This window comes from Stenella coeruleoalba (assembly GCF_951394435.1).
Source record: "Stenella coeruleoalba genome assembly, chromosome: 3".
Lineage (NCBI taxonomy): Eukaryota > Metazoa > Chordata > Mammalia > Artiodactyla > Delphinidae > Stenella > Stenella coeruleoalba.
This window is the reverse complement of record NC_137148.1, coordinates 163,849,959-163,971,854: the sequence shown is the minus strand read 5'-3', so window position 1 is coordinate 163,971,854 and position 121,896 is coordinate 163,849,959. Positions and strand designations below refer to the sequence as shown.

General features: G+C 43.1%; 1 protein-coding gene, 1 long non-coding RNA gene and 1 pseudogene across 3 annotated transcripts; all 3 read left to right on the top strand.

The window, feature by feature from the left end:
• The first annotated feature begins 8,878 nt into the window (after positions 1 to 8,878).
• On the top strand, positions 8,879 to 42,820 carry LOC307183240. The gene is made up of 3 exons (XR_013827435.1): positions 8,879 to 8,994; positions 41,946 to 42,324; positions 42,754 to 42,820. It is a non-coding gene; the product is annotated as an uncharacterized lncRNA (long non-coding RNA).
• Positions 42,821 to 57,282: 14,462 nt separating this feature from the next.
• Positions 57,283 to 58,620, top strand: LOC307183235 (protein LRATD2-like; annotated as a pseudogene). Its single transcript has one exon. The product of its transcript is annotated as a protein LRATD2-like (transcript).
• Positions 58,621 to 60,268: 1,648 nt separating this feature from the next.
• Positions 60,269 to 60,896, top strand: MBD3L1 (methyl-CpG binding domain protein 3 like 1; the record flags this gene model as incomplete). Its single annotated transcript, XM_079915460.1, is given in 4 exon segments — positions 60,269 to 60,322; positions 60,324 to 60,355; positions 60,357 to 60,728; positions 60,730 to 60,896. Coding segments are annotated over 4 exon segments (543 nt in total). The 3' UTR covers positions 60,815 to 60,896.
• Between the last annotated feature and the right edge of the window lie 61,000 nt (positions 60,897 to 121,896).

The following is a 121,896-nucleotide window of genomic DNA, read 5'->3' as shown; positions in this document are numbered from 1 at the left end:
CTTTTAATGAAGAAGTGATTATTCCTTCTGCTTCTCCTTTTAACAGCCTCATTTAACCTGTTCTTTTTTTTTTTTTTTAGCTTGTGGGATCTTAGTTCCCTGACCAGGGATCAAACCTGGGCCCTGGCAGGGGAAAGTGCTGAGTTCTAACCACTGGACTTCCAGGGAATTCCCTTAACCTGTTCTTAAATCTGGAAAGAATGAATGACACTTCACACTGGATTACTGTAACTGTGAGGCTGTGGTTACACAAAAAAAACCCCTACTCCCTGTCCCCAGGATTATGGAAATTACTGGCTCTACCCATTCAGCAATGTAAGTATCCTGCTCTCCCAGATTTGGCTAGGTCTGTTCTGTTCTCTATTTGAACAGCCTCTCAGCTGCAGTTGCCTTCACTTCTGAAAGGATATGATACACCTTCACCTGGTGCAGTTGCCTTCACCTCTGAAAGGATATGATACACCTTTACCTGGTTACCCTCAGGGAACCTCAACACCACTGTGAACACATGCAGTCTCTGCAGGCAGGATCTGAACTGTAGCCACCTTGCTCCAGAAGCACAGGTGTGACATTACACCAATGACATCCTTTTCTGAGGACATCAGAACATAAAAATACTGACAAAGGGCTTCCCTGGTGGCGCAGTGGTTGGGAGTCCGCCTGCCGATGCAGGGGACACGGGTTCGTGCCCCGGTACGGGAGAATCCCGCGTGCCGCGGAGCGGCTGCGCCCGTGGGCCATGGCCGCTGGGCCTGCACGTCTGGAGCCTGGGCTCCGCGGCGGGGGAGGCCGCAGCAGTGAGAGGCCCGCGTACCGCAAAAAAAAAAAAAAAAAATTATTTGGTAACCTGGGGCCCGCTCTCCCTGACACAGTGAAGAAATAACTGTTGTCCCTCTCAGCACCCACAACCTTGTCTAGATTCTTCTGGTGTTCTGGAGGCATGTTATTCCTTGTTTATGAATTTTACTTGAGCCCATTTATACTATTACTTGTACATCGGCCCACCTTGAATATTCCCTCTACAAAAAAAAAACAAAAAGGCTCTGAACTCAGGTCAAACTGCCAGATGACAGGCACTTACTTCCCTTAGTGCCATCAGACACTGATTCACAGTAGAGGCTTCAGTGACCTCGTCTCCTGCCCCTGGAGTTGCCATCAGTAACTGCCCTAGGCTCCACGCTATATGCCATTCGAGCTGCAGTTATCCCTTCTGACAGAGCTGTGCTAAACACAGATAGCCCTGAGCATGTGACCCTTCACCCAGATTCCCATTGTGATTTGGGACCTGTGAACAGCACCCCAAGAGCTCAGCTCAGCTATGGAGACCCCCTTCAGGCAAGATACAGCTAAACCTGGGCCCCCTGTCGTAACCTACCTGCAGAAGCAGTGGCCTCGCCTCTCCTTGGTCCCTTGCCAGGTGCTGAAGAAGGTCACCCCCTTCCCAGACCCCTAGGCTCCCCGTGAGCTCCTTAGGATTCCCTGAGTGAAAAGCGATGGGAGTTTCAGACATTAGAGACAACATCTCCACATTCATACATGATCCGGCTCAGGCAGAGTTGCTGCTTTTCATCCCTTATTTGGGACATCTGGGACTCAAGGGTCCACAACTGACCAAAAATCGGGCTGTCGTCTGAGCCCTGATCAGCAACTGGCTTGGACAGCGTGCGTTTACAGACCCCTGGATGATTGTCTAAGAGTTTGTGGTAAAAGAATTCTGGGAATCTCTTGCCTAACAGGCACAATATAAATCAAGGTAACACTTGTCTGTATATATACTAAGGCCTCGCCAGGACACTCTTATCCACGTCAGAGTCCCAGGCACTACTGATAGTAACCAAGGCACTCATTTCACTTCTCAGAATATCCAGGCCTGGGCTGTGGAACACAGCATTCAATGTAGTTTTAACCTCTCTTCCAAGTCTCAGGGTCCAGGCCTCATAAGAGCATCATAATGGCTCATTGAAATAAATTCAAATCAGTTGAATGAAAGATGGCCCTTTTCAGTTATCAGTCATCTGAGATGAATGTTAATGTATCTGTCTTTATCTTTTTTTTTCCTAACAGACTTTTATTTACAGCAGTTTTTGGTTAACAGAAAACTTGATCAGAAAGTAAAGAGTTCCCACATAACCCCTGTGCCTTCACGTAGTTTGTCCTATTTTTAATATTTTGTATTACTGTGGTGTATTTGTTACATTCGATGAACCAATATTGATGCATTAAAGTCTACATGTAAGATTGCTTTGATTCTGTGTTATACAATCTCTGGGCTTTGACATTGTGAAATGACATGTGTCTATCGTTTCTGTATCATGTACTTTCACTGCTCTAAAAATCTCTTGTGCTCCACCTCTTTATTCCTCCCTCCCACTCCAAAATCACTGGCAACCAAAGATCTTTCACTTTCTCATAGTTTTGGCCTTTCCAGAACTATACAATCACTTAGCAGTCTTATTTTATGGTTTCTCCATATCTTTTTAGCCTGATACCTCATATCCTTTTTTAAAAATAATCTTTATTTTATTTTTAATACTAAGTTTATATCTTATCACTTTCATGAGGTTGTTTTTTTTGTTGTTGTTGCTGCACCGCGTGGCATGTGGGATCCCGGACCAGGGATCAAACCCGCACCCCTTTCAGTGGAAGCACAGAGTCTTAACCACTGGAGCACCAGCGAAGTTCCACCTCATATCCTTTAATAATATTAAATATTAATATCTTAATATTAAAAATATTTAATAATATTTCATCAAATGGATGTTCCCATGGTTATTTTTTCTGTTATTTATTGGAGGATATCTTGGTTACCTGTACGTCTTGGCAATCATGAATAAGCCTCTTATAAAAATTTGTATGTAGGTTTTTTTATGAACGAAAGTTTCAACTCATTTGGGGAAATGGGAAGGGACCTGCTTGCTAGGAGGAACCTGGTAAGAATAGGTTTAGTTTTAAGAAACTGCCAAAGTAGGCATATCATTTCACATTACCACCAGCAGTGAGTGAGGGTTCATGTTGCTGCACATCTTCTCCATCATTTGGTGTTTGTTCTTGATGTTTTGATTTGAGCCATAATAGTGTCTAGTAGTATCTCATTCTTCTTTTATTTGCAACTCCTGTTGACATATGATGTTGAGCATCTTTTCTTATGCTTATTTACCATTCATATATCTTCTTTGGTGAGGTATGTGTTCCGATATTTTGTCCATTTTTAATTGTTTGATATATTGATTTATAAGAGTTCTTATAAATGGACATGTTGAATACCAGTCCTTTACAAGAGAAGTGTTTTACAAAGATTTTCTCCCAGACTTCAGCTTGTGTTTTTAATCTCTTAACACTGCATTTCACAGAACAAGTTTTCATTTTAGTGAAGTCAAACTTACTATTTTTTTCTTTCATTGATCTTGCTTTTGGTGTTGTTTCTAAAAATGTATCACCAAAGCCAAGATCACCTAGATTTTCTCCTGTGTTATCTTCTAGGAGTTTTGTAGTTTTGCATTTTACGTAAGATCTATAATCCATTTTCAGTTAATTCCTATGGAAGGTTTATGATTTGTGTCTAGGTACATTGATTGATTACATGGTAGGGATTTTTTGATGTTGTTTTTGTTTTTGGCAGGTGGCTATCTAGTTTCCCTGGCACTATGTGTTGAAAAGACTGTTTTTTCCCATTATATTGCTTTTGACTCTTCGTCAAAGATCAATTGACTATATTTGTTTGGAACGATAGGAAAGCACTGACTTTTGTATATTAACCATTTATGATCTATAGGAAGGCGTAGACTTTTGTATAACCATTTATCCTTCAACCTTAATCTACTCTCTTATTTTAGTTCAAGAGGTTTTCTTTGTTATTGTTGATTCTTTGAGTTTTTCTCCATAATCATGTCATATGTGACAAAAGACAGTTTTATTTCCTACTTCCCATTCTGTATACCTTTTATTTCCTTTCGTTGTATTTTCTTTCATTGGATTAGCTTAGACTTCTGGTACAGTGTTGACTAGGACTGGTGAGAGAGGGGCCGTCCATTGCCTTCTTGATCTTACCAGGAAAGCATCTGGTTTCTCACCATAAGTATCATGTTAACCACAGATTTCTTGTAGATGGTGTTTCTCAGGAAGAGGAACTTCCCTTCTATTTGTTGTTCGCTGTCATGTATTTTGTCAAACGCTTTTACAGTTTTATTTTCTCCCTTTTTGTTCCTGATACTAATAATTTCTTTTTTCCCTCTTTTTTTCCTCAGCTTGTGTACACGTATCTTAATTTTATTAATATTCTCAAAGAGCCAGCTTTTGGTTTTGTTGGGTTTTCTCCATTGGCTTCCCATAATTTCATTGATTTCTTCTCCAACTTTTATTATTTATCTTCTCGTGCTTAATTTTCGTTTAATTTGCTCATCTTTTTCTAGTTGTGTAAGGTTGAGGTTTAGATCACTTATTACACAGATCTCTTTTTTCAAGTGTATGCCTTCAATGCTATAAATTTCCTTTAAGCACTTTTTTGCTAGATCCCACAATTTTAATCAATTGTACTTTCATTTTTGTTTAATTCAAAATAATTTTTAATTGCTCTTGAGTCTCCTTTGATCCATGAGTTATTTAGAAGTGTGTTGTTTAATCTCCAAGTATTTGAGGAGTTCCCAATATCTTTCTGTTATTGATTTCTAGATTAATGCCTTTGTGGTCTGAAAGCATATTTTATATGATTTCTCTTCTTTCAGATTTGTTAAGGTGTGTTTTATGTTATACAATGTGTTTTATCTTCATGAATTTTCCATATGCACTTGAGAAGAATATATATTCTGCTGTTGCTTGATGGAGTTATTTCACAGTTTTCAGTTAAATCCAGTTGCTGCTGGTTCTCATAATTATTAATGGAGTGTTGAAGTCTCCAGTAATAATAGTGGAGTCATCTATTTCTCCTTGCAGTTCTATCCATTTTCCCTGGTGTATTTTGCCACTTTATTGTGTGCATAAGCACAAGGATTGCTGTGTCTCCTTAGAGACTTGACCCCTTTATCATTATGTAATGCCCCATTTTATCCCTGTGCTTTATCTGAAATTAGATATTTCAACTATTAAAAAAAAATTTTTTTTAATGTTTTGTCCATACCGCGCAGCATGTGGGATCTTAATTCCCCAACCGGGGATTGAACCTGCTCCCCCTACATTGGAATCATGGAGTCTTAACCACTGGATCAGAGTCTTAACCACTGGACTGCCAAGGAAGTCCCCTCAACTATTTCTTTTGTTAACATGATACATCTTTACATATCTTAGTCTTACTCCATCTGTCTTTAATGTTAATGTCAGTTTGTTACAGACAATACATAATTGGGTGTTGTTTTTTTATCCATTCTGACAGTATCTGTCTTTTGATTGTTGTATTTAGACCATTGAATTTTAAAGTGATTATTGATACAGTTGCATTAATATCTACAATAATTTTTGTGGTTTCCAGTTGTTGCCCTTGTTCTTTTTTTTTCCCTTTTGTCTTCTGCCTTTTTTCTGTCTTCTCTGGCTTTGAGCATTTTATTTGATTCTATTTTTTCTTCTCCTAGCATATCAATTATACTTTACTTACTTTATTACTGGTGGCTCTTGAATTGTAGTATACATTTACAGTTAACCCAAGTCGACCTTCAGGTATCACTAAACCACTTCACTGGTTGTATAAATTCCTCATATTCCCAGTTCCTCTCTTCCTGTCCCTTTCAACATTGCTGTCATTCATTTTGCTTATCCATAAACTATAATTACCAAATAAATTGTTTCTGGTATTATTTTCAATAATTGTTATCTATCAGATTAATTAAGAACTTTTTAAAGTGATATTTTCCCTTCATTTATTTTTTTCTCAAAAGCTCTCCCTTTATCACTTTCCTTCCTTTTGAAGAATTTCCTTTAACATTTCTTGCAAAGCAGGCGTACTGGTGACAAATTCCCTAATATGTTGTCTCAAAGTCTTTATAAATTCTTTTTTAAAATAAATTTATTTATTTTAGGCTGCGTTGGGTCTTCGTTGCTGTGCGCAGGCTTTCTCTAGTTGCGGTGAGCGGGCGCCACTCCTCGTTGCGGCGCACGGACTTTTCATTGTGGTGGCTTCTCCTGTTGCAGAGCACGGGCTCCAGGCGCACGGGCCTCAGTAGTTGTGGCTCGCGGCCTCCATAGCACAGGCTCAGCAGTTGTGGCTCACGGGCTCAGTTGCTCCACGGCATGTGGGATCCTCCCGGACCAGGTCTCGAACCTTCATCCCTTGTTTTGGTAGGTGGACCCCTGCTTTGGCAGGCGGATTACCAACCACTGCGCCACTAGGGAAGCCCTGTCTCAAAGTCTTTATTTCCCCCTTACCTTTGAAGGATAATTTTGCTCAACAACGAATTCTAGTTAGATCCTTTTTTTCTATCAACACTTGAAATATTTTATTCACAAATGGTGCAGCCATTTGATCAACAGTCAGGCAGTTTCTCAAAAATTAAATCTATAATTATCATATGACCCCCCAGTTCCTTTCCCAGCTATATGCCTATGAAAAATGAAAACGTGGTCAAACAAAATTTGTACATGAAATTTATAGCAATGTTACTCATAGTAGCCAAAAAGTGGAAATAATCTGAATGTCTATTAACAGATGAAAGGGTAAACAAAACATTTTATCCATCTAGTGGAATATTATTTGGCCATAAAAATTAATGAAATATTGATCAATGCCGGTGTACCTTGAAAAAGCTATGCCGAATGAATGAAGTCAATCACAGAAACCATATATTACATAATTCCATTCATTTGAGAGCCCTGAATAAGGAAATCTATAGAGACAAATAGTAGATTAAGGTTTCCTAAGGCTGGATATTGGAGGAGGAAGATGGGATATTGGGAGTGAAAAAGTGAAGAGGAATTTCTTTTTGAGATGATGAATATCTTCAAAGATCAACTGTGGGAATGATTGTATATATCTGGGAATATACTGAAAGCCTTTGAATTGTACTCTTTAATGTGATGCATTGTATGGTATCTACATTGTCTCAATAAAGGTGTTCATATAAATTAAATACATTAAGAGTTATGCAATTCAATCTTGTAGGCATATAAGAGTTTCCAGATTGATGAACACATCCATCACCCCACATGGTTACTTTTTGTGTGGGTGGTGAGATTACTTAATCCACTACCTTGGCTGATTTCAAGTATACAATGTAGGATACCGTATATTTTTTTTTGTTTTGTTTGTTTGTTTGTTTGTTTTGCGGTACGCAGGCCTCTCACTGTAGTGGCCTCTCCCGCCGCGGAGCACAGGCTCCGGACGCGCAGGCCCAGCGGCCATGGCTCACGGGCCCAGCCGCTCCGCGGCATGTGGGATCCTCCCGGACCGGGGCACGAACCCGTGTCCCCCGCATCGGCAGGCGGACTCCCAACCACTGCGCCACCAGGGAAGCCCCGGGATACCGTATATTAAATCATCACATTGTAATCTTTAAATACAGGCAGTTTTATTAGTCATACCTCAGTAAAGCTGGTGGGGGCGGGGCGCAGATTTCCAGATACTTTCCTGTTTAGATAAAGACTATTTTTCTTCTATCAGTGAAAATCGGAATCAGTTGCCTTAGGAACATTATAGTCAGTTACATTTTGAAGTTCTCGAGAAACACTGGCAAAATCTGATCTAAAATAAATTTCCTTCCAATGTAAAATGTGAATTTAATGAAACCTGTGTTGACAAAAAAATTAGTCGATCTAAGAAAGAAATGGAAAATTTTATTCGAGCCAAATTGAGGATTATAACCTGGAAATATACCCTCAGAAAGCTCCAAGAACTATTCTGCCCACTAGATGTCGAAGCACAGTTATATAAGATTTTGAGGCAGAGGGCTGCACATTAAATGATGTATTACTGACAGTTTACACAATCCAGGGCTGCATGTACAAAGGAAGTATGAATAGTGGGTCATGGGTATTCGTGGCCCCTTACAAGATTAAGCAGGAAGGCTATCTCCTAAGGAGTTATCTTCTTGATACTGGGAGAATGTTGCTCTTTATGCTTGAGCAGGTATTTCTGCCCGTGGGGAGGTTTGGTTGATGCATAATGCTGATACACAATGCACAGTAGAGGGGGAGGAGGAGGCCAAAGGGCAGAGAAAATTTTTTATGTTTAAATTTTCCTTGACTTGCCTTAGAATATGAAATTTTATTTCATGACCTAATAGTTTAATGAGTACATCTCACACCCTGTGGTTAGACTGAGTCCTTGTGCCCAGGCTGGGGTTGTTGGGTTCAAACTTCCCACAGACCCAAGTGTCCTGGGTTTCTTTCACTTAAGTGCCAAATAAGTGGGGGTGGGAAAGGGATGGGTGGAAGGCTCAATCCTTGCAAGGATCAAAGATCAAATGCAGCCGGGTTCTTTATTATCAGTGGTGAGGTCACATTTAGTGTCTTGTGTTTCTGAACAAGGGTTGCAGTTCCCTGAGTGGCCTGACAGCCCTATGCCAAGCCCTTGATCCCTAGAGACAGAAGACCCTCTTGTTCCAGTGTGGCCTGGCCCACCCTCATGCTGTGTGCTTGTTTCACGAAAACTCAAGAATTCCCTGTAAATTGTGACCACATGTTCACGAAGAGCTGGGAGAAAAAAACTGTAGCGGCAGCCCCAGACCAGGAGAAAGTTTTTTCTCCATGCAAACGATCGTGGCTGGGTCAGTTTCCCACTCACTGGCAGAAGGTGGTTCGGGTGAGCAGCGCATCCTCCCTCCTGTTGTAGCTCAAGCTGAGGGGCGTGGCCCTCCGAGTTATCCAATCAGGGGCGCCGCTGGAGCAGGTGGGTGGGGGCGACGTACCGCACCGGAGTGGACGTCCCTACTGGCGCCGGCCTTGCCGGAGATCGGGTATAGCCTGTGGTTCACGGTTCCTGGTGAGCGGGCCGTGGTCTGTGTTGCGCTGTGACCTGCACTGGTCGTGGGAGCCGTAGGAAGGACTCAGGGAGACCCAGGAAACCTAGAAATGGTGAGTGTGCTGCCCCTGAGTGTGGAGTCGGGGCGGAGCGTCTTGTGGGAACCGGCTGTGGCGGGGCTCGGTCCTCAGTCCCCTCCCGCCCGCAGCGTGGACGCTGGGACGGCAGCCGGACGCCGGGCGTCCTGTCCCGTTATTTAGCTCGGCGCCCGACCCCAGAGCTTCGCTGGGCAGCGCTGTGCCTACGTCCCCGCGTCTCCCCAGACTGTGCGGTAACCACGGGGAGGGTCATTAGTGAAAATCAGGCCTCGGTCTCTGGGGTTCGTGCGTGGGAGGAGCTGTAGTCTGCGGTGTTCCCGGTCCCTTTCTCCCAGGGGTCACCTGTTTTCTCCTGAGTTTTCCACATACTTGGGAAGCGGAGTCTCAAATCCATGCTCCCGTCCCCCCGCCGTAGCTCTTCCTAGGACTGATAATAAATCCCTAAATGTTCAGATCCCTCATCTCCTTCCCAGAGCCAACTTCCCCTCTCTAATTCACATTATAATCAGCTAACTGTTTGTCTTCCGGCTGCAAGTCACACAGATCCAATATTTTATCTTTTTTCTCCAGAGCCATGGAATGCTGTTTTTAAAAGATTTATATTTGCCTGTGGCTGTTTTTGTGAGAGGAAAGCCGAGAATAACCACTTAGAACTAGGTTGCATCAAATCCTCTTGCCTCTCCCCCTAATCTGTCCTGCACACACACATCCTATGGGAAGTGCTTTGGGTGGAGGTTCTTCTTTGGAAATTTTCCTGGGTGTTTTGTCAGAACAGCCCCTCTCTGGGTTTGTCACCTCAGAAAGATTTTTTTCACTTATTTAAGTCTCAGTTTTTCAATAGAGGTAAAATGTATTTAATCAATAGACCTTCAAAGAGAGTATAAAATAGTTCTAAACAGGCAAGAAAGAGGTGAATTTTAGAAGAAAATAATATGTTCCAGTATTACACGTTCCATTTGTATAGGATTCTTTCACTCTTTATTCCCCTGAGCATGTATAGGAAGTTCCTGAGGTCTATTCTTTACTTTTGGGTGTCTTCAAGTAAATTTCCAGGGCTTAGAATTGCAGAGTAGAAGTGTTCCAGTATGATCAGTTGTTTACAAACCAGTTTCTTTCCCTGGAAATAATAATTACCTGACCCCTGAATAGATATTTGGGGTTTTCTATTTGAACTCGTCAAAGTGCCTTACAGTTTTCTTCCCTCCTTTCTATGTAAATGCTGGGTTTGAGTGACTTTTGGGATTGTTCACACACTGGCTTTGTGTCATTTAAAGTATCAACGGGGGCTTCCCTGGTGGCGCAGTGGTTGAGAGTCCGCCTGCCGATGCAGGGGACACGGGTTCGTGCCCCAGTCCAGGAAGATCCCACATGCCGCGGAGCGGCTGCTGAGCTTGCGCGTCCGGAGCCTGGGCTCTGCAACGGGGGGGGGGGGGGGGGGCACAGCAGTGAGAGGCCCGCGTACCACAAAAAAAAAAAAAAACTAAAGTATCAACGGTTGTTCCACAGCAACTGCAGAGTGGAGCAGCGGCCTGGCCCAAGCTATGGCTCCCATTTTGTCTGCAAAGGGAAATAACTTAAAGACCTGTTGGATTCTTCCTGGAGAGCCACCTTCTGCTGGTGTTCTTCCTGGTCACACCCACCACAGAAGGAGTCCTTTATACTGAGAAAAGCCCCTGGAACACTGGGGATGCATGTGCACACGGGGGTGGGAGGTGTGTCGTGATGGTATTTCTGAGTTTGTAGTTGTGGTTCCTTAGGTCTAGACATTTTTAGGCCTTATGCTGACGTTTTGCATTCAGAATGTAATTGGTGCACATCGAGAAAGTCTGAAGGTCAGGTGTTCTGTCTCATGGACAAAGGGTTGATGAATTTGGGAGTTCATTTGGGTCAGACCCTTAAACAGAATCAGGCTGAGAGTTTCCTCACTTGTGAGAGTAGAAGCCTGGAGGAAGGAGAGCGTCCATGCTTACAGGGCGGAGGACATATGGAGCTCCCAGTGTTCTTTCTTGTGGCTGCTCAGGTGTCCCTACCCTCCTTCACCAGAGGCTGACACACTGTAGGGGGTTACATCTCAACCAGGAGTGTTTAGAACCCAAGTTGCGATTACGTTCAACTTTGTGAACATGGTGGTGTTTTTGTTTTCTGAATTGTAGCGAAGCATGCTGCATATCTGTGTTGATTCTGGTTCTCATTGGCATTCGGGGTTATACTATGTAAGTTGGTTGACACATACAGTGTAAGATAAGAAAATTGTGGAACCAGGTAGAATTTTGGTTCCATTTAGGCAGGAGACCCTCAAGATGTGAGATATGGGTGTTTTTAAGTTCTCAGGTGCTTCTTTCATTTTTTTTTTTTTTTTTTTTTGCGGTACACGGGCCTCTCACTGTTGTGGCCTCTCCCATTGCGGGGCACAGGCTCCGGACGCACAGGCTCAGTGGCCATGGCTCACGGGCCTAGCCGCTCCGCGGCATGTGGGATCTTCCCAGACCGGGGCACGAACCCATGTCCCCTGCATTGGCAGGCGGACTCTCAACCACTGTGCCACCAGGGAAGCCCTGCTTCTTTCATTTTTTAGGTCAGTGTTTGTCCATGTCTCTAGAGAACTTTGACTTTTAAGAGGCTATACTATTCCTAAGGCAAATGAATTCCTATTTTAACGCATGCAAGGAAAAAGCAGTTGAATTTCTTTTTTCATTGATATGAGGAAAACACCTCAAAGCCTATGGAAATCTTTGAAATTTCTAGTACATTTCAGGGCTTAATTGAAACCCCTAATGTATTATAATATGCTACTCATACTATAAAATATTTTATGTTAAATATAGTGGAGGGAGGAACTATTACAGATCTTACTCAATTTATGATGGGCTTACATCCCAATAATCCCATCGTAAATTTAAAATATTGATAGTTGAAAATGCATTTAATACACCTTGCTTACTGAACGTCATAGCTTAGCCTAGTCTGCCTTAAGCATGCTCAGAACACTTACATTAGCCTCCATTTGGGTAGAATCATCTAACACGAGGCCTATTTTATAATAAAGTGTTGACTGTCTGATGTACTTTATTGAGTACTGTACTGAATGTGAAAAATAGAATGGTTGTATGGGCACAGGATGGTTGTAAGTGTATCTGTTGAAAGTCGAAAAATTGTAAGTTGAAGCATTGTACGTTAGGGCTGTTGATAGAAATCCCGTTTTTTTAGTTGGAAAGGGATTTGTAAATTTTTCATGGTCTGCAGTTTTATATCTGCTAGTGTTTAAAGGATTAAATTTTGAAGTAGTTTCTTATGTAGAAAAGTTTAAATTTTAAAAATCAAAAGCTAATTTAAAATAATGATTAATCATAGGAAAAGGTAGTGTATGTAAATTTCTCTTCTTATTTTCAGTAACTAATGCATGGAAAGGTTGATTTTTTAAAAAAATTCCTGAGATAGGAAACTAACTTACATATCCTGTTCTACTTCTCTGCTCTTATTCCAGCCACCCTGAAATAACCAGTTTTGATTACTTCTTGATCATTTTCTTAGTGTTTCTTTGTATAAGAACAAACCAGTGCTAATGCTTTCTGGATTTGTTCTTATAATGAGCTGTTGGGGGTCCACATATATGATGTTTGACTACTGAAAGTTAAGCTCACCCCTCCCTCTTCCCCTAGTTCTTACCTGGACAGGCTGATAAGAAAGCCTGGAGGCTCCTGCCCTGTGAGCTGCTCTTTGCTGAGGAGCTCCTTCTCTGCGCTGAGCTGCCCTGTGTGGCATTGCTGACCCCACCAACCCTGGGTTCTATATACAGAGGACACCGAGTTGGAAGTTTTGGTAATTCGTTGTCCTCTCTGAGCAGGAGTATGAGAAAGGCTCCTTTGTTAAAGTGGTCCTCAGTCGATGTGTTGGCTGAAACCTATCAGTGTCATTAAGTAAAATTGTAACTGAGGCTGGGATTGCCTTGTCTTTGGGGAGTAAAAGGCTGATTGTATACCCTGTGAATGAGGTGAGCCCATGAGATGGCCACTCCTTAAAGATCAGATATTTCAGAGAGAGAAGGAGACTGGGAAAGGCAGCCAGTAGGTGGTGAGCTGAGTCCACTCTCCTAATATGAGGGCTCACCTCTGCTGCTGCTGCCCCTGCCTCTACTGCAACGAAGATCCTGACCCTCTGAGTTACAGGGGACAACACCCATAGCCTCACTGTGGTACGGCAAAGGGATTAATTCAAACTTAAACTAAAAACTCTATAAAATACCCGGTAGTCGTGGAGGAGACCTCTGATCCGGATGGCACTAGTGTGCACCCCTGGGGGGAAAATTTTATGAGTGCCAGGGTAGACAGGACACCCTTGTTTCCGAAGTATATCCTGGGACTTAAAATATAATATAGGGAAGGACGGGAAAGAAGGAACAAAAGGAAAAATGTATAGAAAAAAGGCTCACAACTTTCCAGTTGGAAATCCAAAATATACTAAAAAAATTTACATAACCAAAAAGATAAAAAGGGCAGTCCTTGCTTTCTTTTTGAATTATGAGAAAGTGTAGTTTATTTTATTTTACATCTTTATTTGAGTATAATTGCTTTACAATGGTGTGTTAGTTTCTGCTTTATAACAAAGTGAATCAGTTATACATATACATATATTCCCATATCTCTTCCCTCTTGCATCTCCCTCCCTCCCACCCTCTCTATCCCACCCCTCCAGGCGGTCACAAAGCAGTGAGCTGCTCTCCCTGTGCTATGCGTCTGCTTCCCACTAGCTATCTATTTTACGTTTGGTAGTGTATATATGTCCATGCCACTCTCTCGCTTTGTCCCAGCTTACCTTTCCCCCTCCCCATATCCTCAAGTCCATTCTCTAGTAGGTCTGTGTCTTTATTCCTGTTTTACCCCTAGGTTCTTCATGACATTTTTTTTTCTTAAATTCCATATATATGTGTTAGCATACGGTATTTGTCTTTCTCTTTCTGACTTACTTCACTCTGTATGACAGACTCTAGGTCCATCCACCTCATTACAAATAGCTCAATTTCATTTATTTTTATGGCGAGTAATATTCCATTGTATATTTGTGCCACATCTTCTTTATCCATTCATCCGATGATGGACACTTAGGTTGTTTCCATCTCGGGCTATTGTAAATAGAGCTGCAATGAACATGACTCTTTTTGAATTATGGTTTTCTCAGGGTATATGCCCAGTAGTGGGATTGCTGGGTCATATGGTAGTTCTATTTGTAGTTTTTTAAGGAACATCCATACTGTTCTCCATAGTGGCTGAACCAATTCACATTCCCACCAGCGGTGCAAGAGTGTTCCCTTTTCTCCACACCCTCTCCAGCATTTATTATTTCTAGATTTTTTGATGATTGCCATTCTGACTGGTGTGAGATGATATCTCATTGTAGTTTTGAGTTGCATTTCTCTAATGATTAATGATGTTGAGCATTCTTTCATGTGTTTGTTGGCAGTCTGTATATCTTCTTTGGAGAAATGTCTATTTAGGTCTTCAGCCCATTTTTGGATTGGGTTGTTTGTTTTTTTGTTATTGAGCTGCATGAGCTGCTTATAAATTTTGGAGATTAATCCTTTGTCAGTTACTTCATTTGCAAACATTTTCTCCCATTCTGAGGGTTGTCTTTTGGTCTTGTTTATGGTTTCTGTTGCTGTGCAAAACCTTTTAAGTTTCATTAGGTCCCATTTGTTTATTTTTGTTTTTTTTTTTTTATTTTTGTTTTTATTTCCATTTCTCTAGGAGGTGGGTCAAAAAGGATCTTGCTGTGATTTATGTCATAGAGTGTTCTGCCTATGTTTTCCTCTAAGAGTTTGATAGTTTCTGGCCTTACGTTTAGGTCTTTAATCCATTTTGAGATTATTTTTGTGTATGGTGTTAGGGAGTGATCTAATCTCATACTTTTACATGTACCTGTCCAGTTTTCCCAGCACCAGTTATTGAAGAGGCTGTCCTTTCTCCACTGTACATTGCTGCCTCCTTTATCAAAGATAAGGTGACCATATGTGCATGGGTTTATCTCTGGGCTTTCTATCCTGTTCCATTGATCTGTCTTTCTGTTTTTGTGCCAGTACCATACTGTCTTGATTACTGTAGCTATAGGAGCACCTCAATACATAAGGCAAATACTAACAGCCATAAAAGGGGAAATCGACAGTAACACATTCATAGTAGGGGACTTTAACACCCCACTTTCACCAATGGACAGATCATCCAAAATGAAAATAAAAAGGAAACACAAGCTTTAAATGGTACATTAAACAAGATGGACTTAATTGATATTTATAGCACATTCCATCCAAAAACAACAGGATACACATTTTTCTCAAGTGCTCATGGAACATTCTCCAGGATAGATCATATCTTGGGTCACAAATCAAGCCTTGGTAAATTTAAGAAAATTGAATTTGTATCAAGTATCTTTTTCGACCACAATGCTATGAGACTAGATATCAATTACAGGAAAAGATCTGTAAAAAATACAAACACATGGAGGCTAAACAATACACTACATAATAACAAAGTGATCACTGAAGAAATCAAAGAGGAAATAAAAAAATACCTAGAAACAAATGACAATGGAGACACGACGACCCAAAACCTATGGGATGCAGCAAAAGCAGTTCTAAGAGGGAAGTTTATAGCAATACAATCCTACCTTAAGAAACAGGAAACATCTTGAATAAACAACCTAACCTTGCACCTAAAGCAATTAGAGAAAGAAGAACAAAAAAACCCCAAAGTTAGCAGACAGAAAGAAATCATAAAAATCAGATCAGAAATAAATGGAAAAGAAATGAAGGAAATGATAGCAAAGATCAATAAAACTAAAAGCTGGTTCTTTGAGAAGATAAACAAAATTGATAAACCATTAGCCAGACTCATCAAGAAAAAAAGGGAGAAGACTCAAATCAATAGAATTAGAAATGAAAAAGGAGAAGTAACAACTGACACTGCAGAAATACAAAAGATCATGAGAGATTACTACAAGCAACTCTATGCCAATAAAATGGACAACCTGGAAGAAATGGACAAATTATTAGAAATGCACAACGTGCCAGGACTGAATCAGGAAGAAATAGAAAGTATGAACAGACCAATCACAAGCACTGAAATTGAAACTGTGATTAAAAATCTTCCAACAAACAGAAGTCCAGGACCAGATGGCTTCACAGGCGAATTCTATCAAACATTTAGAGAAGAGCTAACACCTATCCTTCTCAAACTCTTCCAAAATATAGCAGAGGGAAGAACACTCCCAAACTCATTCTACGAGGCCACCATCACCTTGATACCAAAACCAGACAAGGATGTCACAAAGAAAGAAAACTACAGGCCAATATCACTGATGAACATAGATGCAAAAATCCTCAACAAAATACTAGCAAACAGAATCCAACAGCACATTAAAAGGATCATACACCATGGTCAATTGGGGTTTATTCCAGAAATGCAAGGATTCTTCAATATATGCAAATCAATCAACGTGATACACCATATTAACAAATTGAAGGAGAAAAACCATATGATCATCTCATCATCTCAATAGATGCAGAGAAAGCTTTCGACAAAAAGTCCTTGCTTTTTGAACCGCTTCAGAACATAGGTTTTGAATTAATGTTACAGTCTCCTATAATGCCGTAATTCACAAACCTTCCTACAATTATTGAGTGAGAGATCTCAAGTTAGTTATCCCCAGAATCTCAGTAGATTTAAGCAAGGTGTACTGCATGATCTTAGAGGAAGTACGGAATATAATATAGAGGGCAGATTGGTATACTTCACTATAACCATCAGAACTCTTTGCCTCTCCTTACGATCATAGCACCCATTGTCACAAAATGTCCCATAGTGAGCAGGAAAGCCCTGAACCAATAAATCATAAATTAAAATTAAGTTAAATTAAGTTCTTGCCACTTCCAAATTGGCTTCACAAAATGAGACTCCATGGTCCTTACCCCTTAGTTAAATTAGTTATATGATCCAATATAAGTTAAACAGGGCCTATGAGGATTGAAAACTTTAAGAAACCTGTTATTTTGGGAAGAAGTGATTATCCCCAGGGCTTCTGCCTTGAACAGCCTAATTTGACCTGTTATTAAACCTGGAAAGAGTGAAAAACACCTCACAGTGGATGCTACAACCTTGAGGCTGTTGTCCCATCACAGAAACCCCTTATTCCTAGTCCCCAACATTATGGAAATTACTGACTCCATCTACTCAGCAACTGCTAAACATTCTGCTCAACATTCTACTCTCACAGATTTGGCTACGTCTGTTCTGTTCAGTTCCTGTTTCAACAGCCTCTCAGCTGCACTTGGCCTTCACCTCTGAAAGGACATGATACACCTTTAACTGGTTACCGTCAGGGAACCTCAACACCACTGTGAAAACACACAGTCTCTGCAGGCAGGATCTGAACTGCATCCACCTTGTGCCACGAGCAGAGATACGACATTAATGACATCTCTTCTGAGGAAGTTCATTTGATATTCAGGACATACAGTATTGAAAAAGGTGGGCTCGTAAAAAGTGGATGGGCATTGCTCCAAACATATGAGGCCTGGATACCTTTAATGAATACATTAAAAAAAATTAATAAACAGAAGCCCACCCCTTCCTGGCACCATGAAGAAATACCAATAGTCCGTCTCAGCACTCACAACATTGTCTAGATTCTTGTGATGTTTGGGAGGCAACATATCCCTTGTTTATAAATTTACCGGAGCCCATTTATGCGGTTACTTGGAAATTGGGCCACCTTGAATAGACAGCCCTACCATAGAAGGCTCAAGACTGTTGCCATACAACAGGCACACCTGGTAGTGTCCTCAGAGACTCCTTCACTATAGTGAAGAGGCTTCAGCACCCACCTCCCATACCTTCTGGTCACCCCTGATGGTCTTGTGTTGTAATTTCTCTCTTTTTCTTAGTTATGATCACAAGATGTTTATCAGTTTCATTGATCTTGTCAAAGAACCAGCTTTTTTTCTTTTAATATACTCCACTGATTTTTCCCCCAACTTTTATTATTTCTTTTATTCTGCTTACTTTGGGTTTAAATTGTTCTTTTCCTTCTGAAGGTACATTGTTGATTATAGATTTTTCTTTTTTTTCTAGTGTATTTGTTCAGTGGCATAAATTTCCCTCTAAGCATTGTTTTGCTGCATCCCACAACCCTTGATTAGTTGTATTTTCATTTACTTCAAAATAATCTTTTCTCTTGGGACTTCTTTTTTGATCCCACGTATTATTTAGAAGCGTATTGTTGAATCTTCACGTATTTTGGGGAGTTTCTGACTATCTTCATGTTACTGATTTCTAGGCTAGTGCCTGTGTGGTGTGAGAGCATATTTTGAATGACTGTTGTCCTTTCAAATTTGTTAAAGTATGTTTTATGTCCCAGAATGTGTTCTGTCTTGGTGAATGTTCCTTATGAACTTGAGAAGAATGATTTCCATGGATTACAATTAAATCCAGTTGTTCCATGGTGCTATTGATTTCAGTTCTGTCCTTCCTAATTTTCTGCCTGCTGCAATTGATAATTCATGGTAAGGAGGTGTTGAAGTCTACAACTAGTAGTGGATTCACTTACTTTCTTGCATTCTATCAGTTTTGGCCTCATATATTTTGCCCATCTGTTGTGATGCATGTACACATGAATGATTGTCATGCCTTCGTGGAGAATTGACACCTTTGTCATTATGATAAAGTCCCTCTTTATCTTTTTAAATTTATTTTATTGAAGTATAGTTGATTTACAATGTTGTGTTAGTTTCTGCTATACAGCAGAGTGATTCAGTTATGCATATATATACATATTCTTTTTCATATTCTTTTCCATTATGGTTTATTACAGGATATTACACACTCTGCATCATGGAGTGTGTAAATGGTGGATAATAAGAAACGGGAGGAAAGAGTTTTTCTCACCAATGGATGGTCTTAAATTGATAATATTTATTTCATTTTTATAGCATTTCTGACATTTCCCAACATGCTTTGGACCCTGCCATTAGACAGCAATAGGATTTGTAATGTGATCGCAGTAAAACTATGTAAATAATGTTCATGTGTTCCTGATGCTGTTAAATTTATGAGGAAGTAAGTATGGACAGAGAATTAGTTTCTGATGATCAAGTCAGAGAATAAATGTTGGGAGATAGCAGAATCATATGTAACCTTCCTTATAAATGGAGTATAGATGTCCAGTGCTGTCAGTCTTACTCATCCTACCATACATATATATGGGATGTTGTAGGATGCAGTGGTCTTTGAGGATGTTGCTGTGAACTTCACCCTGGAAGAGTGGGCTTTACTGGATTTTTCACAGAAGAAACTCTACAGAGATGTGATGGGGGAAACCTTCAGGAACCTGGCCTCAGTAGGTAAGGATGACAACTTACCTTCACCTTGTCAGTCAAAGGTCAAGTTTTTCTGCCCTACAATATTATTCTAAGAGGTGGAATGTGTACAGGGAGGACATTGGTAAATAAACTAGGTATGGTCACAGCTCACTGTAGCACTAGAATCTAATAATTTTTCTATAACTTCTAATACTTTGGAATCATTTTTCTGTGTCTGCATTTTAGGAGAAACATGGAAAGATCATGACATTGAAGATAAATGCAAAAACCAGGGGACAAAACTAAGGTGAGTGGTACTCCCAGCAGAAAGCAGTGTTTCACATGAGAATTATATTATTGTACCAGATCTTAAAAAGAAACAAGACAATCCATGCTTCAAATTTATTGCTTCTCAGAAAATTTTCACCAAATTACTTTCTTACATATGACATAATGTTCAGTGTTTGCAAAATAGTTCACTTGGAAACAGCATTAATAAGCCCTATGTATAAATATCACCGTTTTGGTGAGCAAGGGTGAGTCCTCTCGCGGAGCATTCAGTATATTCAGTTTTGAACAATTCACCTGAAATAGAAAAATACCTATAGTTTTGCTACAAATAATAAAATTGTAGCTGAAATATTGTAATAAGTATGAAATCATTAATAAAGAGATCATTAATAATTCCTCCTTGTTTTTTGCAGGAGTCGTAAGGTAGGGAAAATATGTGAAGGGAAAGAGGATAGTCCATGTAGAGAAAACCTCAGCCTTATTCCAAATCTCAATCTGAACAAGAAAACTCTTATCAGAGTAAAACCATGGGAACACAAAGTATGTGGAAAAGTCCTCACGCATCATTCATCCCATAATAGGTACACCAGAAGTCACGTTGGACACAAGCCATATGAGTATCAGAAAAATGGAGAGAAGCCATATAAATGTAATGTATGTGGGAAAGCCTTTAGTTATCTGCAGTGTTTTGAAAAACATAAAAGAAATCACACTGGAGGGAAAACCTATAAATGTAAGGAGTGTGGGAAAGCCTTCATGCAGCTCAAAACTTTTCAGAGACACATGGTAACACATACTGGAGGTGCCTCTTATAAGTGTAAGGATTGTGGGAAAACTTTTAGTTCTTTAGCTTCACTTCAGATACATGAAAAAGCCCACACTGGAGAGAAACCTTATAAATGTAAACATTGTGGAAAAACCTATAGATATCATCAAACTTTACAAATACATGAGAGGACTCACACAGGAGAGAAATCCTATGAATGTAAAAAATGTAGTAAAGCATTCAGTTGTCCCAGTTCCCTCCGAATACATGAAAGAACTCACAATGGAAAGAAACCTTATGAATGTAAACAATGTGGTAAAACCTTCAGATATTACCCTTCCTTCCAAACACACGAAAGAGTTCATACTGGAGAGAAACCCTATGAATGTAAGCCATGTGGTAAAACTTTCAGTTCTAATATAGGTTTCCAAATACATGAAAGAAATCACACTGGAGAAAAACCCTATGAATGCCAAAAATGTAGTAAAGCCTTCAGTTGTCCCAGTTCTTTTCGAAAACATGAAAGAACTCATACTGGGGAAAAACCTTATGAATGTAAGGAATGTGGGAAAGCCCTTAGAGCTCTTGCAAGCCTTCGAGTGCACATGATTACTCACACTGGAGTGGGACCTTATAAATGTAAGCAGTGTGAGAAAGCATTTATTTCTCCCAGTTCATTTCGAATACATCAAAGGAGTCACACTGGAGAGAAACCCTATGAATGTAAACAGTGTGGTAAAACCTTCAGGTATTACCCTTCCTTTCAAAAACATGAAAGAACTCACACTGGAGAGAAAGCCTATGAATGTAAGGAGTGTGGAAGAGCCTTTAGTTGTTCAACTTTGCTGCGACAACATGAAAGAACACACACTGGAGAGAAACTCTATGAATGTGAGCAGTGTGGAAAAGCCTGCAGAGATTACACTTCCTTAGAAACACACATAAGAATTCATACTGGAGAGAAACCCTATGAATGTAAACAATGTGGAAAGGCCTTCAGGTGTTATCAAAGTTTTCGAAGACATGAAAGAAATCACACTGGAGAAAAACCCTATGAATGTAAAAAATGTAGTAAAGCATTCAGGTGTCCCAGTTATCTTAGAACACATGAAAGAACTCACACTAGAGAAAAACCCTATGAATGTAAACAATGTGGTAAAGCCTACAGAGGTTACAGTTCCTTGCAAACACATGAAAGGACTCACACAGGAGAGAAACCCTATGCATGTAAGGAATGTGGAAAAGCTTTCAGGTGGTATCAGAGTTTTCGAAGACATGAAAGAACTCACACTGGAGAGAAACCCTATGAATGTAAAGAATGTGGGAAGGCCTTCAGTCATCCCACTTCCTTCCGAAGGCATGAAAAGACTCACAGGGTAGAACCTTTTGAATGTAAACAGCGTGGGAAAGACTTCAGTTGGCCTTCATCGTTACATGTTAAAACTCCCACCAGAAATAAATTATAAATGTAAGTAACATGAGAAAGCTTGATGAAAATTAATCCATGTATAACGTTCCAAAAAACTTTCAACACAAAAGAATTGTTTTTTACAAGTTGTAAATATATTGTTTATCAAGCCTCTTTCTTAAAGTATATCATTGGAGTGTGGGTTTCTACTAGTTTCAAAAATGAATATTGGGGTGATATAATTCTACAAGTCATCTTTCTACAGTAGTACATATCATTAAAAGGCAGTGCTTTTTCCTTGAATCAGTTAATATTTTCTCTCCCCATTTTGAAGTCTTTTGGATCCGTGGGTGAATTGAACTGTATTTCTGATATGTGCATAGTCAGGTTTAATTTTTTATAGGTTTATTCTGTGTTAAGGGACAATTGGAAAATGTGGTATTTGTTGGGATTTTCCTACTGGATATCTGGATACTGGACAGTTCCTGGATATCTTTATAGTCTATTTTATGTATTCTACCTTTCTTAATGACAAAGCTCCTTTTTTGGAGTTTCATGTGAATAATTGTTTTTATATTTGGGCCTTTGCTTGTTGTTCTTCCAATGACTGTTATTTGGTGAATAGATTTTCAGAAGAGAGACCTGTGATGGGACAAATATCTGAGCCTGTGGGTAATGTTAGAAACTAATTTTATTTTTTATTGGAGTATAATTGCTTTACAATGTTGTGTTAGTTTCTTCTGTACAGTGAAGTGAATCTGCTATATGTATACATATATCCCCACCTTCTTGGACCTCCCTCCCCACCCATCCCACCCATCTAGGTTAATACAGAGCACCAAGCTGAGCTCCCTGTGCTCTACAGCATGTTCCCACTAGCTATCTGTTTTATACACGGTACTGTATTTATGTCAAACCTAATCTCCCAATTCATCCCACACTCCCCTTCCCGCTCTGTGTCCACACGTCTGTTCTGTACTTCTGCGTTTCCATTCCTGGCCTGCATATATGTTCATCTGTACCACTTTTCTAGATTCCACATATATGTGTTAATATACAATATTTGTTTTTCTCCTTCTGACTTATTTCACACTGTGTGACAGACTCTACGTCCATCCACATCTCTACAAATGACCCAATTTCATTTCTTTTTTTTTTAAGGCTTATTTTCTTTATTCTTTTAATTAATTTATTTATTTTTGGCTGCATTGGGTCTTCGTTGCTGCGCGTGGGCTTTCTCTAGTTGTGGCGAGCAGGGGCTACTCTTCATTGTGTGCAAGCTTCTATTGCAGTGGCTTCTCTTGTTGTGGAGCATGGGCTCTAGGTGTGCAGGCTTCAGTAGTTGTGGCACGCAGGCTCAGTAGTTGTGGTTCGCAGTCTCAGTAGTTGTGGCACGCAGGCTTCAGTAGTTGTGGTTTGTGGGCTCTAGAGCGCAGGCTCAGTAGTTGTGGCGCACAGGCTTAGTTGCTCCACAGCATGTGGAATCTTCCCAGACCAGGGCTCTAACTCGTGTCCCCAGCATTCGCAGGCAGATTCTTAACCACTGGGCCACCAGGGAAGCCCCAATTTCATTTATTTTTATGGCTGAGTAATATTCCATTTTATATATATATATATATATATATATATATATATATATATATATAGTGTGTGTGTGTGTGCATATATACACATGCGTGCGTGCACACACACACCACATCTTCTTTATCCATTCATCTATCAATGGATATTTAGGTTGTTTCCATGTCCTGGCTATTGAAATAGTGCTGCAATGAACATTGGGGTACATGTGTCATTTTGAATTATGTTTTTCTCAGGGTATATGCCCAGTAGTGGGATTGCTGGGTCATATGATAGTTCTGTTTTTAGTTTTTTAAGGAACCTCCATACTGTTCTCCACAGTGGCTGTATCAATTTACATTCCCACCAACAGTGCAAGAGGGATCCCTTTTCTTCACACGCTCTCCAGCATTTATTGTAGATTTTTTGATGATGATTGTTTTGACTGGTGTGAGGTGATACCTCATTGTAGTTTTTTTTTTTTCTCATTGTAGTTTTGAGTTGCATTTCTCTAATAATTAGTGATGTTGAGCATCTTTTCATGTGCCTCTTGGCCATCTGTGTGTCTTCTTTGGTGAAATGTCTGTTTAGGTCTTCCACCCATTTTTTGATTGGGTTGTTTGTTTTTTTGACATTGAGCTGCATGAGCTGTTTATATGTTTTGGAGATTAATCCCTTCTTTGCTGCTTCATTTGCAAATATGTTCTCCCATTCTACGAGTTGTCTTTTCATCTTGTTATGGTTTCCTTTGCTGTGAAAAAGCTTTTAAGTTTAGGTCCCACTTGCTTATTTTTGTCTTTATTTCCATTTCTCTAGGAGGTGGGTCATAAAAGATCTTGCTGTGATTTATGTCAGAGTGTTTTTCCTATGTTTTCTCTTTAAGAGTTTTATAGTGTCCAGTCTTACATTTAGGTCTTTAATCCATTATGAGGTTATTTTTGTGTCTGGTTTTAGGTAGTGTTCTAATTTCATTCTTTTGCATGTAGTTGTCCAGTTTTCCCAGCACCATTTATTGAAGAGGCTGTCTTTTCTCCATTGTATACTCTTGCCTCCTTTTTCATAGATTAGGTAACCATAGGTAAGTGGGTTTATCTCTGGGCTTTCTATCCTGTACCATTGATCTATATTTCTGTTTTTGTGCCAGTACCATACTGTCTTGATTACTGTACCTATGTAGTATGGTCTGAAGTTGGGGAGGCTGATTCCTCCAGCTCCGTTTTTCTTTCTCAAGGTTGCTTTGGCTATTAGGGGTCTTTTGTGTTTCCATACAAATTGTAAAATTTTTTGTTGTAGCTCTGTGAAAAATGCCATTGGTACTTTGATAGGGATTGCACTGAACCTGCAGATCGCTTTGGGAAGTATAGTCATTTTCACAATATTGATTCTTTGAATCCAGGAGCATGGTGTATCTCTCCATCTGTGTAATCTTTTATTTCTTTCATCAGTGTTTTATAGTTTTCTGAATACAGGTCTTTTTCCTCCTTAGGTAGGTTTATTCCAAGGTATTTTATTCTTTTTGTTGCGATGGTAAATGGGATTGTTTCCTTAATTTCTCTTTCTGATCTTTTGTTGTTAGTGTATAAGAATGCAAGAGATTTCTGTGTATTAATTTTGTATCCTGCAACCTTACCAAATTCATTGATGAGTTCTAGTGGTTTTCTGGTGGCATCTTTAGGATTTTCTATGTATAGTATCATGTCATCTGCAAACAGTGACAGTTTTACTTCTTTTCCAATTTGTATTCCTTTTATTTCTTTTTCTTCTCTGATTGCCGTGGCTAGGACTTCCAATGCTGTGTTGAATAATAGTGGCAAGAATGGACATCCTTGTCTTGTTCCTGATCTTAGAGGAAATGCTTTCAGTTTTTCACCTTTGAGAATGATGTTTGCTGTGGGTTTGTCGTATATGACCTTTATTATGTACGGTATGTTCATACATAGGTATGTTCCCTCTCTGCCCACTTTCTGGAGAGTTTTTATCATAAATGGGTGTTGAATCTTTTTCTGTCTATTGAGATGATCATATGGTTTTTATTCTTTAATTTGTTAATACAGTGTAACACATTGATTGATTTGCGTATATTGAAGAATCCTTGCATCCTTGGGGTAACTCCCACTTGATCATGGTGTATGATCTTTTGAATGTGTTGTTGGACTCTGTTTGCTAGTATTTTGTTGAGGATTTTTGCATCTATGTTCATCAGTGATATTGGTCTGTAATTTTCTTTTTTTGTGATATCTTTGCCTGGTTTTGTTATCAGGGTGATGGTGGCCTTGTAGAACGAGTTTTGGAGTGTTCCTCCCTCTGCAATTTTTTGGAAGAGTTTGAGAAGGATAGGTGTTAACTCTTCTCTAAATGTTTGATAAAGTTTGCATGTGAAGCCATCTGGTCCTGGACTTTTGTTTGTTGGAAGATATTTAATTACAGTTTCAATTTCATTATGTGTGATTGATCTGTTTATATTTTCTAACTGTTCCTGGTTCAGTCTTGGAAAGTTGTACCTTTCCAAGAATTTGTCCAGTTCTTCCAGGTTGTCCTATTTATTGGCATATAGTTGCTTTCAGTAGTCTCTTATGATCCTCTGTATTTCTGCGGTGTCAGTTGTAATTTCTCCTTTTCATTTCTAATTTTATTAATTTGAGTCCTCTCTCTTTTTTTCTTGATTATTCTGGCTAAAGGTTTATCAATTTTGTTTATCTTCTCAAAGAACCAACTTTTAGTTTTATTGATCTTTGCTATTGTTTTCTTCATTTCTATTTCATTTATTTCTGCTCTGATCTTTATGGTTTCTTTCCTTCTACTAACTTTGGATTTTCTTTGTTCTTCTTTTTCTAGTTGCTTTAGGTGAAAGGTTACATTGTTTATTTGAGATTTTTCTTGTTTCTTGAGGTGAGCTTGAATTGCTATAAACTCCCCTCTTAGAAATGCTTTTGCTGCGTCCCGTAGGATTTGGATTGTCATGTTTTCGTTATTTGTTTCTCGGTATTTTTTTCATTTCTTCTTTGATTTCTTCAGTGATCTCTTGGTTATTTAGCAGCACACTGTTTAGCCTCCATGTGTTTGTGTTTTTTACAGTTTTTTTCCTGTAATTGATTTCTAATCTCATAGCTTTGTTGTGAGAAAAGATACTTGATACGATTTCAATTTCTTTAAATTTTTCAAGGTTTGATTTGTGACCCAAGATGTGACCTATCCTGGAGAACGTTCTGTGTGCGCTTGAGAAGAAAGTGTATTCTTATGCTGTCAGATGGAATATCTTATAAATATTAATTAAGTCTATCTGGTCTATTGTGTCTTTTAAAACTTGTGTTTCCTTATTTATTTTCTGTCTGGATGATCTGTCTATTGGTGTAAGTAAGGTGTTCAAGACTCCCACTATTATTGTGTTACTGTTGATTTACCCTTTTATGGCTGTTAGCATTTGCCTTATGTATTGAGGAGCTCCTATGTTGGGTGCATAAATATTTATAATTGTTATGTTTTCTTCTTGGATTGATCCCTTGATTGTTATGTAATGTCCTTCCCTATCTCTTGTAACAGTCTTTATTTTAAACTCTATTTTATCGGATATGAGTATTGCTACTCCAGCTTTCTTGTGATTTCCATTTTCATGGAATATCTTTTTCCATCCCCTCACTTTCAGTTTGTATGTGTCCCTAGGTCTGAACTGGGTCTCTTGTAGACAGCGTATTTTCGGGTCTTGGTTCTGTATCCATTCAGTCCATCTGTGTCTTTGGTTGGAGCATTTAATTCATTTACATTCAACGTGATGATTGATATGTTATGTTCCTATTACCATTTTCTTGTGGATTTGGGTTTGTTTCTGTGGGTCTTTTCCTTCTCTTGTGTTTCCTGCCTAGAGAAGTTCCTTTAGCATTTGTTGTAAAGCTGGTTTGGTGGTGCTGTATTCTCTTAGTTTTACTTGTCTGTAAAGCCCTTGATTTCTCCGTCAAATCTGAATGAGATCCTTTCTGGGTAGAGTAATCTTGGTTGTAGGTTTTTCCCTTTCATCACTTTAAATATATCCTGCCACTCCATTCTGGCCTGCAGAGTTTCTGCTGAAAAATCAGCAGGTAAATTTATGGGGATTCCCTTGTATGTTATTTGTTGCTTTTCCCTTGCTGCTTTTAATATTTTTTCTTTGAATTTAATTTTTGTTACTTTGGTTAATATGTGTCTTGGTATGTTTCTCTTAGGGTTTATCCTGTATGGGTCTCTGTGCTTTCTGGACTTGGGTGGCTATTTCCTTTCCCATATTAGGGAAGTTTTCGACTATAATATCTTCAAATATTTTCTCAGACCTTTTCTCTTTCTCTTCTTCCTCTGGGACCCCTATAATTCAAGTGTTGGTGCATTTAATGTTGTCCCAGAGGTCTCTGAGGCTGTCCTCAATTCTTTTCATTCTTTTTTCTTTATTCTCTCCTTGGAAGTTGTTTCCACCATTCTATGTTCCAGCTCAGTTATTCACTCTTCTGCCTCAGTTGTTCTCCTGAGTTGTTCTGCCTCAGTTGTTCTCCTTCTAGTGTATTTTTCATTTTAGTTATTGTGTTGTTCATCACTGTTTTGTTTGTTCTTTAGTTCTTCTAGGTCTTTGTTAAACATTTCTCGTATTTTCTTGACCCATGCCTCCATTCTCTTTCCGAGATTTTGGATCATCTTTACTATCATTACTCTGAATTCTTTTTTTAGGTAGGTTGCTTATTTCCTTTTCATTTATTTGGTCTTGTAGGTTTTTACCTTGCTCCTTTGTCTGTAACATATTTTTTTGTCATCTCATTTTTTTGTGATGGGAGGGGCTGTATTCCTTTCTTCCTGGTTGTTTGGCCTGAGGTGTCCAGCACTGGAGTTTGCAGGCAGTTGGGTAGAGCGGGTCTTGGTGCCGAGATGAGGACCTCTGAGAGACCTCACTCTGATTAATATTCCTTGAGGTCTGAGGTTCTCTGTTAGTCCAGTGGTTTGGAGTTGGAACTCCCACCAAAGGAGCTCAGGCCCAACACCCGGCCTGGGAACCAAGATCCTGGAAGCTGCATGTCGTGGCAAAGAAAAGAGAGAAAAAAAGGAGCAGTACAATAGCAAAGAATAAAAAATAAAATTAAATTTAAAAAATAAATAGTATATTAGGAAGAATAAAAATATAAGTGGAACAACTACAGCAAGGTAAAACAGAACCACAACAGAAGGAAAAAAAAAAAGGAACAAGCCAAAAGGAGCAGAACAATAACAGAGTATAAAGAATAAAATAAAGTTAGAAAAATAAAAAATTTATTAGAAAATATATATATAATTGAATCAACAACAACAAGGTAAAACAGAATCACAATCTTAAAAAAAAAAAAGCTGGAAAAGACCTTGGCTGTGGGGGGCGGAGCTTAGGCGGGTGGGGCCTAGGCAGGCATGACATTTAAGCGTGGGCTGTGGCTTAGGCTCAGGACCTTTGCAGCTGGAAAAGGCCTTGGGGGTGGGGCCTAGGCTTAGGGCCTGTGCAGTGGGGAAAGGAAGGAGGCCTCAAGGGGCTTCCGAATGCCTTGAAGCTGGAGTTTGGAGGTAAGGCCCTGGGTGAGGGGGTGGGGGTGGGGCTTAGGCTCAGTGGCAGGAGGGAGCCTCTGAGTGTGGAGGGTTAGGCCCAGGATCTCAGCAGGCTCCCCAGGGCCCAAGTGGTCAGGGGAAACGGTGGCCGCATTCCCTTCCTTTCCTCTGCTTCCTGAGGGTCTCCCCTGTCCTTGTTGATCCCCTAACCGTGGGTGGGCCCAACTGGGTGTGGGAACCCCTTCCCTCTCCTAGCCACCCCTGGGGGGCGCTGATCCCATCACTCTGGGCTTTACTTTTCCTCCCCCCCTCCCTCCCACTCTCTCAGGACCCAGGTGGTTGGAGGGGGGCTCAGTAGACAGAGGATCAGGTCTAGCACCTCAACAGGCTCCCCAGGGCCCAAGTGGGCAGGGGAAACACTGGCCATGTTCCCTTCTGATCCTCTGCACTCCCAGCATTCTCCCTGTTCCCCGTCTGGGTGTAGGAACCCCTCCCCTCCCCCAACTGCCCCTCAGGGGTGCTGGTACCATCCCGCCTCCACTGCTTCTCCTCCCTCACATCCTACCCAGTTGCTTGGGGGTTCCTTCCGTCCCCTTAGGTGTCCATGGACCCCCTCCAGTGCTGGTAGGTGCCCTAGTTGTGTGGAAACGCCAACTCTGCGTCCTTCTAGTCTGCCATCTTGACTCTGTTAGAAACTAAATTTTATAGAATCCATACGTTTTATGGTTCCACATTAAAATTCACCAATAGCCTCACTTGCCTAGGATTTGGAAAGGAGAAGTAAACAAGGCATTAGTCAGAGTTTGGAGGCACCATACAGGAAGTGAGACCAATACATAGGAACTTCAAGGATATCATCTTCCAGCCCAGTTTTTGGATTCTTTGACCTTCCAATCAAGAGTACCTCAAAACCACCACCAATGTTTGATTTCCATTTTCCTGGAGTTGTAGGTTTCCACTTTTGTCTTCCCAAGATGCACCTCAAAGATCCATCAGAGTTTGGATTTTTCTTTAAGGCCTCTTGTATGCACCAGGAAGCTACTTTGGACTTCACTATTTGAGAGTATTGTCTGAGACCCCTCTTCTCTAGATTATATCCATTTAAAGTCTAAAATGTGTAACAAACACCTTATGCTGCTAATGGTGCTAGTGAGTATGTTCCTGATTCACCATGACGCCTGCAATGGTGCAGTGAAAATACAACAGGGGAGTTTGTTTCTCTACTGCATTGTACATGGGCTGCCTTCACCTGATCCTTCCATGTGAAAATAAACTCTTTCCTTGTGTTGGTGTGTCTTGTTCTTACAGTTGAATGTAATCTCTCAATATGTTTTAAATTATGTTCATATGTAAGTAGAAGTATGTCTATATTTTTGTCACAGGAATGCTTCTGTAGTTGTTTCATAGAAACATTTTATTAACTGTTCTCTAAGCCATCAAGTGCTAACAAATGTTGGGGTTTTTATTTCCTGAGAGGATATATGAAAATATGCCATTATAATTATCAATTTTAAGGTAAACTTTATAATTTTCTTCATTTATTCATTATACATTATGAGTGAAGATTATGTGCATATGAGTTCAGGTATTTTTTCCTCCAGGAAATTTTCTTTTTTCTTTCTTTTTTCTTTTTATTTTTTTGTATTTTTGTTTTAGTTGCAATTTTTGTCATGTAGCTAATTTCTTAATCATTCTTAATACCCAAAAGTTAGATCATGTTTTTTGAGTATCCTCTTTCCAGTGCCTCACAGGATTGCACCAGTAGTCAAAGAGAAGGTTGTAATGAATTCAAATAAGAATGACCACAAACTGTAAAGGACTGTGGAGTATAATTGTAATACGATGTTCAAAAGGAGTTCTTATAGCATTTTAGCTTGTGTTGGAAGATTTGACTACCACTCAAGGAAACAAGATTTTTTTCTGTATTGAATGTTGTGAGGAGGGAAACTATCCGTGGTAATCATAATCATTTTCTAGAAGGCAAAAAACAAAGGTGATAAAGCTAAACTTAAGAAGCCTCAGTAAGAAGACAGGAATACTGATCTTTTTAATGCTTTTGAACTTTATCTTTTACCATTTTTAGAGCTATGGTTACATAGCTTATAATCCCCTTATAAATGTCTTGATCCATCATGGTCACCAATTATCTTATTTGCTGAAGTTGTGTGGCATTTTTCTCTTCAACAGGAAAAGACTTACCCTTGCAATGAATGCAGGCCAGGTCCTGGTCCTCTGGAAGAGCTTTTGCCTTTCCTACTTGTTTTCTAAACACTGATGCATTTCTCTCAGTGTATTAGACACTGTTTTTGTAAAGTTAAAATATGTAAAGTTAAATATGTAAAGTTACTTCTTATTATACTATGTAATATTTTTAATATCCGTTTTATGACTCAACTGGGGCCTGTAAGTTTAGATGAATTGTGAGAGAATGCAAACCTACCAAGGGAGAAAGACAGGACCATTATTTCTTTTTATTTGGCTGTGCTGTGCAGCTTGTGAGATCTTGGTTGCCTGATCAGGGATTGAACCCAGGCCCATGGCAGTGAGAGCACTAAGTCCTAACCACTGGACTGCCAGGGAATTCCCATGGACCACTATTTTAGTCAAGCATTTCTTTCTCAGATACTATAGTCTTGTTGCTGATTTTTCAGTATTCCTCATTGCCATGCACTTTACCAAACTCAGCACACATAATTAAGGCGTTGTAGGATTTGGATAAAGTAACATTAGGAAAACAGGTTCAAGCAGTGCAGGTGCTTACATTTTTGTGAGAAAAGAAAGACAATTAACAAATGGTAAAACTTTTGGTGTATAAGATAGATGAATATTAAAAAATACCATGAGGGAATTCCCTGGAGGTCCAGTGGTTAGGGCTCTGCTTCTACTGCAGGGCATGGGTTCGTTCCCTGGTTGGGGAAATCCCACATGCTGCGAGTCGAGGTCCCCCACCCCCCAAAAAAAACATTAGATCATAGAGATGCTGCGGTGTTAATAAATCTTTTCTGTGAGGGTAAGAGCCTCAGTGAATGATGATGTCAGTGATCACTTGAATTTGTGCCAGGTGGTACATCTTGAACACTGGTTGAGGAAAAACTTGGATGTGGAAGTAAATAGAGTGCAACAATAAATTCCTGCATTCTGGATTCACAGTCAAGATTACCCAAAAGTATAGACATGGTTCATCTTCATTTTTGCAATTGTTATACATTTTGTATGTAGAATATATAGTCATGATCTTGGATATTGTTTTCTAGGGCTTGGGACTGCCTATTGATTTGGGCCATAGATGTTTGTGGTACCTATTTGTGTTTAATGTCATTTGAGAGGATTTTCATTTCCCTTTAAAATTTTTAAATGTTACAGTATTTGGCTTTTTCATTTTGCTGCATTAAACATGGAGTTTCTCCCATTTAGGGAAATGGTTACATTCATCTACACAGTTCCAGCTCATTCTGAGTTTATTCTGTGAATAGAGTGTTACCTATGCAAACCTACTGTGATTTCTCAGTGGAAACACCAAAAAGAGTTGATGCTTAGAGGCTATCATCTGAGGAATAATTGAAGTGAGCTGTAGAGAGAGGCTATTACAGCTGACCGTTGAACGACATGAGTTTGAATTGTGCGGGTCTACTTATACGAGGATTTTTTCATTAAATATGTACTTCAATACTATACAATTGGTTGAATCCAAAGATGCAGAACCGCAGATGTGCTTTTGTATGATAAGAGAGTGTTAAGCTCCTGAACCTTGAATTTTATGTGTTCAGCTCTGTTTCACCACTGTGGGATCCTTAGGAAGAATTGCAGGACTGGGGAAGAAGAACATGGGCCACAACGGGCCTTTCTTGGAGCCCAACCTGCACTGAGAAAACACCCTCTAGGGCTGCACCTGTCTACATCTCATCACATAAACTAAGAATGGAGTGAGAATGCTTTTAGAATCTGAATTTAAACCAGGATCTTTGGACAGATCTTTGGAAATTCTGCAGTTCTGAAACATAAAGGTGTATCCCAAGTGGAATCTGCCTAGGGGTATCCTCATTCACGAGCATCAGCGTAATTTCTTTCCATTGCCATCTTTAGAGTATTTTTGGCAATTTGTTTTTAACTGAAGCCTACTTGTCTCTGCTTATCTTGAACATCTTTAAAAATCTATGTATGCCCCATTCTGGAAAGTTTCTCTGAGACAACACCATGGGACTATGAGCCGAGAGGGAAACAGAAGCAGTCATAACATATTCATGGGCACAAAGCCATGTGCTCTAACAGGGCCCTGTTTTTACTATGTTCCCCACACTGTACATTTCATACTCATTTATTTTGACACTGAAAGTTTGTACCTCCTAATCTCCCACACCTATTTCGTTCCTCCCTTCCCTCTCCTCCCCTCTGGCAACCACCTGTTTGTTTTCTGTATCTATAACTCTTTCTATTTTGTTATGTTTCTTCATTTGTGTTTTTAGATTCCACCTATAAGTGAAATCATACAGTATTTCTCTTTGACTGATTTCACTTAGCATAATACTCTCTAGGTTGATCCATGTTGTTGCAAATGGTAAGTTTTTTTATGGCTTAATAATATCCCGTTACACACACACACACACACACACACACACACATCACAATTTCTTTATCCATCATCCATCAAGGGACACTTAGGTTGTTTCCATATCTTGGCTATTGTAAATAATGATGCAATGAGCATGGGCGTGCATATATCTTTTGAAGTTAGTTTTTTCATTTTCTTTGGATAAATTCTCAGAAGTCAAATGGCTGGGTCATGTGGTATTTCTACTTCTTAATTTTTGAGAAACCTCCATACAGATCTCCATAGTGCCTGCACCAATTTACAGTCCCGCCAACAGTGCACAGGGTTTCCCATTTTTCCTACATCCTTGCCAACATTTTTACTTTTGGTCTTTTTGATAATAGCCATTCTAACAGGTATGAAAAAGGTAATATCTCATCGTGGTATTGATTTGCTGTTCTCTGGTGATGAATGATGTAGAGCATCTTTTCATGTACCATTGGCCATATATATGTCTTCTTTGGGAAAATGTATCTTCTTCCCACTTTTTAATCGCTTTTTTTTTGCTATTGAGTTGTGTGAGTTTTTATATATTTTGGATATTAGCCCCTTATCAGATATGTGATTTTCAAATATTTTCTCTCACTCAGTACATTGCTTTTCATGTTGTTTGATGGTTTTGTTTGCTGAGCAGGTTTTAATTTGATGTATCCCCACTTGTTTATTTTTCCTTTTGCTTTTGGTGTCAGATTAAAAAATTCAATGCCAAGACCTGTGTCAAGAAGTTTGCCATCTGTGTTTTCTTCTGGGAGTGTTCATGTCTTATGTTCAAGTCTTTGAACCATTTTGTTGATTTTTGTGTATGGTGTTAGTGTGGTCCAGTTTCATTCTTTTGCATATGGCTGTCCAAGTTTCCCAACACCATTAATTAGAGAGACTGTCCTTTCTCCATTGTATGTTTTTGTATCCTTTGTCATAAATTAATTGACCAGGTTTATGTGTGGGTTTATTTCTGGGCTCTCTGTTCTGTTCCATTGATCTATGTGTCTGTTTTTACCTGGATACCATATTGTAATTTTAATTAGTATAGCTTTAAAATTGGAATGAGATGCCACCTGCCGAGTTCTTCTTTCTCAGGATGGCTTTGGCTATTCTGGGTCTTTTATGGTTCCATGCAAGTTTCAGGATTGTTTGTTCTATTTTTGTGAAAAATGCCATTGGAACCTTGATAGGGATTGCACTGAATTTGTAGATTGCTTGGGTAGTGTAGACGTTTTAACAATGTTGATTCTTCCAGTCCATGAACACAGAATATCTTTCCATTTATTTGTGTCTTCAGTTTCTTTAATTAATTTCTTGTATTTTTGTCTTGTCTTTCATTTCTTGGTTAAATCTATTCCGAAGTATTTTATTATCTTTGATGCAATTGTAAATGGGATTGTTTTCTTAATTTCTCTGATAGTTCATTATTAGCATATAGAAACACAACAGATTTTGTGTTATTGATTTTGTATCCTGTAACTTTACTGAATTCATTTATTAGTTCTAACAATTTTTTTTTGACCCCCACACTTCTCCTGTTCCTGTTTTTTTTTTTAACATCTTTATTGGAGTATAATTGCTTTACAATGGTATGTTAGTTTCAGCTTCACAACAAAATGATTCAGTTATATATATACATATATTCCCATATCTCTTCCCGCTTGCGTCTCCCTCCCTCCCACCCTCCCTATCCCACCCCTCCAGGCGGTCACAAAGCACCGAGCTGATCTCCCTGTGCTATGCGGCTGCTTCCCACTAGCTAACTACCTTACTTTTGGTAGTGTATATACGTCCATGCCTCTTTATCACTTTGTCACCGTTTACCCTTCCCCCTCCCCATAGCCTCAAGTCCATTCTCTAGTACGTCTGTGTCTTTATTCCTGTTTCACCCCTAGGTTTTTCATGACATTTTTTTTAAAATTCCATATATATGTGTTAGCATACGGTATTTGTCTCTCTCTTTCTGACTTACTTCACTCTGTATGACAGACTCTAGGTCTATCCACCTCATTACAAATAGCTCAATTTCGTCTCTTTTTATGGCTGAGTAATATTCCATTGTATATATGTGCCACATCTTCTTTATCCATTCATCCGATGATGGACACTTAAGTTGCTTCCATGTCCTGGCTATTGTAAATAGAGCTGCAATGAACATTTTGGTACATGACTCTTTTTGAATTATGGTTTTCTCAGGGTATATGCCCAGTAGTGGGATTGCTGGGCCATATGGTAGTTCTATTTGTAGCTTTTTAAGGAACCTCCATACTGTTCTCCACAGTGGCTGTATCAATTTACATTCCCACCAACAGTGTAAGAGGGTTCCCTTTTCTCCACACCCTCTCCAGCATTTATTGTTTCTAGATTTTTTGATGATGGCCATTCTGACTGGTGTGAGATGATATCTCATTGTAGTTTTGATTTGCATTTCTCTAATGATTAGTGATGTTGAGCATTCTTTCATGTGTTTGTTGGCAGTCTGTATATCTTCCTTGGAGAAATGTCTATTTAGGTCTTCTGCCCATTTTTGGATTGGGTTGTTTGTTTTTTTGTTATTAAGCTGCATGAGCTGCTTATAAATTTTGGAGATTAATCCTTTGTCCGTTGTTTCATTTGCAAATATTTTCTCCCATTCTGAGGGTTGTCTTTTGGTCTTCTTTATGGTTTCCTTTGCTGCGCAAAAGCTTTTAAGTTTCATTAGGTCCCATTTGTTTACTTTTGTTTTTATTTCCATTTCTCTAGGAGGTGGGTCAAAAAGGACCTTGCTGTGATTTATGTCATAGAGTGTTCTACCTATGTTTTCCTCTAAGAGTTTGATAGTTTCTGGCCTTACATTTAGATCTTTAATCCATTTTGAGCTTATTTTTGTGTATGGTGTTAGGGAGTGATCTAATCTCATACTTTTACATGTAGCTGTCCAGTTTTCCCAGCACCACTTATTGAATAGGCTGTCCTTTCTCCACTGTACATTTCTGCCTCCTTTGTCAAAGATAAGGTGACCATATGTGCGTGGGTTTATCTCTGGGCTTTCTATCCTGTTCCATTGATCTATCTTTCTGTTTTTGTGCCAGTACCATACCGTCTTGATAACTGTAGCTTTGTAGTATAGTCTGAAGTCTGGGAGCCTGATTCCTCCAGTTCCTTCTTTCGTTCTCAAGATTGCTTTGACTATTCGGGGTCTTTTGTGTTTCCATACAAATTGCAAAATTTTTTGTTCTAGTTCTGTGAAAAATGCCAGTGGTAGTTTGATAGGGATTGCATTGAATCTATAGATTGCTTTGGGTAGTAGAGTCATTTTCACAATGTTGATTCTTCCAATCCAAGAACATGGTATATCTCTCCATCTATTTGTATCATCTTTAATTTCTTTCATCAGTGTCTTATAATTTTCTGCATACAGATCTTTTGTCTCCTTAGGTAGGTTTATTCCTAGATATTTTATTCTTTTTGTTGCAATGGTAAATGGGAGTGTTTTCTTGATTTCACTTGCAGATTTTTCATCATTAGTATATAGGAATGCCTCTAACAATTTTTTGATGGAGTTTTTAGGGTTTTCTATATATAATATGTCATCTGCAAATGGTGACACTTTTATTTCTTCCTTTCCAATTTGAATGCCTTCTATTTCTATTTGTTGCCTAATTGCTCTAGCTAGGACTTCCAATACTGTGTGGAATAAAAATGGCAAGAGTGGAGATCCTTGTCTTGTTGCTGATCTTAAAGGAAAAGCTTTTGGCTTTTCACCATTGAGGGTGGTGTTAGCTGTGGGCTTATTATAGATGGCCTTTATTATGTTGAGGTATGTTTCCTCTATTCTTTGTTGAGAGTTTTAATCATAAGTGGATGTTGAATTTTGTCAAATGCTTTTCCTATATCTGTTGAGGTGACGTGATTTCTACCCTTCATTTTGTTTATGTGGTGTATCATTTACTAATTTGCAGATGTTGAACCATCCTTACATCCCTGGAATTGGGATCCTTTTAATGTATTGTTGACTTTGGTTTGCTAATATTTTATTGAAAATTTCTGCATCTATGTTCATCAGTACATTGTCCCGTAAATTTTTTTCTTTTTTTTTTTACCACGCCACACGGCATACAGGATCTTAGTTCTCTGACCAGGGATTGAACCCACACACCCTCTCCCCCTGCAGTGGAAGCGTGGAGTCTTTTTTTTTTTTTTTCTTTTTTTGAGATTTTACATGATTTTCTTTAATATTTACATTTTTATATGTAATTTTTTTGCTAAAAAACTCCGTACTGCTAGCCCTACTGCCATTCCCCTGGTCTTGGAAACCACCCTCACCCTGCCTGTGCTGCTTGCTATAGCGTCCCTACTGGCTTCCCACTGCTGCTCTTGCCCCCATGATCTGCTTGCTCTGCACACTACAGCTGGATGTGCTTTTTTTAAAAAAAACATCTTTATTGGAGTATAATTGCTTTACAGTGGTGTGTTAGTTCCTGCTTTATAGCAGAGTGAATCAGTTATACATATACATATGTTCCCATATCTCTTCCCTCTTGCGTCTCCCTCCCTCCCACCCTCCCTATCGCACCCCTCCAGGCGGTCACAAAGCACCGAGCTGATCTCCCTGTGCTATGCGGCTGCTTCGCACTAGCTAGCTATTTTATGTTTGGTAATGTATATATGTCCATGCCACTCTCTCACTTTGTCCCAGCTTACCCTTCCCCCTCCCCATATCCTCAAGTCATTTCTCTAGTAGGTCTGTGTCTTTATTCCCATCTTACCCCTAGGTTCTTCATGACCATTTTTTATTTTTTTTTTAGATTCCATATATAGGTGTTAGCATACGGTATTTGTTTTTCTGACTTACTTCACTCCGTATGACAGTCGCTAGGTCCATCCACCTCACTACAAATAACTCAATTTTGTTTCTTTTTATGGCTGAGTAATATTCCATTTTATATATGTGCCACATCTTCTTTATTCATTCATCTGTTGGTGGACACTTAAGTTGCTTCCATGTCCTGGCTATTGTAAATAGAGCTGCAATGAACATTTTGGTGCATGACTCTTTGAATTATGGTTTTCTTAGGGTATATGCCCAGTAGTGGGATTGCTGGGTCATATGGTAGTTCTATTTTTAGTTTTCTAAGGAACCCATACTGTTCTCCACAGTGGCTGTATCAATTTACATTCCCATCAACAGTGCAAGAGGGTTCCCTTTTCTCCACACTCTCTCCAGCATTTATTGTTTGTAGATTTTTTGATGATGGCCATTCTGACTGGTGTGAGATGATATCTCATTGTAGTTTTGAGTTGCATTTCTCTAATGATTAATGTTGTTGAGCATTCTTTCATGTGTTTGTTGGCAACCTGTATATCTGCTTTGGAGAAATGTCTATTTAGGTCTTCTGCCCATTTTTGGATTGGGTTGTTCGTTTTTTTGATATTGAGCTGCATGAGCTGCTTGTAAATTTTGGAGAGTAATCCTTTGTCAGTTGCTTCATTTGCAAATATTTTCTCCCATTCTGAGGGCTGTCTTTTGGTCTTGTTTATGGTTTCCTTTGCTGTGCAAAAGCTTTGAAGTTTCATTAGGTCCCATTTGTTTATTTTTGTTTTTATTTCCATTTCTCTAGGAGGTGGGTCAAAAAGGATCTTGCTGTGATTTATGTCATACAGTGTTCTGCCTATGTTTTCCTCTAAGAGTTTTATAGTGTCTGACCTCACATTTAGGTCTTTAATCCGTTTTGAGTTTATTTTTGTGTATGGTGTTAGGGAGTGTTCTAATTTCATTCTTTTACGTGTAGCTGGGAGATCAGCTCTTTTGTGACCACCTAGAGGTGTGGGATAGGGAGGGTGGGAGGGAGATGCAAGAGGGAGGGGATATGGGCATATATGTATACATATAGCTGATTCACTTTGTTATACAGCAGAAACTAACACACCATTGTAAAGCAATTATACTCCAAAAAAGTTGTTAAAAAAAAAAAAAAAACAACCTCCTGTTTGCTCTCCAAATGGAAGTAACAAGAGAAACAGGGTAAATAGGCAGGCTTTGTCTCCTGTGGACGCCTTAAGATAACAGTCATGGCAGGAACAGAGAGGGGCTAAACCTTGTTTGAGGAAAAGGTCAAGAGGTCATACATTTCCCATCCTTGGGGCAAGGGAAACATTGCACATGTGCAGAAAGGCTCCTTGGGGATCAAAAAGGAGGAGGCACCACCCATAATACGTGATGCTAAGGCTGTCCCATAGGCCTCTGGGCTGAAATCCATCGTGGAAAAAAGGTGCGCACACATGTTAGGGAGGGTCCTAGGGCTGGTCAGGTGTGGAAAAAGAAACCAGATAATCGGCCAAAGGTAAAGACCCGGAAGAACTGCCCTATATGAATGACTTAACCACCTCTTTACTGCACCCCTCCTCCTCCTTAGAGAGAACCCCACACCCTTTCTCTCTGGGTGTGCATCTGCCTTGCTTCTATCTTAACTAAACAAACTGTTTCTCTGTGTGCTCTCCCACTTGTTGTGCTGTGTCTCTAATAATAAACTTTGCACCTGTTTTTACAGTTTTTGCCTCTGTGAGAAATGCATTTTTCACTGGGTGCAAGAGCCAGGGGGTATGGTGGCTAGGATTCCTGGTTTTCATCCAGGCTACCCAGGTTCCATTCCTGGACAGGGAATTAAGATCTTGCTTCACGCCACCACTCACTGCTGCCTCTCTGAGATCAGACCGAGAAGATGGCAGACTAGTGTCTCAAAATAACCATCCTATTGGGGTCTGGATGTCAGTTTCTTTTATAGAATCAGAGAGGGAAGTAAAGTGAAAAGGCAGAATAGGGAGGGAGAGGCAGAGAGGAAGTAAAATAAAAAGGGCAAATATCTGGGATGGCCAGACTTGGGGAGGGGGATGTGTTAATTTCTTCTTTGTTGAAGCCATTCACAGGTGGGTAGGGTTCCCTGAGGCAGGCCATCATGTGTGATTATAATAACAAAAGCAACGAAAAGCAAAGACTAAAGTCAAAGAAACAGATCCAACACATAGTCAAAATTGGCTGTTACGGTTTCAGTATCAGGGTAACACTGGCCTTGTAAAATGAGTTTTACAAGGTTCCCTCCTCTTCTATTTTTTGGAAGAGTTGGAGAAGAATTGGCATTCATTCTTCTTTAAATGTTTGGTAGAATTCACCAGTGAAGCCGTCTGGTCCTGGACTTTTGTTCGTTGGGAGGTTTTGGTTACAGATTCAATCTTTTTACTAGTAATCAGTCTATTCAGATTTTCTGTTTCTTCATGATTCAGTCATATTAGGTTGTCTGTTTCTAGGAATTTATCCATTTCTTCTGGATTGTCCAATTAGTTTGTGTATAACTTTATAGTATGCTCTTTTTTTTTTTTTTTTTTTTTTTTTTTTGCGGTACGCGGGCCTCTCACTGTTGTGGCCTCTCCCGCTGCGGAGCACAGGCTCCTGATGCGCAGGCTCAGCGGCCATGGCTCACGGGCCCAGCCGCTCCGCGGCATGTGGGATCCTCCCGGACCGGGCCACGAGCCCGTGTCCCCTGCATCGGCAGGCGGACTCTCAACCACTGCGCCACCAGGGAAGCCCAGGATGTGTTTTTTGACTTGGAAGGATATTCACTCCCCGTCACGGGCAGGGTCTGAGGGAGTGGATGAGTCCAGCTCAGACTCAACCTCCCGTAGCGTTGCAGTCAGGCAGCTCTGAGCTTCATCTGCCCAGGGAACTGGGAGGGCGGCTTATTCGGAGGCTCCTTTCACTCATAACTAGGACGGGCCTAAGTCCCTGCTCCCAAGGGCGGCTGTTAGGCTCCCATGAGAGGAGGTTTGCCACGTGCTGAGAGCTAAGGGCTCAGGGTAGGGCTGTCTCCTTCCCAGCCTCGGGATCCTGCCCAGCCCCCCACTCCAGGCTCACTTTCTCATGACCGTCCATTATGTAGTCCAGCAGCAGCAGGTGACTGAGGAAGGTGTTGAGGAAAGGGACGACACTCTGCCATCGGGATAGGAATGGTGATGAGCCCCCCCTCTCAGGGGCCATCTGAAGGTCCCCTGAAACCCCTCACTCTCAGCTTCCTATCCCACCCCCAGACCCCACACGGAGTAACCCAGGACTCTTAGCAGCCTCCTCCGAACCCCCTCCCTTCCCCTTCAGGAGCACCAAACTTCCTCCAGTCACCTCCTGGGGCTGGCATTTGGCAAATCCCAGGTTCTGTGGTCCCTGGCCCATCCCTCCCCAAATCCCTCCTCCTGGTCACTTCCACTGCAGTCAATTCAGGTCCTGTGGTACCGGGGGCAGGTCTGCAGATGGAAAGCGCCCCTCTCCTGGTGGATGCCTCCAGCTGGGAGGGAGGAGCACCCTCTGCTCTGACCCCTGGGCCCCTCCCCCGCAGGCAGTCTCACCTGCTGCTGCTGTGTCTCCTGAGCTCCCTGGAGGTCCACCTCCACAGTGGCCAACAAGGAGGTTGCCTCCTGCAGGGTCGAGGACAGTGTCATTGTGGCCATACTACCCTCCCACATTTCCCCCCAGGGCTCCTGATCTCAACCCCTGGACATGTGGCCTGAGTGACCTGGTACCTCTGCTGCCCCAACCTCCAGTGAGCTCTGATTCTAGAACAATCCCAGCTCCAACACTCACTTGTGTGTGACCTTGGCTGTGTGACCTGGCCACCCTGAGCCTCTGTCCTCATCTGGACCGTGTGAGAACTCTGCCGGCGTCCCTGGGTCTCCTGAGCGCTCAGTGTCCTGTGACTGTCATCACTGCCCTCACCCGTCCAGGTGGAGCCATCACAAAGCTCCACACATTCTCTTCCTCCCTTGATGCTACTCACTGAACCTCCTTGTGCAGCCTAAGTACAGAATCATCTCTCTCCAGATCTCCCCGGTTTAGGGGACTGAGGCCCTCAGAGGTGAGTGACTTACAGAGGGGTCCACAGAGGAGAGGCCACTACCCCTCCCAGCCATAGACCCTGTCCTGGATGCCTTCACCCCACCCCCGGCTCCACCACTGAGCACAGTCCTAACCTCTGGACTAATGAGTGTCCAGGCTCCCAGCAAGGAGCTGAGCCATGGAGGAAAATTAACAGGGTATATTGGGGGGCCTGGTTGAGAGGCTCCTGACTGTCCTAGCCTCCTGTCCTCTGACCCTAGGCTGACCCGAGGCCATGCTAAAGCCTCACTTCCCTAAGAACCCCTCATGACATTCCCTTGCACAGAAATCCTTTTTCAGGTACTCAGAAAGGGGACCCTTGAGGTGCTCTGACTGACAGGGCAGTGGGCGATCAGAGCATTAACTTCCACCTTTTTTTTTTTTTTTTTTTAAACACTACACTTTCAAGATTAAGGATTCCATTTACTTACAAATAGGAACCCTGAAACACCTACAACTCCAGACCTCCCGGCCAGAAGCAGGTAAATGCTTTTTTATTTATTTATTTTTGGCTGCGTTGGGTCTTCATTGCTGCCCGCGGGCTTTCTCTAGTTGCAGCGAGCGGGGGCTGCTCTTCCTTGCGGTGCGCGGGCTTTTCATTGCGGTGGCCTCTCTTGTTGTGGAGCACGGGCTCTAGGTGCGCGGGCTTCAATAGTTGTGGCGCGTGGGCTCAGTAGTTTTGGCTTGTGGGCTCTAGAGCGCAGTCTCAGTAGTTGTGGCACACGGGCTTAGTTGCTCCGCGGCATGTGGGATCTTCCCAGACCAGGGCTCGAACCCGTGTCCCCTGTATTGGCAGGCGGATTCTTAACCACTGCACCACCAGGGAAGCCCATAACTTCCACCTTTTTTGTGGCAACTTCTGAAGTCCAGTCAGGAAGGATCCATTAGGAATCTATCAGTTCCTCAGATACTTCTCATCACCATCTGGGGCAACTATCATTGCTAAAAAGGCATCAGGCAAGAATCCCTCTGGGATCGATTAGCAGTGACTCTGTAGGACAGAGTGGGGAGTTTCAGAAAGCACACATAATCTGTCTTAGGCTGGGCAGCGCCCCCCGCCCCCGTCCCCCTGGTCCCTGGGATTCTCGCTGTGTCCATCCCTGTTGCAGCCAGGGTCCCCTTCTTCTGCGAGGTACAGTGAAGACAGAAGGAGCAGCAGCGGCCTGGCTTAGTGAGGACAGTCTGGGCTAGTTTAGGAAGAAAGGACCCCCACCTGCACCGTCCACCCAACAGCCTGTAGGAAGATGAGTGGCAGCTGATGGACCAGCAAGGAATCCAGAGAACTACTAATTCTACCAGCTTCTCACCCTCCTGAAACAGTCCAGCCAACACTGCTACATCCCATGACCAAGGCCTCCTGCCCCAGACTGCCCCCACCTGCCTGTAGAGCTCACACATCCCTCTTCCTGTCAACCTGGACAAGACAGACTGAATTTCTCGGAGAACTTTTTGTGATAAGCTACCCACACCACATCCTGCCTGGTCCCCCCTCCTTCCAGATCTACAGCCTCCACGTCACCTCAATGATCGTCCTGTTCAGCAGTTTGTTTTTCCGGCATAACTTTTCAAATTGTTGGGAGCTCTTCCTGAGGGGATGGGAAAGAAGGAAGAAAACAGGGGAATAATGTGCAGGGATTTGAGAGCAAATCCTTTATGAGTACCTGGAAAATTAACAGGCCTCATGAGGGTATCCCTTGCGTCGTCTGGGCCCAGAGGTCTCTGTGGGACTGGGGAGGAGGCTGTCTCCTGGGGCCTTTGTTCCGTTCACTCCTGAGCAGATCTGTTTTGACCGGTGTTGGTTTCAGTTGGATAGAGAGTTCTGTCGCTGTCACTTGAAAATCTCCCATTGGTTCAAATCTCCCATTTGGTTCAATGCAGGATCTGACATTTAAAGATCCTAATTTTTTAAGCAGAACCACAGGCCTCAGGTCCTAGAGAGACTCAAGAGTCCCAGCAACCAGGTGGCTTCCTGTCCCCAGGGTCCACTGTCTCCCAGGAGCTCCCAGCTGACGGAGGGGACACAGCCAGCAACATGGTGGGTAGTGTCTTGTCTACTCTGGTGCTCAGATGGAAAGCAGCCTACTCACCTGGAAACCTGTCCCCATGTCTTTCTGAGGTGCTTTAATGGAGGCCTCTGCAGAGCCAAAATGATGGCTTGTAGAGAGGAGTAATTCCTCAGGCCTCTGCACACTTGGGGAAGGAAGGGAATGGTCAGTGAGGAGAGAGCTGGAACCCCGCTCCTCTGGCTTCTGTCCCCGAGAAAGATGCCCAGTGGCCCTGGGGAGGGTGCACCTGGGACCCGAGGGTTTTAGCTCAACCCAAGGAGGAAGTGAGCAGCCCATCACTGGGATCTGAATGTCAAGGTCAGTGTGCCCCTGGCAGGAGGGGCCTAGGGACTGTGTAGGAACTCAGACCCCAGACTTCAATCCTGAGAGCTGAGAAAGGAGAAGGGGCAGTGCCCATGGCTCCAGAGAGTGCTCCCTGGGCCCTCCTACAGCATACCTTGGCCACCTGGATCCAGAATTCCACCACCTCGGCCCTGTTCTGGGCTGTCATAATTGGGTTCCCGAGGTAGGTGGTGGTGATAAAGTTGACCACCTTTTGGAAGTGGGTGACGGTGTTGTGGACAGTGGGCACCAGGTGCTCATGGCCCCTTTTGGTCCCCTGGGACCAGATGGAGCCCAGGCAGTGATGGGGCACCACCTTCTTGAACAGCTCCTGGGGAGGATGAAGAGTGTCACTCAGCCTCCACACCACAGCTAGCATCTGCAGTTCCTCACGGTTCTACACCGGGGTCTCTGGTCAGAGCTGGAGCTCAGGAAGCTGAGGATGTGACCTGAAGCTTCTTGGAGTCCCTGGGTTTGTTTATGTCCAATGAAGATGCCCAGCACAGGATGACACAGAACACAGTACTGGGGAGGGGGGAGTGGCATTTGCATCCAGCCCAGCTTCACTTCTTCCAAGCACCAGAAACATGACTCACACCTGCCCATCTCAAGGGGCATCTTCCACTCATTCTGATCACCCCTTGGGTCTGACTCCCCATTCAGATGCACATTCTCCCATGGCTGCTACAACCAGGATCTTTGTCTCCCATAAGACAAGTACACACCAGGTGCCTAATGAATGCTGAGGCTGTTGAGGCCTCCTGGGCAAATGGATGATTGATCCCAGGACCTGGAAGCACTTCAGTGAGCTCACCTCCCACCCTTAAAGGACCAGCCCCACCCAACGTACTATCCGTTCTTCCTCATTAATCTGCAAAGCCACCCTGTGCAGCAGGCTCTCTCAGTGTCCACCTCTACTGTCCACATTGGACAACGAAGATTTGGGGATTAAGAAAGTTGCTCAGGGGCTTCCCTGGTGGCGCAGTGGTTGAGAGTCCGCCTGCCAATGCAGGGGACATGGGTTCGTGCCCCGGTCCGGGAGGATCCCACGTGCCATGGAGCGGCTGGGCCCGTGAGCCATGGCCGCTGGGCCTGCGTGTGCGGAGCCTGTGCTCCGCAACAGGAGAGGCCACAGCAGTGAGAGGCCCGCGTATCACAAAAAAAAAATAAATAAATAAAGTTGCTCAGGTCACGCAGTGGGAAGTGGGGGGAATAGGGCTTTGGACCAAGATCATCAGGTTCTTGATCAGGAAACGGCAGGTGTGGGGCAGCTGATGAGAAAGCTGGGTCCACCCAGCCTTCCTTGAGAGCCAGCTGCTCACCGCACCCATCAAAGTCAACTGTTCAGCCACCAGCCGGGGAGGGAATATTCTAGAATATTAGGCCTCTAACATTGGGTACCTTGTGCTGTCTTATTAAGCCCTGAAAAGGGGATGTGAAAAGGAAGGAAATCAGAAAACATAAAAATTCTCATCTCCCACTTTGAAGGAAACAGTGAAGTGGGTGGAAAGAGACAAAATAATTATGGACAGTTGTGGGGAAGTCGGGGTGCAGGGGAAAGGACAGGACAGGTGATGCAGAGAGCCTTGGTTCATCCATCCACAGATCCCCTTGGCATCATTCATCATAATAATCAAGCAGAAAATGAATAAATAGAAAGGCACTTCCTGCTGGAAAATAACATCCCACTCTATGGGAGAAATATAAAAAAGGGGAAGAAAACACCAATAACCAGTCTCCTTCTTTGTATACACTGGGTTTATTCTCAGAAAGCTGCTGGGATCAGCCAAAGTGCAGACAAAGGAAAATGCAGGAACAGGAAGATGAAAATCAAAGGGAATATCTTAGAAGTATCTGCAAAGCCCTAAGTCTGTGAGGTGTGGATGGAGCAGAGGTGGAACCTGCAGCCTCAGCCTCAAGCAGGCATATATATATACATATATCTGTACATATACATACATACACATTCATGTGCATGTAATTGTATGTGTATATATAAACATGCACACACATTTATATGTGTGTGTATATGTGTGTGTGTGTGTGTGTGTGTGTGTGTGTGTGTGTGTGTTATTCTATGGATGGGACAAGCAACTGTAATGTCTCCAGACTCCTTTCAGCAAAGTCTCTTCCTCTCCCCCCGAATATCCGTACCTCTTTCTGCCCCCGCTACATAACCTTAGCACAAGCATCCAAATCAGAACATAGATATGTAAAACTTTGAGTTCACACCAATTTCTCCAGTCCAACCTCACAGAGTTCTTTTTAAGCTTCTCACTTTCCATATTTGTAACTCCGTCCTATGACAGAGAGAAACCTGCTCTCACCATCCTCCGTGTATTTCCTTATTTTCCCAATACCCCTGTGGATAACAGATCTCCCTGCCATGCTGGTTGTCCCCTCTTCCCCACCCCTGTGGCTGCCTGCTGCTTGGTCCAGCTGTGCCCATCCCAGTCCCCGTTAGCCTCCACGGTGCTGGCTGCTGCCTCTTCAGGCCTTGGCCCTGACCATGCCAGTTGCTGGGAAGGGAAAGTTAATTAATTTATTTTTGAACGGTGTGATGTAGAGATATAGCTTTTTTTTTTTTTTTTTAATGGATAACCAATTGTCCCAACACCTATTCTCAATTACTTGAAATTCTATCCACAATTTTGTGTCAGTAGCTGATGGATCTTTTCTCTTCTGTTAATCTTTTTTTTCTGTTTTCTTTATCATCCTTTAATGACTGTGATTGTATATTTTGATACCTGGCAGTTAGAGGCCCCTCAGTATGCTTAAAAAATGTCTAGCTCTTCTTCTTTTTTTTTTTTTTTAGCTCTTCTTAAGTATGTATTCTTCCAGATGAGTTTTAGCATTAGCATATCAATTTTGTTAAAAATCCTATTGTAATTTTGATTGGAATTACATTGAATTTGTAAACTATTTGGGTAAAATGGCACCTTTACCAGATCAAGTCTTCCCATTAGGGAATGTGGTATGCCTTTTTGTTTACGCAGTTTTTAAAATTTCCTTCAGTGAATATTTATAGTTTTTTGTGTGTGTGTATTGCACATAGAGTTTGTTCTGAGGTTTAAAAAATTTTTTCTGTGGCTGTTATTAATGAGATCAAAAGATCTTCTTTCTACGTATTTTACACATTATTAAGATTATGCTGCGTATACAATTCTGTATCCTGTTTTTTTAACTTCGTGTGTCATACACATTTCTTCACTAATAGTTTTTATGATTTCATAATTGCCCATCAAATTTTCATGTCATAATTTATTTAACCATTAACATACACTTGACTTCTTTGTATTTCTCAGTGTCATATAAAATCATCTTCAAAATTTCAAAAATTTATTGTGTGCCTTATAGACCTATTTACATAAAGTTGAGTGCTGCATAATTCAGAGAATGTCTGTATAGTGAATATAATTTAATTTTCTTGATTGCTCAAGGTTAATATAGAATCAGATTTTAATATTTCTTCCACAAGGCCTATAGAGGTGTAAGACTCTTTCCCCCTAGTCTAAAGACACTAAATTGCAGTGCTTTTTGATCATTAAGTCAATTTTTATGCCTTTTTTTATCTCTGTCCTGCTTATAGACTTCCAGTCTTCTTACTGCTATCTGCATGCCCACATGGGATAGTTTCTCCTCCCACTTCTAGTTTACCGATTTTAATTTTTTATGAGTTTGGAAACCGGACTGCCAGGTCCTTTAAAATTGAATCCAAGTAAACATTAATAACCTATGAGAAAGGGCTTTGATGAATCTCTAGGAGTAATGGGCTTGATCTTTAGGGCATGGACTTTGGTGATCTCTGTTTTATTTCTGAAGAGGGCTTTTTCCATCTCTTTTATTTCCTTGGTTCTTTGCTGTACTTTAGATAGATGAGATTCTCAGATAGCCAAATTACACCTGAATGAAGTTTTATTACAATTATTAGGTTGGCAACGTAACATGAAAATGCCCCGCTCCCTTTCTTCTGCTGAATTCTGACTCTCGACTTCCTTTTTTGTTCCTTTCACACTGCGCATCAGGCTTGGTTCACTCAACCTAGAGAAACTGTGACATGGGCTTCAGATGTGTGGGATAAAGTCCAACTGAAACCTTTATTTCCCCTCACTTTTCTTCCTCTCACCTCTTTTTTTTTTTATAATTGAAAACTCTTTATATTTCACATCAACAAAGCTATAATTCAATTATATTAAAAAAATTCATCTCTTGTCTGAAGCCATTTTGGATTCAAAGAAATTAGGGGTATTCCATTATATGAAAGAAAATAAAGACAGTTTACACAACTCTACTGTATTCTTCCCTTTACTCATTGCTACTTGATAAGGGCTATGGTACCAAACCATATGACTGTGTGGTCATTCTCTGTAAAGGCCAATCATGCTCCCTTTGCTGCCAATGGCTCCTCCTAATATTTAACTCCCTTGTAAGTACTTAGGTGCTTTGAGTAAGGGGATCTGCAGGTTCAATAAAACCCATACAACACTGGAGAATCGACTCAAACTTCTTATTAGTGGTGGGTCAGTGGTGTCATGTTTGTATTTGGGTACAGTAAATACCCTTGATGATGACAGAATTGTAATTTCTTTAGTATACTGTCTTTGAAAAAAATGCGTCAACAATGAGTGCAAAATAGGTGCTCATCAATGTTTGTGGTTTCAACTTTAGATCAACTTAGAGTTTCTCTTACAGTGCCATTGCTTAGTCATCTTTTAACACATGGAATTGTGACATACTTGCATTTGCTGGTGAATGAACGTTTTAAGCTCTTACACAGTGGCACAGCCTACCAGTCAAGAGTTTATTTTTGGCAGCATCTTCATTTACGGGTATTTGTTTATATGATTGTTTGAACATTTCAGTACATTTTTATTACCATTTATAAATATGAATAGAAAATGGAAATGCTGATACTAGTAATAAGAAACATAGTTTTCTTAAACTTAATACAACTGAGCAAAGATGGAGTCATTAACTATATACAAAGCAATGACTCTAATTAGGACAAAATCAGAAAATATAATACAAGCTGGAAGTACTTTTTCAAAGATCAGATCTTAAAGGTGAGTTGCAATTAGGAATTGAATAGTGATTTTCAGCTCTCTCGGGGAAAAATGCTCTTGTAATATACTGTGCATTTAAATTTTTTCATAATCAACTTTTGTATATGTGTTCAGGAGTATATGAATAAACTAGAAGGGAATGGGTTGGAAATAAACTAGGGTTCCACCTGTAGAAAGTTCCAAATGGAACTTAATTTTTCCCCCTTTCTCAGTCGAAATGTCTTTTACAGAATTTACATTGTCAATACCAAGTACCTTCAAACTCTGTAGAGAACTGAGGAAGAGGTCTGTGCCTAAAAGTGTCTGTGCCAGACAAACAGATGTGCTTTTTGCCTGTTGCTTTTGCCCACTAAAGAGGTCTGCTGCTAAAACTGAACAATTACAGTGGTTTCTTAATTTTCAGGAAGAATGGATTTAAAGGTTTGCATTTTGTGAATTGTTCCTAAATGTTTGATACTTTCTATCTTGTGAAGCGTTGCCAACAAATTTTAAAGGAAAAAAGCAAAATCAACTATACTTCAATAAAATTTTAAAAAAAGGGAAAAGGCAGACATATTATTTCTTAAAATACATTTTTTAATATGTGGGAGATCTGCATAAACAAAATATAGCCAAATTTAGTGTTAGTAAATTTGTGTGAAGTCCATGTGGAAGAAATAAATCCATCAACATTTCATAGGGTTCCACAATGACTACCCTAATTTCTAAGTCCTGCCACCTGAGCTAGTTTGAAAACCAACACTTGACACTTCTGACTGCCTTTTGTTATTTTGGGGGAAAGGAATGTTATTAGTTCAGTGGTACAAAGTAATATTTAAAATAAATTAAAAAGACAAGAGGAGTAGAGTAAATGTGAGTGTAAGAAAGATAATGTAACAATGGCTACTGTTTCCCAAGCACTTATTATTTAGCAGGGTTAGTACTAAGTATTTTGCAAACATAATTTGATTTGATCCTTACAACCATCCTGTGAGGTAACATCACCCATATTAGCTAGATGAAAAAAAGAAGGCTCAGAGACTTGCTCAAGTTCACATAGCTGGTAATTGGCGAGTGACACTGAGATTCAAACCCAAGTTTCCAGATTCCAGTCATGGTCATGTTGTAATGCCTCTTTGTGTGTATAAAATTTTAAAAAAACATTTTAGAATTGATATGCAGTAAAGCACACAAATCTTTTTGCACATATGTTAACCTTTGTAATCATTAACCAAATCAAGATACTGACCATTTCCAGTAACCCAGAAGGCTCCCTCCTGTCCCCTCTCAAGTCAGTTCCCCCAAAGTAATCACTACTCTGCCTCCATCACCATAGACAGATCCGTTTTAGAGTAATCTAAGTTTTTGGAGTTATCACCAGAAAGTTCCACCTACCAATCCTTCACCCTGCCATTTTAGCCATAGTATTCAAAGCTGCTCTAGTTCTAACTTTTCAAGCACTCACTGTAGAGACTAGCTTTTGGAAATGGTTTCATATTCAATCTCCTGTATTATTCTGAAATTCATACTAACTTTGGGGGGGGGTAAATAAAAGAAAGTCCTGAAGTAGACTCAAAGGACTTACCAAACCAACCTCTCCTAGAAACACCAGGGAACAGGTTGCTTGACTGAAGTAATTTGGGTTATCTATTTCCAGTCACTTCTCATTAGGCTTCTCATTAGGGACCGGATGAACACAAAAGGTCGTCTCAGTTGATGGAAGGAAAGACTAACCAGGAAGAGTATGTGACACTGATTGCTTTGCGTCATCTTACAGCCCATGAGGAAAACGTATGTCCAGATATCTTTCACAGTTGGCTTCCTCTTGTGTGATGCGAGGGAAAGCAGAGTCAAAGGGAAGAGGATCTATGTGGAGGCAAATGGGGGAAATAGGACCTTCAAGGAGGCTTTAATATGGGGGCTTTCTGTACCTTGCTGACTAGCTCTCAAAACCGCATTCCTGGGCTTCCCTGGTGGCGCAGTGGTTGAGAGTCCGCCTGCCGATGCAGGGGACACAGGTTCGTGCCCCGGTCCGGGAAGATCCCACATGCCGCGGAGCGGCTGGGCCCGTGAGCCATGGCCGCTGGGCCTGCGCGTCCGGAGCGAGAGGCCCGCGTACCGGAAAACAAAACAAAACAAAAAAACCCCGCATTACTTCTTGTCCGACCTGGCAGTGACAGAAGGAGTGTCACAGCTTCACCACAGGCTCTCGGGCTGGCGTTGGTGAATTTCAGCGGTGATTCTAGACAACACAGTCGGCCTTCTCTCTCTTCCCTCCCCACCCCACCCCCCCAGGGCTGCTTTTTGCACCTCATCCCCGATTCCCACCTCAGCCAATTGTGGCGTTTCAAACAGTCTACAGATTACAGCTCAGCATCAAGGAAAGAATAACTGACATTTATAAGGACCAATGACTCACCTGTGCGTGTGAGGGGACTGAGGTGGGGGAGGGGGGCATCTAAAGGAACGTTCCGGCCCTCAAAGCAGGAGGACTGGCTCAGAAATGGGCGCACGTGACAACAGCATCACCCAGCGCGACCTCACCCCTGGGGGCAGAGCTGAACTATCTAGGGCCTGGAGATCTATTGAATTCCCCTTCCTCTTCCTCACAAAATACCAAGGACCCCACCAGTCAGAGGCCCCTGAGGAAAAGAGGAATGCCCAAACTTCACAGGGCGGCAGAGCCAGGGTTCACCTCCGCGCAGAGAACGGTTTGGTCTCCGTTCTCTCTCGAAGCTGCTCATCACCCATAAACTGTGGAGAGGGCAGGGTTCTTTGGAGGGTGCAACAGCCCCGTCGCGAAGGCGGCGCCACCGGGAGGCCGGGAACTGCGGGTTCCCGGGTGCCGCTCAATTGGGCTCTGGCAACGCGGGCCAGTGATACCCAACCCCCCCGCAGGGGAAGCTGGGAGCTCTCTGAGCGCAGGGCAGGGGTCGCCCTTACGGCCTCCGGCATCGCCCTCCGCGCATGCTCCGCGAGGCCCCGCCCCCGGCCGCGTTCGCATCCCAGCTGAGCGCTCACTTCAGAGCGGAGAGCTGACGCCGAGCTGAGGCGGAGAGCCGGCGTCTGTGAGGCGGCCGCTGACAGGAGAGGGTCGCTGACAGGAGAGGGCCGCTGACAGGAGAGGGCCGCAGCGCTTTGCCGGGCGCAGTTTCACCTCAGGCAGCGAAGCGCGGCGAGGTGCTCGGGGAATCGCGGGCGGCGCCAGCCTCACGGGAGACCCCGGGACCTGGGGCTTGACCCCCACGTGCCAAGAGCAACTCGGAGCGGCAGGTAAGAGACTGGCGAGCCGGGCGGGAAAGGTGGTTTCGGGAAGGGTGGGCGTTCGTCTCCAGCGCCTGAGCTCCAGGGAGAGGGACGGGGCGAGCGGGAGACGGCGAAGTGGGCAGCCAACGGAGCCCATGGCGATTCGGCTACTGATTTGTGTCCTGAAATTTTCTTTTATGAAGGATTTGATAAGAGCTGAGAGAAAGAGTACTTGAATAACCGTAAACTTAGTGAAAAACTTTTAGGACAAAAATTCTGTTGGGCAGACTCCTAGTACGCATTTCTTTCTGTACTATTCTCCTTTAACCACCACAGAGCTGACAAAAATTAAATTTTTATCTCCTCGGTGAAATAGCAAACCACAGCTTTTCTAGAGAGAATGAGACCTTTGACAATTTTTAAAAATTCGATTATGTAAATATTTTCAAATTTTACACACATTTCTTACTTTTGTGAGTAACTGCAACTTTCTGAGTGTGAGAACTTTATCGCTCCCCCCCCACCCGGCCCCATGCTCCATGTTGATAGCTTTTTGTAAGTTTTCATTTTAAATTGTTTCATATGTGGCGATCGGTCAAGGTGGTTGGTTTTCCTTTGTGATTTAGTAAAAAGGACTTGTCTATTTACGGTGTAAAATATAACACACTAGGAAAAAATTTGCCCCTCTTTCTTTAGTGAAGATGACAAGCTGACTATTCAGAATGTCATTTTTTTCCCCAAGCTTCAATGATTTCTGTAATATTTTGCCTTTTTCAGCTAATCTGTGTATGTATGATGGGTACAATTATTCCTTAAATATTTTCCTTTAAATGGACTTGACTCATTTTCTCTTTGTTTTATCCTTGGTTGTCCTCATATCCATGAACCAATAATTTTGTGCTAGTTGTAAATGAAAAACTAGTTCTTCCTGAAGATGTCTTGCTTAATGCACTTGGGAAAGACCACGTCTATGTAACTTTGGTTCCAGATTGATTGCTTTGTATTTTCAGGTAAATGAACTTCATAATGATTCTTCTTCTTGCTTTTGATAATTTTATTCTATTTTCGTTTTTGGATGTATTAATTGTAGCTATTTATTGGTTCTCAACAGATGTTAATTGACATCACTTTTAATAGATAACTGGTGTTTCCTCCCCCCACCACCATCCTACCTTTGTTAAAAGAAAAAATTACAAAAGGAATACTCTGCTTGCAATCACTAAACAAACCAGGAGTGAATAAAGAAAAAGTTAATATATTCCTCCCCTCTCAGGTCTCTCCCTTCTCCACTGTACTCCTTGGGGTAGCCAACATTAACCAACACTTTGAGTATTTTTCGACATCTTTCTCTTTGCTCAAAAATATATAAGCATATATACAAACATATATAGACTTTTTGTAACTTGGTGTATTCATTTAAGAGTATATCATGGCTATCTCTTTGGGTTAGTCAATGGACCTCTCAAAATTAAGAAAAAGCTGAGTAACATTCCATAGTATACTACACCATAATTTATTCTGTTGTTCTCCATCTGATGGATGTTGTTTGTTTTCTTTTTTTTTGCTATTGTAAACATTAGCCCACTCTAACACATGATTAGAGAAGTAAACATTCAGAATAAAATATTAGCAAAATAAATCCAGCTGTGTATTTAAAAGACATACATCATGATCCAGTAGAGTTTATTCCATAACGGCAAGGACAGTTAAATATTAACATGATTTATTGTATTAACATATTTCAGGGTAAAAACTATATGATTATCTCTCTTTTATGGTAAGTGGGGGGTGGGGGGTGGAATTTATATTGTATTTCTATAAATTGCATAGGGAGATACCTGCCCAGGTGGGCAGTAGTCCAAGTTTTGTACCATTTTTGATCCTCAAAGTTGATAGACAAAAGCTTTTTTCCTGGAGTCTTTGGGGGAACTTTTTGGGACCTTGGCCTTTGCTTTGACCTTGGCCTCACTCATGGTCTGTGATTGCCAAAGTGTAGTACTCTTGACTATATGGGAAAAGAAAAACAACATACTTCTAGAGACTGGGGTGGATGATATGGGTGAGACTGTCTAATTTAGGGCTGGCACTTTTTAACGTCTTGTATTTGACTACTTTGGGCTTAATGGGCACCTTGTTGGCCTCTGTACAGATTAATTTTCATTGTCTTGGAAACATTGGCCTGAATCTTTTGAGGCCTTTCTTGTTGTGCTTGTTGACCAAATATGCATTCCCACCTCAGTCCTCCATGCATCTGGGAGTCAGGACTGAGGATTGAGGCAGACCCGTGAGCACATTTCTCCCACGTCTCCTGTCCTGGGCCTGATGGTGGGTGTCAGGAGTGGTGGATGTGGAGGGGGCCAGGTAGATCAAGATGGGACTGTGGTGGGGATGGTTATTTCAGGAGATGCTCAACCCATCCTCCCCTTTGATTCTCAAGGGACCTGGGACCCCATATACAGTTCTCTTTCCTCCTGTTCTGAAGCAGAAGCTTCCAGACCTCAGCCCTCCCAGGGAAATCAAAAGATTGTGTGAGATCCAAGGTTCTGCCAGTCACTCCCTACACACAGCCCCTATACTCTCCCCATCTGTTTTGTGGGGACAGGAGGCCCTTCTTCTGGGCCCAGACACCACTCAGGTTTTTAGTTGGTCCTGTGGTTCATCATCCCAGTTAGAATATGGGAGGGTGCTTACAGATCTAGATGAGGGCATCACATGTGATGTACAGTGGGCAGGACCTGCAAATGATGTCTAGTATGACTGTGACTCTTCTGCTATATTGAGGCCTAGGTATTGTGTTTGCTTCATTCACTGAGTTTGTTAAGTGTCTCAGAAAGTGCCTGCATGTAGTAGATGCTTAATATATACTGTGGAATGAATGAACTTCAACCAGAACCATGCCAGGTATCTGAGTGGGCCTGGGGCCTCTCATCCTGCCCACAGAGATCCCTACTCTGGCCTCACCAAGGACAAGGACCAGGATCAGCAAGATGGAATCTCAAACCTTTGCCTTGGAATAGCAGGTTGCTTTCCATGTGCTTTTCTAAACTCAGGAAGGCCACAGACCAGTGGGGTGTGGCAGATGGCCTTTCATGGGGGAGGGGAGGATAATAACGAGGAACAACCCCGGCACATCAAGCAGCCCTTTCTGCACCAGACAGGCACCTGCCATAGGTGATCCAGTAGTCCCTACAAGGAGGACTCTATGAGGTTTATCCTCTACCACCCCACTTTGAGGAGCAAACTGAGGCTCAGAGAGATTTGGCCACATTCTCAAACACACAGCTAGCAATGGGCAAGTCACCACTGTGCTGAGGAGGGGGCCACACTCACCTAGTGAACCACTGGTCCAGTACCTGTTGGGCAGTGTTGGAAGTGGGGTAGGTGGACAGCAATGTGGCCACGTAGGAGACATTTCTCCCTGGTAGGTACCATGGATTTCACAGGCTTCTACACTGTATCTTCCTGGAGGGTACCCATCCTGCAGGCCTCATTTAGTTTAAGAGTTGATTCATCTTTGCCTGCAACAACAGGGGACAGTCAGTGGCATCACCATGAACTACCAGGAGGATGGAGGTCTGTAGCTCACCCAAGAACTCCCAGCCCTCTCAGGCACATGTGCAAGAGGCGGGACAGGAGCGCCGGCAGTGAAAAACGCTTTGGCCTTTGAAAGTACATTTTGAGTCTGGTTGAGGGGGAAAGTTATACAATTGTTACCTTCTAGGCAGTTTGTTAGCTGAGGAACAACAGACCTCCCTGTATTAATAGTCTGTATTCCTTCCCCTGGGGAAGCCGGGAGCAGGATCTACGTACAACCCCAGCTCTCCTGATCTGGTGCTTGTTGCTCACAGGGCTGAGCAGGAGCTGCCAATGGTAGGCAGCAAGGCTGCTTCCTTCTCCTTCTGGAGCCCCACCTCCCCGAGAGCAGGTTGGGGGGAGCAGCAGCCCCAGCAGGAGGGAGGGGACGGTGTGAACAGGCAGTGCCCTCCTACCTTCAAGTCTTGAGGCGCGATGTAGCTGTAAGGGCAAGACGTGTGTCCCTTGCCTCTGCCCAGCCTCGCTGCCACCGCGCCAGGAGAGGAACTGCGGAGCCCACACTTGCAAACTCCCCTAGAAGTCTCAGGGTGCAGCGCCCCCCTCCCCAAAATTCCCCACGGCCTCCACCTCTCGCGGGTGGTCTCAGTCCCTGTCCGGAGACCTGTGCCAATGACCCTAGTGGCGGTTCCGCTTTCTCCCTCGGCGGTGTGATCTTGCGTCTGCAGTGTGATGGGAAAGCATGCGGAGAAAATGACCCGCCTAAGTTATTAGGAAGTTCCCACAGCCGACCCGACGGGCCCCACATCGGAATCTCCTACATCTTCTCCAATGATGATGAGGCCGTGGAGCCGCAGCCGCTGCCCGCGCCGTGGACCTCTGACCCGCAGCTGCGCGAGGTGGGGCGCTCTAAGTTCTACCGCCACGACTGCATCTACCAGAAAAGCTTTGCGCGGGCTCCGTGGCGCTGAGCACCTACACGCCCAAGAACCTGCTCAAAAATGCCGACCTGGCAACCTGGGGGAGTTCGTGTGGCAGGCGCAGTACCCGCAACTGGACTGTATGCGTGGGCTATTTCCAGGTGCATTTGCATCGGCTGGAGGTGAGCAACAGCCTCCCACCCGACGCGAGCCGTGTGGTGAACCGTCTACAGCTACGAGCCGCGGAGCCCCAGCGCCACGGTGCGCAGCGCGAGCTGAGCAGATGCCACTCCGAGAGCTTCACCCGATTGATGCCGCCTAGGCCAGCGCGGGTTCAAGATCGGCGACGAGCCGCGCTTCGGCCAACAGCCCTATGGGGTGCAGATCCAGCTCTTTGCCCAGCGCAGCCACGAGCTCGAGTTCCAGAGCCTGGAGGACCTGATTATGGAGAAGCGGCACAACGACCACTTCGGACGTGCAGCGGCACTGCGGGAGATCGCCAAGCACCTGCACCCCGCGGAGCTGGAGGAGGGCGAACGCAACGCCACGCAGACTGCGCCAGGCCGGGAGGAGGAGGACCGAAAGGCGGTGGTGCGCTGATGCGCGAGCTGAGTGCGGAGCTGTGAGGCGAAGCTGTTTGCAGCACCTGCTGCCCCCTCCCTTCCTTCACTCCCTCCTCCACCACCTTGTGGTCCCTGTCTGGGCTCCTGGGCCACTTAGAAAACGGAGAGTTGGCGAAATGCGCAGGCTTTGGCTTGAGCTTGTTATCTTGGACGGAGGAGGAAGAGGGAGCAGGTAGGAGCCCTTTGGCAGGGGGAGATTCCTGTCCGCCCGCTCAATCTTTCGTCCTTTCTGAAGTGGGGTAAACTGTTGACTTGCCTGACAATTAATCCCTGCTAGACCTGGATCCAAAAATCGACGCTTCTAATGAGCGCGGGGGTGGAGAAAAGTCGGAGTACCGTCGCCTGCCATTGCCTCCTACCCGCTTCGCCTCCCACCCTGGGCTTGGAGGATGCCCTGTACTAAGGACAGAGCCGGCTTGTGGTGGCGTTAACCCCGCGGAGCTGTCTGTGGGATCCGGGAGTAGGGGGTGATTTATTTTATGGGATTCCTAGCGTGCAAATCTGGTGAAATCAGGACCAGGTCTGGGAGCAGCAGGCTAAAACCTAGCAGCCTTCTATGATGTGTAACAAATAGTTGAGTAAATTTGGGCTACAAAACAGAGATTTTGCTACCTCCCTCCTCCCCATCCCCAAGCAATTCATCTTCTGGAGCTGGCTTCTAGCTGAGTCTCCTGCTCCAGCTGTCACTTCCCAGGTTACAGGTAAATAACAGGCCAGCTAGGAGAAGGACCAATTATGGTTCTGTTTTGCTGCCTTTGTTTCTCGACTGCTATTGTAGGCGCTTACAGCTGCTTCATTTGTTATCGAAGGAGGGAATAGCCCTTTGTGTCTCTGATCTAATTAAACCTGTTTGGCTGCTCATCCACCAGGTCACACGTTGGCTGGTGTCACCCCATAAAGTATCCACTACAGAAGCAGCCAAACAGGGTCAAATATATATATTTCACTGTCATCATTGACTGTTAATGATGTACCACACTCAGCCCTGGTCTGGGACTTTGAAGAAATATCAGTCTCCTTTTGGAAATGTAGATCTAGTTCCTGTGTTTAATAATCTTGAAAGTTTAGTAATAAGCTCTGTGTTTATATTCTCCTGGTTGTGGAGAAATGGAGCAAGATAAATGTGGGTAAAGACATGTAACAGAGAGCCTGCAATACCTAACAGATTTGGATTTTCTTTTATGCTTAACACAGTAGTGAAAGTTGAAAGAAATGACCAATGTGCAGGCAGCAGTAGGGAAGAACAGAGCAGCACTGTCTAGCAGCTCTGGGGGCTGGGGAAGCCAGCTCTCTTTTTCACTCCCTCATCTCTGTCTCCCTCCCTTGCCCTCAAATGGAAAGTGAACGTCAGATCACACTGAGGCATAGCAGTGACCAGCTGTTGTTACAAACGTCTTTGTGAGAAATCTGAATTTGAGGGAAGAACGCCTGTAAAATCCATACCAAGAGTAGCATTCTCCATCTAGAGAAGAGATTTTTGATAATAGGGCTTGAAAACGAACTAGAAGAGGAAATAGATCTGCTCCAGATGCTGCTTTCCAGTGCAATGCAAACGTTTTTACAGGGTACCAGAAGTGTGAAATATGTTATGCTTCAGAATGGTGATTCCGTTGGAAGTTTTCTTAGGGTTATCATGCTTAAAGTAAAGCAACAACCCACCAGTGAAGCTTCCAAAAAAGGGAATCACATCAACTGTTGGATCTTTCCTGAAAATGGCAGTGTTGTGGATAAGAGTTTTTAATGCCCGGGCAATGGCTACATTGGCACTTAAAAATATATATATAAGGACACGGGGAGGGAGAAGGGTAAGCTGGGACGAAGTGAGAGACTAGCATTGACTTATACATACTACCAAATGTAAAATAGATAGCCAGTGGGAAGCAGCCGAATAGCACAGGGAGATCAGCTCAGTGCTTTGTGACCAACTAGAGGGGTGGGAGGGAGACCCAAGAGGGAGGAGATGTGGGGATATATGTATATGTATAGCTGATTCACTTTGTTATAAAGTAGAAACTAACACACCATTGTAAAGCAATTACACTCCAATAAAGATGTTAAAAATATATATATATATATTTAATAATATTTGTTTCTCCTTAGGAATAAGACGTTAGAACTATTTTGTCCTGTACAATTTCATGATTAATTTTATAGGATAAGAAGAAAAGAAGCATGATGGTGAAGACTTCACAGAGGAAGCAACGTGATTGTAGAAACCAATCCAAAGCGTGGCTTAAGCACCTCCATCCCTCTGAGAATGTCTGTACATATTCAAGAGACTGGTTGCTAGAATCACATCCTATCCTGGCAATGAGATCAGATGCCATCAATGGCAGGAAACTTTGGATAAGCCCCAGCAAGTGCTCTGGCCGAAGAGACTACATGGATTCCAGGTCTTCAGTGGAACCAGAGAACCCTTAAGTACTTTGGATCTTGCCAAAGCCTTGCAAAAACTTGCAACTAGTTGCACAGGTGAATCTCTGCCAGGAGTTCTCACAGGTGGTCTGAACTCCAGCCCCAGGCCCACCCCTGCCCAGTCTTCAGATTTGGCAGAGATGATTCCAGGAGCTGGTCTGGGTATCTCACAGCTCCTCTGCAAACAATTTCCGGTGACTGAGGAAGATATCAGGAAACAGCAAAGTGAAGATGGCAAGAGAGAGCCTGAGGATAGCATTGATTGCAGACAGGCTAGCTATCAAGGCAGAAAAAGTGAGGGGCTAAGAAGGATGTCCTGACAAACACTGTTGAAAAAAAGAGAAAATGGTGCAGATGAAATGGTACACCACAGCACTTTATTAATGACTCTCTGGAGTGTCTGTAAGTTTTTCTTGCTTTGAGCTTTTGAAACTTTAAAATAAACCAATACTTTTCTCTCATTAAATTCTTTTGCGTGGCATAGAAAATATAGACAGTGATCTATTTATATTTGTTTGTTTGTTTTTTGCTGGCCCCTCAGCTTGTGGGATCTTAGTTCCCTAACGAGGGATCAAACCCGGGCCCACGGCAGTGAAAGCGCCGAGTCCTAACCACTGGACTGCCAAGGAATTCCCTAGACAGTGATCTTTTTGAGGGGAGTGATTTGGTTTCTGGTGAGAAGAGGAGATCTTTCCTCTTCATGTTGTTATCTCATTTTCCTCTCTATGTATGTTATTTATTTGTATTTTAAAGTCAATAGAGAGTTATCAAAGTTATGGGATTATTTAGTTTTTTTGCCCTTACAATCACAGAATAAAACCTACCTTTTCACAATAGATTATCCTGTTTTGTATAATACCCAGTAGATTCCAAAATAATATTTCATTAAAGAGCTGTTATAATTATGTTCTCAAATAAGATATCTACTACTAGGTCTCTATTTTTGTGTTGTTGCATGCTAATTCAGAGTTGCATATAATGAGATACCAAACTTTTCCTTACTTTTAAAGATGTTTATGTGTTGAAAATTTGATTCATGAAAATTGACATGCCATTTGGGGTATCATGATATCAAAAGAGACTGTTTTCAGCATCATTAATCTAACAATAAGTCACTGCTTGTTGGGATTTATTTGCCTGTTTGCCTCATCAAGCATGTTGTATTATTCAAATCCTCTTTATCATGATTTACTTTTGTCTGAGGGATTTATAGTTTCTGAGAGCGAGGTGTTAAACAATAATAGAGCATCTGTAGTATTTGTTTCATGCCTGGGATGCTTCACACTGCCTGTTAGAGAGTTTCTGCTTTAACTGTTTGGTTAGATTCAGTGCAAAAAAAAAATGAAAAAAAGACTATCTTTTTTTCTCTCAGACCTTTCCCCTGAGTTTTATAAATCTTTAAATCCAAAGCAGACCCTATCTCTCTAGAGTTTGGTATTACTCAGGGATTCAGTCTTCCCAGATACCTAGTCATTTCAGCTCCCAAGTCCCAGGGCTGATTGCAGAGTCATGTCAGACCCACTCATTCCTTCTTGGTCTGTTTCCCACCTTGTAGGACCTGTGATGAGGGAAAGGAGTCACCAAGGCAGATTTTCTGGATGTCCTGGTGAATCTGAACATCAGAGAACGAAGTAGTTCAAGGGGAACTTGAGACTGTCAGGGCTTCAGGGAAGGGGGTGCAGAATATGGAGGAATAGAGATGGGGTGATGGCTGCGCAGGAGTCAAGGAGAGACGTGTGTAGTGGGTGACTAGGTAGGCAAACCTCACACTTAAGTGGGATGTTGATTTTGTTCATTGACAACGTCTGTGCCTGTTTCACCAATCCTTGTGTCCCTGAGGGTTGACATGGTGTGAAACCATAAGACAGAAGTTGCAGTTGTCTTTAGGACATAAGGAAGGGGAAGAATTTTATCTCAGTACAGTGTGAACCAGGTAGGGGCCAAGTCAAGAAAGACCCAGAGGTTGTGTCTGACCAATGTGGTTTATTTCTGTTCCGGCCAAGCTCCTTTGGAACCTGACTGGGAAAAGGGGACTCAAGCAGATGTCACTGCAGCTTCCTCAGGTCCCAGGTAATAATAGCCCAGGCGTTGTTGCTGAGCCTCACAGTCTTCCTTCTCCTTCTGCCTGGAGACAGTGACCTGTGAGGGTGAGCAGAGGGCATCAGAATGGACCAGTCATTGCCAAGTATTGGGGGTTACAGGGGAGGGACATGGCCACAGCCACAGAGACCTGATGTTCCTGTGTGTCTCTCTTCCTTTTTTCTCTTTTTCTCTTAATTTTCTCTCCCAGCCCTTTTCGTCTCTTTTCTCCCTCTTTCACCTCTTTCTCTTCTTCTCTTTTCCTTTTAACTCTCTTTTTTTTCTACCATTTTCTCTCTGATATCCCCTTCATATCTTCTGTTTTCCTCCCCCCACCCCAGCTTAACTGATGTATAACTGACATACAGTAAACTGCATACATTTAAAGTGAATGATTTGATAAGTTTGGATTATAAACTTATTGAACCATCCCCACAATCGAAATAAGGAATGCTCATTATCCCCCCAATCGTCCTCATGTTCTTTTGCAATTCCTCCTCCCCTGCTATTTACAAACACATTCTTATTCCCAGACAACCACTGATCTGATTTCTGGCCTCAGAGATTAGCTAGTATTTTCAAGAGTTTGTTTATAAATGGAATCATACAGTAAGTACTCTTTTTCATCTGACTTCTTTCATTCAGCATAATTATTCTGAGATTAATCATTGCATGTGTTAATAATCCAGTACTATTGCTAAATAGTATTGAATTGTGTGGATATACCACAGTTTGTTTATCCCTTCACCTGTTGATGGACTTCTGGGTTGTTTTTAGTCTTTGGCTAGTACAGATATTATTATGAACATCTGTGTACGAGTCTTTGTGTAGACATATGTTTTCATTTCTCTTGGATAAATTCCTAGGACTGGGTGGTTGCATAGATGTATGTAACTTCTTTTAAAATTTATTTTTTAATTGAACTATAGTTGGTTTACAATGTTGTGTTAATTTCTGCTGTACCGCAAAGTGACTCAGTTATACACATATATACATTCTTTTATATTCTTTTCTATTATGGTTTAATCTCAGGATATTGGATATAGTTCCCTGTGCTATACAGTAGGACCTTGTTTAGCCATTCTATATGTAACAGTTTGCATCTACTAACCCCAATGTAACTTTTAAAGATGTGTCCATGTTATTTTTTACCAGCACTATATGTGAGTTCCAGTTGCTTCATATCTTCAGCAACACTTGTTATCTTTTTAATTTTAGCCATTCTCATGTGTAGTGGTATCTCATTATGACTTTCATTTACATTTCCCTAATGACTAATGCTGTTAAGAAAAGGAAAAGGCAAACTACACTCAGACTAGGAGAAAATATTTGCAAAACATATCCCCAGCAGAAGACAGGTATTTGTAATATATAAAGGGCTCTTACAACCTGATAGTAAGAAGACAACAGCATTTTCTTGCTAACCAGGAAACAGCACATCAGGCACGTGATGAGCACCAGGAGTCCTGCCAGGCAGATGAGGATGATGGCCCAGAAGGGGAGGTCTGGGGAGACAAGTGCTTGTGTGAGCCACCTCCTATCATTCCCCTAGGGCTCCTGATCCCCCCCTACTGTGCCTCAAAGTCCTTAGCATGGGTTGGCCAACATTCATCATCATCCAATACCCTGGGTACATGGTTCCCTTTAGTGAGGCAGAGAATCAAAATATTCCCTCCCCATCCTGGGCTGGAGCGTCTTTGAGGCTTACCCGAATTCTCAGTCAAGACAGCATTTCTATTGGGAGAATACCCTGAAAGTGAATGAAATGGAGAATGCATGTGAGTGTGTTTTACTTTTTTAAATAAAACTTTTCAAATACACAGAAAAATAGAACCACATTATAAACGTCCATCACCTAGACATAACAATATATAATTTATCCAGTTAAAACAGTATCATACCCAATGTATAAATTAGTAACACTTGCTACCCTTGCATCATCCCATAATTCCATTGAAATATTAAAGTCATGTAGCCATAATGATGATTCACTCCATTTTAGTTTGCATCACTGGAAAATGAGGATATTTTGCTACATAATAACAAAGCCATTATCACACTACAAGAGTGATATTTCAAATCATACCTCTGGGAATGGATGACTGATGATGGGCTGGACCCTCTTATGCTAGTGGAGGGGAGAATGGATCATCACAGTTGACAAGACCATGGGATCTCTTTAAATTTATAAATTCCCACTCAAAACTCTCTTCTCTGGCTATGAGTACATTCTCTCCCTTCTCCTTTACTGAGTTTTTAATGCTTATTTTCCAGGATTCACCTATACTGTAACTTCCTCCAGGAAGCCTTCTGATTACCACTCCCAAGTATGGATTGGTTCACATCAAATAATTTATAATTTTAAATTGCCTATTGTTATTTCCAACTGCAACACAAACTCTATGAGGGTAGGGACACATAGCACCCATTGGGCAATGGGAGAGGGTTTCAGGTCCCCCTGCTCGTACAACCCCAGGCAAATTCTTAAGATGTGCTGCCTGATACGAGCAGGAACAAGTGCTTTTTAATTTTTTTTTTAATTTTATTTTTTATTTTTTTTCTACATCTACTTGGAGGTTTATTCTTACTTCCATTCAGACCAGGTTTATAAAATATATGCTGTGATTAATTAATTAATTTTTTACTTTTTAAAAATTTTTTAAAAATTAAAAAAAAATTTTTAACATCTTTATTGGAGTACAATTGCTTTACAGTGTTGTGTTAGTTTCTGCTGCATAACAAAGTGAATTAGCTATATATCCCCGTATCCCCTCCCTCTTGGGTCTCCCTCCCACCCTTCCTATCCCACCCCTCTAGGTGGTCACAAAGCATCGAGCTGATCTCCCTGTGCTATGCAGCTGCTTCCCACCAGCTATCTGTTTCACATTTGGTAGTGTATATATGTCAATGCTACTCTCTCACTTTGTCCCAGCTTCCCTTTCCCCTTCCCCGTGTCCTTAAGTCCATTCTCTACGTCTGCGTCTTTATTCCTGTCCTACCCCTGGGTTCATTAGAACCATTATTCTTTTAGATTCCATATATATGTGTTAGCATAGGGTATTTTTCTCTTTCTGACTTACTTCAACAAGTGCCTTTTTAAATTAAAATTAATTTTAATTAAGTGAAATTTTAAAAATCTGCTAGTCAGTACTATTAAAAATCATTAACCATAAAAGCCAGTCACAATAGCCGTGTTTAATATGCTCAAGAACCTCATGTGGCTTATGCACTGGATAGCACAGATATAGAACATTTCCTTCACTAAGAGAGTTCTATTGCATGGTGCAGTCTAGGAGAAGGCGAGCGTTTCCTATATCCCACTGAATGTCCTTTCCTCTCCCTCAGTAGTGGGTAAAATCTGTGGGAGTATGCACCTCCTGCCAGCCTGGGGAAGTTCAGTGCTGACTCATCCCAAAGTCTCCAGATTCCCAGGAAAGTCCCCAGGTGAGGAAATTGGAAGCCCCCACTTCTGCCTCAATGATCAGGGAGCCTTACCATCCACAAGGACACTATTCCTGTCCAGGATAAAATTCTGCAGCTGGGTACCGTTCTTGGTCAGCCGCAGGAATTCCTCATAGATGGCAACTCTGTCCAGTCTCTGAGCCAATGGTGAGAAGTTACACTGAGCATCTACCCCAGTGTGGTTGCTGCGGGGCTCAGACCTGGAAGGACACAAGGGATGAACAAGGATATCTGGAATTCTACCCCGATTCCTGGTTCCCTGCTTCTGGTCCTGTCTAGGAGAACTTTCTGCAGTGATGTAAACATTTGTGTCTGTACTATCCAATACAGTCATTATTTGCCCCATGTTGTTATCGAACACTTAAAATATGGCTAGTGTGAGTGAGAAGCTGAATGTCTCATTTTATTTAATTGAATTAATTTATAAATAACTAGCTGCAGGGAGAACATTTTGAAATGTTGGAGTAAGGACTTCTGAAAATCTGTAAAAACAATGAGAACGCTGGCAAACATGGTCAAAATCAACTTTTTCAGGAGTCTAGAAATTAACCGAAGACTTGTAACAGTTCAAACAGCATTTAGTTAAGAAAAAATGTTTGAATCTTGGTAAATGGAGTAAACGTTATGGTGTTATAACTTGCACAGTTCTCATCCAGCTCTCACAAGGGGCTCAGTAACTTTGAAAACCATAATGGGTTTAGAGCTCCCCAAAAGACCCATCACCATTGAATTGTCATTATTTGACCTATCTGGCAGCTCCTTGAAAAAGCCTTATTTTCGGAGCTTGTCTTTATTTGACTCAGAGTTTTATTGGAGTATAATTGCTTTACAATGTTGTGTTAGTTTCTGCTGTATAACAGAGTGAATCAGCTATATGTATACATATATCCCCATATCCCCTCCCTCTTGCATCTCCTTCCCACCCTCCCTATCCCACCCCTCTAGGTGGTCACAGAGCACCGAGCTGATCCTCCCATGCGATGCAGCTGCTTCCCACTAGCTAGCTATTTTACATTTGGTAGTGTATATATGTCAATGCAACTCTCTAACTTTGTCCCAGCTTCCCCTTCCCCCTCCCTGTGTCCTCAAGTCCATTCTCTACGTCTGTGTCTTTATTCCTGTTCTGCCCCTAGGTTCTTTAGAACCATTTTTATTTTTTTAGATTCCATATATATGTGTTAGCATACAGTATTTGGTTTTCTCTTTCTGACTTACTTCACTCTGTATGACAGACTCTAGGTCCATCCACCTCACTACAAATAACTCAGTTTCATTTCTTTTTATGGCTGAATAATATTCCATTGTATATATGTGCCACATCTTCTTTATCCATTCATCTGTCAGTGGGCACTCAGGTTGCTTCCATGTTCTGGCTGTTGTAAATAGTGCTGCAATGAACATTGTGGTACATGTCTCTTTTTGAATTATGGTTTTCTCAGGGTATATGCCCAGTAGTGGAATTGCTGGGTCATATGGTAGTTCAGAGCTTGTTTAGAGAGGAAAGCCTAACCCCATGGCACTTGCCACAGTCAGTGGTAATTGTTTTACACTATATCTGCCCAAGGGAGCAATACCAGTTGAGGCAAGCAAGAGGTGAGCTAATAACTTAAAAGAAAAAATTGGGGAATGAGATGTCTGCAGGGGGCTTTGAAAAGCTCCAATGTATTCCTGGGTATCCAGAAGACCACAAGAGTGCTGTGCAAGACTTGAGAAGGTCTTAAACTCTTACCTCTAGCTGAAAGGTTGGCTTAATATCTAAAAAAATTGATCAATGTAACATACCATATTAATAGAATAAAGGACAAATACCACATGTTTTCTTTTTTTTCCACATGTTTTCAATAGACCCAAAAAAGTGACAAAATATAATTTCATGATTAAAAAAAACTCAACAAACTAGGAATAGAAAGAAACTTTACAAACCTGATAAAGAGCATTCATGCAAAGACTACCCCTAACATCATACTTAATGGTGGAAGAGTGAAAACTTTTCCCTTAAGACCAAGGACAAGACAAGTATGTCTGCCCTCCTCTTATATGTTATTCACATCATACTGAAGGTTCTTATGGGGCCAATTAGGAAAGAAAAAGAAATAAAAGGCATTTAGGTTGGAAAAGAAGATGTTAAACTCTCTATTTGCAGATGACATGATACTGTATATAGAAAAATCCCAAGAAACACACACACACACACACACACACACTACTAAATCCTATTAGTTCAGCATGATTGTAGGATATAAGAGCAATATGCAAAAATCTATATTGTATTTCTATACACTAGTTATTAACATTCTGAAAATAAAGTTAAGAAAGCAGTTCCATTTACAATAGCATCAAACAATGTACAAAACACTTTGGAATAAATTTAACAAAAGAAATGTAAGATTTGTATATTCAAAACTATAAAACTTTGTTGAAAGACTTTTAAAAAGACCTAAATAAATGAAAAGGCATCCTATGTTCATGAATTGGGGATTTAGTATTATTAAGATCATAACACTCCCCAAATTGACCTAAAGATTAAATTCAATGCCTATCAAAATCCCAGCTGGCTCTTTTGCAGAAATTGATAGCTGATACTAAAATTAATATGGAATTTCAAGGGACTCGAATAACCAAACCAATATGGAAAAAGAACAACGCTGGACAGCGCCACTTCCCAATTGCAAAACTTACTACTAAACTACAGTACTCAAAACACTGCCACTGGCAAAAAGATAGACATACAGATCAATGGAATAAAATTTACTGTCTGTAAGCAAAGTCATGCAATTATGGACAACTGATTTTCAGCAAAGTTTCCAAAACAACAGGGAAAAGATAGGCTACTTAACAAATAGAGCTGGGACAACTAGATATTCACATGCAAAAGAAGGAAGTTGGACCCCTATCTCAGCATATACAAAAATTAACTGAAAATAAATTAAAGATCTAAATGTAAGAGATAAAATTATATAGCCTTTGGAAGAAAACATAAGAGTAAATCTTCATAACCTTGGATTAGTCATTGCTTACTTAGATATGGTACTAAAAGCACAAGAATCTAAAGGAAAAAGTAGATAAATTGGATTTCACCAAAATGAAAAACTGTTGTGCTTTAAAAGATACTATCATGAACATGAAAATCCAACCTTTCAAATGGGAGAAAATTTGCAAATCATGTATCTTGTAAGAGTCTAGTATCCAGACTATATTAAGAACTATTATACCCCAACATTAAAAAGACAAAATTTTAAAAATGGGTAAAGAGCTTGAATAAACAATTCTCCAAAGAAGATATAAAAATGGCCAATAAATATGTGAAAAAATGCTCAACATCACTAATCATTAGGGAAATGCAAATCAAAACTACAATGAGCTACCACTTCACACCCACTAGGATGGCTATAGTGGGGAAAAAAAGGGCAATAATAATCGTTCGTGAGGATGTGAAGAATTTGGAACCTTCATACATTGCTGAAGGGAATATAAAATGGTGGAACCTCTGTAGAAAATAATTCAGTAGTTCCTCAAAAATTAAACATAGTTACCCTATGACCCTACAATACCCATTCCTATTTATATGCCCAAAAGCATTGAAAACATAAGTTCACGTTAAAACTTGGATATTAATGATCATAACAGCATTATTCATAATAGCCAAAAAGTGGAGACAATCCAATGTCCATCAGTGGATGTACAGATAAACAAAAGTGGTACAGCCATCCAATAGAATATTATTCAGTCCTAAAAAGGAATGAAGGACTGATATATGTTACAGCATGGATGATCCTGAGAACATTATGCTAAGGGAAAGAAATCAGTCACAAAAGACCACATAATGTATGATTCCATTTATATACATTTCATATAAATGGAATGCCTATTGTTCAGAATAGGCAAATCTACGGAGGGAGAAAGTAAATTGTTTGATAGGGGGTGGGGGTGAGGGAAAAATGAGTGACTGCTAATGGGTGGGTACAAGATTTCTTTTTGGTGTGATGAAAATGTTCCTCCCTCCATTAGGTAGTGGGATAGTTGTAGCACTGTATAAATATACCACTAAATTACATACATCAAAAAGGTAAATTTTATGGTATGTGAAACACATCCCAAGAGGTGTATAAAAGTTTTTAATTGCCTCTTATGGCTAGTAGCTACAGTATTGGACAGCACAGTTAGACTGCTGGATTCCAAGTCATCTGGTTCTAACCCCTAGCTCCCATGGATTCTGCCTTCAGTGGCCGATTTCTTAAGACATGAATGCTACACTCTATATTCCATGGCCCCCAGCACCAGCCACCTTCATGCCTACCTAGGTTGACACAAGCTCTTCTGAGTTTCTAGCCAGTTGTACTCGCTGGTTCAGGAACAAGCTGATGTTTGGGTAACAGCTCTATATTCCTAGGGCTCTCCTCTATGACAGCTAGGAACTGAGAGACTATGGCAGTGGGACACTTTCAAAGGACAGAACAAACCTCCAAAATGATTGGGTCCTGAGTTGGAACTCACCTGAATGCTGAAACTTGACAGTCAGAAAAATAACACTTGATGCTGCTGTTTCGGAAGAGCTGGTTGAGCTGAAAGACAGGGCAACATTTCCTTGGTCAGAATCCATGGCACAGTGGCATCGGAGAATGCCAATTAACCAAAGAACACACTTCCCCATCTTTTTTTTTTTTTTTTTTTTTTTTGTCGGTCCAGTGGTTAAGAATCTGTGCTTCCACTGTAGGGGGCATGGGTTTGATCCCTGGTCAGGGAACTAAGATCCCACATGCTGAGTGGTACGGCCAAAAAAACCCAAATAAACACGAAAACGAAAAAGAAAACACTAGCCCAGGGCCTGTTCCAGGGTATGACTTGGGCTAGCAAGTGAACCCCTCTGTGGCTGTCTCTTAGTTTGTAAAATGGGAATAAGAACCTGTCTTCATGAAATGTTAAAAAAAAGTCACCCTCCAGGTAACCAACAAGGATCTACTGTATAGCACAGGGAACTATACTCAATATTTTGTATTAACTTTAAGGGAGAGAATCTGAAGAAGGATATATATATCTGAATCGCTGTGCTGTACACCCAAAATTAACATGATATTGTAAATCAACTATACTTCAGTTTTTAAAAATGTCCAGCATATATACACTACCAAATGTAAAATAGATAGCTAGTGGGAAGCAGCTGCATAGCACAGGGAGATCAGCTCGATGCTTTGTGACCACCTAGAGGGGTGGGATAGGGAGGGTGGGAGGGAGACGCAAGAGGGAGGAGATATGGGGATATATGTATGTGTATAGCTGATTCACTTTGTTATAAAGCAGAAACTAACACACCATTGTAAAGCAATTATACTCCAATAAAGATGTTTTAAAAAAAGGCCAGATTGCCAAACTGAAAAAAAATAAATGTGCACACCAAAAAAAAGTCACCCTCTGACTACCCAGTGTCCATAGGTCAGTCTCTACATGGGAACAGGGTGGACAAACAACCCCATTCTCACCGCATCCTTAATATTTCTCTTGTTCCGCTGGTGTTTGGGGGTGCCTGGGGCTATGTCCTGGGAATAGATTAAGTTGGTGACAGTGAAATTCAGCTGGAAGTTCTGGAAGCTGGGACTGATTGTTGGTTGGTCTGTTGGTATATGAATTGATGGCTCCACTTCTAGAATAAAAAGAAAGTATGAAGTTTTTAACAAAGAAGTCATTACAGCCAGTCTACTTATTCCTGGCAATGTGGACTGAGGTGGGATTTTAGAAGTGGGCTACACTCAAAAAGAATGAAACAATGCCATTTGCAGCAACATGGATGGACCTAGATATTATCACACTAAGCGAAGCAAGTCAGAAAGAGAAAGACAAATACTGTATGATATCACTTATATGTGGAATCTAAAATTCGATACAAATCAGCATATCTATGAAGCAAAACCAGACTCACAGACATAGAGAACAGATTTGTGGTTGCCAAGGGGGAGGGGGATGTGGGAGGGAGGGAATGGGAGTTTGGGATTAGCAAAGGCAAGCTATTATATATAGGATGGATAATCAACAAGGTCCTTCTCTATAGCACAGGGAACTATATTCAATGTCCTGTGACAAGCCATAATGGAAAAGAATATGAAAAAGAATATATATATGTATAACTGAGTCATTCTTCTATACAGAAGAGGTTAACACAACATTGTAAATCAACTGTACTTCAATAAAATTAAAAAAAAAAGTGGCCTACAGAAGACCGTTCATCTACCTGTCCACCTTGAATCCATTCATCTGTCTGCCTGTCCAACTCTCCACCAAGCATTATGAGAGTTCACTAGGATGTGGTGAAGAGGAGCTTGGGCTTCTCTGGGGCAGAGTTGGCAGGTGCAGGTGCTGACCATCTCAGTGGGCATCTATCACACACCTTTGTTGACCTAGGTTCCTAATGTGTCTTCTTGCCTCTGTTCTTCCTCCCCGTCCCCAATCATTGTCCTTGTAACACGGAGAGGATGCGCTTTCTAAAGTAGAATTCTGGGTGTGTTCTGTTCCTCCACAAACCATTCCAGTGCCCAGGAGAGTCCCTGCCCACATCTTCAGCTACAGCTTTCCCATGTCTCATGTCAAGGTGTATGCTCCAGCCACACCAAACTTCTTAAAGCCTCCTCCAATGACATGTTCTTTCTGTATTCTAGGTTATAGACACATGTAGCACAGCTGCCCATCTCTTCCCCCCAACTAGGTCCTGTTCTCCTTCAGATCTCAGTTTCTTCATCACTTCCTCTAGAAAACTTTCCAAGAGAGAATTGTGTATCCCTTTTGGGGGTTCCCACAGAGTTTTGAAATTCCCCTGTTATAGTGGTTTTCACAGTGTATCATCAGTGCCTATTTATTTTCATGGCGTATACATTGAATGAATGAATGAATCAACCAATGCATGACTCATAACTGCAGCCTAAGAAGGAAACACAGGATCCTTTACATTCTGGGTTAGAAAAACTGACATGTAAAATAACCATTTCCTTGGTTGCAATCGCTGCATTTTCTCTTCCTGCATCCTGTTGGATGATACATCGCCATGAATCATCAACATGGGCTTCCAGAAAGCCCCCCTTTTTCCTCTGCAGCCTCTGTCCATTTCACTGCTACCCAGAAGCCCTATCCTTCTTCATAAAACCATCTTTTCCAGCCATGAACCTATTCCCCCACCTTATCTCATACCTGTCACATGCACATCTGTCAACTGGTAGGTGGCACCCAGCCAGTGGGATGAGGCATTAAGGGTCTTGTCTAGAAACACTTGCTTCATCACACTGGAGTCCAGTTTGGAGGAGAACAGTACCTTGATGCTGACCGACATGGGATCCAGCCTAGGAACAGAGGCCATGGGAACTCAGCCAGCACCCAACACCAGCAGTGTCTCCTGAGTTACTGTTTTATAGAGCCAAAGACCTAGGGACAAGCACTGTGGGTATCTGACTGCCTCTTCCCCCAGGCAAGAGAAGAGACCCTGACCAAAAAGGGAAAGACTTCTAGGGGTTGGGAATAGAAGCAATAATAGTAAAAATAATGAATGTCTACTGTGCACCTCTAAGAAGTGAATTCCACATTCCCTCCCCATCGCTCTGGTGGAAGCGATTATTACAATTATCCCCATTTTAAAGACAAAGGAACTGAAGTTTGGTAACATTCAAAGTCAGCATTGTGTCCCATGATCCTCCCTCTCTCTAGTATAGATGTCCTAGTTCCTCTACCCATCCCTCAGAGACCTGGGTTCAAACCCAACTTTGACAGCTCTTGCGCTGTTCACTTCTCTGAGCCTCAGTTTTCCCATGTGAACACTGCGGATGAACATTGCATTCACTTCTTGGGGGATGTTATGAGAATTAAATGAGATGATCTTGCATGAAAGTACTCAGCAGGGAGCCTGGCCACGGTGAATGTTATTATTGGACTATTATTAGCTGAACGTTGTATTTCCCAAGAAGGAGGTGGGTGCAAGGGGTTGGTGGCTCCATGAGGTTAATCCTTTTCCTGCACCCCGAAGACGTACGGAAGGAGATGGTAAGATTAGCTGTCAGGGACATGGGGAAGAATGGGCACCATGTCAATGAACCTTCCAGTTCAAGGGTGTGCCAACAGGGGGTCAGAGCCTCAAGCCGCCAGCTCAGCCAATGCCTCCAATATCAACTTACATCAGGTTGGTGACCAGGCAGGAGTGGAATATGTCTTGTAGCTGGCTGCCTCTGTACAGTTTTGTGACCTGGAATAAAGGGTAGGGAGAGTGAGTGCGATGGAGGTTTCTTGGGGCTGGAGGGGGCCACTGGAGCCAGTGGAAGAACAAACATAGGTCTTGAAGCAAGGGAGACCTGAGTTCCAATCCTGGCTCTGTCCTTAACTCACTGTGTGACCTTAGGCACAGTGCTCCCCTTTCTGAGCCTCAGTTTGCCCATATGAGAAGTGGGGAGGCAGCTAGGGTATGACCCCTGGAATCTGCAAGAACCCAGAACATGTAGGTAAAGTGAGGAGTTAAGCAGTCACTTAACAGATGTAAGTCAGACTGAGGAATGAGAGGGGCACCCAGGGCAAGGAGAGATGGGAGGGGAGAGAGACCCTACCTTGTCCTGGATGTCCTTCAGCAGGGCAATGTACTCTAAGGACATGGGGTCTGGGTTGCTGAGGTTCCAGTTGATGATGTGGAAATTTAGCTGGTACTCGCTCTGGATAGATGAACTCTGGGGTACATAGCCTGGAGCCACCAAGAGGAAGAAAAGACAGATGGAGACTCTCAGGTTTTAGGACAGAGGCATGGTGGCTTGGGGGCCCCTACCTACTGTCATAATCATCCAAAACCAGGTCCACATGTTGGGGACTATAGGGCTCCTAAATGGAAAGTCACCCTGTAGAGGGAGAAAACTGGAATTTTATAAGGAATCTCCTAAGCTGAGCTTTTCTGCTTGTGCTTATGCAGTTCCCGCTTCCTGGAATGCTCTTCCACCCTTTCCTTTTCCAGGAAAACTCCTATTCTTGCTTCAGGAGCCCATTGAGGTGGAGCTCCATGAGAGCAGACATTCATCTATCTTGTTCTTGTCATGTCCAGTGCCTAGTACAGTTTCAGGAGGCAATCCTTGACTTGCCCCATCTCTGCACTCCCATGGCACCCTGTTAATAATAGTGTCTCTGCCTTTTTTGTGTCCTTAAGTAATATATATATTTTTTGGCCACGCCATGCCGCATGTGGGATCTTAGTTCCCCAACGGGGGATCAAACCCATGCCCCCTGCAGTGGAAGCGCAGAGTCTTAAACACTGGACCACCAGGGAAGTCCCCGTAAGTAATATTAAAAAAAATTTTTTATTTTATTGAAGTATAGTTAATTTACAATGTTGTGTTAATTTCTACTGTATAGCAAAGTGATTCAGTTATACATATATATATATATATATTCTTTTTCATATTCTTTTCCATTATGGTTTATCACAGGATATTGAATACGGTACCCTGTGCTATACAGTAGGACCTTGTTTATCCATTCTATATTTGATAGTTTGCATTTGCTAACCCCAAATTCCCAACTCACCCCTCCCGCATGGCAACCACAAGTCTGTTCTCTGAGTCTGTTTGTTTCATAGATAGTTTCATTTGTGTCATATTTTAGATTCCACATATAAGTGATATCATATGGTGTTTGTCTTTCTCCTTCTGACTTACTTCACTTGTGTCCCTAAGTAATCTTTTTTTTTTTCCTAAGTAATCTTTAGTTCACTTGATTATGACTTTTTCAGAGACAGAACCTGTATATTCTATCTCCATGGCCAGAACATGGCTTGGGACAGAATGGTCACAGAATTATTGGTATAACCTTTGTGATCAGCACGATTGCCCTAAAATCAGAATTGCACCCCCTGGCCTCCCAGCTCCTGTGTTACATTGGCTGGTGGATGTGTGGGGCTGGAGAGCTTCTCTTGGGAAGGAAAAGGGGCCCCCAATACCTGTGGTGGATTCTGGTTGTACAGGTGATGATGAAGTAGGCAGGAATGTGGTAGCTGGTTCAGGAGCTATGGAAAGGGCAGTCATTAGGGAGGAACAGAGCCCCCCACAGAGTGGGAGAAGCCTCCAGGTTCACCTGGGCTCCAGAAGCCCCCAGGCTTACCTGGGCTCTAGAAACCATTCATAGGTTTACCATTAATGAGAGTGAGCGAAGGAGTGATTGTATGAGTAGAGGGATGAGCAAGCCTGTGAATGAAATGAACCCAAGAGAGTGTGAGTGGGTAAACAAGAGAGAGACTGAACAAAGAGGACAGACAGATGGAGGGGCAGAAATACAGGCAGACAGAGGAAGAATGGACACAAGGAGGGTCAAAGAGAAGGAAAGAAGAATAAACACAAGGAAGAAAAGTTGAGAGATGAATGGAAGTGCAGAAGGAAAGAAAGACAAACAGGTGAATAGGCAGAAGGATGGTTGGTTGGATGGATGGATGGATAGATGGATGGAAGGGAGGGAGGGAAGGAGGGAGGGAGGAAGGAAGAGGTCTGAGAGAAGGAATAACTAGGAGAATGGAAGAATGGATGGGTGAAAAGATAGGTGAAGTGATCATTGGATGAGTGAATGGACAAATTTGGCCAAAGCACTGAGTACCGCCCGAGTTTGCAACTTGACACTGAGGCCCATTCTGAAGGCCCTATTAAAAGGTTTTGTTATCAGGAGACATGGACTACAAGGTCATTATCTGACCTGAACCCTTATTTCTGTAGCGAACGCTCGTTCAAATTTCTTCCTCCAGCCCAGAAGGGTGTGGAAAATTCGGAAAGCCAATACCATGGCTGCAGGTCTAAAAAGAGACAAAGGACTCGGCATCCTTCCTCCCACTGATACCCTGCCCCCACTCAGGAGACCTGGCCTGAGTTTGGGGCAAGCTCCCTTTGTCAGTGAGAAGAAAAGTTTGGCTCAAGATCATTGGAGACTGAAATGGACAGTGGATGAAAAGATACATACTTGTAAGAGGCTCATCTGGACCATGTTCATTATAACCTGGAAATAAAAAAGTCACACATTAAGGGGAGGCTGAGGAACAAGCCCAGATATACATGGGCTTTGTCCATGTGGGGCTTCTTTCGGGATGTCATTCCCTCTGTACCAGGTGAGCATCTGCATCTTCTAGGATCAGACTCAAATGTCATCTCCACTATAAAGGCTTTCCTGACCTTTGGATTAGAAATGACCCTTCCTTACCCACCTCACCAGCAAGTCCCCAACAAGAGACTCTCATAATATTTATGTTCACACATTTTTGCCCCCAAATATCCATCCACCCTGCCATCTGCCCTTCCAGCCTCCCTCCAATCTATCCCTACATCCAGTGAATATTTATGGAAAGCTTACAATGTGTCAGGTTCCATTTACATTTGGGGAATATACTGCCGAATCAAACAGTCTTTACCCCACTGGAACTTACATTAGGATAGGTTGTACATGTAGCCTGTCTGTCTCTGGTGTCGGGCACAAGGCCTGGCTTATAGTAGATGCTTGGTAAATGCTGAATGAGTGAACACAATGAAGCATATAAGTTGTGCAGCTTACAAGGGGTTGGGGAGAGTCTTAAACTGGCCCCTGCAGTGGCCAAGGTGAAGGGGGAAAATGTGAACTCAGAAGAACCTCAGGACCTAGACTGGTGAAAAACCTACTGTGGGTGTGGACAGTTCCCTTCCCTTCTCTGTAATTCTGTTTTCCTCTTTGCTAAAATGGGAGTCATAAAGGACCAGGATGTCTCCTGCCCGCCTGATGGGGCAACGGTGATAAGAAAGTGTGAGTTGCCAAACTCTATTCCTAGGTTGGGGACAGAGAGAGGGGAAGCTGAGTAATTCCAGTCAACCTCACCACAGCTGTGCATTGACCCTCAGAGCCCCCGTTAAGGGTCACCCTTCCAAATGCTCTTTCTTCCTGGATTCTAGGCTGATGCCCAGTGTGTTCAAAGCTTGGATCCCCTAGGCAGAGTGCCTGCCTGCTTTCCTGGCATAGGGGCCCCAACCAAGAGAGAAACCCATCCTGGTCAAAAGTGAGAAGTGGGGCTGTAGAGCACAGGAAACTCTACTCAATACTCTGTAATGGCCTATATGGGAAAAGAATCTAAAAAAGACTAGCTATATGTATACGTATAACTGATTCACTTTGCTGTACACCTGAAACTGACACAACACTGTAAATCAACTATACCCCAATAGAATTTTTTTAAATGTGCATCTCATGTATTTTATTAACAAGCTTACATTTATTAAAAATATTCTTAAATTTTTTATACAATTTTATTTATTTTATTTTTTTGGCTGTGCTGCACAGCATGTGGGATCTTATTCCCCGACCAGGGATCAAACCCGTGCCCCCTGCACTGGGAGCTCGGAGTCTTAACCACTGGATCACCAGGGAAGTCCCTTTTATACAATTTTAAAGGTTACTTTGCATTTACAATTATTACAAAATATTGGCTATTTTCCCCGTGTTGTACAGTACATCCCTGAGCCTATCTTACACGCAGTAGCTTATGCCTCCCACTCCACAACCCCTGTGTTGCCCCTCCCCCCACCCCCACTGGTAACCACTACTTTGTTCTTTACATCTGTGAGTCTACTTCTTTTTTGTTATATTCACTAGTTTGTTGTATTTTTTAGATGCCACATATAAGTGAGATCATACAGTATTTGTCTTTCTCTGTCTGACTTATTTCACTTAACATCATACCCTCCAAGTCCATCTATGTCTCTGCAAATGGCAAAATTTTGTCCTTTTTATGACTGAGTAGTATTCCATTGTGTACACACACACGCGCGCACACACACACACACACGCATCTTTTTTTATCCATTCATCTGTTGATGGACACTTAGGTTGCTTCCATATCTTGGCAATTGTAAACAATGCTGCTATGAACGCTGGGGCACAGGAATATTTTCAAATTAGTGTTTGTTTTTTTCAAGAGTGGAATTGCTGGGTCATATAGTGTTCTATTTCTAGTTTTCTGAGAAACCTCCATACTGTTTTCTGCAATGACTATACCAATTTACATTCCTACCAACAGTGTACAAGGGTTCCCTTTTATCCACATCCTTGCCCACAGAATAGCAGTAATTTCCAGGAAGGAAATGTTCATATCAATAGGAATAGAATAGAGATTAGCTATGGGGAAAAGCTGTTTTCTAGGAGATGGTCTGAGCAAGAATGTGCTGAGATGAGATTTGGAGGACAAGGAGGAACCAAGCACAGCTGAGTTCCGAAAACAGTAAGTGCATGAGAATGGAAGGCTGTCTGGGCCCTGCAGGAACAGAAGTGAGGCTGGATTAGGGAGCAAGGTAGACAGTGGGACGGGCTGAGGCTGTGTGGGCATCAGGGTCCAGACCATGCAAGAATCCATCAGCCACTAGATGGGATTTGAAATTTCATGACCCAGAGATTAGACCTGTGGAGCTGGGGGTGGAGGTCAGAGATGTTGGAGGTCCTGGAGAGAATGTAGAGGTCACCGGAGCTGAAAGAATAAAATTGTTGGATCCTATCATGAAGCAACGAGAGGCTAGAGTTATTAATGGAAACTTGCATCTCTACCTTAGCTTAACCTGAGACTTTTGCTGGTCTGAGGCTATTGTGGGGCTGAGTATCTGGGGGATGGGGCATACTTTCCTCCCAGGGAGCAGGCTGAGGGAGGAAGGGTCCCAGGGTCATGGGAATATCTGAGCCCTCATTACTCACTGCTGGTGGTGGGGATCCAGTACTGATGGTTATAACCTGCAGAGAGAGGCAGAAAGAAAGAGTAAGATGATGGCAGAAGGTTAAGAAAGGAGTGAAGGGGGACTTCCCTGGCAGTCCAGTGGTTAAGACTTCACCTTCCAATGCAGGGGGTGCGGGTTCATTCCCTGTTCAGGGAGCTAAGATCCCACATGCCTCACGGCCAAAAAAACCAAAACTTAAAGCAGAAGCAATACTGTAACAAATTCAGTAAAGCCTTAAAAACAAAAAAAAGGAATGAAGTGTAGAACTGGAAACACAAGCTCGCAGACCTTACTGAGTGCTTTCTTTGAGATTCATCAGTAAATAAAGATGGTTATTCTTTATGAGTTAACTGCCTCATACTCTGATGCTCCTGATAATTTCATCCTCATAACCATTAACCTTAAAGAAAATAATGATCAAATCACCCTCAATATTGTGGAGATTTACTAGGTGCCTGGAATAATATCAACCTCATCAAATAAATAATAAGGACAGCAATTTTATGTGTGTTTCCAGCCTTATTTATGTTCTCTTCATCCATGACATATAATTTTGTCCTTGCTCGATGAGATTCTCCCAATACCCAGCTCTCCAAAGACAAAGTTTGACCTTTGACAGCATAGTTCTTGGACTTCTGTAATGTTGGACTGAGAATAGTGAGGGAGATGGAGAGAGAGACAGACTTGGGGGGTCAGCCAGAGAATATAAAGTTGGAGAATATGAGAAAATGGAGGAAAGAGGATTTGAATAAGTATGGTTCTGGATAATGGATTGGATCCTCTTTGATGCTCTGTAAGAAATGCAAGTAAAACTTAGACTTATTTTATATTTAATAGTCTCATTGGGTTTCTTGAAATGAAACTCTTCTCTGAGACTTGACCAAGTGGAGCCTGTGGTTTACTTGGGTTATTCAGGTTTCATCTCATTTGACTCACACTTAGGTGACTTTTTTTTTTTTAAATAATGAATTGGCTTATGTAATTATGGAGGCTGAAAAGTCCCAAGATCTGCCCTCTGTAAGCTGGCGACCCAGGAGAGTCAATGGTGTAGTTCCAGTCCAAGTTCATAGGTGACTTTTTAAAAAATTCCATTCTAAAAATGGACAAAGTGTGGAGAGGTCATGACTTGCCCAGGGCCACAGAGTAAGCAATAGGCAGGACCAGGGCTAAATTAAAGCAAGACCTATAATTCACCAAAACCCATAGTGGTTAACTACTACTTTTAGGTAATTCCCAAGGACTGCTGAAATACAAAACAGATTTTAATCCAGGTAGAAAGAAATTGTCCAAGGTGATATAGTAGGGACATAATTGCTTAGTTTAAATTGTTGTATTAGGGGCCCCTTAATATACTTTTCCATCCTGAGATTTGAGGTGTGTTATAGCTGGGTTAGTCTGAGCTGTAGCCTAGTAATTAGGTGGGCTTAGATTTTCGAGTCAATTTAGGTTTGAGTCTCGATTCTACCACATGTATTAGCTGTCTGATCTTGGGAAAATGGATTCCCGTCCCTGAACTTTGTTTGATCCTCTGTCAAATATACATAATACCCCATAGAGTGCTGGGCAGGATTACTAAGACATAATACATATAATGCTTTAGAACATAGGAATTCCTCAATAAATATTAGCCTTTAGTACAGGTGGTATTGCGGGTGCTGTTGCTAAGAGCATTGTGGCAAAGGAATTTGTTGCTAAAAGCATTACTAACAGCTTTGTTGTGTGTTGCTTAGGTGGGGTGTAGTTCCAGCTGGCCCTTGGAGAGTGAGTAAAGGGCCACAAGCTGCCATAAGGAAGAGAAAGAAGTGCAGTCACTGCATTGGGAACCCATTGCCCCTTGGGGAAGAGTTAACCCCAATGGCCACCATGGGCTTGCATTATTTACCCTTTTTCTTCTTTGATGTCTGCATGTTCTATTTGGGCTTCTGTGAAAGGTCATTGAAATGAAGTAAACTTTGGAGGAAACCTTTATTTCCAGACCTGGGAAGTTCCTTTTTAGGTGTTCTCAGGGGAGAGAACTGAGCCTCCATGGAAATTCTAGGTTGGTCCAGAACTAGGAAGGTGCGTACAGAGAAATTACACTGCAAGGAGACCCCATCTAGGGAGCAAGAGGAGACCCCAGCTACAGCCAGCAGAACTGCTCACCATTGACGTAGAGACTGTTCCTGTCCAGGGTGTAGCGGCCCAACCGAGTGATACCATGGGTCTGTTGGCTTAGTTCCCAATACAGCCGTCCTCTGTTCAGCCTGAAGCCTGTGGGATCTGGGCGGTAGGTGCAGACCGCATCCATTCTGGTGCTTGTTCCATCCTTGTCAGCCCTGGGGAAGGAGGGACATGGGAGTAGGAACATGAAAGACACTTGAGGGTTAGATACTCTTGACAACACCTTCCTTCAATTGTACTCCTTGGGTTTTATTTTTTTTAATTAAAAATTTTTTTTATTGGAGTATAGTTGATTTACAATGTTGTGTTAGTTTCAGGTGTACAGCAAAATGAATCAGTTATACGTATGCATATATCCACTCCTTTTTATATTCTTTTCTCATGTAGGCCATTATGGAGTATTGAGCAGAGTTCCCTGTGCTATGCAGTAGGTCCCTATTAGTTATCTATTTTATACATAATAGTGTGTATATGCCAATCCTAATCTCCCAATTTATCTCTCCCCCTCTCTTACTCCCTGGTTTGAGAGGTATTTGTTTTCTACATTTGCAACTCTAGTTCTGTTTTGTAGATAAGTTCATTTGTACCCTTTTTTTTCTTTAGATCGGCACTCTTCTCTAGGTTTTATCTGCTTTCTTGAACATGTCTTTTTCTGTCTCATGTGGGGATCCAGATCCCCTCACCTCCTTAAGTGGAGTACTCTCTAGGGCTACTCCTTAGCTCAGTTTCTTCTTTTTCTCCCTGTTCTTTTTACTAATTGCTTCAAGCTCATTGTTTCACTACCAGCCCCTAGTACCTTCCCTGTCCACTCACGAAGGTAAATAAAGATAGTGTCCACTCTAGTTAACAGTTGAGTCCTGCTTGGGCCCTGGGGTTGGGGATGTAAAGCTCCCAGGGAGGAAACTCCTGAGAATCCTGGGGCCAGGTAGTATGTGGAAGGGAAAAGCAAGAGGACCAGAGACCTTGGAGAATGTGAGTGAATCACCCCCATGGCTGGTTGTGATGTTGTGTGACAACTATTGTGGAGCCTGAAAGGAGGGACTTTATTTCAAGTTGGAAAGTCCAAAGGCTGAGGTCAACTCTTTGGGAACACATGTTGGGTAGGCAACCAGGTTTGGAGAGAAACAGAGAAAATTAGTTAAGAAGTAATAAAGGGAAAGATGGTTCAAAAATATCTTTGTCCTGAATTTAAGCTGACCCTACAGTGATTCACCCAGCTTTGCAGGTAGGAAGAAAGTTCCCATCCCTCCCCTGTCTGGGAATTCTACTTGCTATTATCCATGCTATCCATAGCATTCCCATGATATGTCTATACAGCATAGTGCAGTGGTTCTCAAAGCGTGGCCCAAAGACCCCTGAAGTTCCCAAAACTCACAGGGCATCCACCAAGTGAAAAATATTTCTTAGTAGTACTAAGACATTATTTTCACTCTCACTTTTTCAGGAGTATACAGTGAGATTTTTCCAGAGGCCACAGGTGAAATATTGTAAAATATGGAATGCAGAAGCAGATATCCTTCTGTGTCTTCTACTAAGCCAGACATTTAAAAAATTTGGAAAAATATAAGCAATAACCCTCTTCTCATTACACTTTCTTTGGGGGGGCGGTAGGAGAAATATGGCTATTATTCATAAAAATATGTTATTTATGCTAACCTGTAATGGGATTATCATTTTTAGTGAATTAATGAATAAATCTTTATAAAATTTATCCATTTTTTGGTAAGCACATAAAGTTCTTTAATATGGTTTCAGATTCCAGATTGCAACCAACTTTTAATAATTACCATTTACTGAGTTTGATGCAGTTTGGTGTAGTATCAAATAAGAATATATACAATTTTCAGAAAAGACAAAATCTTTGCTTACAACTTACTGAGTTTTCTCTCTCTCTCTCTTTTGGTTGAAGTAAATGAAAATTTCTCCATTTAAATTTCTAATACAGTAAATATGGACAGATATAACCCTTAAGGCTCTTTGGAGTTCTGGGTACTTTTTTTTTTTTTTTTAGCTGCGTTGGGTCTTTGTTGCTGTGCGCGGGCTTTCTCTAGTTGCGGTGAGCAGGGACTACTCTTCGTTGTGGTGCACTGGCTTCTCGTTGCGGTGGCTTCTCTTGTTGAGCACGGGCTCTAGGCGCGCCGGCTTCAGTAGTTGTGGCTTGCAGGCTCTAGGCGCGCCGGCTTCAGTAGTTGTGGCACACGGGCTTAGTTGCTCCGTGGCATGTGGGATCTTCCTGGACCAGGGCTCGAACCCATGTCCCCTGCATTGGCAGGCGGATTCTTAACCACTCTGCCACCGGGGAAGTCCCTGGGTACTTTTTAAGAATGTAAAATGCTATTGAGCCCAGCCCAACCTTGGGCACTGCTGGTATTGTGGTTAAAAGGAGCGACTCAAGAACCGGAACACCTGGGTTCAAACCCTGACTCCTCTCAAGCAAGTGACTTGACTACTCTGAGCCTTAGTGTCCCGTCTGCAAGGTAGAATAATAATCGTGTTCTTGTGAGGATGAAATGAATGAAAACATGCAAACCACTTGGATTATTGTGTGGTATGTAGTATGGGCAATATTATTATTATTATTAATTCTCCCATCTTATGGAGAGATGGGGGCAGAGAACCCACCTCTTCAGCAGGATGACTGAATTGGCTGAATGAAGGACCTCATGGAAAGGCCATAGCATCATGAAGTGTAAGAAATGGGTCCTGAGCACACTGACCTCAGGGGACAGAGACGAGAAGAGAGGCCATTTCTGCAGAGTTTAGGCCCATTTGAGAGTTTTAAAATTGCAGTATATCCTACTGGTAATCTATATTTGTTTTGTGTCCCCCTTTGGTTCAGTACCTCTTTTCAGGGAATAAACTGAAGAGCTGCAGTGTCTAGAGTTTGTCCCCAGCAGGATAGAGATGAGCTGGGGGCAGTGAGAGTGTCAGGGATTCTGGCAACGCAGTTGGCAAAGATGTTACACTAGCTGGCACTACGAGATCCCATTAATAGAATGCTCACAGTGGGTCAGGTATTGTGATGAACAATTAACAACCCCAAGAGTAAGGTACTGTTATTATCACCATTTTATAGATAATGTGATTGAAGAACAGAGAGGTTCTGTGACTTGCCCAAGATCACATAGCTAGCAGGTGGGAGAGGAGGGCTTTAAACCCAGGCACTTTTTTTTTTTTAAAAAACTGCTTTTTCTTCCTAGTCAGAGAAGGAAACTTTCCACTCTCTATATTTTTTTCCTTTCCACTGTGTTTTTATTTATTTTTATTATTATTTATTTTTTGTGGTACACAGGCCTCTCACTGCTGTGGCCTCTCCCATTGTGGAGCACAGGCTCTGGACGCGCAGGCTCTGGACGCGCAGGCTCAGCGGCCATGGCTCACAGGCCCAGCCGCTCCGCGGCATGTGGGATCCTCCCGGACTGGGGCACGAACCCACGTCCCCTGCACCGGCAGGCGGACTCCCAACCACTGTGCCACCAGGGAAGCCCCTAAACCCAGGCACTTTTTTTTTTTTCTTTTTTTTAACCCAGGCACTTTTGATCCTCTATGATACACAAGTAGCTGTGGTTGACCAGGGTGTGGGGGACCAAGAAAGGAGAGAATTGGCGTTTCTGGCGGTGATCTGGAGGAAGTCTCACCTGAGCAAGGTCAGTCTACAGCTGGTATACAGGGCACCAACGCTGCTCTTTTTGAACAGAGGACTGAGCTGGAAAGAATGAGAGGGGGATTAGCAGGAGGGACCAAGATAGCAGGGTGTGGTAGTGTTGGGGCAAGATGGGCATTGGTGGGGGTCTCTTACCAGGTGCTGCAGGTCTCTCTCAGTGGCATTGAATATCTCAGAGTCCGAGTTTCCCATGTCCTCCGTGTAGCGCAGGTTGGTGATGGTGAAGTTGACAGTAAAAGGCATCAAGAAAGGAATTGCAGCTGCAGTGGTGGGGAGAGTAAAATGAGGCCAGTCCTGAGTCAAGCCTGGTCTGGGGGCAGGAGGTAAGGCTCTGAGGACATACCTTAACTCTGTTGCCCAGTTGGGGTCTGGCCTAGGCTGTCCTACCTGAGACACCTCATGTAGCAATCCCTGTCCAGGGCCCTCTCACATAAGGTGACCAGCCATCCCAGTTTGCTGGGACTATGTGGATTCCTGGGATGCAGAATTGGTCACCCTACTCCCACTTCCCCTTGGCTCTTACCATTTCAGCACACACCAGCACCTGCATCTCTTTGTCTTAGGGGACTTAGGCCCAGGGATCATCCACCTAGCAATGACTGATGGGAGTTGGTGGATAAATACCCCAGCTGCCTCACCACCAAGATAGGATAACTCCAAAGTACATGTTCTGTGCATTCTCTCAGGGTCCCTCTCCAGCCTCCAGAACTGTGAGATGATAGATTTCTGTTGTTTAAGCCACCCAGTATGTTGTACTTTGTTAAGGCAGCCCTAACAAACTAATACACCAAATGACCTAACAATTTCTATTCTAGGTGTATACCCAAAAGGAATGGAAACAGGAACTCAGACAGGTGTACACCCATGTTCATAGCAGCATTATTCACCATAGCCAAAAGGTGGAGACAGCCTGAGTGTCCATCAAGAGACGAATGGACAGATAAAATGAGCTACATCCATACAATGGAATATTATTCCTCCTAAACAGGAGTGAAGTTCTGATATTCACTACAACATGGATGAACCTTGAAGACATTATGCTAAGCAAAATAACCCAGGCACAAAAGGAAAAATACTTTGGATGATTCTACTTATATGAATTATCTATAATAGGCAAACTCATAGAGACAGTAAGTAGATTAGAGGTCACCCGGGGCTAGAGGGAGTGGGGAAGGGGGAATTCTTGCTTAATGGGTTCACATACCCTGTTCAGGGTGATTGAGAACAGTAGAGATGGTTACACAATACTGTCAGTGTCATTAATGCTGCTGAATTGTACATTTTAAATGGTTACAATAGCAAATATTTCATATATATATATATAAATAAATTATATTTGACCACAATAAAGTTATTCTTACTTGTTCCTGAAGTCACACTCACAGAGGCCAAGGTAGAGGTTCCAGGTGTGGTCACAGGGGCAAAAGGACTTCCAGACAGTGTATTGAAGGTGATTGTGGTCTCGGCCACAGTGGGACCTGAACCTGTGGCAGCTAAATGAGTGGTCTCAGCAGTGGTGGTTTTCAGGACAGTGGTTGTACTTAATCCTTCTCCATGACTGGTTTTAGGTGGTGTTGGGGTCTCTGATGCTATCAAGGTCACGGTGTCACCTGTCACGGTCTTGGGAAATTCTGGGAGTCCAACTGAGGTTGTAGGTGGTGAGGTTTCTGTGCTCCAGGAAGGTACAGGATAAAACCCAACATTTGTTGCAGGGGTCCTGGAAGGCCCAAGAACGCCAGGGGAAACAGTCAGAGCTAGGGTACTTGTATTGGCCTCTGTTGCAGGCCTGGTGGCCAGTAAGCCTGTGGTCTCTGGTAAACCACGGGAAAGAGCTAAAGTTGAGGTAGTTGCGCTGATGTCTGTCCCAGGATGGGTGGAGAGTGAGGCTGTTTCTGCAGGAACACCAAATGAAGCTGTTGGAGTTAGATTAACTCTGGCTGTCTTGGTTACAGTTGTGGTGAAGAGAGAGGATGTTTCTGGTGGACTGAGAGAAACAGTCTGATTTGGAAGAGCTGTACTAGTCTCTAACCCAGGTGGGATGGATGGTGCAGCTGTGATCTCTGGTAAATGAGGAAAAATAGTTTAGTTAAAGCAGGAAACCTTGTGCTTATCTCTGCACTGGAATGGGTGACCAATAAGACTGTGGTTGCTGGTTCACCAGGAGAAAGAGTCAGAGGTACAATAGCCATAGTGGTGTCTGTCTCAGAGCTAGTGACCTGTGAAGTCCTGATATCTGGTACACCGGCTGAGACAGTAGGAGTTGGAACAACTGAACTGACTTCTGCCCCAAGACTGGTGGCCACTGAGAATGTGGTGTCTGATTCACTATGGGAAACATTGGGGGCTGTCCTGGGAACAGTCAGTCTAGTCTCTACAGGATGGGTGACCAGTGAAACTGTTGTATTTGGCTTCCCAGGGTAAGCAGTCATAGTTGGAATAGCTGAACTTGTTTCTGTATGGGTGACCCATGAGACTGTTGTCTCTGGTTTGTGCATGGAATCAGTCAGAGTTGGAAAAGTTGTACTGGTCTCTGCCCCAGAACTGGTAACCAGTGAGGTCACCATCCCTGGCATACCAGGTGCGACAATCGTAGCTGGGACAGCTGAACTGGCTTTTGCCCTAGGACTGGTGGCCATTGAGAATGTGGTGTCTGATTAATGATGTGAAACATTGGGGATTGTCCTGGGAATACTTTGGCTGGTCTCTTCAGGATGGGTGACCAGTTAGACTGTTGTATCTGGCTTCCCATGGGAAACAGTCATAGTTTGAATAGCTGAACTTGTTTCTGTTCCAGAGTGGGTGATGTGAGAGGCTGTTGTCTCTGGTTTGTGTGGGGAATCAGTTGGAATTGGAAAAGTTGTACTGGTCTCTGCCCCAGAACTTGTGACCAGTGAGGTTACCAGCCCTGGCACAGTAGAGGAGACAGTTGGAGTTGGAGCAGCTGGACTGGTCTGCACCCCAGGTTGAGTGACCAGTGAGGCTGTGGTCACTGGCTCAACAGGAGGAAGTGTCAGACTTGGAATAGCCGTACTAGCATCTATCTCAAAACTAGTGGCCTGTGAGGTCACCATATCTGGTACACCAGAGAAGATACATGTAGTTGGAACAGCTGAACTGACTTCTGTCCCAAGGCTGGTGGCCATTGAGGGTGTGCTATGGGAAACATTGGGGGTTGTTCTGGGAAGAGTTGGGCTGGATTCTGCAGGTTGGGTGACCAAGGAGACTGTTGACTCTGATTCATGCAGGGACTCAGTCAGAGTTGAAAAGATTATATTGGTGTCTGTCCCAGAACTAATGATCAGTGAGGTCACCATCGCTGGTATGCTAGGTGAGCCAGTCATCACTGGAGTGGCTGAAATGGCTTCTGCCCCAGGAATGGTGGCTGCTGAAGATGTGGTGTCTAATTCACTAGGGGAAAAATTCAGAGTTGTTTTGGAAACAGGTGTGCTGGTCTCTGTGGAATGGAGCCATGAGGTTGTTGCATTTGGCTGACCAGGGGAAACAGTCAGAGTTTGATCAACTGAGCTGGTCTCTGTCCCAGAACTAGTAACCAGTGAGGTCACCACCCCCAGTACATCAGGGGAGACAGTCGGAGTTGGAACAGCTGAACTGACTTCTTCCCCAGAACTTGTAGCTGTTGGGGGTGTGCTGTCTGATTCACTATGAGAAACATTCAGGATTGCCCTGGAAACAGTTGGGCTAGTCTCTGCAGGATGGGTGACCCATGAGGTTGTGGTCTCTGGCTCACCAAAGGAAACAGTCAGAGTTGGAACAGCTGCACTGGTCTCTGCCCCAGAACTAGGGACCAGTGAGGGTGTAGTCTGTGGTCCTCTATTGAAAATAGATGGGGTTGTCATGGGAACTACTGTGCTGGTCTTGTCTCCAGGTCTGGTGACAAATGAGGCTGTCATCTTTGGAACATCTGGGGTTGTGATGATCATTCCTGTTGTGCTTATGCTGGCTGTTTTATCTGATGTCCTAAGGAGAGACAGCATACCTGAAGTGGGAGTAGAGACTCTGGTAGTCAAAGTCACTGTGGAAGTGGTCTTCAGAACCATGGCAGTTGTCTCTGCCCTCTCTTTCCCTCCTGTTGATAGTCCTGTGAATTGTAGGAGGGACACATGATTACTACTTACTGGGTTGGCAATCGCTTATTTTTTCTCCACATCAGGAAAGGGAGAGAAATATCTGCCTGGGGTGTTCCAGTGATGCTTCTGGAATGGGAAAAGGAATTGTGATTGGCATTCCCTCACCCTACCTGACTCATCTTGGGCTGCAACTCCTCCATGAATTCTTTTTCTGTTTAAAAGTATTTATTTAGAACAGGAATAGAATTTTAAAACATCAGTTTATAGGACTTCCCTGGTGGTTCTGTGGTTAAGACTCCATACTTCCAATGCAAGGGGCACTGGTTCGATCCCTGGTTGGGGAGCTAAGATCCCACATGCTGTGCGGCGGCCAAGAAAATATATTAAAAAATCAGTTTATGAGTTTATTATAAACATTAAGAGCATGAAAATAAAAAGAGAACAGTGAAAAAACTGAAAATGGAAACCGACATAAGGTTTATTATTTTTTTCTCAGGTAGAAATCAGAATAATAACAACAGAAACAAAACTCAAAAACATAATGGAGTAAAACTTTCCTTAAAAAAGATCCATGCATGGGACTACCCTGGTGCTCCAGTGGTAAAGAATCCACCTTCCAATGCAGGGGATGTGGGTTCGATCCCTGGTCAGGGAACTAAGATCCCACATGCCGTGAGGCAACTAAGCCTGCGTGCTGCAACTACTGAGCTTGCGGGCCTCAACAAGAGAGCCTGCATGCCGCAAACTACAGAGCCTATGCGTTCTGGACCCCACGCACCACAACTACAGAAACCACACTCCCTGGAGCCTGCGCACCACAACTAGAGAGAGAAAATCTGCATGCCACAGCTAGAGAGAAGCCCGTGTGCTGCAAAGAAAGATCCTGCATGCCTCAGAGAAGATCCTGCATGCCACAACTAAGACTCAACGCAGGCAAAAATAAATTAAATAAATAAATAAATCTTAAAAAAAATAAGATCCATGCACATAAAATGAAAGAGCTCTCTGAAATCCGAATAAATCTAATTGCTCTTTTTATTAACTATAAACACAGGTGGCAGCTATATTGCCCAAGTTCAAGAGAGTATAAATACCTCAGGACCATATTGGAATAATCATTAATCTAAAATGAGTGAAAGTAGGAGAAGGAAGAGAGAAAAAGATTGATCCAGAAAATTAGACCACTGCTCATTTTTTAACCAGAGCTGTGATGATATTTATTTGTTTAGCTTTGAAAAAAATATCTATCTATTCTGAACACACCCTCACAGAGATCCTGAGTCTGTCAGTCAGGCTATCATCTGGGCAAGTGTTCTATCACCACAGGCAGTTTCTTCATAAGCATCTCTGGTTGGGAACTGACAGTTGAGAATATGATACTGAAATGGAGCAGGACCCTATTGTCTCTGACCCCCATGTCCTCAGCCTGCCTTTTGTCTGTGGAAACACTTTAGCCAAAGAATAAGTTTAATCAGAGAAGTGAGAAAATGCAGAAGCAAAGAAAAGCAGTCAAACAAGACTAAATGATAGTTTAGTCATTAAGCAAAGTCAAGGACCTTTAGGTCCTTCTCAAGGGCTATAGATAATATTCTGAGCCGTATCCTGTGAGCTGTCTTGTAGAAACTGAAACCCCTACCAGGTGGAAGAAATTAACTACATGATGACCAGAACATGTAGCTATGACATAAGCTGACACAATTCCAAGAATTTGCCTCAAAGAAGTGGAAACAAACTGGCCCTAAAACTGTACTTAAAACAATCAAGATGATGCTGGTCAGACCACTGATGACCAATTTCAAGATGACTGTGAGAGCTGACTCTGCTGTTTCTGCATGTAGCCCCATCCCTCCATCTATAAAAGCTCTTGCCCACCGGTTGTGGGGGTGGGAGTTGGCCTTTGGACTGGAGTTTGCCCTCCCCTCTCCCTGCAGTTGCTGGCATCCAAAATAAAGCAAACTTTCCACCAGCCTTGCCTCTTTATTGGCTTTTGAGCGGTAAGCAGTTGGGCCCCACTTTCGGTTACAAATAATAATATCATAACTGGAGACCTCTCATTTGTTAAGTATCCTATTTTAATTGTCATTTTAAACCTTTAAAATTATGATTACATAGTAATCACTTTTATTCTATGGATGAAAGAGCCGATCCTCAGGGAGGTTAAATTTTTTAGATAGTACATCCGAAGACTTGACTTTATTTAATGCACCCAAAACCTATTTTGATGTAGATATTTCTCCCCACACTTTACAGATAGGAGCTTAAGCAATATATCCAAGATCATCAAGTAAGTAGCTACTGGAACCAGTATGCAGAGATTTTTTTTTTTTTTTTTTTTTGCGGTATGCGGGCCTCTCACTGCTGTGGCCTCTCCCATTGCGGAGCACAGGCTCCGGACGCGCAGGCTCAGCAGGCCCAGCCGCTCCGCGGCATGTGGGATCTTCCTGGACTGGGGCACGAACCCATGTCCCCTGCATCGGCAGGCGGACTCTCAACCACTGTGCCACCAGGGAAACCCCGTAGGGATTTTTTTTTTTAATTAATTAATTTTTTTTTTGGCTGTGTTAGGTCTTCGTTTCTGTGCGAGGGCTTTCTCCAGTTGCGGCGAGCGGGGGCCACTCTTCATCGCGGTGCGCGGGCCTCTCACTGTCACGGCCTCTCCCGTCGCGCAGGCTCAGTAGTTGTGACTCACGGGCTTAGTTGCTCCGCGGCATGTGGGATCTTCCCAGACCAGGGCTCGAACCCGTGTCCCCTGCATTGGCAGGCAGATTCTTAACCACTGCGCCACCAGGGAAGCCCCCGCAGAGATTTTTGATATTTAATTACATCTAGAGTGTCAAGACCAGGATTTAAACTGTAGTTCATGTAAGTCTAAGAACTTTACCTTTTTCGATAAACTATTCAGGAAGTGAGAAGGAGATCCTGGGAAGTTTGGCCAAGCACGGATAACCCACAAGACTGTGGTTAACGTTGCCATTCGCTAGGGAATGAGGTTACAAATGGATTAAAAAAAATTTTTTTGGCTGCGTTAGGTCTTTGTTGCTGCGCTCAGACTTTCTCTAGTTGCGGTGAGTGGGGGCTACTCTTCGTTGCGGTGCGCGGGCTTCTCATTGTGGTGGCGTGTCGTTGCAGAGCATGGGCCCTAGGGTGCGCAGGCTTCAGTAGTTGCGGCATGTGGGCTCAGTAGTTGTGGCGCGTGAGCTTAGTTGCCCCGCGGCATTTGGGATCTTCCTGAACCAGGGCTTGAACCCGTGTCCCCTGCATTAGCAGGTGGATTCTTAACCACTGTGCCACCAGGGAAGTCCCACACAAATGGATTTTTTTTTTTTTTTTTTGCAGTACGCGGGCCTCTCACTGTTGCAGCCTCTCCCGTTGCGGAGCACAGGCTCCAGACACGCAGGCTCAATGGCCATGGCTCACGGGCCCAGCCGCTCCACGGCATGTGGGATCCTCTCAGACTGGGGCATGAACCCGTGTCCCCTGCATCGGCAGGCGGACTCTCAACCACTGCGCCACCAGGGAAGCCCACAAATGGATTTTTGAAAATGGGTTTCAGGTTGTTTTTTTTTGTATTTATAAAACAAAATCCTCAAAGTTCTAGTCACTTTCTATAAATTTCTCTGATATATTTATTGTCTCCTCAATGCATATCAGTCAGAGAAGTAGATGTGGGAACTCCTCCATGAATTCTTGACCACCCCGTTTCCAGATGTTCTCTGTACTCTCCCTCTGAGCCTTTTGTTCAAGCTGTTTTCTCTACCTGCCATGCCCATCTCTCACAGGTTTTATGTTCTGCCCTTCTTCAAACCCTAGCTCAAATCTACCTTTACAAATCCATGTAGGAATCCATCTGTCCCTTCTCAATGTTTCCTCATCATACTGTCTGAACCTGCACTGTACCACCCCTCCCAGTCTGCCTGGTAATATCTACTAATGTCTGACTGCTTGGCATATTGTAGGGGCTCAACAAATATTTGTTGAATGAATGAACAAATACATGGATGAATATGCACATTAGCAGGTCTCCTCTGACTTGAGAGAGATCATGTATCTTTGTGCTTAAGAGCTTGGACTCTTACGCCACATTAGTGTTCTGGCTCCTCCACTAAACAGATGTGTGGCTCTTTACGTTGTCAGATCTTGCTAGACCTCCATTTTCTTATCTATAAAGTAGGAATAAGTACAGTGGTCATCTCAGAGTCTTGATAAAAATGCACCAAGCACAATGCCTCCTGTTTTGTAATAAGATGTTACCACTACTACCACTACTATTTATCTACTATTACCACTGTTATTACTACTCTTGCTACTACCTACTACTACTACTCTTAGTACTCTCACTGCCTCTACCTACTATTTCTGCTGTTATTACTACTGTTACTACTACCACTGCCACTACCTAACATTACTGCTGTTACTACTACTGTTACCACCTATTACTACTGTTATTGCTGTTACTACTACTATTACCACCTATTACTACTGTTACTACCACCACTACTACTACTGTCTACTATTATCTACTACTGCTAGAGTTATTACTACTGTTACTACTATCACTGCCTCTACCTACCATTTCTGCTGTTATTAATACTGTTAATGCTACCACTGCTGCTACCAACCATTACTGCTGCTACTACTACTATTACCACCTATTACTACTGTTATCGCTACTACTGCTGCTGCTGCCTGCTATTACCTACTATTGCTAGAGTTATTGCTACTGTTAGTAGCTACAACCACACATTATTACTACTCCTGCTCTTTGGACTTCTAATATACAATAAATGTTTACTGAATTGAATTTGCCAGGAACCATGCTAGCTGGCCAAGGTGACTGGAATTCAGTCTCTGAGGAAGAGTAGAGTGATATTGGCTGAGACAGCAGCTACTCACCAGACCTTCAGAAAAAAGTCCCCAGGAAGGAGGAAGAACTACAGGGAGGCTTCTCTATAAAGACCACAAAGCCTACTGGAGGTTGCTGCAGGGAGAGGGACAAAAGGAGGAGGATTTGGACTCTGATGGTGGAACAATGTCCTTGTGTTGCTGGGTATGCCCTAAAAAACATCTCCAAGAGTACACATCCTAATGTGTTTAATATGTATTTGATGATGAAGATGATGATGAGCAAATTGCCTAACATGCCTTGTATTTTTGAGCCTCACAAGAACACTGAGTGTATATCCTATTATTCTTGTCATTTTACAGACCAGGGAAAAGACAGAAACTCAGAGATCATCATTTGCCAAGATCACACAGCTACTGACTGATAGTGTGGAAATTTGAACATAGTTCTCTCTGAATCCTAGACCTATGCTCTCAACCACTGCAGGTTATTAATTCCCTAACGGAGTTTCAGGATCTTGTGGGGGCCAGGATGGAAAGGAAGGATGTAAGGAGAAAATGACCATGGGGGTGGGGTCCTCAAGGATTCTCTAATTTAGTGGTCTCAGCCTGGGGCAGTTTTGCTCCCAGGAGACACTTGGCAATGTCAGGAGGCATTTTTGGTTGTCACAGCTGTGTGTATATGGAGGGTGCTACTGGCATCCTGTGAGCAGAGGCCAGGGATGCTGTTGAACATCCTACAGCCCCCTACAACAAGTAGTTATCTGCCCAAAATATCGATAGTACTGAGGTTGAGAAATCCCGCTCTATATTGAAAGAAGCCAATGAATATGGTTAGCTATACCTCATAAACTTTGCCATCTAAATATTGGTTATCACCTGAAGCTCAGTGATCCATTTCCAAGTGATCTGGTGTAGCCAACTGGCAATGCCTCACTCATATCCCACAAGCACTCACTGCTGTAGTACGTAATCACAACGGGATCCTAATGCAGCCCCTGTAGCTCTGCACCTAAGGGCTTTCACTTAGCCTGTGTGTCCGGCAGGCTGGAAGTGCTGAGGGTTACCTCCAGGACCAAGCAGCCCATGGCCAGCAATGGAAGGAAGTTGGATGATAAACACTCCAGCCACTTGGCTAGGTGAGGTGTTCTATGCTGTCTCCTAGAGGTCCCGAGTGGAACTGACACTCTTTTGCCCACAGCTGTGACCTGCTCAGGAAAGCACCTTGCATTGACTTCCTTTCCTTCTCTTCTCCAGCGCTTCCTGGGACCAACGCCCACCTAAAATAAACTACTTGCCCACATCCTTAACTCATGTCTGCTTCTGCGGGGAGCCAACCAAAGATACCTGGGTCACAGGATAAGACTAATAACCTGACTGGTAGTGACTCTGTCCAAAGCCTGGATCTGGCAAAAAGCTTCCAAAATGTACTGGTAAAATAGTCTGGTCTCTAAAAATGTTGGAAAATGGGACATCCCTGGTGGCGCAGTGGTTAAGGATCCGTCTGCCAATGCAGGGGACACGGGTTCGACCCCTGGTCCGTGAAGATCCCACATGCCGTGGAGCAACTAAGCCTGTGCACCACAACTACTGAGCCTGCACTCTAGAGCCCCTGAGCCACAACTACTGAGACCACGTGCCACAACTACTGAAACCTGCATGCCTAGAGCCCATGCTCTGCAACAAGAGAAGCCACTGTAATGAGAAGCCCACACATCGTAATGAAGAGTAGCCCCTGCTGGACGCAACTAGAGAAAGCCTGCGTGCAGCAACGAAGACCCAACGCAGCCAAAAATAAATAAATAAATAAACAGATAAATAAATAAATAAAATTTTAAAAAATGTTGGAAGAAACTTAATGGGTATGGGGAACTTTACCTTTTAGCCATGTGGTGAGGAGAACCCCTCTCCTCACCATGCACCTCTTAAACACTCATGCAGACCAATAATACTGTAACATGTTAGTAGGTGCTTTTCAGCAAAAAAAATTATACAGTCAAATAATTATGTAAAACCCTGTGTTGAATAAGGCTAAACAAGTTTCTTTACAGCAGGATATCTCAGAGCCTTTAACATGCTTATGCATGTTATTACCCTCTAGGAAGGAGCAATGTTTTTTTGTTTGTTTGTTTGTTTGGCACACCACGCGGCTTGTGGAATCTTAGTTCCTTGACCAGGGATTGAACCCGTGCCCCCTGCAATGGAAGCACAGAGTCCTAACCATTGGACCGCCAGGGAATTTCCAGGAGCAACATGTTTGTCAGACTTTTTTGGCCACAAACTTTTTGTCCTTTTGTTAAAGGGCATCCAAGCATTACAAGGGCTTAAAAAGTTTTCTGAATGTTGTTTTCTGCCCGTCTACAGTCTCATCTCTCACCATCTCATCTGTATATTTCATAGTTTAGCAAAGGTGAATTATTTGTACCTCCCAAATATGTCCAGATTTTACCCTTCCCTGTGCCTTTGCATGCAACTCTCCCTTCCGTCCAGAATGTCTTCATCAGTTCTCCTTGTCTTCCTGCTAAATTCCTCTTCATCGTTTCAAACCCAGCTCAAATGTTACCTCCTCCATGAAGCCTTCCTTCTACCATTCAAGTACTTTAAAGTTGCATCATATAACTAATAAGGACCTACTTTATAGCACAGGGAACTCTACTCAATACTCTGTAAAGGCCTGTATGGGAAAAGAATCTAAAAAAGAGTGGATATATGTATATGTGTGTAACTGATTCACTTTTCTGTACACCTGAAACTAACACAACATTGTAAGTCAACTATACTCCAATAAAAATTTTTTTAAAACTTGCATCATAATTATTTTTTTCCTTTGCTGTCTCCTGTACTGGACTGAGAGCTCCATGGATGCAATGCCGATCTATTTTCATCTGTGCATCCTTAGTTTATGTCATAGTTTCTAACACACAGTAAATTATTAATAAGCACTTTCAGAGTTAAGTTAAACTGGGTCGGATTTGTGAAGCTGACATATGCAACCTTGAACTAAACTCACTCAGCATGTTATGAGGGAATGAAAAGTAACATCTACCTGGTAACAACTTGACAAAGATTCAGTTGAGACAGGGAAACCCATGGCAACTCCACATAGTTCTTTCTCTAAAGAAACAAACATTTCATCCCTCTGGAACAGGAAATAAAGGCATAAATCGGATTACTGGGAAGTAAGCAAAGTTGAACCTACCTCTAAGACTAGCAGACGTGGATGCCAGGGGGACATGGATGGTGGTGTCTCCATGTGCTGCTTCATTGGGTATCTTTGTGATATGCTCCACAATACCGTCAGTCCCTGCAGGAGAGGGCAGGGAAGAGACCTAGAGTAACTCATCTCATCCAGAAGGATAACATGGTCTAAATAGATCCACTTAATTTGACTATACAATGCATTTCTTCTCAACCATCTGTATGGATTGGAACCAGGGCTGTGTTCATCCATTCACACAGAGATTCATCCATCTTTCTGTCCATCTACCCTTATATCTACCCATTCCATCCATCCTTCCTTTTATCCTTTCTTCCTACCATGCATCTTTCCTTTCATATTTCCTCTCTCCTTTCTTTGCAACTTTTCATCCCTACAGTATTCCCTTCAATCTTTATTTCCTTCAATCCTTTCTTCCATCCATCTTCCTTATTTTCACCCTTCCCTCTATACATTCATCCTTTCTTCTATACATCCATCTTTTCTTCTTTCATTTATCTATCACTCCATTCTTTCTTTCTTCCTTCCTCCCATCCAACCACAGTCCTACCTTCTTTCCATTCCACTCATCACTTGCTTACTGAACACCCATTACTGAACTATCAAGCCACGTTTTAAGACATGGGTCAATAGCCATCAATGTGTCTAACCTGATTGTGAATTGTTAAAACTGGTTTGGGAAATAATCAAATCACCCTTCTGTACATATTGTCTAGTGAACAGGTGCTGGAGTAGTTGGAGGGCCTTGTTGGATTTGTGTCCAGAACAAAATCTGGCGTCAAATTCAACTTATCCAAGGAATGGAATCCTCCCAAGAAGTTCCCTACCTCATCTACTGTTCTTTTGGAGGTGGTGTTTCTCCTCCTAGGTCCTAAGTACTTCCCACATCCATAGGTACTTTGTTCCCTCGATTTTCATTCACTCACCTTTTTCTTTCCCTTCTCCTTGCTGACTCTCTTCTCAATATAGAAACATGCTCAGTTTAAAGGAGGAATCTCTCCTTTTATCTATGTATTATTTTATCTGTTGTTTCAGTCCTCTAAAACTCATTGATGCTCCCTTCATTAGAATCCCTGAGGACCCACATGTTGTCAGAGAACTTCTCACCTCATTTCAATTTGGCTATTCTGTAGCATTTGATGGAACTGACCATCCCTCCTTCCTAAAACTCTCTCTTCCTCTGGCTTCTGTGAGGCCAGAATCTCTTGCTTTTTCTCCTATCTCTTGGACCACTCCTGCCTAGCCTAATGGCTAAGAACATAGGTTCCTAGTCCCATATAATCTGAGTTCTTATCACTTACCAGCTTTAACGATCTTGATCAAATTACTCAACCTCTCTCTGTATCAGTTGACTCATTTGTAGAATGGGCTTATAATAGTCCCTTCTCAAACTGTGTTCCAATGAGGAATTTAATAGAACAGCATTTGACACAGAATAAGTGTTCCATAAACGTTTGTTGTTATCATTATTGTCATCATCAACATTAGCTGTAATGTTACAACATCCATCATGGTACTATAATTATTCAACTACTTGCTTATTTAGCTTTGTTCCCCCAGTGCTTATTTCAATGCCTGAACATGAAAATAGATCAACATATATGTTTGCTAAAGGAATTTCTGGTGCAGTAATAAACTCCTAATTAACTCCTTTTTACCTGTCGGAAAAGAAGCCATTTTCTATGAGCCCCAAATAATGAGAGTGTAGGAGCAGTGGGTCCTTACTTGTCAACTGGGTTGAGTGTGGAAGAACTTGAGAAGAACTTGTCACTGTTCCCAAACCAACACTCTCTGTCATTCTGGTATCCGTAATGGGTGGTAAAGATGTCCTGACTGGCTGCGTCCAAGTCTGCAAAGTACTGGCTGTAACCAAGGGTAATGCAGCAGTGCTTTGGCTCTCTGCCTCAAGGTTGGTGTCTACTATTCTTGGGGTAGCTGGTGAGGAAGTAATCCAATGGGGGAGTGGGCTGGTTGAAGAATCAGTGGTACGGAAGGTCAAAGAGGGGAATGGTATTGAAGCTGAAGAAGGTAGACTCTCTGCAGTGGTGGGCATAGTAGCATCCCCAGGGCCTGATTCTGTCCTAGAAAATGGACTAACTGAAATGGCACCTGGAACTCCAGATGTAGCAAAGGAAGCCATGGCCTCTGACAAAGAAGGTGTTAGTGTGTTATTAGCAAAAATGGTCTCAGCTGAAGACAGCATATCTGTGCTAAGGTAACGTGTATTTTCTGATACAGGCATAGAAAGATTGGATTCTGGGACAGTTATGCCAGCAGACCTTGTAATGGAGAGAGAAGTGTAAAAGCGTGTGACTGTTTCCACTGGAATGTCAGTATACTGTGTAGACAGAGGCTGATCTGGTGCTGATACTTTCACAGAAGACGTAGCATCAGTCCTGGGACCCTTCAAACCATGAGTGGACAGAGGCGATGAAGGTGTGTTTGTGAGTGTGCCTGAGCTGGAATCCAAGGCTATTCTTGTCTCCTTCAGTCTAGGAGTCAGATGGGAAAGTGTCTTCACCTCAAAGGAGGAACGCATTGATGAGGAAGGAGTGGTCTCATACACGGAGGAAGCAGTACCCATAGGATATGTGGTGCTGGAGGACTCAGGAAAAATTGGGACAGAGGAACTTAGTTCGTGTCCAGAACTGCTGGAACCCACAGTACTCATTATTGTGTATAGGGGAGGAAGAATTTTCGCTGTATCTATGGAGAATTCAGAGGTGGAAATTATCTCAACTGTGGGACTACTCGAAGTTGGAGGTAACGTGGTCACTGCTACCAAGGTTGTACCCAATCTGTCTTCGGTCTTCCCCAGACCACGGGTGAGAACTGAGGTCACAGGTGTAGGAGAGGAGGGGCTCCTCCCTGATAATGTGGATGGCTCAGGAGAGTGTGTTCTCATGGCAGGTACAATCACTGTGGAAGATGGAGAGCCAGTTTCTATCACAGAGGCAGGGCTTGGCCAAGACACATCCTCGGCACCTCTGCTGCTGAGAGTGCTCATCTCTGGGTGTGTAAAACTCTGAGTCATAGTCGAGTGAATCTCTGCCCCTGAGGTGTTGGTTGTAGTGCCCAAGGTGAGTGGGTCCTCTGATGTAGCTTCAGTGGGACCAGTATGGGTTGTCATGGTGACTTCTGCAGATTCTGTCATCACCGAAGAGGCAGAGGGCCAGGTGATAGTTCCTGCAGGGAAGTCTGGCGACATCGTGGACTGAACAAGGCCAGGGATGGACGTGCTGCTAGAGGAGATCAGTTCTGTCCTAGAGATCTCAGTAGTCGTATCAGTGGGTACTTTGGAAAGGACGCCGATTTTCTCTGTGGCTGAGTGGTTCTGCTGGACGGTGCTTGTGTTCCTCAGTTCAGGAGTCAGAGAGGATATGGAGTCTAGCTCAAACACTGTAGTTTCTACAGAGTGAGGCACTGATGTGGTAACACGGGTGTCCCTAGAGTTGGAAGGAATAAGCATTGGAAACGTGACATTGGATGGCTCCGAGTCAGCTGGGGCAGACGAATGTGTTTCATGTCCAGAGCTTTTGTTGGCCCCATTGATCCCAGCTGTGTTTCTCGAGGGCTGAATTGCATCTGTACCTGTGGAGGCTTCAGAGGTGGACCGTATCTCAATCCTGGGGCTCATCTCACCTGAAGGTGAACTGGGCACAGGTTCCACACTTGTACCCAATGTGTCTTTGGTCTTCCCCAGACCACGAGTGAGAAGTGAGGTCACAGGTGTAGGAGAGGAGGGGCTCCTCCCTGGTAATGTGGATGGCTCAGGGGAGGGTGTTGTCCTGGCAGGTACAATTACTGGGGAGGTTGGAGAGCCAGTTTCTTTCACAGAGGCAGGGCTTGGCCAAGACACATCCTCGGGACCTCTGCTGCTGAGAGTGGTCATCTCTGGGTGCATAAAACTCTGAGTCACAGTCGAGTGAGTCTCTGCCCCTGTGGTATTAGTTGTAGTGCCCAAGGTAAGTGGGTCGTGTGAAGTAGCCTCAATGGGACCTCTTTGGGTGGTCATGGTCACTTCTGCAGATTCTGTCGTCACAGGGGAGGCAGAGGGCCTGGTGATCAGGCCTTCAGGGATGTCTGGCGACATCGTGGACTGAACAGGGCCAGCGATGGACGTGCTGCTAGAGGAGTTGGGTTCGGTCCTAGAGATCTCAGTAGTCATATCAGTGGGTACTTTGGAAAGGACGCCGATTTTCTCTGTGGCTGAGCTGTTCTGCTGGACGGTGCTGGTGTTCCTCAGTTCAGGAGTCAGAGAGGATGTGGAGTCTAGCTCAAACATTGTAGTTTCTAAAGAGTGAGGCATTGATGTGGAAACACTGGTCTCCGTACGGGTGGAAGGAGTAAACATTGGAGACGTGACATTGGATGGCTCTGAGTCAGCTGGGGCAGAGGAATGTGCTTCATGCCCAGAATTTATATTGGCCCCGTGGGTCCCAGCTTTGTTTTTGGAGGCCTGAATTGCATCTGTACCTGTGGAGGCTTCAGATGTGGACAGTATCTCCTTGGTCGTGCTGATCTCACTTGAAGGTGAACTGGACACAGGTTCCACACTTGTACCCAATGTGTCTTTGGTCTTCCCCAGACCACGAGTGAGAAGTGAGGTCTCAGGGGTAGGAGAGGAGGGGCTCCTCCCTGGTAATGTGGTTGGCTCAGGAGAGGGTGTTGTCATGGCAGGTGCAGTCACTGGGGAGGATGGAGAGCCAGTTTCTTTCACAGAGGCAGGGCTTGGCCAAAACACATCCTCGGCACCTCTGCTGCTGAGAGTGGTCATCTCTGGGTGCGTAAAACTCTGAGTCACAGTCGAGTGAATCTCCGCCCCTGAGGTGTTGGTTGTAGTGCCCAAGGTGAGTGGGTCCTGTGATGTAGCCTCAGTGGGACCAGTTTGGGTTGTCATGGTCACTTCTGCAGATTTTGTCATCACCGAAGAGGCAGAGGGCCAGGTGATGGTTCCTGCAGGGAAGTCTGGCGACATCGTGGACTGAACAGGGCCAGCGATGGACGTGCTGCTAGAGGAGATCAGTTCTGTCCTAGAGATCTCAGTAGTCGTATCAGTGGGTACTTTGGAAAGGACGCCGATTTTCTCTGTGGCTGAGCGGTCCTGCTGGACGGTGCTTGTGTTCCTCAGTTCAGGAGTCAGAGAGGATATGGAGTCTAGCTCAAACACTGTAGTTTCTAAAGAGTGAGGCACTGATGTGGTAACATGGGTGTCCCTAGAGTTGGAAGGAATAAGCATTGGAAACGTGACATTGGATGGCTCCGAGTCAGCTGGGGCAGACGAATGTGTTTCATGTCCAGAGCTTTTGTTGGCCCCATTGATCCCAGCTGTGTTTCTCGAGGGCTGAATTGCATCTGTACCTGTGGAGGCTTCAGAGGTGGACAGTATCTCAATGGTGCTGCTCATCTCAGTTGAAGGTGAACTGGACACAGGTTCCACACTTGTAACCAATGTGTCTTTGGTCTTCCCCAGACCACGAGTGAGAAGTGAGTTCTCAGGGGTAGGAGAGGGGGGGCTTCTCCTTAGTAATTTGCGTGGCTCAGGGGAGGGTGTTGTCATGGCAGGTACAATCACTGGGGAAGATGGAGAGCCAGTCTCTATCACAGAGGCAGGGCTTGGCCAAGACACATCCTCGGGACCTCTGCTGCTGAGAGTGGACATCTCTGGGTGCGTAAAACTCTGAGTCACAGTCGAGTGGATCTCTGCCCCTGAGGTGTTGGTTGTAGTGTCGAAGGTAAGTGGGTCCTGTGATGTCGGCTCAATGGGACCTGTTTGGGTGGTCATGGTGACTTCTGCAGATTCTGTTGGCACAGGAGAGGCAGAGGGCCCGGTGATGATGCCTGCAGGAATGTCTGGCGACAGCGTGTACTGAACAGGGCCAGGGATGGACGTGCTGCTAGGGGAGATCGGTTCGGTCCTAGAGTTCTCAATAGTCGTCGTATCAGTGGGTACTTTGGAAGGGACGGGGATTTTCTCTGTGGCTGTGCTGTTCTGCTGGACGGTGCTGGTGTTCCTCAGTTCAGGAGTCAGAGAGGATGTGGAGTCTAGCTCAAACATTGTAGTTTCTAAAGAGTGAGGCATTGATGTGGAAACACTGGTCTCCGTACGGGTGGAAGGAGTAACCATTGGAGACGTGACATTGGATGGCTCTGAGTCAGCTGGGGCAGAGGAATGTGCTTCATGCCCAGAATTTATATTGGCCCCGTGGGTCCCAGCTTTGTTTTTGGAGGTCTGAATTGCATCTGTACCTGTGGAGGCTTCAGATGTGGACAGTATCTCCTTGGTCGTGCTGATCTCACTTGAAGGTGAACTGGACACAGGTTCCACACTTGTACCCAATGTGTCTTTGGTCTTCCCCAGACCACGAGTGAGAAGTGAGGTCTCAGGGGTAGGAGAGGAGGGGCTCCTCCCTGGTAATGTGGTTGGCTCAGGAGAGGGTGTTGTCATGGCAGGTGCAGTCACTGGGGAGGATGGAGAGCCAGTTTCTTTCACAGAGGCAGGGCTTGGCCAAGACGCATCCTCGGGACCTCTGCTGCTGAGAGTGGTCATCTCTGGTTGCATAAAACTCTGAGTCACAGTCGAGTGAATCTCCGCCCCTGTGGTATTAGTTGTAGTGCCCAAGGTAAGTGGGTCGTGTGAAGTAGCCTCAATGGGACCTGTTTGGGTGGTCATGGTCACTTCTGCAGATTCTGTCGTCACAGGAGAGGCAGAGGGCCTGGTGATCAGGCCTTCAGGGATGTCTGGCGACATCGTGCACTGAACAGGGCCAGCGATGGACATGCTGCTAGAGGAGTTGGGTTCGGTCCTAGAGATCTCAGTAGTCATATCAGTGGGTACTTTGGAAAGGACGCCGATTTTCTCTGTGGCTGAGCTGTTCTGCTGGACGGTGCTTGTGTTCCTCAGTTCAGGAGTCAAAGAGGATATGGAGTCTAGCTCAAACACTGTAGTTTCTAAAGAGTTAGGCACTGATGTGCTAACACGGGTGTCCCTAGAGTTGGAAGGAATAAGCATTGGAAACGTGACATTGGATGGCTCCGAGTCAGCTGGGGCAGACGAATGTGTTTCATGTCCAGAGCTTTCGTTGGCCCCATTGATCCCACCTGTGTTTTTGGAGGGCTGAATTGCATCTGTACCTGTGGAGGCTTCAGAGGTGGACAGTATCTCAATGGTGGTGCTCATCTCAGTTGAAGGTGAACTGGGCACAGGTTCCACACTTGTACCCAATGTGTCTCTGGTTTTCCGCAGACCACGGGTGAGAAGTGAGGTCACAGGAGTAGGAGAGGAGGGGCTTCTCCTTAGTAATTTGCGTGGCTCAGGGCAGGGTGTTGTCATGGCAGGTACAATCACTGGGGAAGATGGAGAGCCAGTCTCTATCACAGAGGCAGGGCTTGGCCAAGACACATCCTCGGGACCTCTGCTGCTGAGAGTGGACATCTCTGGGTGCGTAAAACTCTGAGTCACAGTCGAGTGGATCTCTGCCCCTGAGGTGTTGGTTGTAGTGTCGAAGGTAAGTGGGTCCTGTGATGTCGGCTCAATGGGACCTGTTTGGGTGGTCATGGTGACTTCTGCAGATTCTGTTGGCACAGGAGAGGCAGAGGGCCCGGTGATGATGCCTGCAGGAATGTCTGGCGACAGCGTGTACTGAACAGGGCCAGGGATGGACGTGCTGCTAGGGGAGATTGATTCGGTCCTAGAATTCTCAATAGTCGTCGTATCAGTGGGTACTTTGGAAGGGACGGGGATTTTCTCTGTGGCTGTGCTGTTCTGCTGGACGGTGCTGGGCTTCCTCAGTGGAGGAGTCAGAGAGGATGTGGAGTGTATCTCAAACATTGTAGTTTCTAAAGAGTGAGGCATTGATGTAGAAACACTGGTGTCCCTAGAGGGGGAAGGAGTAACCATTGGGGACGTGACATTGGATGGCTCTGAGTCAGCTGGGGCAGAGGAATGTGCTTCATGCCCAGAATTTATATTGGCCCCGTGGGTCCCAGCTTTGTTTTTGGAGGTCTGAATTGCATCTGTACCTGTGGAGGCTTCAGATGTGGACAGTATCTCCTTGGTCGTGCTGATCTCACTTGAAGGTGAACTGGACACAGGTTCCACACTTGTACCCAATGTGTCTTTGGTCTTCCCCAGACCACGAGTGAGAAGTGAGGTCTCAGGGGTAGGAGAGGAGGGGCTCCTCCCTGGTAATGTGGTTGGCTCAGGAGAGGGTGTTGTCATGGCAGGTGCAGTCACTGGGGAGGATGGAGAGCCAGTTTCTTTCACAGAGGCAGGGCTTGGCCAAGACGCATCCTCGGGACCTCTGCTGCTGAGAGTGGTCATCTCTGGTTGCATAAAACTCTGAGTCACAGTCGAGTGAATCTCCACCCCTGTGGTATTAGTTGTAGTGCCCAAGGTAAGTGGGTCGTGTGAAGTAGCCTCAATGGGACCTGTTTGGGTGGTCATGGTCACTTCTGCAGATTCTGTCGTCACAGGAGAGGCAGAGGGCCTGGTGATCAGGCCTTCAGGGATGTCTGGCGACATCGTGCACTGAACAGGGCCAGCGATGGACATGCTGCTAGAGGAGTTGGGTTCGGTCCTAGAGATCTCAGTAGTCATATCAGTGGGTACTTTGGAAAGGACGCCGATTTTCTCTGTGGCTGAGCTGTTCTGCTGGACGGTGCTTGTGTTCCTCAGTTCAGGAGTCAAAGAGGATATGGAGTCTAGCTCAAACACTGTAGTTTCTAAAGAGTTAGGCACTGATGTGCTAACACGGGTGTCCCTAGAGTTGGAAGGAATAAGCATTGGAAACGTGACATTGGATGGCTCCGAGTCAGCTGGGGCAGACGAATGTGTTTCATGTCCAGAGCTTTCGTTGGCCCCATTGATCCCACCTGTGTTTTTGGAGGGCTGAATTGCATCTGTACCTGTGGAGGCTTCAGAGGTGGACAGTATCTCAATGGTGGTGCTCATCTCAGTTGAAGGTGAACTGGGCACAGGTTCCACACTTGTACCCAATGTGTCTCTGGTTTTCCGCAGACCACGGGTGAGAAGTGAGGTCACAGGAGTAGGAGAGGGGGGGCTTCTCCTTAGTAATTTGCGTGGCTCAGGGGAGGGTGTTGTCATGGCAGGTACAATCACTGGGGAAGATGGAGAGCCAGTCTCTATCACAGAGGCAGGGCTTGGCCAAGACACATCCTCGGGACCTCTGCTGCTGAGAGTGGACATCTCTGGGTGCGTAAAACTCTGAGTCACAGTCGAGTGGATCTCTGCCCCTGAGGTGTTGGTTGTAGTGTCGAAGGTAAGTGGGTCCTGTGATGTCGGCTCAATGGGACCTGTTTGGGTGGTCATGGTGACTTCTGCAGATTCTGTTGGCACAGGAGAGGCAGAGGGCCCGGTGATGATGCCTGCAGGAATGTCTGGCGACAGCGTGTACTGAACAGGGCCAGGGATGGACGTGCTGCTAGGGGAGATCGGTTCGGTCCTAGAGTTCTCAATAGTCGTATCAGTGGGTACTTTGGAAGGGACGGGGATTTTCTCTGTGGCTGTGCTGTTCTGCTGGACGGTGCTGGGCTTCCTCAGTGGAGGAGTCAGAGAGGATGTGGAGTGTATCTCAAACATTGTAGTTTCTAAAGAGTGAGGCATTGATGTAGAAACACTGGTGTCCCTAGAGGGGGAAGGAGTAACCATTGGGGACGTGACATTGGATGGCTCTGAGTCAGCTGGGGCAGAGGAATGTGCTTCATGTCCAGAAATTGTGTTGGCCCGGTGGGTCCCAGCTGTGTTTTTGGAGGGCTGAATTGCATCTGTACCTGTGGAGGCTTCAGAGGTGGACAGTATCTCAATGGTGGTGCTCATCTCACTTGAAGGTGAACTGGACACAGGTTCCACACTTGTACCCAATGTGTCTTTGGTCTTCCCCAGACCACGAGTGAGCAGTGAGGTCACAGGTGTAGGAGAGGAGGGGCTTCTCCCTGGTAATGTGGATGGCTCAGGGGAGGGTGTTGTCATGGCAGGTACAATTACTGGGGAGGTTGGAGAGCCAGTTTCTTTCACAGAGGCAGGGCTTGGCCAAGACACATCCTCGGGACCTCTGCTGCTGAGAGTGGTCATCTCTGAGTGTGTAGAACTCTGAGTCACAGTCGAATGAGTCCCTGCCCCAGAGACCTTGGTCAATATGTCCAAGGTAAGTGTGTCCTGTGATGTAACCCCTGGGGGACCTATTTGGGTGGTGATGGTCATTCCCGAAGATTCTGTCATGAACATGGATATAGAGGGGCTGGTTCTGCTTTCTGTAAGTGTGTTTGGAGAAGTTTTGAAGTGAGCAAGGCTTGGGATAGATTTCCTGCTGGAGGAGGTAACTTGTGTCCTGGTGACCTCAGTAGTAGCATCATTTGTGGACACATTGGAAATGACAGTGCTTGTCTCTGTAGCAGAGCTGGTCTCCTGGTAGGTACTTGTCTCCCTAAGTCCAGTATTCAGAGAGGATACTGACTCTCTCTCAATCTTTATAGTCTCAGATGAGCCAGACATTGATGTGGGGGCAGTAGTGTCCCACATGGTGGAGGAGGTAACCACTGAAGATTTAGCTTTGGGTGGCTGTGTGGGGGCCAGGACAGGAGAATGTGATTCATGTTCACAACTGGTAGTCTCTACATGTGTCATTGCTGTGTTTGTGGAAGGATGAATTGCTTCTATATCTGTGGTGACAAACATCTCATCTGAGCTACTCCTCAAATTTGGGGGTACACTGGTATCAGTTTCCAAACTCGTCCTCAACATGTCTCTGGTCTTCCCCAAGCCGAAGTTCTCAGGCAAGAGACCTGAGGTCACAGGTAGAGTAGAGGAGGTACTTTGCCCTTGTGATGTCAGCAAAACATGAGAAGATGAGGTTGTGTCGGGGATAGGTGCTAGGGAAGAGGAAGAGGTGGTTTCTCCCAGAGAGGGAGGGTTTGTCCATGACACACCTTCAGGACCTTTGCTCGTTTGAGTGGTTATCTTTGACTGTGGAAATCCCTGAGTCACAGCCAAGTAAGTCCCTGACAAGGAGGCTGTGGCTAATGTGTCCATGGTAGGTGCACCCAGCAATGTAGTTCCAGAAGGACCTGTTTGCATGGTGATGGTTATTCTTTCAGAGTCTGTTATGTCAGGGAAGGTAGAGGGCCTGGTGATGTCTGATGACCTTGTGGACTGAGCTAGATCTGGGCTGGAAATTCTGTCAGAGGTAGTGACTTCTGTCCCGGACACCCTAGTAATAGCAAAAGAACTTAGGGAATGGACACTGCTTATCTCTGCGGTTGAGTTGGTATCCATGTAAATACTGGACTCCCTCAGTTCAGTGGTCAGGGGGTAATCAAGCTCTCTTCCAGCCCTTGTGGATTCTGGCCAGGTAGTTGCTGATGTGGAAACAATGGTATTCAGCATGATGGAGGTAGTATTCATTGGATATGTGCCCATGGATGACTCTGAGTGGGCTGGGACAGTGGAATGAAGATCATGTTCAGAATTTGAGGGCCATACTGTTGTATCTACTGTGTTTGTAGATGGGTAAATTGTCTCTTTGTCTGTGGTAGGTTCAGAAGTGGCTATTCTCTCATATGTGCCATTTTTCCAATTTGGAGATGAAGTTGTCCCAGATTCCAAGCTTATGCCCAGTATATCTGTGGTCTTTAATAAGCCTGGGGAGTCAGTAACCTCCTTGATGGTCCCTCCTGAGACAGAAGAGACATTTATCACCTCAGTGTTCAGAGATGTGCTTGAGCTTGATTCTTCTTCCCTCATCCAGGAATGAGATGTAGCTCTTGCCTCTGTTGTAGGAGTCCTTATCCCATTCACCCGGGGAGTTGGATATGGAGTTCTTACTGTATATGGGATTAAGTCCAGAGTTGTTGTTTCTGGTCTAGACATATACCCTGGATCTGCAGAAGCTGTGATGTGAAGCTGGGTAGAACTCTGCTCTACTTCTTTGCTGGCAAGATCTGGCCTCCCTGATAAAGTGACTTTAGAGCTATTTACCATTGTAACAGGTGTGACCTCACTTGTAATGTCCTCTGTGGAGGAGGGCAGCTGTGAGGTAGTTGGGCTGATCATTTTCTCCAAAGGGAGTTCTGAAGGAGTTGTAACCTCCTGAAGAACTGAGGTAGAGGTTATGGGTGATGACACAGAACTCCCAGTGGCCCAGTCAAGAGTGGACAGAGAATCAGGCAGAGGAGTGGATGGGAGGATCTTTGGGATAGTCTTTGTCTTTGGATGGTCCATAGAAGCCATTGAAACATGCAAGCCTTCTGTTTCTCTTCTACTGGGAGTCCAACTTGTGCTTAAAATGTCAGGAACTGAGGTGCTCATCCTCTCGACACCAGAAGTTGAGATGGGCATAGATGCAGTTGTGTCTAAAGGACTCAATGTCCTTACACTTGTGCTGGCCTCTGTCTTTTCAGCTGAAGCAAAGGAGGATGGGATGGCTAGGCTGGTTCCATTGACAGTCACAAGGCCATGGGGGGTAGACACAGAGCCCGATTCAGTGCTTGACGCTATGGATGAAGTTGTGCTCATTGCAGAAATTGCTTTAGGAGAACCTGTGACTTCCAAGATTGAAGCCATGTCTGTGATAGTCCTGGGGCCTGATGTTGGGGCAGGAGCAGCTGTGGATGACCAGGTGGGTGGGTGCTGTAGGGCAGATGTGCTGGTCTCTGTAGCCAGGGTGCTGTCCATGGTGCTCACACTTCCTTTTGGGCCGGGCATGGTAGTCAGGACTGAATTGGTTTCCATAGTGGTGATCGTGGTGGTGACAAGTGGAGTGGGAGCTATGGTTACCTCCATGTTGCTCACTCCTGCAGGATATGAGGTCTGTGATAGTTGCCCAAGAGTAGAGGCAACATCACTATTTACTACACTTGTGATGGTTGCCAGTGTCGTAGACCCCACGGAGGGGAATGTGACAGATGGTAAAGAGCTCATTTTTCCTCCTGAGGCATTGGTGATGCTGGTAATGTCTTGGCTTTCAGAGGTCAGAGATGCTAATGTGGTTTGTTCTACGGAGGTTTTATGCAATGTGTCTTTGGCCTCAGGGGATTTATCAAGAATCAGGTTACTCCCAGTTGTCTGCTGTGACCATGGGCTAGCAGATGAATAAGCCTCACTCACAGATACTCTTGCCTGTTGTTCATCTGTCATTGTATCTTTACTCAGAACAGTGGAAGGAATGACTGTGATGTTGACCCTTGTCTTGGTTATAAATTCAGATTTATCTGTCACTGAGCTCGTGGTTACCATCTGGGTTGTCACAGAGTCCGGGATGGCCACAGAGTCTTCAGGACCAGTGGAAGATGTGTTCAGAGAGACATGTGTGTCCACGGTGGTCCCTCCAGTGGAGCCAAGCCACATGGATAAATTCATTCCAGTTGTCCTTGGAATCAGATTTGGGCTTGTTTGTGGACCAGTCCCTATGTTGCCTTTAGGATTTGACTCTCGGGAGACAGAGGACACTGTGCCCAATGACTTTTTGGTCCCTTCTGGAGTCCCAAGATGGGGGTTGGTCCCAACCTCAGATTGGGAGAGTGAGACCCATTCTGTAGTTGCTGTCCCTTTTGTTGGTGACTTGGCTGGTGTCATGAATCCTGTGGGCAGGTGAGAGAGGCTGATGCCGCTACTCTCTATGGCTGTGGACTGAAGTGTGACTGGTTCCACTGTGGTCTTCATAGGGACAGTTGCTGTTGAAGTATTCCAAGAATTTCCCAGAGTGTACTTCATTTCTGGGCTGGTGCTGGGCTCCTTGGAGCTTATGATTTTGAAGGCTGCAGCCATTTCTGGGCTTCTTGTGGACATACCTGTGATTGGAAAGTGAATTGGTAGGAGATATGCAAAAGGTACAGGAGTCCTGATTGACAGTATCATTTGTTCCTTCCTGTGATTTCAACTCAAACTATTTCCTATTTCTCCAGAAAAGAAAATGTTAACCCTCTCATACCACATTTCAAGACTCTGGACACCAGGGAACATACTGACCATCCCCAAAGATGGATCAAAGTGTTAGGGTTAGTGGGGTGAGGGCTTTGACCCTCTTGTTTACTCAGAAGAAATTGTTACCTGGAACTCAGTGTACTACATACCCTACAAAGAAGGGCTCTTTGTACAAGGAAGGATGTGATGAACCTGGACTCTACCCATGCACGAGGCTTCCCCTACCCTATTTTACTTTTCTCCTTGGAGCCTGCCCTTGCGGAACCAGTTTCAGCTTATAACTTCGAGCCTCCGCTAGATGCCCCAAATCTTAGTTCACTGAAAAGCCACTTAAGGATTTATATTTGAGAAGCAACAGAATAGAAGGGTGATAAAATTCTTTTCCTTTACCTTCATCCTCTTTCAAATTCATCTTCCTCTCTGAACCCTTTTCCTATCGTTGAGGTAAAGGGCATGTAACTGCCACAGGGATAAGGAAAGCTCGACCTAAGAGCACTCTTTTTTACATTATCCTCACCAACTTGGCATAGCCAAGGACCATGATCCCTTCCTCTACTGTAACAAAAGAAAACTGTATCACCTCAAGTCTGTCTGTGCCCTCCCTGTCAACACAAAATTCCAGTGAGGATCTCCGATTTAGAAAGATCCTTCACCCTGGTGCAAGAGAAAGTGTGGAGGGAACTGACCTTGTGGCATTTTCTCCTGCTGAATTAATTGGCTACTAATCATATAAATTACTAAGGTGAAGCAATAACAGTGTTCCGTTAATACAATCTCTAGGAAAAAAATAACCAACATCTTTAGAGTGACAGGAAGCCAAAGAAATCGATTTCAAACCTAGTCATTTTACTTCCTTAAACAATCCAATTTTTGACCCCAGGGATGAAGAGAGAGGACCCAAATGGGTCCTCTTAGACTTGAAGAAAATAGAGATGATGCTCTTACTTACCCACATTGATCATAGTCGTAAGAGATGAGGGGTTACTGGTTGGCGAAGTGGTACCTCCATATTCTCCTTGACTCAGCTCCCTGGTGGTGCTTGCCACAGACTCATCAGGGCCTGAAGTAAAAGATAGAGGTGTTACCTTTGCATTCCCTAAGAATACGGACCTATAAGGAACATTCTCACTAGATACTGGCTTAGCAATGCCCTCATTTGTCTCTGAGAAGGCATTTAAAGAGTAACTGTCTTTTTTACATTAAATCAAACCCTCAAGATGGTCATAAGGGATGGAAAGCTTTTTGTTAATTGTGGGGACTTCTGATCTGATTGGTCTCAACATATAAATTTTTAAAACTATCTGTCTCCTTAGAACAAGTAGGGTCTTCATCACTCTATTATACCTTTATTCATTTTGAAATATTCATATATAACATGAGTTAAATCCAGCAAAATTATTGTAGTTATTGAGGAGTCTGGCTCCTAGGTAAAAAGCTGTGTGTGATTTTTCAGGCCCAACCATAGGCAATTACCTCAAGAATATTAACTTCAAATAGGAAATCTGTCCTCCCCACACCAGACTTTGTGCACAGCCAATACACTGAAGTTGCTCTAGACAGTTGCAGTCGAGGACTTGGGTCCCTCTTGACCAGCCATACTCTTATGCATTCCTAGACCAGGAGCCTTCATTCCTAGGTCTCTTTATTTATTACTATTTTTAATAGATCTTTATCGGAATATAATTGCTTCACAATACTGTGTTAATTTCTGTTGTACAACGAAGCAAATCAGCCATATGCATATGCATGTCCCCATATCCCCTCCCTCTTGAGCCTCCCTCCCATCCTATCCCACCCCTCTAGGTCATCGAAAAGCACCAAGCCGATCTCCCTGTGCTATGCTGCTGCTTCCCACCAGCCAACTATTTTACATTCGGTGGTGTATATATGTCAATGCTACTCTCACTTCGCCCTAGCTTTGCCTTCCCAGCTTCATGTCCGTTTTCTATGTCTACCTCTTTATTCCTGCACTGCAACTAGGTTCATCAGTACCTTTTTTTTTTTTAGATTCCATATATATGCGTTAGCATACGGTATTTGTTTTTCTCTTTCTGACTTACTTCACTCTGTATGACAGTCTCTAGGTCCATCCATCTCACTACAAATAATTCAATTTCCTTTCTTTTAATGGCTGAGTAATATTCCATTGTATATACGTGCCACATCTTTATCCATTCATCTGCCGATGGACACTTAGTTGCTTCTATGTCCTGGCTATTGTAAATAGAGCTGCAATGAACGTTGTGGTACGTGACTCTTTTTGAATTATGGTTTTCTCAGGGTACATGCCCAGTAGTGGGATTGCTGGGTTGTATGGTAGTCCTATTTGTAGTTTTTTAAGGAACCTCCATACTGTTCTCCATAGTGGCTGTATCAATTTACATTCCCACCAACAGTGCAAGAGAGTTCCCTTTTCACCACACCCTCTCCAGCATTTATTGTTTGTAAATTTTTTTTTTTTTTTTTTTGCGATACGCAGGCCTTTCACTGTTGTGGCCTCTCCCGTTGCGGAGCACAGGCTCCAAACGTGCAGGCTCAGCAGCCATGGCTCACGGGCCCAGCCACTCCACGGCATGTGGGATCTTCCCGGACCGGAGCACGAACCCGTGTCCCCTGCATCGGCAGGTGGACTCTCAACCACTGCGCCACCAGGAAGCGCACCTCACACACATTCTGATGTGTGTGAGGTGATACCTCATTGTAGTTTTGATTTGCATTTCTCTAATGATTAGTGATATTGAGCATCCTTTCATCTGTTTGTTGGCAATCTGTTTATCTTCTTTGGAGAAATGTCTATTTAGGTCTTCTGCCCATTTTTGGATTGGGTTGTTTGGTTTTTTGTTTTTAATTTAATTTAATTTATATTTTATACAGCAGGTTCTTATTAGTTATCTCTTTTATACATATTAGTGTATATATGTCAATCCCAATCTCCCAATTAATCACCCCCCCACCCCCCCACCCCTGCCACTTTCCCCCCTTGGTGTCCATATGTTTGTTCTCTACATCTCTGTCTCTATTTCTGCCTTTCAAACCAGTTCATCTGTACCATTTTTCTAAGTTCCACATACATGCGTTAATATACGATATTTGTTCTTGTCTTTCTGACTTACTTCACTCTGTATGACAGTCTCTAATCCATCCACGTCTCTACAAGTGACCCAATTTCATTCCTTTTTATAGCTGAGTAATATTCCATTGTATATATGTACCACATCTTTATCCATTTGTCTGTCGATGGGCATTTAGGTTGCTTCCATGACCTGGCTGTTGTAAATAGTGCTGCAATGAACATTGGGGTGCATTGTCTTTTTGACTTATGGTTTTCTCAGGATATATGCCCTGTAGTGGGATTGCTGGGTCATATGGTAGTTCTATTTTTAATATTTTAAAGCAGCCTCCATACTGTACTCCATAGTGGCTGTATCAATTTACATTCCCACCAACAGCGCAAAAGGGTTCCCTTTTCTCCACACCCGCTCCAGCATTTGTTGTTTGTAGATTTTCTGATGATGCCTATCCTAACTGGTGTGAGGTGATACCTCTTTGTAGTTTTGATTTGCATTTCTCTAATAATTAGTGATGTTGAGCGGCCTTTTTTTTCATGTGCTTCTTGGCCATCTGTGTGTCTTCTTTGGAGAAATGACTATTTAGGTCTTCTCATTTTTGGATTGGATTGTTTTGTGTTTTTGATATTGAGCTGCATGAGCTGTTTATATATGTTGGAGTTTAATCCTTCGTCCGTTGATTCATTTGCAAATATTTTCTGCCATTCTGAGGGTTGTCTTTTTGTCTTGTGTGTAGTTTTCTTTGCTTTGCAAAAGCTTTTAAGTTTCATTAGGTCCCATTTGTTTATTTTTGTTTTTATTTCCATTACTTTAGGAGGTGGATCAAAAAAGATCTTGTTGGACTTCCCTGGTGGCGCAGTGGTTGAGAGTCCGCCTGCCGATGCAGGGGACACAGGTTCGTGCCCTGGTCCGGGAAGATCCCATATGCTGCGGAGCAGCTGGGCCCATGAGCCATGGCTGCTGAGCCTGCGCATCCGGAGCCTGTGCTCTGCAACAGGAGAGGCCACAACAGTGAGAGGCCGGCATACCACAAAAAAAAAAAAAAAAAAAGAGCTTGTGATTTATGTCAAAGAATGTTCTTCCTATGTTGTCCTCTAAGAGTTTTATAGTGTTCAGTCTTACATTTAGGTCTCTAATCCATTTTGAGTTTATTTTTGTGTATGGTGTTAGGGAGTGTTCTAATTTCATTCTTTTACAGGTAGCTGTCCAGTTTTCCCAGCACCACTTATTGAAGAGGCTGTCTTTTCTCTATTGTATATCCTTGCCTCCTTTGTCATAGATTAGTTGACCATAGGTGCGTGGGTGTATGTCTGGGATTTTCATTCTGTTCCATTCATCCATATTTCTGGTTTTGTGCCAGTACCATATTGTCTTGGTGACTGTAGCTTTGTAGTATAGTCTGAAGTCAGGGAGTCTAATTCCTCCAGCTCTATTTTTTTCCCCTCAACACTGCTTTGGCTAATCGGGGTCTTTTGTGTCTCCATACAAATTTTAAGATTTTTTGTTATAGTTCTGTAAAAAATGCCATTGGTAATTTGATAGGGATTGCATTGAATCTGTAGATTGCTATGGGTAGTATAGTCATTTTCACAATATTGATTCTTCCAATCCAAGAACATGGTATACCTCTCCATCTGTTTGTGTCATCTTTGATTTCTTTCATCAGTGTCTTATAGTTTTCTGCATACATTTCTTTTACCTTCTTAGGTAGGTTTATTTCTAGGTATTTTATTCTTTTTGTTGCAATGGTGAATGGGATTATTTCTTTAATTTCTATTTCTGATTTTTCATTGTTAGTGTATAGGAATGCAAGAGATTTCTGTGCATTAATTTTGTATCCTGCAACTCTACCAAATTCATTGATTAGCTCTAGCAGTTTTCTGGTGGCATCTTTAGGGTCCTCTATGTATACAATCATGTCTTCTGCAAACAGAGACAGTTTTACTTCTTCTTTTCCAATTTGTATTCCTTTTATTTCTTTTTCATCTCTGATTGCCATGGCTAGGTCTTCCAAAACTATGTTGAATAATAGTGGCAAGAGTGAACATCCTTGTCTTGTTCCTGATCTTAATGGAAATGCTTTCAGTTTTTCACCATTGAGAATGATGTTTACTGTGGGTTTGTCGTATATGGCCTTTATTATGTTGAGGTATGTTCCCTCTCTGCCCACTTTCTGGAGAGTTTTTATCATAAATAGATGTTGAATTTTGTCAAAAGCTTTTTCTGCATCTATTGAGATGATCATATGCCTTTTATTCTTCAATTTGTTAATACGGTGTATCACATTGATTGATTTGCGTATATTGAGGAATACTTGCATCCCTGGGATAAATCCCACTTGATCATGGTGTATGATCCTTTTAATGTGTTGTTGGATTCTGTTTGCTAGTATTTTGTTGAGGATTTTTGCATCTATATTCATCAGTGATATTGGTCTATAATTTTCATTTTTTGTAGTATCTTTGTCTGGCTTTGGTATCAGGGTGATGATGGCCTCATAGAATGAGTTTGGGAGTTTTCCTTCCTCTGCAATTTGTTGGAAGAGTTTGAGAAGGATGGGTGTTAGCTCTTCTCTAAAGGTTTGATAGAGTTCATCTGTGAAGCCATCTGGTCCTCGACTTTTGTTTGTTGGACAATTTTAAATCACAGTTTCAATTTCATTACTTGTGATTGGTGTGTTCATATTTTCTATTTCTTCCTGGTTCAGTCTTGGAAGGTTATACCTTGCTAATAATTTGTTCATTTCTTCCAGGTTGTCCATTTTTGGGGCATAGACTTGCTTGTAGTAGTCTCTTGTGATGCTTTGTATTTCTGTGGTATCTGTTGAAACTTCTCCTTTTTCATTTCTAATTTTATTTTATTTTATTTATTTATTTATTTTTGCAGTATGCAGGCCTGTCACTGTTGTGGCCTCTCCCGTTGCGGAGCACAGGCTCCGGACGCGCGGGCTCAGTGGCCATGGTTCACGGGCCCAGCCACTCCACGGCCTGTGGGATCTTCCCTGACCGGGGCACGAACCCGCGTTCCCTGCATTGGCAGGCAGGCTCTCAACTACTGCGCCAGCAGGGAAGCCCTCTAATTTTATTGATTTGAGTCCTCTCCCTCTTTTTCTTGATGAGTCCAGCTAAAGGTTTATCAATTTTGTTTATCTTCTCAAAGAACCAGTTTTTAGTTTTATTGATCTTTGCTATTGTTTTCTTTGTTTCTATTTCATTTATTTCTGCTCTGATCTTTATGATTTCTTTCCTTCTACTAACTTTGGGTTTTGTTTGTTCTTCTTTCTCTAGTTCCTATAGGTGTAAGTTTAGATTGTTTATTTGAGATTTTTCTTGTTTCTTGAGGTAGGCTTGTATTGCTATAAATTTCCCTCTTAGAACTTCTTTTGCTGCATCCCATCAGTTTTGGATTGTCGTGTTTTCCTTGTAATTTGTCTCTAGGTATTTTTTGATTTCCTCTTTGATTTCTTCAGTGATCTCTTGGTTATTTAGTAATGTATTATTTAGCCTCCATGTGTTTGTGTTTTTTACGTTGTTTTCCCTGTAATTGATTTCTAATCTCATAGCATTGTGGTCGGAGAAGATGCTTGATATGATTTCAATTTTCTTAAATTTACCAAGGCTTGATTTGTGACCCAAGATGTGGTCTATCCTGGAGAATGTTCCGTGTGCAGTTGAGAAGAAAGTGTAATCTGCTGTTTTTGGATGGCATGTCCTATAAATTTCAATTAAATCTATCTGTTCTATTGTGTCATTTAAACCTTGTGTTTCCTTATTAATTTTCTGTCTGGGTGATCTGTCCACTGGTGTAAGTGAGGTGTTAAAGTCCCCCACTGTTATTGTGTTACTGTCAATTTCCTCTTTTATAGCTGTTAGCAGTTGCCTTATGTATTGAGGTGCTCCTATGTTGGGTGCATATATATTTATAATTGTTATATCTTCTTCTTGGATTGATCCCTTGATCATTATGTAGTGTCCTTCCTTGTCTCTTGTAACATTCTTTATTGCAAAGTCCAGTTTATCTGATATAAGTATTGCTACTCCAGCTTTCTTTTGATTTCCATTTGCATGGAATATCTTTTCCATCCCCTCAGTTTCAGTCTGTATGTGTCCGTAGGGCTGAAGTGGGTGTCTTGTGGACAGCATATATATATGGGTCTTGTTTTTGTATCCATTCAGCAAGCCTGTGGCTTTTGGTTGGAGCATTAATCCATTCATGTTTAAGGTAGTTATCGATATGTATGTTCCTATTACCATTTTCTTAATTCTTATGGGTTTGTTTTTGTAGGTGCTGTTCTTCTCTTGTGTTTCCCACCTAAAGAAGTTCCTTTAGCATTTGTTGTAGAGCTGGTTTGGTGGTGCTGAATTCTGTTAGCTTTTGCTTGTCTGTAAAGCTTTTGATTTCTGCATGAAATCTGAATAAGATCCTTGCCAGGTAGAGTAATCTTGGTTATAGGTTCTTCCCTTTCATTACTTTAAATATATCATGCCAATCTCTTCTGGCTTTTAGAGTTTCTGCTGAGAAATCAGCTGTTAACTTTATGGGAGTTCCCTTGTATGTTATTTGTCATTTTTCCCTTGTTGCTTTCAATAATTTTTCTTTCTCTTTAACTTTTGTCAATTTGATTACTATGTGTCTCAGCATGTTTCTCCTTGGGTTTATCCTGCCTGGGACTCTCTGCGCCTCCTGGACTTGGGTGGGTATTTCCTTTCCCATGTTAGGGAAATTTTCGACTATAGTCTCTTCAAATATTTTCTCGGGTCCTTTCTCTCTCTTCTTCTTCTGGGACCGCTATAATGCGAATATTGGTACTTTTAATGTTGTCCCAGAGGTCTCTTAAGCTGTCTTCATTTCTTTTCATTCTTTTTTCTTTATTCTGTTCCGTGGCAGTAAATTCCACCATTCTGTCTTCCAGGTCACTTATCCGTTCTTTTGCCTCAGTTTTTCTGCTATTGAGTCTTTCTGGTGTATTTTTCATTTCAGTTATTGTACTGTTCAACTCTGTTTCTTTGCTCTTTAATTCTTCTAGGTGTTTGCTCTTTAATTCTTCTAGGTCTTTGTTAAACATTCCTTGCATCTTCTCGATCTTTGCCTCCATTATTTTTCCGAGGTCCTCGATCATCTTCACTATCATTATTCTGAATTCTTTTTCTGGAAGGTTGCCTATCTCCGTTTCATTTAGTTGTTTTTCTGGGGTTTTATCTTTTTCCTTCATCTGGTACAAAGTCCTCTGCCTTTTCATTGTGTCTGTCTTTCTGTGAATGTGTTTTTTCTTCCACAGGTTGCAGAATTGTAGTTCTTCTTGGTTCTGCTCTATTCCCTCTGGTGGATGAGGCTATCTGATAGGCTTGTGCAAGCTTCCTGATGGGAGGGACTGCTGGTGGGTTGAGCTGGGTGTTGCTCTGGTGGGCAGAGATCAGTAAAACTTTAATTCACTTGTCGGCTGATGGGTGGGGCTGGGTTCCCTCCTTGTTGGTTGTTTGGCCTGAGGCGACCCTGCACTGGAGCGTACCCAGCTCTTTGGTGGGGCTAATGGCAGACTCTGGGAGGGCTCACACCAAGGAGTACTTCCCAGAACCTCTGCTGCCAGTGTCCTTGTCCCCACAGTGAGCCACAGCCATCCCCTGCCTCTGCAGGAGACCCTCCAGCACTAGCAGGTAGTCTGGTTCAGTCTCCCATGGGGTCACTGCTCCTGCCCCTGGGTCCCAATCTGCACACTAATTTGTGTGTGTCCTCCAAACATGGAGTCTGTGTTTCCCCCCGTCCTGTCGAAGTCCTGCAATCAAATCCAGCTAGGCTTCAAGGTCTGATTCTCTAGGAATTCCTCCTCCTGTTGCTGGACCCCCAGGTTGGGAAGCCTGACATGGGGCTCAGAACCTTCACTCCAGTGGGTGGTCTTCTGTGGTATAAGTGTTCTCCAGTTTGTGAGTCACCCACGCAGCAGTTATGGAATTTGATTTTATTGTGATTGCACCCCTCCTACCGTCTCATTGTGGCTTCTCCTTTGTCTTTGGATATGGGGTATCTTTTTTGGTGAGTTCCAGTGTCTTCCTGTCGATGATTGTTCAACAGTCAGTTGTGATTCTGGTGCTCTTGCAAGAGGGAGTGAGAGCACGTCCTTCTACTACGCCATCTTGAACCAATCTCCAGGTTGTTTGTTTTTTTGATATTGAGCTGCATGAACTGCTTGTATATTTTGGAGATTAATCCTTTGTCAGTTGCTTCGTTTGCAAATATTTTCTCCCATTCTGAGGGTTATCTTTTTGTCTTGGTTATGGTTTCCTTTGCTGTGCAAAAGCTTTTAAGTTTCATTAGGTCCCATTTGTTTATTTTTGTTTTTATTTCCATTTCTCTAGGAGGTGGTTCAAAAAGGATCTTGCTGTGATTTATGTCATAGAGTGTTCAGCTTATGTTTTTTTCTAAGAGTTTTATAGTGTCTGGCCTTACATTTAGGTCTTTAATTCATTTTGAGTTCATTTTTGTGTATGGTGTTAGGGAGTGTTCTAATTTCATTCTTTTACATGTAGCTGTCCAGTTTTCACAGCACCACTTATTGAAGAGGCTGTCTTTTCTCAATTGTATATTCTTGCCTCCTTTATCAAAGACAATGTGACCATGTGTGTGTGGGTTTATCTCTGGGATTTTTATCCTGTTCCATTGATCTATATTTCTGTTTTTGTGCCAGTACCATACTATCTTGATGACTGTAGGTTTGTAGTATAGTCTGAAGTCTGGGAGCATGATTCCTCCAGCTCCATTTTTCTTTCTCAAGATGGCTTTGGCTATTCGGGGTCTTTTGTGTTTCCATACCAATTGTGAAATTCTTATTTCTAATTCTGTGAAAAATGGCATTGGTAGCTTGATACAGATTGCATTGAATCTGTATATTGCTTTGGGTAGTATAGTCATTTTCACAATGTTGATTCTTCCAATCCAAGAGCATGGTATATCTCTCCATCTGTTTGGGTCATCTTTAATTTCTTTCATCAGTGTCTTATAGTTTCCTACCTACAGGTCTTTTGTCTCCTTAGGTAGGTTTATTCCTAGGTATTTTATTCTTTCTGTTGCAATCATAAATGGTAGTGTTTCCTTAATTTCTCTTTCTGATTTTTCATCATTAGTGTCTAGGAATGCAAGAGATTTCTGTGCACTAATTTTGTATC